The sequence below is a fragment of the Cynocephalus volans genome, chromosome 12, assembly GCF_027409185.1.
Source record: "Cynocephalus volans isolate mCynVol1 chromosome 12, mCynVol1.pri, whole genome shotgun sequence".
Classification (NCBI taxonomy): domain Eukaryota; kingdom Metazoa; phylum Chordata; class Mammalia; order Dermoptera; family Cynocephalidae; genus Cynocephalus; species Cynocephalus volans.
Genome location: NC_084471.1, coordinates 387,687 through 504,610, shown reverse-complemented (window position 1 = coordinate 504,610; position 116,924 = coordinate 387,687). Strand labels below are relative to the sequence as shown.

General features: G+C 49.8%; 6 protein-coding genes across 11 annotated transcripts; 2 read left to right on the top strand and 4 right to left on the bottom strand.

Moving 5' to 3' along the window:
- Nucleotides 1–14,739: 14,739 nt before the first annotated feature.
- Nucleotides 14,740–18,201, top strand: KLHDC7B (kelch domain containing 7B). The gene is given in 4 exon segments (XM_063075834.1): nt 14,740–15,940; nt 15,943–16,261; nt 16,263–16,508; nt 16,542–18,201. Coding segments are annotated over 4 exon segments (3,426 nt in total).
- Nucleotides 18,202–19,404: 1,203 nt separating this feature from the next.
- Nucleotides 19,405–32,960, bottom strand: SYCE3 (synaptonemal complex central element protein 3). The gene is made up of 2 exons (XM_063115771.1): nt 32,852–32,960; nt 19,405–19,562 (listed from the first exon to the last, which is right to left on the bottom strand). The coding sequence occupies exons 1-2, from the start codon at nt 32,958–32,960 to the stop codon at nt 19,405–19,407; spliced, it is 267 nt and encodes an 88-aa protein (XP_062971841.1).
- Nucleotides 32,961–48,047: 15,087 nt separating this feature from the next.
- Nucleotides 48,048–56,972, bottom strand: CPT1B (carnitine palmitoyltransferase 1B). The gene is made up of 19 exons (XM_063075181.1): nt 56,762–56,972; nt 56,096–56,255; nt 55,589–55,728; nt 55,097–55,274; nt 54,781–54,882; nt 54,434–54,571; nt 54,266–54,343; nt 53,251–53,358; nt 53,092–53,176; nt 52,242–52,437; nt 51,771–51,956; nt 51,344–51,449; nt 51,148–51,264; nt 50,639–50,803; nt 50,416–50,550; nt 50,130–50,282; nt 49,511–49,624; nt 48,719–48,811; nt 48,048–48,553 (listed from the first exon to the last, which is right to left on the bottom strand). Exons 2-19 carry the CDS (start codon nt 56,234–56,236, stop codon nt 48,470–48,472), a joined length of 2,319 nt encoding a protein of 772 aa, XP_062931251.1. The 5' UTR covers nt 56,237–56,255; nt 56,762–56,972; the 3' UTR covers nt 48,048–48,469.
- Nucleotides 56,973–57,337: 365 nt separating this feature from the next.
- CHKB (choline kinase beta) lies at nt 57,338–60,824 on the bottom strand. 4 transcript variants are annotated; one of them, XM_063075299.1, is made up of 11 exons: nt 60,540–60,824; nt 60,156–60,264; nt 59,695–59,887; nt 59,460–59,607; nt 59,084–59,179; nt 58,838–58,920; nt 58,670–58,751; nt 58,435–58,543; nt 58,188–58,291; nt 57,808–57,889; nt 57,338–57,638 (listed from the first exon to the last, which is right to left on the bottom strand). In XM_063075299.1, the coding sequence occupies exons 1-11, from the start codon at nt 60,761–60,763 to the stop codon at nt 57,564–57,566; spliced, it is 1,305 nt and encodes a 434-aa protein (XP_062931369.1). In that variant the 5' UTR covers nt 60,764–60,824; the 3' UTR covers nt 57,338–57,563. The 4 variants fall into 4 exon arrangements, with proteins under 4 accessions (XP_062931369.1, XP_062931370.1, XP_062931371.1 ...); XM_063075300.1 differs by having other exon boundaries at nt 58,838–58,896; XM_063075301.1 differs by having other exon boundaries at nt 59,460–59,593; nt 59,774–59,887.
- Nucleotides 60,825–77,575: 16,751 nt separating this feature from the next.
- Nucleotides 77,576–86,650, top strand: MAPK8IP2 (mitogen-activated protein kinase 8 interacting protein 2). The gene is made up of 12 exons (XM_063076099.1): nt 77,576–77,640; nt 78,503–78,608; nt 79,870–80,145; nt 80,280–80,373; nt 80,535–81,710; nt 81,987–82,062; nt 82,180–82,352; nt 82,433–82,542; nt 83,244–83,351; nt 83,493–83,563; nt 86,012–86,110; nt 86,274–86,650. Exons 1-12 carry the CDS (start codon nt 77,576–77,578, stop codon nt 86,344–86,346), a joined length of 2,427 nt encoding a protein of 808 aa, XP_062932169.1. The 3' UTR covers nt 86,347–86,650.
- A 7,396-nt stretch (nt 86,651–94,046) lies between these two features.
- On the bottom strand, nt 94,047–99,277 carry ARSA (arylsulfatase A). 3 transcript variants are annotated; one of them, XM_063074860.1, is made up of 9 exons: nt 98,708–99,277; nt 98,268–98,508; nt 97,954–98,172; nt 97,710–97,879; nt 97,326–97,450; nt 97,106–97,233; nt 96,742–96,844; nt 96,395–96,628; nt 94,047–95,515 (listed from the first exon to the last, which is right to left on the bottom strand). In XM_063074860.1, exons 1-9 carry the CDS (start codon nt 98,923–98,925, stop codon nt 95,493–95,495), a joined length of 1,461 nt encoding a protein of 486 aa, XP_062930930.1. In that variant the 5' UTR covers nt 98,926–99,277; the 3' UTR covers nt 94,047–95,492. The 3 variants fall into 3 exon arrangements, with proteins under 3 accessions (XP_062930930.1, XP_062930931.1, XP_062930929.1); XM_063074861.1 differs by having other exon boundaries at nt 94,047–95,497; XM_063074859.1 differs by having other exon boundaries at nt 94,047–96,628.
- Between the last annotated feature and the right edge of the window lie 17,647 nt (nt 99,278–116,924).

Genomic DNA, 116,924 nt, shown 5'->3' with positions numbered 1-116,924 from the left:
GGTTCTGCCTGCTGAGCTCCTGGGCTGCATGGCCCGGCCTGTTGCTCTGACCACCCTGGCACATGTGGTTGGGCATTGACCACAACGTTGTTAGGGGGCACGGGGCTGTATTTTATCGTAGGAAAAAAATTGACTTTCCTTTTCCCTTATCATTTTGACCACACAAGATTCTTTTTCACACCAAACCAAACAAAAAACCTCCCAAAACAAAAACCTATTTTCTTTCTCTTTTTAACTTTCCTTACCAAAAATGCATCCTCATAACTCTTTCTGCATCTCTCTTCTTCCTGCCTTGTTTCTATTCTTCCTAAATCCATGTTTTTGCAAACAACTTTTAAATAACCTGTGAATTACACAAAATTATTCCTTTGTCCAATAAAAGAACACATCTTCATGCTTTTCACAGTTTTTCCTCTCATCAAAAACTAATCTTAAATTTTTCCTTCTGTGCACTTTGTATGTGTGAGACAGGAGGGGCTGTTTCCCTGGGCTCCGGTTTCAGGACACAACTCTGGGTCACAAGCCACTCCCTGAGGTCTCAGTGCCCTCCTCTGGGCTGCCCCCGCAAAGCTACTGTTACCAGTTAGACCTATTTTCAGCACCAACAAGGGGAAATGAGACCACAAGGGGCTGGCTCAGGCCAATCCGGTGGCTGAGCATGCTCAGTAGAGCACGGAACATTCTTGAATATGCCTGGTGTGTGTGATGGGGTCTGACCAGGGAACATGCAGCAGGAAGTGACCAACTGAGCTTGTACCAGACTAAATGTCACATAACCGGGAGCCACCCCATTAACGGAACCTTCATTAGATACAGAACCCCAGGCCCGGGCAGGGCCGCTGCTGGCTTCCCGGAGGCGGCAGCCCTTGCCGGGCTGAGGCGTGTGCGCTTTACTCGGCGCCAAACTGAACTTCTGCGAGCGCTGCTCACGTCCTCGAGCCAGGCTGCACTTCGTGCTGAGCTTTACGTATTCTCTCTGACTTTGCTGTTACACTCGGCGCGGGCCCTGCTGCGTCCCTGGAGCTTGCCGCACTCTCCCTGTGGACCTGCGTTTCTTATCTGTTACAGTACACCTGCTCTCGCTGTCTGGCGCCTCTGTCCTTGAGTTCCTTCCTGGGGTGGAGTCGAGAAGCTGGCAAGGGCCGGCCGGTGGCTCGCTCGGGGGGAGCGGGGAGCGGACCACACCGAGTCGAGGGTTAAGACCCCCTCACCGGTCATCTGTAAAATAACAGAACCTGGTAAGAGGACGGGGGCGGTTGAGGCTGTCAGGTCCCCCGGACCCCACCTCCAAGTCATGTGGAATCACATATGTTAGATTTCTAACTCTTAGTAACATTAATTTCTAGTAAAAACCTTGGAAGTAAGCAATTTTGAGCAGTTTGTCATATACCAACACTTTATGAATGCACATTTTATAATTTCTAAAAACATTTTCTCATAGAACAATTTTTTAAGGTGGAACAGGACATATTTATTAATAGACCCCAAAATCTTTTCTTCTTTTGTAATAAGAAGCCAAACATTGATAAATTTAATCTTCATGTTTAGCAACTAATGTTCTAGTATTTTATTTTATTTGGAAATGACCCAGACATTTAATGAAGTGTCTATTACTCAAATTAAAATAACAGGCTGGCTGGTTAACTCAGTTGGTTAGAAGATGGTGTCATAACACTAAGGTCAAGTGTTTGGATCCCGGTACTGGCCGGTCACCAAAAAAAAAAAAAAAAGAGAAAGATAACATAACTTTATGATATTTTGCATTACATGAAAAGTTTGTTTATAAACTTCTATTCCTTTTACATTCACCTAATCTGTTTATTTTTAACCATTACACCTAGAATTTTCATAGATTGCTATGAAAACTGGGATATGGGACAGAGCCAGTCATTTCAAGTTATTTACCTGTTAAAGAAAAACCCTAAAAGTTAAATGCGTGTGTTTTTGTTTCATTTATACAGGAAGCCGTGGACACTGCCTTGCAATCTCTTCTGCACATTGTTCTCAGATCAAACTCGTACTTTCAGGATCTTAAACAGCAAACAGAAATAAAGTTCTATGTCTGCATTATATTTGATGCTGACACCTGGAAGATATTCTGTGTATTAGTCCACTTCTGTTGCCTGTAACAAAATGCCAGAAACCGGGTAATTTGTAAAGAGACAGTATTTGTTGCTTACGGTTTTGGAGGCTGGAAGTAGCTACAGATTTTCCAGTGGGATAGACCGAGTAAGGCAGCTGTGTGACTGTGACCGACGAAGTAATTTCTGCACGGTGCGTGTGCCTTTCCCCAGTCAAACTGGCCTCTGATGTCTTTGCATAGGAAGGTGAAGCCTCTTTGGTTCTGATGCTCCCCAACTCATGAGTCACTTCTTATTCAAATAAGCGCTTTAAAATTTTTTTGTGCCTCAGGTTTTTCTTTAATACATGGTTGTAAAAAAAATGCTCTATGCAAAGTACGTCCCTTAGATCTACGTCCAGGTTCCTGGTGCAATTTCTCATTATTTCTTGCTGTCCTGCCTACAGGTGATCAGCACTGATTAGGCATCACGCCATGGAACTGCACTGTAACCATGTGACGGGGACTAGACAATGGCCATGTGTCATCTGCGAGGCTTGCTAGAGACCTGGCTTCAGCAGGCCTGGCCAGGCCTAGGGCACATTTTTAGTTGGGAAGACAGAACCAGCGAGGACGAAGGAAAACCATGAGGATGCGGTTCCGGGAGAGCTGAGCTGAGGGCGTTTCAGGAAGGTCGCAGCGGTCAGCTGTGTTTGATGCTGTTGAGAACCTGAGTCAGGCCAATTGCATGAGGCTCATGAAACAGCACTGCTGCTGGGTTCCGCAGCTAAACTCCTGAATTAAAAGGTAAGAACATGCGAGAAGTAAGTGCACCCATGTACACCCCCCGGACAGCACCCCTCAAAAGCAACTTCTTTAAATTGTCTAATGTGACACATGAAAATAATAATGATATGGAAATTTTAAACTTGCAGTATGTGAACTACAGGAGAGAAAGTTCCTGGCTGCAATCTGAACTGGTGGCCTGGAAGTCCAAATGCAAGAAATCTTTTAAAACGCAGAGAAACAAATACAGATGAAACTCTTGAGGAGAAAGGATAACACGGACGAGAGGCATGGATGGAAGTGGCTGAACGCAGGGGTTCCTGCAGGAGGACAGGGGACGGAAGGTGGCTCATCCCACGTAAACCCATGCTCAGAAAATACTCGTCTCAGCTGCAGCCCCTTACACGGGGGCTCAGTGAATTCCAGGGCGGCTTGATAAGAAAAGGTGATCGTCTAATTCAGAGATATTATAAGCTTTGAGGAAGAAAACCCAAATTACCTACAAAAGGAAAAGTCAGGCTGGTGTCAGACCTGTCATCTGTCACATGCGGAGCCGAAGGCTGGCGGATGGCACAAGGTCACCCGTGGGAAAAGGAGCAACCCAGGAGTCCTTTACCTGTCAGGACGTCCTTCACCTGTTCAAGCAAAAGAGTGATGGTGGGACATGCAAACATTCAGAGTGGAGCACCCAGGTGCCCAAGATGAGGAGATACTCAGAAAAGATTAAAAGCAGTAAATAAAGCCGAATGAGACCTCAAGATGTGGGGAAAGGGAAGCTATTGGTGAGCAGTGAGTCTCCCTCTCGCATGCACAGAAATTCTACTCAGGATTCATTCAATGACTTCAGCAAAGCCCGGGTGCAGAGGGAGAGGCAGAGTCGCGCCGGACTCCTCGTGGGCTGGGGACATCCCGGAGCTTTGGTCCTGGGGAGAGGACCTTGTTTAGAACCGACGGTAGAATCACGGGTGTCTGATTTCAGGGGGCAGGAAAGGACAGTGAGCAGTAGCGGAGCGACAGATACGGGAGAGTTTTCAAGTTAAAAAGCGAGAAAACTGAGAGAGAGAAAAAACAAACAAGAAACCCCAACAGGCCCCCATGTGGGGAGGCACTGGGGGAAAGCGCCGTAAAACTAGAAAGAAAGTGAATTCTAAGGACTGGAATGGACTAGAAAGTGAATTCTAAGGACTGGAATGGACGGATCCAGGCACTGGGTGTGACTAGGCCACAGGTGCCGCCGGGGGCCAGGGTGGCAGTGAGAAGCAGCCGGGGGACAGGGGCAGGGAGACCTCCCAGGACGCGGGTGCTGCCCTTGCACGTCTGTATGACACGTGTGTCTGCGGGAACACGGACTTGTCAGATTATTAGAAATGTATGTAAACGAGACGTTTGTGTCGCTAGGCGGTAGGTACACTTTCCAATGGCTGTGTTTAAAGGGTCGCATGTTAACCACGTGAACTCCAGGAAAGAGGTGACTGCCCTGATTTCTCATTTTCAAAGATTTATCTGTAGATTTTGGAATATAAAAGCTTTTTTCTTGCTTTCTGTTTACTTTCTGCTTTTAATGATCCTATGAGTCCATTTATGTCGCTTAGGAGAGACACCTGAAACCGGTGATTTATAGAGAAACTGTGTTTGCCGCGTACCGTTTTGAAGGCTGGGAAGTCCAGAGCGCCGGGAGCCCCTCTGGTGGGTGGTGACACTCTACAGCGAAGCCCGGTGTCACCTGGCAGGACTGGCGGGGCAGAGGGACAGCCAACGCCTCAGTCGTCCTCTCACAGCCCTGAGAGCCAGCCGTGACCGCCATGGAACCGACCGCGTCCTCTCGGCCTGGCCACCTCAGGGGCCACTTGTTGGCCTCCCGTTGTGGTGACCAACTGCGTCGTCGTCCTCACTGCAGCGCAGCCTGGAAGGCGGGGAAGTTCCCACCCCGTGGGGGACCTGGGACCGGGTGACCTCCCTCTGCCTGCGGACCGCACCGGGAAGTAGTGAGTTTAGTTGGCCTCTTGGAGGCCGTTCCCATGGGAAAGAGCCACCGTGGGGTCGTCCCCCTCCCAGGCCACCCCTTCTCCTGCCCCAGGGACCCCCCTAAGGAGACAGGAGTCCCCGCCTTGGGCCCGGGCTTAGTTAACCACTTTTTCAGTCTTTACTTATTTGAGCATTTAACGCCATGGACATGTTTTTTCACTAAATGTGGTTTGAGTTGTACCTGGTAGTTTTTGATACTTGCCATCCTACGGCCACTAATTTAGAAATAGCTTGGCTATTAAAAGCCGAGGCGCTGTGAACGTCTGTGTCCAGGTTTCTGTGCAGATGTGATCGCTCCTTTCTGCTGGGTCGTGTGGTGAGTGCACGTTTGTGTTTCTAAGAAACTGCCGAACTGCTTCCCATGGTGGTTGCTCCGTTTTACTTTCTCACCACGTGACTTGCTTTTTAGAATCAGGGTGATGCTCCCAGGACAGACCCATCCACACTGTTGCCAGAGCTGTCATCGGTTCATTTTCAGTTTATAGCAGCCAGTGAGGGGAGGGACTGGGTGCCTTGAATACACGTCTTCACGGAGATAGATTTTAATCCAGTTCTTAGGTAATCACTTAGACTCCTGCAGTTTGAGCTTACGCTTGGACACTGTTTCGGGGGCTCCCTCTGCAAACCTCTGGTTGGGTTTTGGAGGACACGATGCATAGCACCCACCACCAAAGGGCGCTGGGCACACGCCGCACCGCCTGGCCTCGCCCCTCCCTTCCTGGCTGGTGACTCAGTTTCTCTAATTAGTTAGGATTTGTTTATAATTGGCAAAATTCTTTGTTCTATTTTTCAAACAACAGATTTAGTTTTTCTTTAGATTTACTGTACTTTGTTATTTTCACTACTCTGGTACTAAATGTTTCTAAATAAAGCATAATCGATTTTGTTTGTTTTCTCAGATGTTACCTCCCAATTTACTTGTTTATTAAATATTGTTTGTTGATGTCAACGATCAGCCAAATGATTCTTAACGGAATTTCTAAATTGTTGAGACGTGAGTCTAGATGTTCCTTCCCTCTTTTGGTGGCTTCGCCGAGAACCAACAGGCCCATCTGGACGGACAGCGAGGCCCTGGTCCTCCTCCAGGACGCTCCTGGGCTCACCTTAGGGCTCAGCCTGCACACTTCTGAGAGCTGTTCCTGGGCCTGGAAACTCTTAGATTAATTTCTCCTTAATTGGAGAAACTAGGTATTCGTAGCCCGTCTTCGGCAAACCTACAGACGTATAACGTGGTGGCGACTCCACATGGTACATTCAGAATACATACGCCCAGCCTATGCCAGACAGTAATGACGGTCTGGGGACTGTGCGAGAACATCTATCATTCTAACCATTTGCAAGTGCACAATTCAATGGCATTAAATAATCACAATGCTGTGTACCTATTGCCACTTTCTATACCCCAAACTTTTTTTTATCAGCCCCAACATAAACTCTGGACCCACAAACAATAACCCTTGTACCCTCCCCCCAGCCCCTGACGACCTCTGGTCTACTTTCTGTCTATGTGACCTCACGTAAGTGGAGGACACAATGTATGTCCTTTTGTGTCTGGCTTGTGTCACTCAGCATAGTGTTTCCAAGGTTCATCCATAATTCTGGGTGGGAAGTTCCTCTGCACGTTTCAGGAGAGGTTTATTGATTCGGGGCTCAACGTCAGGACTTCGGTTTTGGTCTTATTTGAGGGGTAGTGTTTGGGGCTTGTCTGTTGCACTCTTGGGGGGATGTTTGGTTTTGGTTTTGCTTCTTCTTTCCCCTCCACAAGCCAAAGTCATTTCATTTGGTTTCCGTTGTGCGGACAGTGCCTGAGCTGGGCACTTGCTGGGGGTGTTTGGGGCTGGGTAAGGGGCTGAACATGGCGAAGCAAAGAAACTGTTCTGGTTCCTGCCCAGCCTCAGTGAGGCAAAAACCCTCCCCAGGACGAGGAGGGTGTTGTTCAGGAGCCAGACTTTTGGAGAGAAGGTGACTCCCAGGCTGTAGGTGACCCCTGTTCTGCACATGTCCCCCTTGGGCAGGGCCAAAGCCTTACATATATATGAGTGTGGAGAAGCAGCCATCACCCCCACCCTGGGTCGAGGGGACCCTAGCTGGCCCCCAGGTCAGACTGGAGCAAACACTACCAGCCGCCCCCTTTGGCCTGCTGGCAATGCCACAGGCGCCCAAGAAGGCGGAGGATCCCTGTGCCAGGAGCCCGGCCGGTCTTCCCGAGAGGCGGCCTCCTAGTGAAGAGAGAAGGGAGAGAATCAAGTTCTCTGCAGGTCCTCTGTCAACTTTGGGTTGTGTTTTTTAATGGTTGACATTTCAGAGGGGGCCCTTCGGAAGCCCTACCTGCTTCCCCAAGGACCAGCCCTTTGCGGGGAGTGGATTTCCATGTGTGCCTTTGATTTCAGACAGATCAGCCTTCATAGCCACCGATTCAGCTGCCAGAATCCCTGGACTGAGGCTGGTGTTTTCTACAGAGGAGGAAAGGCTCTCCCGCCCCGGGCTCTCCACGCCGGCCCATTGGCACGGGGCCCTCTGCCCTGTGCTCCAGGTCCCACAGGCCTTGCCCGGGGCCCCGAGCCCTTGTTCCCCAGCACAGCGATGCCTGGCCGCTGCAGCGGGCTGCCCGTGCTCTTGTCTAAGGCTTGCGGTGAGATCACTTTGTTTCCTTTTTTGTGAGTTTAAAATTGAAATTATTTTCTTCTGCTGGTCAGTATTAAATAGAGCAGGATGTTGAGTTAATCTGCTAGACTGAAATACTAATGGTAGTGGCATAGTGTCTTCATATTAATATCATTTGTACTTATTTGAATAATAATGATAAAAATGGTTCATTGTTTGCTAATTAATGCACTTTAAATAATGTGGGATGGAAAGAGTCTCAGAGAGCGAAGTGTATTACTTAAAGATGCAGTATATACTTTTCTCATTTTTAAACATCACATGTTTATTAAAAGGAAACAAAAGTAAAAAAATGTTCATCCATGTCTTAACATGTATCAGAATTGTTCCTTTTTATGGCTGATCCATTGTGCACATTTGTCATAATCTGTTTGTCGATGTGTTGATGGACATTTGGGCTGATTCCTCCTTTTGGTGATTGTGAACATGTTGCTATGAACGTCTGTATCCATATGTTTGATTGAGTCCCTGTGATACAGGAGAGGCTCGGTGTCCCTGGACTGGAGTTTCAGGACAGGCCTCTGGGTTTCCAGCCACTCCCCGAGGTCTCAGGCCCCTCCTCTGGGCTCTCCCCTGGAGGAAAGTTACCATTGCCAGTTAGACCTATTTTCAGGACTGACCACTGAAACCACAAGAGGCTGGCTTATGCAAATCTAGTGGCTGCACATGCTCAGTAGAGGGGGTTTATGCTACCCTGACGGCCAGGCATGCTCAGTAAAGTGGCATTTATCCTCTGAATGACCTTCCACTGCAGGTGCCGGAGAGCCTGGTACATGGGGTAGGATTTGATCAGTGAACATGCTCTAAGAAGAGACCGACTGAGCATGTACAAGACTATGTTACATAACTGGGAACCACCCTCTAGTTGAATATTCATCAGACAGAGAAACTATAAAAGCCGAGTCCCAGGCAAGGGTGGGGCTGCTGCTCACCCTCCTGCAGGCGGTTCACACTCTGCCTGTGGAGCGTGTGTTTCTCTTTGCATCAAACTTACTTTCAGCAGCAGCTGCTCGCTCTCTAGAGCCGGCCTGCACTTTGGACTGAGCTTTAAGTGTGTGTTTCTTGCTTTTGTGTTAGACTTGGTGTCTGCACTGAACTTGCTTCTGTATTAAACTCGGCGTGGGCCCTGCTCCGTCTCTGGAGCTTGCCTCACTCTCCCTGTGGAACCTGCATTTCTTATCTGATATAGTAAACTTGCTCTCACTTTCTACGGTGACTCTGACCCTGAATTCTTTCCTTTGGTGGAGTCAAGAATGTGGTAAGAGCTGGGGTGGGGTGAGTCCCACTATCCACCCCCCAACCCTACCTCCAACATCACCTGTTTAAAATTTACAGGTATATACCTAGCAATAAAATTGCAAGGTCGTATGGTTATTCTATGTTTAGCTTTTTGAAAACCTGCCCAACTGTTTTCCACAGGGGCTGAGCTGTTTTATATTCCTACCAGCAACACATGGAGGTTCTGTTTTCTCCATATTCCTGCCAACACTTTTATTCTCCATCTTTTAAATTTATAGCCATTCTAGCAGATGTGAAGTGGTACCTCACTGTGGTTTTGACTTGCATTTCCCTGTGACTTGTGATGTTGAGCCTTTTTTCATGTGTTTGTTGGACATTTGTTTGTCTTCTTTAGAGAAATGTCTTTTCAAGTCTTTTGCCCATTTTAAAGTAAGGTTGTTTGTTTTTGGCTGCTGAGTTGTAAGAGTTCTTTATGTATTCTGAATACTAAACCCTTATCAAAGATATAATTTAGAAATATTTTCTCCTATTTTGTAGGTTGTCTTGTTACTTTCTCAATGTCTTTTGATGTACAAAAGTTTTAAATTTTGTTGAAGTCTAATTTACCTATTTTTGTTGTTGTTCATTTTTATTGGTGTTATATCTAAGAATCCATTGCCAAATTCAGGGTCATGAAGATTTACCCCTATGTTTTCTTCTAGGAGTTTCATAGTTGTAGCTCTTCTGTCTAGGTCTTTGATCCATTTTGAGTTAACTTTCGTTTACAGTGTGAGGTAGGGGTTCGACTTCATTCCTTTGCTTAAGGATACCCAGCTGTCCTGCTTATTGAAGAGGTTATTCTTTCTCCATCGAATGGTCTTGGCCTTCCTGCCAAAAATCAATTGGCCGTAGAAGCGTGGGTTTATTTCTGGACTGTCAACTCTATTTCATTGTCTATCCTTATGCCAGCGCCGAATTGTTTTGAACGAAAGCTTATAGTAAGTTGTGAAATTGTGAAGTGTGTGTCCTCCAGCTTTGTTCCTTTTTGGTATTGTTTTAGGTTTTTGGGCCCCCTTACAGTTTGACATGAATTTGAATATTGGCTTTTCTGTTTCTGCACAAAACGCCATTGGGATTTTGATAGGGTTCGCATTGAATCTATAGATCATGCTGGGTAGTACTAACATCATAACAGCGTTAAGCCTTCCCATCCATGAACATGGGATGTCTTTCCATTTATTTAGGTTTTCTTTAATTTCTTTAAGCAATGTTTTGTGGTTTTCAGCATACAACCTTCACCTCCTTGGTTAAATTTATTCCCAAGTATTTAATTTTTTAGTTGCTATTGTAAATGAAATTCCTTTCTTAATTTCCTTTTCAGATCATTCGCTAATGGTATATAAAAACACAACTGATTTTTGTGTGTTGACCTTGTACTTTGCAACTTTGCTGAATTTATCAGCTCTAGTTATTTCTTGTGAATTCTTTGGGATTTTTTATGTATAAGATAACTTTCTTGTGTAAGATCATGTCATCTGAGAATAGTTATAATTCATCCTTTTCAATTTGGATGTCTATTTCTTTTATTTTTTTCATTTTGGTTATTATAATTTTTTCCAACCTAAAATTTTCATTTAAGTTTATTTTCAAATCTGTTATGTTGTGCTTGGCTTTTATTCCTTTAAGCATGATTAATTTATGGTCTTTATTTGATAACTGCAATAATCCCAAGAATTTGCTGGACTTTTCTTTCTTTTTTTTTTTTTTTGTCATTTTTTCGTGACCGGCACTCAGCCAGTGAGTGCACCGGTCATTCCTATATAGGATCCGAACCCGCGGTGGGAGCGTCGCCGCGCTCCCAGCGCAGCACTCTACCGAGTGCGCCACGGGCTCAGCCCTGGACTTTTCAATTGTCTATTATCTTTTCTGGTTCTTGGTTATTGTCTTATTTCCTTGTGTGTCTGTGACCTGGATATTTGGTGTGAAAAATATGTAGGAATAATTTGTGGTCTAGAATGATAGTACTTTTTTAAAGGGGGAACTTTAGTTAGGAGCCTGGTGTCAGTACTAGTCTGGACAACTTTGGTTTTCTTTTTTTTTTTTTTTGTCTTTTTCGTGACCGGCACTCAGCCAGTGAGTGCACCGGCCAGTCCTATATAGGATCCGAACCCGCGGCGGGAGCGTCGCCGCGCTTCCCAGCGCCACACTCTCCTGAGTGCGCCACGGGCTCGGCCCTAGTCTGGACAACTTTAATTCAAGTTCAATGACTTAGGTTCCCTGGATCACCTATGCCACATGAATCTAGGTCTCAAATCTGTGTGGGGACTGGTTTATTTACTTATTTATTTTTGGCAGCCGGCCGGTATGGGGAACTGAACCTTTGGCCTTCGTGTTACAAGGCTGTGCTCTAACCAACTGAGCTAATCTGCCAGCCCCAGGACTTATTTATTTTTTATTTACTCTTACCCTGAGGGCCTGGCCCTTATGGTCACAGCTCAAAGGAAAAGGTAGTTTGTCAGATCCCCAACCAGGTGAGCTCTGGCCTTTTTGTCCCTTTTGCCCTGTGAGGCTACCAAACCACAGCTCCATTTCAAAGCTGTTTATTCTGAATCCTCAAATGCCTCCAGAAAAAAGGCAGTTTTCCTCTCTGGGTTCTCAGATCTTGTCCTAGATTTTGGCTGTCTGAAGCTCTTTGTTGCTTTTGTGAACATGGGTTTTTAAATATTTTAGCTCAGCTTTTTAGTTTTCTTCAGTAGGAAGATTGGTGTTAATTACCATCATTGGAACCCTGTATACGTGTTAGAATCAACTTGACAAGTCTCTCTCTGTGTCTCTCTCTCAACACACACAAACACACACACAGCCCATCTGCTGGGATTTTGCTTGAAATTACATTGACTCTGTAGATAAACTTACGGACAATTGACATCTTTACGACATTAAGTTTTCCAATCCATGAATGTGGAAAAGGTCTACTTCAATTTAGAATTTTTCTTAAATTTTAAACTTACATTTGAACTGAATTTAGCAACTGATCGCAAGAATCAAGCAGAGAAGGAGACTTTCATTATGCTTTACCGCTTCCTTCTCTCTCCTTCCCATACTTTGCTAGTATTTAAAATTTTTATTTTTATGCTTCCTCTATTCCAAGACTCCCCATTAATATTTGTATTAAACTTCACAGCCACTTTATCAATATCTATTTAAATAAGTTTTTCAGTAGCACATTTTAAAGTCATGTGCATGCTTTCATCCCCACATTGTTGAACATTTACATGTTTTAATTTTTTTCTGTTATAAATAATATTTTGTTGTTTCTCATACACTTTTAACCATAAATAAGGATTATGTAATAATATGACATTCTTTGTTTTATATAATTTCTGATTGCATGATATTTCTTATTTTTAAAAGAGTCCAACAGTAGAGAAACTTTGCACTCAGCGGCGTTTGCAGCTCGCCACAGGTCTTGTGTGTTTGGCTGGACGTTTGCATTCGGCTCTCCGTTTGCATGACTCATGTCCTCATTTTGCTGCACCCTTCCTCCACTGAATGTTTCAGAAAGGGCACAGTGGTGGCTGGGCCAGCGTTGCCAGGCTCGGGGACCAGGTAGTGGTGGGTTCTTCTTGTGGATGCCACAGTGGCTCAGCTGGAGAGTAGAGCAGCTTGCTCCTGCCCCGGTGTGCAGGCGGGGATGGGTGCCGGCGTGGGGGGGATGGGTGCCGGCGGGGGGGGGGAGGCCGCCCCGTTCCTGTTGTGCTTTTGTTGTCTGTGAGGAAACAGAAGCCTTTGGGGCGAGACATGGATCCCTCTAGTCCTAACAGAGACCGGGACAGGGTTTCCGTCCTCCAGTGTCTGAGCTGCCCCAGCAGACAGTTGGATGAGGAGGACCCTAAGGAGCTGCTAAAGGTCAGATCTTCCTGGGGCCCATTTTCAGTTTTCATTTTTGGTAATTTGTGATATTTAGGCTATCATAGCACAATTGGAACAGTTATTTGTGATTCACAATGTGTAGGTGATCTCGTGTGCTTTTGAAGTGTCCGTCACCTTCCTGGCAGTACCACACTTTAACTCTCTCTAGGAAGTTAGGAGGCAAAACTGTCATACTCTGGGGAGGTGACATGTCCTTGGTTGCCTTCTTGATAAGGAGTCTCTCCATGCAGGGCAAAGTTTTGCCCTTGATCCTGGGAGGATGGGACTGCGTATTGCCTTGACCACCTGTGCATCTGTAGTGCCACTATGGTCCTCATACCCTGTGGACTTGTTCGTGATGATCGCCTGAGCTCGGCTCCTCCCCACTGTCGCATCCTGAGGCATCCCTTGCTGCACACTCTTGTTTTCTGACAGCAGCCTGGGGCTCAGTCCCACACTGAGGCCTCCTGGGAGGCCGGGTGGAGTTGAGTGATGGGGCACTTTCTGGCTGATAAGGAGGTGCAGGGGTGTGTGTGTCATGCCTCTGAAGGTTTCTGGGTCCTAAACTTAACCAAGAAGCAGAACCTGGCACGGGGACAGAGAATAAAGGCAGTGTCTAGAAAGCCTTCCCTCAACTTAAGGTCCACCTTGAGGCATGGGACCCACCCCGACCCTCTCAATGTCACCGAATAGTCCTGGAGGAGCTAGGAGGGGACCAAACAGGTAAGACACATGAGGCTCAGTAGAGCCCAGGCTGGGTGCCAGGGACACTCCTTGGCCATCTCCTTACTGCCTGAGTCAGGGAGAAATCCTACTGTGTCCCAGAGGAAGGAAAAGGAACACTTTCTGGTGGCTCTGCCTTTGTCTCAAGGATTCCAGGATCGTTTTCATATCTGGGCCCCACCTGGCACCTGTCCTGAGGTGGGTGTGAGAAGCCGATGGAGGAGACAGTCTCCTCCCTAAGAAATCAAGGGTTCACGCCCCGTGGAAGCATCTACAGTGCCTGGCCTGGGCAGCCCGGGCTGTGCCAGGGCTGGAGGCAGAGTGTGGTCTGGAGGGTCGGATGTCAGCTCAGGCAAGGCAGGGCCGAGCACCGAGGTGGGGACCCCAGACGTGGGGCTGGTGGAGCACCTGGGGCCGAAGGAGGGTTACTGAGGGATCCCAGGTGCTGCTGAGGAGGTAACTGGAGCAGGGGCAGGCTGTGCTCTGGACTCCCCAGGGGCACGGTGACAGCCACAACCGGGCATCAGGACAGTCCAGAAGGGTGGAGGGGGCCCAGGAGGTCCTACAAGGTCTAGGTGGGTTGAAATGAGCTTGGCCCTAAAGAGGGAAACCCAACTTTTGGCTTTCCTTTACTTCATTCTTTTTTCTCCTGATTTGAAAACCCACCATGTCTGTGAGCTGGGGCGAGGGGAGGCCAGAGGCTGCAGGAGGGGCTGTCGGGGCCTCGCACGCCCCTCACCCGCCGCCGCGACAGTTTCCTGCGAGACCCACACCCCGGGTCTCCCTCCTCAGTGTGAGAGGCCCCCGGGAGGTGTGTCCCCTCCCCTGCGGCCACCCTGCCACCCCTCCCCTGCGGCCACCCCTGCCACCCCTCCCCTGCGGCCCGCAGTGGAGTCGGCTTCTCCGGTTTCTGGTAATTTCATCAGGGCTGCATCACATTGCTGAGGCCAGAGATAGCATCTCCTCGTGGGTAACCCTTCCCTGGCGAGCCCCTCAGGCTGGGCCCAGGCTCAGAGGAGGGACCCTGGGCTGTGGGATGAACTTGGGGTGTCAGGGTCTGTCGGGAACAAGCCGCTGGACACTGCACCTGTGGCCGAGGAGGGGGGCAGGGGCGGTGGGGGCGGGGGCTGGAAAGGTCCCGGAGCTCCTGGGCTGCTGGGGACGAAGACGGCTCCTGACACCTCCGACGAGGCCCCCGGCCAGCCCCTCAGCCGGGTGCAGCAGGGACCCCGCCCGCTCCAGACCCCGAGGACAGGTGCGCCTTGTCCGGGCAGCCCCGGCGGGGCGCTGGCAGCGGCCACCTGCGCGGACGGCAGCGCGGGCTCCGCACACGGGGTCTGCGGCCCGGCACCATGATCCAGGGCGCCTGGGAGCCTGACGGCCCCCTCTGGGGCTGGGACGGGGACGACGACTGGGACGGCGCGGCGCTGGCCCTGCTGGCGCTGGCTGTGGTGGCCGCCACAGCGCTGGCTTTGCACTGGTTTGGCTCCGGGCAGCACCGGGAGGCGGCAGGACCAGCGTCCGCAGTCCCCGGGGCGCAGCCTCCTCAGGCGGGAAGCACCGGGCCGACCCTGCACCCAAAGTGCCAGGGCGTTGGTGGCAGCGAGGGACCGAGCGCGGGGCCCGGGGAGCCAGACCCTCCGGGACGTGGCCAGGGCGGTACCGCCGCAGCCGGCGGAGCGGCCTCGGGACGGCAGCGTGGGGACGCCCCCGCGGGAGCCCGCCGAGGTAAAGGACCGGAGCGTCCCGGGCTGGGCGCTGCGCTGCCGTCCGCGCCGCTGCTGGTGCACTTCGCCCCGCGGAGTCCCGGCGGCGGAGCGCAGGGGCAGGGGCAGGGGCAGGCGGCCCGCGTCGGCGCCCGGGGGCCGGCTCTCGAGGCCACGGTCCCCTCGGAGCAGCAGGACGCGGGGCCGCCCGGCTCGCTGGGGAGAGGCCGGGGCGGCCGGTGGAGGCAGACGGACGCCGGCTCGGGAGACAGAGCCCGCCGCGCCCCGAAGCCGGAGCCCCCCGGCCCGGGCGCCGTAGCCAGTGCGTGGGACACCGTGGACGCGGCCCCGGCCGCCGCCGCCCCGGGCGCCCCCGCCGGCAGCCCCCGCGCAGGCTCCCCCGGGAAGGGCCCCGGGGCCCAGGCCGGGGAGGGCGGGGAGAGTGGCCCGCCCGCCCGCACAGAGGCTCCGGGGGTCCCGGCCCCCCGGGAAGGCTGGCCCTGGGCCGGGAGGGATGTCCCGGTCACCAGGAGCTCCAGCCGGGCCCCAGGGAAGACGGCCGTCGCCCGCCCCCGCCGCGTCCCCTCCCCGAGGCGCTCAGCCCCGCCCCCTGCGGGCGACCCCAAGCCCCGCCCCGTCCCCGCAGCCCCACCTGAAGCCCCGACTCTTCCTGGGGACGCTCGGGCCTTTGGAGTGAGCCAGGATCCTTCTGAGGGTGGAAATCTCAGGTCAGCGCCAGCCCCGGCCCCAGGCTCACCCCGAACCCCATCCTCAACCCCAGCCCCACCCCCACCCCGAACCCCATCCCCAGCCCCAGCCCCACCCCCACCCCGAACCCCATCCTCAGCCCCAGCCCCACCCCCACCCCGAACCCCATCCCCAGCCCCACCCCCACCCCGAACCCCATCCTCAGCCCCAGCCCCACCCCGAACCCCATCCTCAGCCCCACCCCCACCCCGAACCCCATCCCCATCCCCAGCCCCACCCCCACCCCGAACCCCATCCTCAGCCCCAGCCCCACCCCCACCCCGAACCCCAGCCCCACCCCCACCCCCACCCCGAACCCCATCCCCAGCCCCAGCCCCACCCCCACCCCGAACCCCATCCCCAGCCCCAGCCCCACCCCCACCCCGAACCCCATCCTCAGCCCCAGCCCCACCCCCACCCCGAACCCCATCCTCAGCCCCAGCCCCTGTCCCAGCTAGTGGGTCAAGACCTGTGTCTCAGGATCCCTCTGTGGCTCTCTCCAAGGGCTACCAGGAGAGGCCGATCTCAACTAGCTGGGGAAACCTTATTGCGATGGTTCTTAGGAGCCACCCCTTCCCCAGACAAGAGAGGCCCCCAGGGAGGGCCCCAGGAGCAGTTCCTGGGAGCCCTACAGGTGCCACCACTTGCACACACTCTGAGGACAGACAGTCCGGCTCTCCCTCTGAAGGGGCTGTCTCCAGCCTCGAGGACAGGCACAGCTCTTCAGTGGGGACAGTCGTAGGGGTAGGCGGAGGGGGCCTGGCTGAGACTGGATCTCGGCCACAGCCAAGAAGCTCCGAGACGAGCGGGGCTCCCACACCAGGCCCTCCCCCAGGCCCAAGAGGAGATGAGGCCAAGGAGAAAAGTCTAGACTCGCTGCCCCAAGCCGCGAGGCCCAGGGCCCCATCACAGCACCCTGTGCAGACGCAGCCAAGCCGGGTCTCACAGCCTGTTCCCCAGCCACGGTCACGGAAACACAGCATGTGTGACATAGCTCAGAGCTCTGCGCAGGAGGCCAGCCAGGCGGCCCCAGGGCGGCCCCAGGGAGAGGCACCTGGGGAGGGGCCCAGCCCTGCAGGCAGCAGGGGGGCGCTCACAGAGAAGCAGACAGAGGCCCGAAAACTCGGGGGTTTTCTGCAGAGGCCCGGGAGCTGGGGGGTGACGGAGGGTCCCCAGAAGCCCCTCTCACGGGCCCTGGAGCAGAGCGCGGCGGCGGCTCTGCGGCAGCGGCTGGACCTGGGCAGCTGCCTGGATGTGCTGGCCTTTGCCCAGCAGTGCGGGGAGCGTGGCCTGGCTCAGGAGACGTACGCGCTGATGAGCAACAACCTGCTGCACGTGCTGGGGAACCCGCACCTCTACCGGCAGCTGAGTGGGGCTGACCGGGAGCGCATCCTGAGCCTGCGAACCGGCCGGGGCCAGGCGGTGCTGGGGGTCCTCGTGATGCCCAGCCTGTACCAGGTGAGCTCAGGGCTCACAAGGGGCCCTTATGGTGAGGAGGCCCCTGCAGCGGGGCCGGCGCCCCTGCCTCCTCGCACGTACCTACATGTGTTCAACCCCGGAGAGAACATGTGGCGGCCCCTGACCCAGGTGCCCGAGGAGGCCCCGCTCCGGGGCTGTGGCCTCTGCACCATGCACAACTACCTGTTCCTGGCGGGGGGCATCCGTGGCTCCGGTGCCAAGGCCGTCTGCTCTAACGAGGTCTTCTGCTACAACCCTCTGACCGACATCTGGAGCCAGGTTCGGCCCATGCAGCAGGCCCGAGCCCAGCTCAAGCTGGTGGCCTTGGATGGGCTGCTCTACGCCATTGGGGGCGAGTGCCTGTACAGCGTGGAGCGCTACGACCCGCGTACAGATGCCTGGACCTCACGTGCGCCCCTCCCCTCAGGCACCTTCCCTGTGGCCCATGAGGCTGTGGCCTGCCGTGGGGACATCTATGTCACGGGAGGTCACCTCTTTTACCGCCTGCTCAGGTACAGCCCCATGAAGGATACTTGGGACGAGTGCCCCTACAGTGCTAGCCACCGGCGCTCCAGTGACATTGTGGCACTGGGGGGCTTCCTGTATCGCTTTGACCTGCTGCGGGGCGTGGGTGCTGCAGTGATGCGCTACAACACGGTGACCGGCTCCTGGAGCCGGGCGGCCCCCCTGCCCCTGCCCGACCCCGCCCCGCTCCGCTGCACTGTGCTGGGCAACACCATCTACTGCCTCAACCACCGGGTCACAGCCACCTTCACGGTCTCGGAGGGGACTGCTCAGTTCCAGGCCAAGGAGCTGCAGCCCTTTCCCCTGGGGAGTAAGGGGAGTCTCTGTCCATTCACCCTCACTCTGCCCACCGGAGACCAGCTGCAGACCTCACTCTGAGTGGCCTGTGGAGAACCAGGGCTGCCACGACTGCTGTCCAGGAAGACCCGCCGTCTGGGTGTATCTGAGAGGACGTGGGGCATGGGAAGGGGATCAGAACCTCCTGCTCTTGTTTCTGGGACAACTTTCCCTTTCTAAGAAGGCTCTTGCTTTAAAGGTTGTCAATTATCTCTGGAGTATGATTCCTTCCACCATCCCTCCCCTTGGAGCCAGACTGTCCCAATTCACCTGCTCACAGACTGCCTCAGCTCATACACGCGTCACCCCTGTGTCTGGGACTCCCTGACAGCCAGGGACTGATGTGTCCTCATGGGGCTCAGCTGAGCCAAGGAAGGAGATGGCTAGAAACCCTCTCGTGCTTCCTGTGTTCTGTCAAAGGAGAAGGAGCAAAGAAACCCCAGGATGTGCACCTGCCTCTGGGACTTTCTTCCATCCTGAAACTTTTTGGGAGCCTGGCTTGGCTCTCCCCAGGCACCAACCGGTAGCCACTGGATTTGACTGGTGCTGTGGACCGTTAAGGGTCTAGAACCATGCCTGTGAAACTGGGTTGGACCCTGCCCATTACCCCAGTCCAGGCTATGCCAGGACTACTCGGGCTCACGTCCCTCTGCAGCCTTGCAGGGCCTCTCCCAGCCCCTCCAGAAGCCCACCCCACCTGAATGAGACCTGAGTTTCACCCTATTTCTGCCCCTTATTAGCTGTGAGGACTTCCCTATTTCCTTGTCTGTAAAATGGAGGTAATGGACATCTGTCACCCAGAAAAGCTGTGAGGCCTGAGGCCACAAATGCCTGGGAGGTGGCGTAGTCCATAATGTGTTCTCTCCCCTCACCCATGCTGAAACCCACTTTAGGGAGGTAAATAAACCTGACTGAATACTGCAGCCTGTCCTAACTTCTGGCCTGGTTTGTCCCTTTCAGGCCCTTTTTTGCTTTTTATTCTAGGTTTAGCACCACTGTCACTGAATACGTGTTTAGTTCATTGAAAACATCTGCATCTCACAGCTGTCATGTTGTATACATGGTTGGATGTGCAGCTGGGCAGACCACAGTGCAGGACAGGAGGGTCCCTGGGTTGTACTTGAAAATACGTTTATTGAGAAACAAGTACTGTGCGTACAGCTACAGGTTCACATCGCTGGCTCTGTCCCCAGGGGCTTCTCTGCACAGGCGAGGGTGGCATGGTGGCATGGGGTGCAGGCAGGGCTACTGCTTGTGCTTGGTCTCTCTCAGCAGCTCTTGCCAGTTCTTCTCCATCTCCTCCTTGCAGTTGAGGAAGGCGTCCTCCAGCCGGCGCATGGACTCCGCCAGTGAGGGGTTGGTGCGCATCACCACCATGTCGTAGGCCATCCAGGTTGCCTGCACTGCAACAACCAGACAAGCCTGGTCAGGCCAGGGGTGGGCTGCAGCTCTTGGGCACTCTGCGGAGCGCCGGACCCCCCTGGAGACACCCAATCACTCTAAGGAGAGAAAGCTGGTAGGCTACATGTTATAAGGCTCATAAAACCCCTATGAAAACGCCTTCCTACAAACAGCTGTAATTACATTTCCTAATCTCCTATAAGCCTTAACTTCTGGATACATGAGCCCATGACATTCAAAGGCTGGAGGCCAGTCTGATATGAAACGTGAGGAAAATGAATGCAAACCACTGGTCCTCACCTACACGCAGTTCACAGCTAGTGGCTGCAGAGTGACCCCCAAAGAATCACAACCTACACCCCAGCTCACATGCTCAGGTAGGGCTGACCACACCCAGTCCTGCCAGGCCCCGAGCCTAATGTCACCTCCTGCTCAGTGGCCTGGGATGCCTGCCCTCCTCCACCTGGGTGCCTTTGTGCTTTTCTGAAGGCCCAGGCCAGCAGCTCCTCCTCTTGGGAAGGTTTTACTGCATCCCGTTAAGTGTGCTGAGCACTCACCACTGTGCTGACAGGACTTCCTGCTCTTTCCTTGTGGTAGTGTTCCTGGAGCCCACAGGTGAACATGTGCTTCTTGTACAAACTCCATGGAAGTGTGCAGAAACCCTTCTCTCTGCACCTAGCCTCGAGAACTGCCCAGAACAAAGATCATCTCCCCTCTGCATGACAGCTGACCATAGTAAATACATCCCCTTAAAACCCTTCTTTGTTGGGCTAAAAAAACCATGAATACATTGGGAAAATACATCCTCAAGGAAATTAACCAAAGAGGATATAGGCAGAATGATTAATAATAAATGCACATGGGTATCTACACACAGCCAAGGCCAGCAGCGTGGAGACAGAAAACCACATCTGTTTGTTTAGGGAAAAATTGTTAGAAAAGGTATGTATAGTCTCTCAATAGACAGAGGTCATAGGACTATGTAGTTAGTACAGCAGTTCTTGAACTTTTGGATGCCTGTCACTTGGGACACTCCTTAAAATGTAGACTGCTGGCCCCTCCCACACTCATAGAGGTTCTTGTCTAGCAGGCTGAGGATGGTGGCCAGGAACCTATATCCTAACAAGCATCCGGATCATTCTGGTACAGGGTATCTGCAGACTACCCTTTTAGACCACTTGGAAAGCAGGTTTGCTCCCCAGCTCTCCACTTGCTAGCTGTGTGACCTTGAACATGTGATTTAAATGCACTCACCTCAGTGTCTTCAACTGTGAAGTAGAGACTATGTAAACTGCCTAGCACACACATGTCATACACCCACTATTTGTGACCCCCATCCTCATTCTTATGTTGAAATCCTAACCCCCAACGTGATGGTGTTAGCAGGTGGGGCCTTAGGGAGATGAGCAGGTCACAAGGGTGGAGCCTCATGAATGGGATCGGTGCCCTTACAAGAAGAGACACTAGAGCTTGCTGTCTCACTCTCTGCTCTTGGCCGGGTGAGGACACATGAGAAGGTGCCATCTGCAAACCAGGAAGAGACTTCTCACGAGGCACTAGATCTGCCAACACCTTGATCTTGGGCTTTTCAGGCTCCACAACTGTGAGAAATAAATGTTTGATTTTCTTAAGCCACCTAGTCTATGGTTATAGCAGCCCAAGCTGACTAAAACAGAAACTGGTACCAAGAAGTGGGTGCTGCTTTAACAAATACCTGAAAGTGTGGAAGCAGCTTTGGGACTGGGTAATGGGTAGAGGCCGGAAGAAGTTTGAAGGCATGCTAGAAGCTGATAACCCCCCCCGCCATGAGGGGGGTTTAAAAGGTGGTTCTGGTGAGGGCTCAGAAAGAAAAGAGGAGATTGGGAGAGAAAGCCTCTAGTTTCTTAGAGAATATATTAGTAGTCATGAACAGAATGTTGATAGAAACCTAGATGGTAAAGGTCATTCTGATGAGGTCTCACACAAAAATGAGTAACATTTATTTGAAACGACAAAAAGTGATCCTTGTTATAAAACTGCAAAGAACTTGGCTGAATTGTGTTCATGTTCTAGTGTTTTGTGGAAAGTAGAACTTGTGAGCAATTAAGCTGAAAATTTAGCTGAGGGAATTTGCTGGAAAAAAGAAGAAACTCTTATTATAAAACAAATAATTGAGGTAGTCAGGGCAAAGAGCTAGGATGGGTAAGAAATAAAAATTCAGGGGAAAACACAGCTCACAGAAATGAATCTCATATAGTTCTACATAGCAGGTGGAATTCTAACTCTTGAGTTTCCTAGGCCGAAGCAGAGAAGGAAACATGCTAAGTTATGAGTCCATGATCATAAAATAAAAACAAATACATTGTTTAAAACACATTTATCCTAAAAGAAAATTTTCCTATGGGTCTTCTTTATGCGAGGTGTGTAATGTAGTTGAAAATGACCCTAATGACATCCCTTACTTTAAATGCAAGGTGGTCCCTCTGTGTCTGTAGTTGTGATCACTAGAAGCATAGCACCAAAGCACAGGTCAGAAAGGTAATTCAATATGACACCAAAACACTGTAGTAAGTGCATAGCCCTCTTGTCATTTGATCCAAGGAAAAAATTTTAGAATAAATAGCATAGGAAGGACTTACAATCATCAGAAAATCCTCCAGAAACATGCGTCTTGAGTTTTTCATTCATTCGATATTTATTGAATACCACTTTGTGCTGGCATTTGACTAAGGCAGTCCTGGGGATACAGCAGTATACAACACAGCTACACCCACCCTTGTGAAGTGTAGGTACTAGTTGCAGTGAGAGGAGACAGATAATAAACATACAATTATAGATTGTGAAAGATGCTGTAAAGGAAATAAGCAGCATATGTTGTGACAGAGAAATGGGGTGGAAGGAGTCTTAGAGATATACACACACATATAATAAAAATTGGTGTGTGTGTGCATGTGTGTGGGTCTGTTTATGGGCTCGCTGTTGTATTCTGTTGCTCAACTTGTTTGCTCCTAAAACAATATAACAGTTTTAATTATATAGCTTTATATAATTATAGTTATGTAATATATATAGCTTTGTAAATTATATAGTTTTATAATAAATCTTGCTAATTATAGGGCAAATCCCTTATCCTCATTTGTCTACCTCAGAAGTATCTTAGCTATTTCTTCTCTTATGTCTCTCATAAATGTTTTAGAACCAACCCATCAAGTTTGATGAAAAACCCTAATAGGATGTTGATTAGAACTACTCTGAACCCTTGGGTGGAATTTGTGAAGAACTGACACATTTATTACACTAAGGCTTTCTATTCATGAATGTGGCTATGGCTCCATTTATTTCTTTAGTCAAGTTTTAAAATTTTCTGCATACAGGACTTGCACATTTCTTGTTAAACTTCTTCTGAGGTAATCTACAAGTGTGTGCATGTATGTGTGTGTGTGTATTGCTGTTGTTGTTACTGTAAATGGTGCCTTTAAAAAATGTGTTCTAATTCTTTCCTGCTTAAAATATAAATATTGCATTAAAATGCAATTAAACTTTGTATACAGATCTTATATCCAGCCACCTTGCTAAAATTTATTATTTCAAATCTTTTTTTTTTTTTTAAGATGACTGGTACGGGGATCTTAACCCTTGACTTGGTGTTGTCAGCAATGCTCTCCCAAGTGAGCTAACCGGCCATCCCTGTATAGGGATCCAAACCCATGGCCTTGGAGTTATCAGCACTGCACTCTCCCAAGGGAGCCATGGGCCGGCCCTTTTCAAATTATTTTTGTTTTAAATGTTCTATGTAGATGTGGTAGCCAGCCTCCAAGTTGGCCTCCAGTAGTCCCTGCCTTCTGGCAGTCACACCCTTGTGTAGTCCTGTCTCATACTGTGCCAGAGTTGATCCATGTGACCAGTAGACTATGGCAGAAGTGATGATATGCCACTTCAAGATTTGCTCTGAGGAAAGTTATGTAATGACCAGCCCTATGAAGAGGCTACATAGAAAGCCTCCAACCAACAGCTACGTGACCTTTGAAGCAGATTCTCCAGCCCCAACTCAAGATTTGGAGACTGAAGCCACTGCTGACAGATTGACTGCAATCTCATGAGAACCATATCCAGAACTACCCAGCTCAGCCACTCCCAGATTCCTGACCCTCAGAAACCATGCCATAATAAATGCTTTGAGTTTTAAGCTCCTGAGTATGGGTTAATTTGTTATGTGGCAAAAGATAACATATACAGATTTTGGTACTGGGAATATAATGCTGCCATAAGAAAAGCCTCAACTGCGAGAGAGACTTTTGGATGGGGCAGTGAGTGGAAGCTGGAAAAGCTGTAAGAATTCTGAGGAGACTGTTAGTGAAAGTTTAAAGTGCCTTAAACACACTGTTCATAGAATTTTCAACTTTAAGGAGGCTGCCAATAAGGGCTTATGGAGAAGTGAGGAAAATCTTATTGCAAACTGGAGGAGAGGAGGTCCTTGTTATGTGGAGGCAGAAAGTTTAGCAACACTGTCACAAAAAGTAATTTGGAAGGTAGAAAATGTACCTAATGAACTATTTATTAGGATTTACCTATATGTTTAACATTTTATTTGACCTCCATTGCATTGTGGATTTCAGGCCTTCCTTCTGGGATCATATTCCTTTTACCTGGTGCAACTTTTAGAGTTCCTTTAGAGCAGGTCTCTTTGTGATTAATATTGTCAGTTTCGTTCATCTGCAAATATCTTTATTTTGCCCTCATTTTTAAAAGATGGCTTTTCTAGATGCATAGTTCCAGGTTGATAGTGTTGTTTATGACATGTGGATATTATTCCACTAATTCCTGGTTTTCATGATGGTTGCTGAAAATGCATTCCCACCGTCATTCCTTTGTTTATAATCTCTTTCTCTCTGGCTTCCTGCAAAGTTCTTCTCTCCATCTTTAATAGACTGAAGTTTCACTATTTTGTGTCTAGGTATGGATTTCATTTTATTTTGCTTGGGATATGTTTTGTTTCTTGGTATTTGCCTCATTTTTTTCATCAGTTCTGGAAAATTCACAGCCATTATATTATTAAATATTGTCATTCCATTCTCTCTAATGCCTTTTTTTCTGAGATCCCAATTAGACACGTTAGACCACGTGTTACAAATCTCTTAATCACTTCTTATATTTTTTATTTCTTTATCTCTTTTTGATGAATTCTTCTCCAGTTGACTAATTTTCTCTCCAACTGCTATTGATTCCATTTTTATTTCACAATAATATTTTTCATTTTAGAAGCTCTGTTTATCAGATCTGTCTGCTCATTCTTGAGTTTCTTTTATGCTCATTTTTGTAATTGTATCCACTACTTCTTTAACCAATTTAGATACAGCTTCTTACACTCTGCATCTGACATCATCTATGGTCTTTGGAGATCTCAGTATGTTGATTCTTGTTTCTCTCACTCACAGTGGCTGATCATCTCATGTATTTAGCGATCTTTATTTGTGAGATCATTGCTGAGGTAGCCCCCAATCCAGGACTCCCTCAACACTCTCAAGGGTTGTGACCCACCACTCAGAGTAGGGGCTTATGAAGGTCAGGTTATCAATGGAGTTCTAGCTCAGGCCTAACTCACAGTGGATCCAGTGTGTCTCTGAACCCGGCCAGTGGTTATCTTCCCAGTTTCAGAACGCATAATTGGAATAGGCATACTCAGCAACTGGGAGAATCCCCGCATTGGTTCCCTGATCTATGGAATGAGGGCTCTTATGGTGGGAAAGGCCAAATGGAAGCCAGTAAGACTGCCTCTACCTATGAGAGTAGTAAACCAAAAGCAACACTGCATTACTAAGAAACTGCAGAGATTAGTACCACCATTCAGGACTTAAAAGATGCAGGGGGATAATTCCCACCACATCCCTATTCAACCCACCTATTTGGCCTAAGCAGAAGATGGATCTTGGATAATGATAGTAGATCACTATAAACTTAGTCAGCTGGTGACTCCAAATGTAGCTGCTGTTCCAGATGTTGTTTTATTGCTTGAACAAATGAACATATCCCCTGGTACCTGGTATGCAGCTATTGATCTGGCAAGTTCTTTTTTCTCTATATCAGTTTGCTTTCAGCTGACAAGGCCAGCACCACATCTTTCTTCACTATTCTAACTCAGGTTTATCAGTTCTCTAGCTCTATGTCACAGTTTAGTCAACAGGGGCTTTTCCTGTCCAGGACATCAAGCAGTATGTTATATCGATGATATTGTGCTTATTATACCTGGTGAGCAAAAGAAACTAGTACTAAAATATATACTGTGTGAATCCATTTATATGAAACTCTAGGCAAGCATATTAGTTGTTACCTGGTGCTGGGGATAGAGGGATGGAGACTGACTGGGAGGGGCAGAAAGAACATTTTGGAGTGATAGAGACATTCTATATATTATATTTATATATATATATCTTTTGCCTTTTTCGTGACCGGCACTCAGGCAGTGAGTGCACCGGCCATTCCTATATAGGATCCGAACCAACGGCGGGAGCGTCGCCGCGCTCCCAGCGCCGCACTCTCCCGAGTGCGCCATGGGCTCGGCCCGACATTCTATATTTTGACACCGGTGTTGTTTACACTGATAAGTACATTTGGCAAAACTTAGTGAACTGTATACTTACATCGTGTTTATTTTATTGCGTATAAATGATACCTTAATAAAGATGATTAAAAAACAATAAAAAATAAGAACACTATACTCATATATCAATACTTATACACTGTAGTAAAGATAGCTAGAGATAGATACCTAGAGATAAATCCACAGTCCCAAATGTTTTCATAATTTAAAAAGAATAAAAATAAATGAACAAAACATTCAACTCAAAATTTTAATAAAACAACAATAAAAAATTAGGAAGGGTAGGCAGAACCCCCCCAACCCCCCCCCCCCAAAATCCAGATAAGTTAGAATAAGGAAAAACAGACGCATACTGAGATGCTTTCGTGGCCTGTATACCCTTCTCTGAGAGTTTGTCATCATTCACAGGTCCTACAGATGGGTGGAGCCTAACTTCAGCATTATCACCCATGTGGCCTGGCCTACCCGTGCCATGAATGATGCACACCATGGCATACTTTGCAGCATTTAAAAGCAATAACACCTTGGTAGGAGCTGACACATGTAGTTCTGAATGAAAAAAACAAGAAATTGTTTAAGACATATCAGACAACACTATTTACAGAAATTAAAAAATATGTACATAAAACAGTAACATACATTTCACAAGAACATACACACAAAAAGGTAACATTAAACACATTAGAATTGCTTCCTGTGGGTGGAGACAGGGAAGGATATGAACTATGGGTGCTAAAGGGGGTAAATAAAAAATAAACTAGAAGGGCCCTGCATGGGCCAATGGTCATAGTGTGCCATGAACTGAGGGGTATGATAAAATCAGTGCTCTATATCTGAGGTAGGAAATAAATGAAAAATTATTATACAATGGCCCAATCACTGGGAACAGAGAGGCATCTTGAGGAAACCACACAAAATAAAGTGGAAAAGAACAAAGAAATAAAACTGATTACAGAGATGATGATAAAGAGAGGCTAAGACAAAAAAGAGATCCATAATATGGATAATTGGAATTTCTGAAGAAGGAAACCAAAGAAACAGAACAAATAGTATCCAAAGATATGATAAATGAAAAAGTTCTTATAAAAAAATACTCAAAGCTGTAGCTCTAGAGGCCTGTCATGTCCCAGGAAAAGTGCTACACAATATTGACACCAATCTAATCCTGATGAAGTTATAGAACTTGAAGAATAAAGAAAGAATCCTACAGGCAGAAAAAGTAAGCCACTTACTCAAGAGAAAACACAGAGGCAGGCCTCGCACTGTTGCACAGTGCCACTAAGTGCTGAGGATGTGTTCTGACTTGCTACACCTAACCAAGTTACCATCCACTTATAACTGTATTCTCAAGCACTTATGAAATAAAGGAACAACATCCATGTCTATAGATTCTAGGTTTAAATATTTGATCTGTTTGAAAACAGAATGTGTGAGTCTCAACAACTGCAGGAATTATGATTACAGAACAGAATGTATATGTTATAAAGCTCGGTAATGTACAAATAATAGCATAACCAACAAACATATCTCAGGTTCTTCATCTGTGAAATAGAGAAAGGAATCCCTACACCTCATAAAATTCCTGTGAGGATTAAATGAACTAATTAATGTAGTGTTTAGAATAGCATCTAAAGTTTAGAAGTACTAAATAAATGTTTCTGATGATTATTACATAATGAATAATGATAAAAGACATAAATAACTAAAGACATTAGTTTCCTTAATGGTTTTCCACAAACTTTCTTAATTGTAGAGCAATCTTTAGGAGATAATATATTTTTTATGGTGAAGAAATATTATTTATTTAATATTTTTTAAAAGATTGACCGGTAAGGGGATCTTAACCCTTGACTTGGTGTTGTCAGCACCACGCTCTCCCAAGTGAGCTAACCGGCCATTGCTATATAGGGATCCGAACCCGTGGCCTTGGTGTTATCAGCACCACACTCTCCCGAGTGAGCCACAGGCCAGCCCTAAGAAATGTTTATTTTAAATGAAGAATTTCTTCAGTTTCATTTCAGTTTAAATTCTTAATTAAAATTATTCCGATCCCCTTACTGGCCAGCAAAACCTCCCCCCAAAATTCTTAAGTAAAATTAAATATAGTACTCTTTATTTAAAAAATATCTTGCATGGTATGATTCCATTTTAGTGAAAGTCTATCTTTCAAAAAAAATAATCCCTCCATGCATCTACCCATCAGTCCATCATTCTGCTTTTGCATATAGAGAGACTTCTAATAATGTCTACCAATGTTAACAATAGTTAATTCTGGAGGCTGGAATTTGACAATTCTTTTTTTTTTTTTTTAAGATGACCAGTAAAGGGATCTTAACCCTTGACTTGGTCTTGTCAGCACCACACTCTCCAAGTGAGCGAACCGGCCATCACTATATAGGGATCTGAACCCATGGCCTTGGTGTTATCAGCACCACACTCTCTCAAGTGAGCCATGGGCCGGCCCCTTGGAGATTGATAATTCTAAACGTTCTTTATACTTTTCTGTTTTGATTGAATTTTACTTTGAATTTTAAAAATAAACAACCAACATTTCTTTTAAAAAATCATTATTATTTATTTAATAATTATAAACTTAATATTTATTTTGAAATGTTAATGCTCACACTGGAAAAATCCCACTGGATATAGTAGTATGCTAAGAAATTAGAAAATATTGATGAAATGAATGATTTGGGAAGAAACACAAACTATCGAAATTGACACAATCATAGCAAAGCAATAACCAAAGAAGAAATTGAAAAAGTTATCAAAAATTATCTCCAATGGTTTAGCTACTGAGGTATTTAAAATATTCAAGAAACAGCTGTTTTTAAATACCATACAAATAATTTCAGAATATAGAAAAAGACAAAAAACTCTGGAGGTTGAATAGACCCAGACATTACTCTAGTTTAACCAAGTACCTTTAAACAAGTTATTTAAACTCTCTAACTTCTAGTTTCCCCATCTATAAAATGGGAATAGTAATAGTGTCTATCCTCCATAGATTTGTTATGAGGAAAAAATGAGATAATGTGTGCAAAGCATATGGTAAAGTGACCAACACACAGTAAACAATAAACACAAGCTATTACTATCATAAGTAACATTAGAACAGTACTAAATACCCAAGAGCCTACAGCCTTCCCATACTAGTATTAATTATTTAGCAAATAAAATAGAAAAACATCTTATTTAAAAGAGGAACAAAAAACACAGAAGTAAATGTATTTAAAAATCTGCAGAAAAATATGGCAAAATCCTTTTGAGACATCTTAATGAATATCTGAATAACTGGAGAGACATAACACATTCCTGGATGAGAACACTTCATGTTAAAAAGGATAGCATTCTTCTCATACTAATGTATAGGTTTAACACATTTCCAAATAAAATATTAAACAAATGAATCTATTGTTCGTCTGTAATAATAAACACATGAGAACAGCTAAAAAACAGAAGAAAAAAGAATGAAGGGGAACTTACTGATTAATAGTAATGAAAATAGTGTGCTACTCCTTAAAACCTGACATATTATGAAACAGAATAGCTATCTCTACACTATATGTAAGAACTTCATGAGTAATAAATAAATCATTTGCAAACTAATGGGATAAAATAGGATGGATTTCTTTTGGGAAAAAAAACAAGATAGAACCACTTTCCTTGTACCTGAGGAATTTTGCATTCTCAAGGCTCATTCCCATGAGACATGCTAAACTTGTACTAGGAAAATTGGCCTGGGCCACAACTTGACATAAGTTTGAGAGAACAGAAAGAGAACTTTAAGCCTTGGAGTGAAGAGGATTTTGCATTTTACCATTGCTTGAAATGCGTGTGTATGTGTATGTTTTTCCACATTAATTGGTGATTGCTTCCTTGGTGTGGTCACTGGAGGAACTATACAAAGGCCTTTCCAGGGGCAACAAAGGCCAAGGGTCATACACTGGACCTCACATTAAATTTAACCTAAAGGGTCAGGATGAGAGATTATATCATCCTGCTCCAAAATTATCCTACCTCTCTCGACAATAACTGTCATAACTTATTCTACGGACAGTACAAAAAAATAATTCTGCTGTTTACATTTCAGGTACAAAAATATTTTAATGTTCCATACCATTGGATTTGAGTTCCTGGGAATATACATGGCTTAAGAAATTACAAAAGGTAAATTATACAAAAAATTTTAATATTATTTAATCTGTGGTTGTTTATATGTTGACAGAAACATGCTTTAGCAGCTGATAAATTGCTTAAGTAATTTTTAAAAAGACTATTACACAATATTAGACAACTTGGGCAGAACATTTATATAAAAATGAATTACAAAAAGAGGAAAATATGTGAAACTAAAACTAAGAAAAGAATCCACTACAAGGGAAATAATGAACCTTATATGAATCCAAGGAATGTGATGTGGAAAAGCACTAACAAGGGATGTGAAATTACGTACAACAAAAACCTTGTTCTGGCCAAGCAGATATAGGCTAAACTTGTTTTATTCCTGTGAGAAAGGAAGTGCAGAAGCCTTCCACGAAGTGTAGCTGCAAAAACACAATACTTACATGTATCAGACAACTTTAAGCTTACTTAGAAAATTTTTTAAAAAGCTCAAAAAATTGTCAAAGCTGAGTCTTTCATGTGACTCGTTTCACTATAAACACCTGTCAACCTTGTCTCTGAGGTAAGAGAGCATTTTTTATAACACTATTACCTTAGTAATATTAACTTACTTAACAATTACCTTAATTATTCTTGAAACATTTGCCAAAAAGAGAGTCTCTATAGGATTTATATAAAAATGCAGTACACAGCCTGGGTCCTCTGGTACACCAGATGGATAAGAATTAAATGTTAAATAGGAACACAGAGAAAAGTAGGAAAAAATATAAGTAAATATTTCCTTGATCTTGGATTGTGAAAAGACTTTCTTGGCATCAAAGTAATGGGAATAAATCAGAAAGGAAAATATTGATAGATTTTTACTACGTATGACTTCTGTTCACCAAAACCTCATATACAAAATTAAAAGGAGAACAACAAACTGGGAAAAAAATTTACTACAAATTTGAACAAAGACTTTAGTCTTAATACATGAAGATTTCATGCAAATCGACAAGAGATTCTATCACAGAAATCTGTTATTCCTTTCTTGTTCTCAGTGCCAAGACTGAGTTAAGGCTAGCTCCTTTTTAGCCTTTAGCTTTGTAAGTTTCCTAATTTGTCTTCCTGCCTCCAGTCTTCCCTCTCCAAACCATCCCTCACTCTGTCACCAGAAGTATTTTTCTAAAACACAAGGGTCTTCTTTGAAACCCCCAGTGGTTCCCTATCACCTAGATAAGAAAGGTAAAATTCCTTAGCTTGGTATTGAAGATCCTTTTCTCACCTTTCCAGCCTCTTCTTCCCTTGGCCTGCCACCCTGTGACTCCCTGACTACTGCATGCTGTCCCTCAGCTGTCTCTTCTGCTGCAGTGGACTCCCTCCCCACCCCCAGAACCCCCACCTCACCTGTCCACCCCCCAGTCCCTCCCCAGTGTTCTGCTCAAAGCTTCACTGGCCCCGCCCAGGCAGTCAGCTGCTCCTCCTTCCCTGCCCCTGCCCTAGTACTCACCGTATACCACTATTAGCATTTGCCAGACTATAATTTTAATATAAAATTAATTATATATTTAAAATTTAAATTATAATTAGTCATACTGATGTCTGTTTCCAGCGCCCCCCCGCCACTTCTAATAAAGAAGCATCTCTATTCAACTTGTATTCCAGAATGGCACACAGTGCAAACTCAGTAAATGCTGTTAAATAAGGGAATAAATAGTTGGATTGAAGGAATTATATAGTTTCTATGGAAAATGAATTATAGAACTTTTTTAAAAAGGTAGTTTAAAAATACATTAAAACTTTCAAGTAATAGGCAGAAAATTGCAAACATTTTAAAGTATAAATTTTAAAAATATTTTTTATTTATTTTTTTAAAAGTAGAAATTTCTAAAGCCTACAGTAATGAATGAAGGTTATTTGCAAATGAATAATGTTCTTAAAAATAGTTCAATTTCATTTGAGTAGAATATTCATGCTTTCTAAACTCTGTTTTACATTATTATTTTCTCCTAGGCGCACACATTGCAAGAATCACATATTAATCAGTAAAGAACAAATGAAAGAAATTATAATAGTGTTGCCGCCACTGCTGAGTGGAAACATGTTGAATAAAACAATGAACTAACATTCCTTTCCAAAAATGGAGAAATTTGTTCAACCCTATTGCTGCTTTATTCCACTGAGCACTACTTCCCATTTCAGTATCTCACCAGTCTTAGCACTATTACTCTGAATCCTTTTTATTTAAATGATTCACAGAAAGAATGTTCCAACTCTGCTCACAGCTGTCACATTCACCTGTTTGTCACTTGCTGAGCATGTGAGCTTGCATGTGCCAATTACAGAAGAAGTCGCTATTTCTGCCCTCGAGAAGATAACAGTTCAGTTGCAGAAGATGCAAACACATATAAAATAGTCAGAAAACAATTCAAGGCAACATTCAGTGGTAAGTGTCAAATTTTGTGGTATAGCAGTTACATGCTATGAAAATTGAGAGGTGGTCAGGGAAGGCCTTGTTAAATGAAGTTACTTGATGTGAACTCAGAAGCTGAGGGAAGATTGAGTTATTGAAAAGAAGAGGAAGATACCCTGCCTGGGAAAACACCCTACCTGCGATTTTCTCCATCTCTTGCAATAGCTTTTCCAAGTCCTTATTCAGGTCTGACAGCATTTTCAGCATGTTGTCATAGTTCCTTTCCCCAGGGTCAGAATCAGCCATCTACGCAGTGCACAGAAAGAAGCTGTGAGACAGACTGTTTCGATTCCAGCTCCATTGCTCACAGTTGGGTAACTTCTCTAAAGAATTCTTTCCCCATCTCTTAGATTCTGATAATACCGTTTACCCCATAGGGCTATTGTAAAGGTTAAAGGAGAATGTGTATAAGGGGCCTCACATAGTGTTTGACACATATTAGTTGTCCCTCCCTTTTCTTCGATCCTTGCCATATGAACACTTCTTCAGACATAGCTGAGGGCTGGAATGATTAAAGTGGAAGGCATTTTATTTGTAATAGAGAAAAAAGTATTTGCCATTATGGTGACACAGTAGTGGAATTTATTTTGGCAAAACTGTAATTGAGAACCCACTAAAATGCAAGGGTGTGTTTGCATATTGTACTGATACGTTATGAAGATACAATCCCTGCACCTAAGGAATTTTCAGTGAAATATGGGAATAAGTTAAACACACACCATAGGACAAGCCAGAATATGACAAGTGCCATAGCAGATACATAAATAGTAGTCGTTAATATATTAAATACAGATATGAAGCTATGGGAGCCTGGAGGACAGGAAGTTTAATTTTGAAATATGAAATGATTCACAAATTTGCAGATATAAAAAAAATTATCAACTTAACTTTCCAGAAGGACTTTCCTGGGCATTAGAGGCAGCGTCCCTTAGAGTCTGAGTCCTGGCACTGGAGTAGAGCTACCTGGGTTCAAATTTGGCTCCCCCACATAGCTGTGTTGTCTTGGGCAACTCACTTATTCTCTCAACAATACAGTTTTGTAATTTTTAAAAAGGAATTATCAACGGTACCAATATCTTATGAAGTTTTTGTGAGGATTAAGTTATATAAATTACATACTGTTCAGCACAGTACCTACCATAAACATTTAATATAAATCAGACCTATTGTTATTTAAAATACTGAACTCTAATTAAATTAGGAGACCTTTATTAATATACATTAATTTATTCCATTAATATTTAATGCTCGTCTATTTATCTACAAGGCACTGGGCTAGGTAAGATGGGAGAGAAATAGACTAATAAGACTGCGGGAGCTGTCAGGGAATTTATAACCTCATGAAGGTGAAGACTGAGCCAGGTGACCACACCAGAGAGAAGGATGTGCCGCAGATGTCATGGCATTGTTCTCATACACGTGGATGTGTGGGGAAAGCATTCCTGGCCATGGTTATCCATGGCTCCCTAGGCCTCCCCGTCATGGCAGCATCAGCTGGTCTTGTGAGTGTGGACTCCCCAACTAGACTGTGAGGACCTGGGAAGCAGAAGCTGTCTTTTCAATGAATTATTCCTAGTGTCCAGCTTAGGGCTAGGAAAATAGCAAGTGTTCAATAAATATTGGCTGAGTAAAGGGAGGAATGAATGGCTATCATGAAACTTTGATTCTGAAAGAAGATTCTAGTTTTTCCCCTCCTGCCACGCTCCCTGTTAAGATAGGAACGCTGAAGGAGGAGCAGAGGGCCCTCTAGCAGACCTGAGAGGCAGATCTGAGAATCTAGGGTGCAGGGCAGGGTGTACGGCCTTTGGGGATCGATCTGCAGATGATCTACTTCTGTGGGCATGGAGCCATTCCACATTCAAGGACGCCGTCCTTTCTGTTGGCCTTACGTTTTTTGGTAAGTATGAATAGTTTGCTAAGAATGACTGGGGAGGTGCAAGCCGGGAGCCGGGAGTGAGTGGTGGGAGGAAGACATGTCTGGAACACCTACTGGACCTCTGTCCTGTGTCTACTCCCTTCCTTTCCCAGCCAGGCCTCACACATTTGCTGCCCTGCACTTCCTACTTCTTCGTCCCTCCTGTCATCTGGTGTCTGTCTCTGCCACTCACTGAAATTGCCCTCTCCAGAGTCATACCTGGCACACCCAGGGCACTTTCTGTCCTTGCCGTATTTAACCTGTCAGCACACAATTCTCCCTCTCAACCTCTCCCTCCTGATGTTTTAACATTGTTCTTTACTGAGCTCTGTCCACTTCTCCAGTAGCTTCTTCCCTGCTCTTTTCTGGCTCCCTCGTTCACTGGCTCTAGTGTCCACGAAGATCCTCTCAACACTTCCTCTCTGCACTAGACACTCTCAGTGGTGATGCTGTCTCTTGCCACAGGTTCACTGCCTGTGCTTATGTTTAGGATTCCCAAGTAGATATCCCAATTCAGACCTTGCTTCTAAACCCCAGGTCTGTATGTCCACCTGCCTACGGCACTTCTCCTTTGGGATGGCCCCTAAGCATTTCAAACTCAACAAGACCCGAGCTAAACATATGATTTTCTTTTCTTTTTTCCAAAATCTTCCCCTCCTCCATTCTACAACCCGGTGAATGCCACCAGTGTTCACTCAGTAGCCCAAGCCAGAAATCTAAAGTCATCTTTAAGTCCTCCCTCTCTCATCTTCCTGACCTAAGAGGCCACTGAAACTCACCAATTTAACCTGTTCATGGAATAAATATTTAATATCTATGGGTCAGGAAGGTCTACTGCTTGGTAGCCACCAGTGAACTAAACCCTACCCTGTGGAGCTCACAGCCTGGCCCAGCTCTTCTAAGTCTCTCCTGTCAGTTCCTTCCTCTCTCTTCCCAAGATTACTGCTCAAATGAGGTCTATCATCCCCCACTGGTTATAGATTTACTGGGCATCTACTCTGTGCTAGACACTGATTACGGCTCTGTGGACACTAAAGAGTATCTGTGGGTCCAGACAGACAAAACTCATGCTCTCATAGAGATTCTGTTCCAGGGGAAGAGACAGATAATAAACAAGTAAACAGGTTCATAAAGATCCTTAAGTTTGTACTAACTGCTACAAAGAAAAAAATAGGGTGGTGTAATAAAGAGGATCTTTCATGGGGAAGGGGCACTTTAGATTATAAAATCAGGGAGTCCTCTCTAACGAAGTGACTTCTGAACTGACACAAAAGAAAAAAGAGCTGGCCACATGAAGATCTAGGGGAAAGAGTTTAAGGCAGAAGGAATCACTCAAGAAAAGGTGGGAGTAAACCTGGTGTGTTCTGAGAAGCAGAAAGTGTAGAATGGTGAATCTGAAGAGGAGACTGATAATATCCATGAATCAATGATGAGAAGCAGAAGGGTTCACGATATATTCTGGAAGATGAGCCAACAGAGCATGGTAGAGGATTTGATGGGTCTAGGTTTGTAGGGGCAAGTGATGGAAAAAGAGGAATCAAAGATGACTCCTAATTTTGGTTAGAGCACTTTGATGGATGGTGGTATTATCAACAGAGATGGGGAAGACTGGGAGAGGAGCAGATTAGAGGGAAAACCAAGAGCTCTATTTTGGACACGTTAATATGAGATATCTGTTAGGTAGGCCTTCAAGTGGAGATTCAAATGGGCAGCTGAATATATGGACCTGGAGTTCAGGAGACAGAACAGAGCTGAAGATATATAATGTGGAACTAATGGTACAGGCTCTCTTCTTTTACCTGAACTATCGCCATCGCCTCCTAACTGGTCTAACATGCCTGTAGCTTCATCTTATCCAATTCGTTTTCCAGTCTACCTCTAGAGTGACCTTTTCTGACATACAAATCTGACCATATCACTCTGTTTGAAAACCTCCAATAGCTCCCTGTTTCTTTCAGGATAAAATACAATTGTTTTACTATAGATGTAAGGCCCTTCATAATCTAGCTCCTGGCTACCCCCGTTCTTATCCAGTTCTGAGCTGAGACCAAATAATTGAACAAAGCCTTGAGAGATCCAGAATTTAATTAGATATTATTTAAAATCTAAATGAGTTATATATTACCAAGAGATGTAATGCAAAAATATCCATGAAAAGAACATAAGACTCTGTAAAGTTAAAAAATCTCTAAGTTTTCTTAAACAGAGCCAAAGAAATGCAAAATGGAATAAAATAATTCCGGTATGTGGGTGGCGGTTACAAAGATCTGTGTGAAGGCAGAAGAATTAGGTTCTGGCACAATTCATACCTGAGGTGTGTGGGTTACTTGTTCACTTCATTAAGTTATAAAGTTCGGGTTATGCCCTTTTATCCATACATTCCACACATATACATTGAGCATTATTTTAGATTCTGAGGACATTGCAGGGAGCAAAACAGATTAAAATCTTTATCTCATGGAGCTTATATTCTAGTGGGGGACAAGACAATAAACAAAATTAATAAGTGAAATAAATATAAGAGGGAATAAGTACTAAGGAAAAAAGCCAACCAGATATGGAGGGTGAAGGAGAATGTGTGTAGGGTGGTGGCTGCAATTTAAGTAAGTGTGCAGGGAAGGCCTTGCTGAAGTGATTTTGACCAAAGACCTGGGAGAAGTGAAGGAATAAGCCACGCAGGTATTTGGGGAAAGCACATCTGAGGAAACAGTAAGTACAAAGGCCCTGACCTAGGACCCTGCCAGATGAGCTGAAGGAATATAAATAAGGACAGTAGAGCTGGTGTAAAGAGAGTAATGAGGAGAGAGTAGCAAGACATGAGCTCAAAACATGGGGGGTGGAATTACTGAGGGCCTTGTAGGTCACTGAGAAGACTTCAGCTTTTTCTTCAAGTGAGATGGGAGCCTGGAGGGTGATAATCTGACTTATATGTTAAAAAAAAACTAGGTTGAGAATAGCTTGTAAGGACAAGAGTAGTGGCAGAGAGGCTATTTTAGAGAGGTATTGGAATAGTGCAGGTGAGAGATAATAGCTCAGACCAGTGTAGGAGTGGTGGAAGTAGTATGAAGTAGGCCATTTCAGGATCTATTTTGAAGGCAGGGCTAAGATTTGCTGATGACTCAATGTGGGGCATGAGAGAAAAAGAGTCAAGGATAATGCAAAGATTTTTGGCTGGGCAACCAGAAATGGTGATACCATTGACTAAGATGGGGAGTACTAGAAGATGGTTTGTGTGAGGAAGAAAAAACTCAGTTTTGAATATATTAAGTTTTTTTTTTTTTTTTTTTGTCCTTTTCGTGACCGGCACTCAGCCAGTGAGTGCACCGGCCAGTCCTATGTAGGATCCGAACCCGCGGCGGGAGCGTCGCAGCGCTCCCAGCGCCGCACTCTACCAAGTGCGCCACGGGCTCGGCCTGAATATATTAAGTTTTAATACACGTTTTAGGCATGCAAGTGGAGATGTTGAGTAGGCAGCTGTATAAATGAATTTGGGGAAGAGGGTGGGTTAGAGAGAGAAATTTGGGAGTTATCAACATATAGATGACATTTAAAGATATGAGAGTGGACGAGATTGCCAAGGGAGAGTACAGTGGGAAAAGAGGCCCCAACATCAAGACGGGGCCATACAAAGGAATGAGCCAAAGAAACTGAGTAAGAGGGGCCAGAGAGGCAGAAGGAGAACCAGGAGAGATCACATTCTGAAAGTTGAGTCCAGACTCCCAGAGGGTCTAGAGCATCCCAGACAATGTCCTCTGATTATCATGAAACCTAATGAGCTGAAAAGATAACTCCAAAAACTGTATGGGATAATATAAGTGCTTCTTTATTGGGTGAGCAACTTACAACCCTGGGAAAACAGGGAACTAAGATGGGAAAAGTTAACAAGCATAAAAAACTATAATTACTGTGAATATTTGGTATTTTATGCATTTGTGTATTTAAGATAATTTGGCCTATTAGAGTATCAGGTCAGTTTTCTCATTCTAGTTTAAAATGTATAATTGATTATGGGTTGTAATTTTTAGCCAAAATCTTACCAAGTTTATACACAGTTTTAGGACATTTAAGAGAACTCAACGGTCACCATATTTATAAGTTTGACATGATATTTATAAGAATTATTTAGAAAGGTGGGAAGGTTTTGTTATTAAGACAAGTGATGTACTTAAAGAAATAGAATATATTGTTTATAATTAAATGAGTTTAAGTTTGTAAATGGAACAAAACCATTAATTAAAACCTTCTTAAAGGTTATTACTGAAGTTTGCTAGACTTAGAAATAGGATTTATAAACTAAAGTGCTTAAGAAAGAACAGAATTTTTAAATTAGTAACTTTAAATAAATATTAATTTTTAAAACCAAAGTAAACATTCAAATAGTCTTTTTTCTGCCTAAAAAAAAATGCCCTTAAAGGCACCAAAGCTAGGGGCCGGCCCATGGCTCACTTGGGTGAGCGTGGTGCTGACAACACCAAGTCAAGGGTTGAGATCCCCTTACTGGTCATCTTTAAAAAAAAAAAAAAAAAAGGCACCAAAGCTCATATTTATCAATATCTAGTCTTGTGTTCTATATACCCTAAGCTTCAGTCATACCAAATATGCAATTCGGTAAATTTGGGTACCTACTATACGCCAAGTAGTACTATTGAAGTTTAGGATTAAAAAATAAACCCAGTCACTTCCATTATGGAAATGAGGCTAGTAAAAAGAAACTTGTAAAGCAAGATTCTTTGAAGAGCCATTTATCTAAATGTACTTGCTGTTTCAAATCAAAGCTTTCTTATGTTAAATAAATGGCCCTTGCAACCACATCATTTGAAAACTCTAGATACCCCAAGTTCTCTCTTGCCTCCATTGCTTGAAATGCCCTTCTCTCCCTCTCTCTTGTTGTTTAAGACTCAGCTCAAGGGTAACTTCTTCTAGAAGTCCTTCCTTATATTTCCTGTCAGCCAACTCTGCTGATCAGTCTATTATACCTTTTATGTTCCCACAGCTTCTATATCTACTTTGAGCCAGATACTGTTCTAAGCATTTTAATCTTTATAACAACCCTGTAAGGTAAGTACTACGATTATCCCAATTTACAGATGAGGAAAACAGGGCTCAGAGAAGTTAACTAAGTTGCTCAAGGTCAGACACAAATGCACGCAGAGCTGAGAATTAGGCCCTGGCAGTTTGGCTTCGGCCTGTGCTGTCGCACATTATAGTACTGGTGCTCAATAAATTCTTGATGAATACATAAGTGAGTGGAACTGACAAAATGTAGTAAGCAACTGGAGAAAGGTTCTGTGTACCCAGAAAGCCCGCGTTGGGATCCTGGTTCTGCCATTTACTGCTATGAGATGCTGGAAAGTTATCCAATCTCTTTTAAGTCTCAGTTTCCTCTTCTGTAAAATGGAAATGATAATTCCTTTGCAAGTTGTTGTGAAGATCTACATAGCTTGGCATATAGTAGGCATCCAGATTTACCAAATCAAATAGTGGTACACGGTGTAGGTACTTGGAAAATATTTTACTATAATTAGAAGGTGAGAATGAGATATGAATCCAATAATATAAAAGCTAACACTTATTTCACGTTTATTATGTGCCAGGAACCCATAAATTCTCAACAAGCATTGACTGATTTCATCCTTAAAACAACACTATGAAGTCAGTGCTATTATTGTCGCCCTGATAGAGATGAGGAAAGCAAGGATTGAGAAGTCAAGCAACCTAAGATCATACAACTGAACAGTGGCAGGGCAGGATTTAAAGCCAGACCTGACTCTAGAGATGTAGCTCCTCAGCACTACATTTTCTCACAATTGCCTCTGATAATACAGTAGAGTGGTTTTGAGCCTGGCTATCAGGATGGATGGAGCAAAGGTGAAAGAATGAGAATGAGGAGATGGGATGCGGAAGCCAATAAGTTCAAACTGGGGCATCTTGAGTGTGTGGTGTCTGTGGGATATCTAGGAAGAGCTACTCAACAAGCAGTTGAAACACAGGATCAGAGCTATGGAGAGAGGCTAAGCTGAAAATAAAGATTTGATAGTGGGAAGAGATGAAAACATTTACGTGAGTATCTAAAGGGAGAAGAGAAGATAAACCAGGAATGAACTCTGAAAAACATCAGCATTTAAAGAGCAGAAGGAAACAAGCCCATAAAATGTACTGATAAGCAGTCAGAAAAGTAGGAAACCAGGGAGTATGTGCTTAAAGCCAACGGTAGAGAGAAGAGATTGGCCAATTAATTCACTTAGTCAACAAGTATTTACTGAATGCTAAGCAACATTTTAGGTGCTAAGAATATATCAGTAAACAAGGGGTGGCCAGTTAGCTCAGCTGGTTAGAGCGCCACGTACTAACACCAAGGTCAAGGGTTCGGATCCCCTTACTGGCCAGTCACCTAAATAAATAAATAAGTATCAGTGAACAAAACAGACAATAATCCCCGCCCTCATGGAGTTTACATTCTAGTCAGGGGAGACAGGCATAAATATATAAAATGGCAGGTGGTGATGAGTGCTGTGGAGAAAATAAAGCAGGGTTAAGGGGGCTATAGAATAATGGAGTTGGGGGAGTGACTCCATAGATGGTGGATGGGAAAGTGCACAGGGAAGTCCCCTCTGAGTAGGTGAATCTTGAAATAGACTAGAAGAAAGTGAGCATGTGGACCCTATGGATATCTTAGGGAAGTTTTGTGCAGAGGGAACAGCAAAAAGAAAGGCCTTGAGGCTAAGTATTCTTGGTGTGGCTGAGGAAGAACAAGAAGGTTAGCAAAGCAGGAGTGGAGTGAAAAAGGGCAGGATATTAGGAGATGAGGCAGAATGGTTGGGGAGGATGTTGCAGTTTATGTAGGATTTTGACTTTTATTCTGAGTGAGATGAGACACTGGAGGGATTTGAAAGAGGTGACATGATTTGAATAATGATTTGAAAGAATTGCTATGGCTGCAATGTTGAGAATAGACTGGGGGAGGAGAGGGTGAAGCAGGGAGACCAGTTAGGAGGCTGCTGCAAAACTCCAGGTAAGTGATGATGGAACTTGGACCAGAGTGTTAGAAGTGGAGGTAGTGAGAAGTGACTAGATTCTAGATATGTTATGAAAATAGAGCCAACAGGATTTGCTCACATCCAAGTGGAAATATGAATCAGGAATGCAGTGAAAAACCTGGTTGAACATCCATATTTGGGAGTTATTGGAATATAGATTACATTTAAAGTCATGGGACTAGTTGACATCACCGAGGAAGTGAGGGTAGATGAAGGAGAGGTTTGAGCTCTCCAATGTTTAGAGTCTGGGAAGATGAAGAGGAACAAACAAGGGAGGTGAAAAAAAGCAGCCAGTGAGGTAGGAGTAGAACAAGGGGAGACTGATGTTTTGGAAGCCAAGTGAAGAAAGTAAACAAAGAGTGATCAATTTTGTCCCATATCAAGTAGTATAAGGAATAAAATGTGACCATTGGATTTGACAGTATGGAGGTGACTAGCAATCTTGACAGGAGCTGTTTTCATGGAGTGGCTGGGACAAAAGGTGATTGAAATGTTTTTAAAGAGGAGTGAGGAGAAGTAGAAACTTGTGTAAGTTTAGCTTCAAAGAGAAGCAGAGAAATGTGCCACTACCTGAAATGTAATGTGGAGTCACAGGCATTGTTAATTTTAAGTTGGGAGCTACTACACCAGTGTTAGATACTACAAAAGGGCTCAGTAAATTTAGGTCATTTGATTTGGGTGTCACTAGTCATCTCAGTGAGACCTGTTTTGGGGGCAAAGTAAAAGTAGCAACAAAATTTCCACGAATTAAATAATTAATGGATCATTAGACAAAACAGATAGTGTGTACAGGTTTAGATGAGGAGGGTAAGAAAAACAGGAGACAGCTAGAAGGTGACACAGAAGGCTTTTTGATTTTTGAATTTTTCATGTTTCTAGGCTGTGTCGAAAGCTGGTTGAACAGAAAAGGCTGTAGAATCAGGAGAAAGGGTAACTGATGGTACAGGGACTAGTATCAGACAGGTAAACGCTCACCTTACCCTATAAAGGTAAGCAAAGGAAAGGAGACAGGGATGGGGTAAGGTAGGAAGAGGTCAGGGTGGCATGGCAATGGGGGAGTTGGGCCTGATGGTCTCTAACTCCCCCATAAATGGCAAGGAAAAGTTTTTTCTTCTAAAAATAGACATTCTTGATTTGAGGAGAATGATAAAGATTTAGCAAAGCTGTTTGCCTCCCTAAAGGCACTTAGGCACACAAGAGAGAAGCAGTGGTAGTGTGGCTGAGGCTGCATGGCTGCACAGTGTCCTCAGGACCGTAGGATGGCACAGAAAAAATGGATAGAGTACAACAGGCCTGGGAGGGTGAAACATACATGCAATGGAAGGACATGAGGACATTTGGGCACAAGTAAGAAAATGGTTTAAGAGTTAGGCAAGATGCTGGGTGGGGATGAAGCAGAGGCATAGAGAGACATGTAGTCTCTATATGTTGAGGGGCCGGTAGATTAGGGATAGAGGGTGAGAACTAGAAGGATGGAGGCTCTGGCAAGAATGATGTTGGATCTCAGAGGAGGGATGGATCTGGAGAGTAGATCCAGGAACAGGGTGTGATGGCTGAGGTGGAAGAAGGCCATGGGAATAGAGTTCATCGCATTTTTTCCTGATGAGGTTGCCCAGAACGAAGGTGAAACTGGGATAGAGGAAGCCTGGGCCAGTGCCAAAGCTCAAGGGAATAGAGGCAATGGTAGATTCTGAGGGTTAGGGTAGGCAGAAGGAGTGAGGGGGTAGAAGGGGTCTTGGTTGGGTATCACTTTGGATGTGAAGGGCTTGAGATGGGGGACCCGGGGACTGAGGAATTCAGAGGCGTGCAGAATGCAAGAGCATAAGGTCCTATTTGTGGTCTGTGGGTCTTGCCTAGTACAAAGAGTTCAGTGGAGTCTGCGATCCCTCTTGAGGGGCACTTAGAGCAGAGATTTGCTCCTTTGTAAGAGGTCAGGATCTGGTGGGGTATGAGCAGCACAGGAATAGAATGTGTGTGTGATCTGCAGGGAGAGGAGTCCTAGAGTTAGATGGGTGTGAAGGGTCTGGGCCTACTCCTGGTGTGCAGATGTGAATAAATGTAAGGTAGTGTGAGGAGTCCAGGGGTCCCAGGTGTGGGTGAGTGGGGAGGAAGGAGTGGGGAGAGGGGAGGCATGTGAAGGTTGAGAGGTTCAGGGTACATAGAGTTCAAGACCAGGAGTGTGGGGTGAAGGGAGGGAGGGGAGGGGGGAGGGGCGTGTGGGAGGGTGGGGGGTGAGGGGAGGGTGGGGTGAGGGGAGGGTGAGAGGAGGGGAGACTGAGGGGAGGGGAGGCGCGTGTGGGGGGTGAGGGGCGTGTGGGGTGAGGAGACTGGGGTGAGGGAAGGGTGAGAGGAAGGGAGACTGAGGGGAGGGGAGGGGCGTGTGGGGTGAGGAGACTGGGGTGAGGGGAGTGTGGGGTGAGGGGAGGGTGAGAGGAGGGGAGACTGAGGTGAGCGGAGACTGAGGAGAGGGGAGGGTGGGGTGAGGGGCTGAAGGACCGGCGGACGAGTGGGCTGCGGGGTCTGGTGTGAGGCGGTGGGTGCTCCTGCGTACTCCGCAGCAGGGCCCAGGAGGAGCCCCGCGGTCAGGCGCGCCGGCAGAGTCCGGCCCCGGCTGGACGGCCTCGCTCACCTCGGGCTCGGCCCGCTGAGTCTCGCTCTGCTGCCCTGGTGGCGCCGTAGGCACGAGGGAGAGAGGCAGCTCCTGGCACGACGCCAACCCCTTTCTGTTACTAGCCCCGCCCCCTAGCCTGCCTCGCGCCCTCATTGGCTGGTCTCGGCCGGAAGGGGCGGGGCCGCCGTCGGCCTGTCGGCCTCAGGTGAGCGGGCGCCTGGGTCGAGGAGATCCTGCTGGGTACGCGCGTGCCCGTGGCTCGTGGGCGTGAGGCCTGGACCGCACTGGGCCCGGAGGCTGCCAGTAAACCTCTGTCGATGGGCACCTGGACCCCCAGATACGTGCAGTTTTCACACCTGCCTGCGGCCGGCTTTGCCGCATCGTCTTACCGAGGAGGAAGCCAAGGCTCGCGGAGATGAGGCAGGGGCACCGGGCCGGGGAGTGCTGAGCCCTGATTCCAGCCCGGTCTGCCAGCCGGCCCTGGTGTTCCCTGGTGTCCGGGCAGTAGACGCACCCGTCACCCAGCAGGACAGGCAGCGGAGCCGCCCAGCACCCACAGGGGCAGCCACAGGAAGCTCCGGTGAGGAGGCTCGACAGAAGGCCAGGCCAAGCTCGGGCTTTATTCGGAGGGCGACGGGCACCTTAGAGGGGTGGTACGAAAGGAGTGACAAGCGTGAAAGGCCTCTGGCTGCTGTTGCTGCTGTTTGGTGGTGGACGGGGGAGGCGTGGTCATGGTGCAGGGGAGTAAACAGAGTCAAAAGCCCTTTGGAAGGTCGATTTGACAGGGTTGGTAGTGCGGGAAGTGAGGGAGAAAGAAGGCTGGAGGGTGACACCACTGGGGAAGAGTGGGAGAGAAGCCAGTTTAGAAGGTTAACTTTGGTTTTGGAACACCTTGTATTTGAGAATCCTGACAAACCTGGGACCCACTGAAATTTCTCAGGGGTTGAGATCCTTAGCAGAGTGATTGTAGAGGAGGAAAAACAGCTGGAGTTGAGCCAGACAGTTCTGGGCAGAGTGAGCCTTCACCTGTTTATTGAGGAGACTGCTCTCTGGGCCACATCCCCACCCCGAACAGTCAGGTTCCAGCCCCTTCTGAACCTGGTTTTCTGGCTGTCCCTCCCCACCTGTGAGCTGCCCTTCATATGTCCCATCATTCTTCCATTTACTTAAACAGCCCAGAGCTGATTTCTATAATAGCATCCAGAAAAACATGAATCAAGAATAACTGACGGGTAATGAAGGCAGCTTTGGGATAGACAAGGAGTTCACCAGGCTGAGAAAGGGCACAGAATTCCAGGCAGAAGGTCCATCAAGGGCAATAGCAAAGATGTGGAAGAGCCTGCCTCTGGGGAATGGAGAGTGTAGTTAGAGCTCAGGGTTCTTGGTGAGGGAGGGGCACAGGAGACTCAGGGAAGACCATTTGGGCTGGAATATGAGAGGCTGTGAGTACCCTGCCCAGGAGATGGAGGTGGGCTATATGAAGCACCGTGCAGAGCCCAGGCCATGAAGGCATGGGCTCTTGGGAAGCCCAGAAGGTGTCAGCCTGGTCTGTCCATGCCCTTGTACCTCTGAGACCGCTGTCACCAAATGTTTCCTTTACATCCCAAGCACGCAGCCAGACTACACTTCCCAGCCTCCCTTGCAATATGAGTCCTGGTCAGTGGGATGTGGGTAAAAGTGCTCTGCATCACTTCCAGACCAGACCCACCAAAGCTTCCCACGAGTGGCCCTCTCACTCTGTTCCCCCATGTACCCGCTTGATGCTGATGCCCAAGGCAGCTTGGGAGCCACCTGCTGAGGGCAGGCCATCAGCCTAGGTTCTTGAATAATGGTATGGAGCCAACTGGATTTGACCTGAGCAAGAATTAAAGTTCTATTGGGTTAAGCCACTGCGATTTCAGGATTTATCTGTTATGGCTGCTAGCCTTAACTAATGCAGGTCTGCAAACCCACAGGACACAGGGGAGCTTATTTGGGTCTGGTGGGTTGTCACCAGATGTTTATACCCTGGTTTAGCACTGTGGTTTCTCATCTCATTTAATTTAACCACGAACAAATCAGATATGAGAACTTTAATGATTGGAAACTCTCTCCTCACTGTTCTCCCAGGACTGGGTGAGCTGATGTCCCTAGAAGCCTCCCAAAACCCAGACACTCTCCCAGGGGAGGTTACACAGCCACCCTGAAAGGCAGAGGTCTGTGAAAATATTTTTGAAAGCCCAAGAAAGCTCTGATATGGAGTGTAATATTTCATAAGCACAGGTATACTTTTATAAGCTCACGGAGACTCAAAAGAGGATAGGAGTCTCTGCCCTATGAATCCTCTCGTGAGCTCAAGGTTTTAACTACCTTCAAAACTGTTACGAGGAGCCTAGATCTCTCCCTAGCTTTTAATTTATACTTTCAGAAGTCTTTGAGACATTTTCACATGTTTCTTATAGGCAAGTCAAATTCAACATTTCAAAATCTCATTTAATCACCCAATCACCCAAAATAGAAAATGTGAATTCCTCTTTGATGCCTTCCTAGCAGGTTTGTTAGTCCTACCTTTGATATTGCCAGCTCTGTAATTCCCCGTTCTTATGGCACTGCCTTAGTTTAAGACCTTTCATTTCTCCCAACTCCGCCACCACCATGAGCACTACTCCCTGACAGGTCTTCTTGCTTCTACCCTTATTGTACCCTATTTTGTTCTATTTATCCTCTGGTTAACCAGACTGACCTCCTTAAAATTAGGACAGATTATGTCACTCTCTCCTCAAACCTCAACACAGCTTCCCCAGGAGCCAGAGTCTGACCCTTGAGGCCCTTGCCTCCTATTCTGCCTGCCCTCTCCTGCTCTTCCTCTTCCTGACTCCACAAGAGCCACAGGCTCTTGCTGTCCTTGCAGCCTGGAATACTCTGCCCTCAGGTATGGGGCACGAGAAACTTGGCTTGCTTCATCTCCTTCAGGTCTGTAGTCAAACAGCCCCACTGAGGACGGCCTGCTTTTGTCACCGTTGGAGATCACCACTACCCCTCCATTTTTCCCTCCCCCTTTTCTCCTTAGCACTTTCACCATCTGACTTACTATGTAATTTACACGTTCTTCTTGTTTATTGTCTGTCTCCCTTACTAGGCTCTCAGCCCCACAGGAAGTGATTGTGTTTCCCAGTTCTGCTCTCTGCTGAATCGCAGTGTTTTGCACACTGTAGGCACTCACTCAGTACTTGCTAAATGGATTATTCCAAAAGCCTCCTGGTTTCCTGCCAGCTGCTCTGTCCCCTGATCATGCCTGCCTCACCTAGCAGTGAATTCCACATGGGCAGAGATACTGCCTTGCTCACCAGTGAATCCCCAGCACAGGGCCAAGTCTATGGTGGGTGCTCAACAAACATTGGTTCCTAAGGAATGCCCAGAACTGAATTCTAATTTACTTCAGAGTTCTTTGCAACTAGCAGAGTGCTGAGATATGGATTCATTCAAGCATGCAGCAAATGGTAATTGTCTACTTACACTTTCCGTAAAGACAATTTTTGACTTACTCTGCATGTTGTTTTAATAGAAAAGCTAACCTGCGTGAAGGAGCATATGCTGCTCCAGGTTATCCTGTGCTCTCACAAACATGACCACCTGGCACCCTGGCCTCAGGCTTAGGACTGCAGCCCCTCCATGGCCAAGGGCCTCTGTAGGGTTGTGCTCCCACCCAGAAGGCATGCCCGGGCACGGAGGAGGCAGGGGGGCCCTACTCTCCAGCAGACAAACATACAGAAGTGGCCCCAGGGACCTGGTGAAGGTTCTGAAGCAAGAATTTATTCCAAGAGCACATGTGGGTGTGGACAGCGTTCTCAGAGCCTGCATCACTCAGCAGGTCACGAGCCCCTCGCAAACAGTGTCCCAGCCTCAGCCCTTCCCCTGCCACCCCTCTGGCCTGAGCTGGGGCAGGGGGAGGACCTCTTAGTTCCCAAACAAAACACAGGTACCTGAGGGCTGAGAGAGATTACACAGCCTTATTTTTATTAGTATCTACCAAGGAAAAAAACAACCTCCCTGCTCCAACCCCACCTCTACCACTCGGGCCCTCAGGGAGCACCACCTGCCTGGGGAGTGCCTGCTGCCAGAGTTGTCCTTACAGTCTGGGTACTTGTGCACGGCCACAGGCCCCTTCCTCCACAACGTGGGGACAAAAGGGCAGCTGGCGTTTCTCCAGCCCTCAGCTGTCAGTCTTGGGAACTTGGAAAAGATCTGCAATGTCCAGCAGGGCTTGGCGGATGTGGTTCCCAAAGCGCTGGGCATTCTGTGGGAGCCGAGAGCTCAGATGCGCCTTCAGGCGAGCCCCCACTCCTGTCCCCACAAGCAAGGACGCTTCCCCAGCCAGAGAGAGTGAGCTCCTGGCAGCCCCCAAGAGGCACCGCCCTCCCCCACCCAACCCCAGGCCTAAGCAGGAGAAGTAGAGACTCACCGTCTCTGAGCTTGAGAATTTGCTGGAGATGTGGAAGAAGATCGTGTTCTCACCTGCGATCATGTAGGAAACCCCATAGCCATCATCTGCCACCTGAAGGCAACACAGGGTGGAGATGTAAACCCGACTGTGAAGGTCTCAAGGTCTAGCCAATGTGCTTGCTCTTCCCACAAGATTCACAGGAAGGCGCCTCACCCCAGATGCTGCATCTTTCCTGAGGTCAGGACCACCCCCAGGAAACTGTGAAAACCAAAGAACACTGCTCCTGCAGTTCCAGACCCTACCCAGGGATCTAGCAGGGATCTCAGACCTGCCATTTTGCCTAGGGGCTCAGACTCTGGACCACTTCCTCTCTGTCCAGGGGTGCCACTAGCCTTCAACAAACTAGCCTATGTGAACATCTCAGCGTGAGAGAGATAGACTCTCTCAGGTAAGCATAGGAGGGTACTTCAAAAAGCTCATGGAAAGATCCATATTATCTTTTAACTTTAATTTTCCATGAATTTTCTGAAGTACACTCGTATTTCAGAAATGCCCAATGCACTGCCCAGTCCCCTGGAAACCAGCCCTGGGTGTGGTCATACTCCAGTGAGTGGCGCTTGGGAGCTGTGGGTCCCAGGTCCCTGTCTGCCTGGGTCGATAGCTACCATCTGCTTCCATGCAGGTCTGCAGTTATGTCCTCCTCTGAGCAAGGGCTCCTGCCCCCAGTCTGACCTCCTGGGGGCCCTGTGCTCTCCACTGAAACCTCTGGGCCCCAGTGCTGCCTGCCTATCCCCCTTCAGGGGCACTCACAGGGCCAAAGCCTCCTCCAGCACCCAGGTGATTGGGGTGCTGGTCCGGGTCGAACATGCGGATCTGGAATTGAGGGATCTGGCTGGTGGAAAGGCGCCAGGGTTCTGAAAGCACCTGCAACAGGGAGGCTGTAATGGTCAGACACCAGACACTCCGCACGCACCTGTCCGACTGGCACTGTTGTGCTGAGGATGCAAGAGTGGACGTGAGTGTAGGAGCTCCCTGGCCGCTGTCCCCTGGTCCCCCATAGCCTGTCCTTACCATCATGGCATCTGCATGAAACCCTCCATCTTGCTGTGAGAGGCCCATCCTTCCCTCTGCTCTGGCCTGCTTCCCTTCTGCCTCTTTTACTTTTCTCACTAGCACTGTACCACCTGAGAGATCACACATTTGTCTGTCTGTCCCCTTTCATGACAGTGCATGAGGAAGACGCTGTCCCTGCTCAGTCCCAGAAGCACAGGCCTGGTTGGGGTGTGGTGTGGGAAAGCTGGCCCCAACCCTCCAGGGTGACTTCGGGGGAACTGGCCAGACAGAAATCAGGCTGAGACTCATCATGAGAAGGCCAAGCCCTGGGCCTAAGAGGGCAGGGGACAGAGGATACACCATCAACAACACTGACCTCAGCCAGGAAAGGGGAGCTGACCCCCAGGTACTTGGAGACCACATAAAGGCAGAAGAGGTGCCTATCAATCCCAGCTCCTGTCATGGCCAGACGGTACATATTCTGGTGCTTCTCGGCAGCTTTCCGGAAGAGATCTTGGAGGTCTGCTTTCTGGGGGCAGAAGTAGATAGGTGAAGAGCAGCCCCGACACTCGAGGTGGGTGGGGGTGAAGAGGGTAACTTACCATATGGCGGTGACCCCCAGGTGGGGCAGAGGAGGGGAGGAGCAGGGAGTAGGGGCTCACCATGTGGGACCCCTCCATCATGGCCTGCACAAAGGCTGTGGACTCGTTGGTACAGGAACGCACAGTCTCGGTCCTTCCCTCCCGGAACATTCTGGTCATGGAGGCCTCATAGGTCAGGCAGAACTTGCCCCTGTCCTGGGGTAAAAAGAGGGGTGAATCTGTCAGGTGGACCCTGGTGCCACCCTTCCAGCTCAGCAGCCAGGGAGGTTGGGTGGGGCCCTACTCGGAAGTGAGCCAGCTGCAGGGCAATCTGCACGAAGGCGTCAGGGCTGGTCCGGCACTTCTTGATGAGGCCTTTGCCAAAGGGCAGGAACTGGAAGCAGTATAACTCTACATCGTCTGCCAGCGCCCTGGCCACCTGGTAGGAACTCTCGATGACTGCCTGGCACTGCCAAGACATGGAAAGGGTCAGCTGGGGGCAGAGTCTCCAAGCAGGACTCTAATGCACATAGGAGGCATGAAGCTTAGGTGATGGATCTTCAGGAGGAGGGGACACAAAGGTCTACCTGAGGGGGATCAGCCACCAGAGGCCAGGCTGAGCTCTGTGGGGAGGAGTGAGGTGCTAACAGAGCTCCAGGGACATGGACCTTGCATCTCATGTCTTTCTCTAGCCACAGAGAGCTCCAGGGTTTCTGTTTCCTCTGTGGCCAGTCAGGACCTTCTCAGTATCCTGGTAAGTTCTGGCCCTGCTCCTTTTTGCCTGCATACCTGCCCTGGGTGCACCTGACCCACCTGCCTAGGAATGTCCCACTGCAGCCGCAGAGGAGGTGCCAGTGCAGGGTTCGGCTCGCCCAGGCAGTGCCCAGACTCTGTGTAGCCGAGGTGGAAGCTGTCGGTGCCAAGGACAAACTGCAGGGAGAGGGTCGGGCTGAGAGGCCAACCTCACCCCCAAAGCCTGCCCTGAAGGTCTTCTCTCCAGGCCTGTTACCTCCCAGAGGTGCCCAATGATGGGGGCGTCTGCCCATGCATGTTCTGTGTTGAGGCCCAACTGGCCATTCTTGAAGGAAATGAGAGTGAAAGACTTGTCGAACCACCTGTAGGGGAAACAGATACAGGGATGACCCAGGGCTGGGGTGGTCAAAGGAGCCTAAACTGCAACACTAACCCTAACACCATAACTCTAACTCCAGACCCCAACCTCTAACCCTAACCCTAACGCTATCACTAGGCACTAATCCTAAACTCTATTCCTAACCTTTAGACCACATAAACCCTAATCATAACCCTTTTAACCTTAATCTTCTAACTCTAAGCCTCTAACCCTAACTGTAACCTCCAATCATAACCCCTAACCTTTAACCCTAACCACTAACCTTCAACCCTAACCTCTAACTGTGGGGTTGGGGATGCTGCACCTGTTGTAGCAGTTGCCGTGCAGCAGGGCCTTGCCGTAGAGGCTGAGGCTGGCCTCGTCTTCGGGGTCGTAATGGTAGGACTCCTCATCCAGGGCCACAAAGAAGGCGGCGCGCTCAATGGCATCCAGAGCAGCCTTGTTTTTGCCAGAGCTGAAGAAGGCCTGGCGAGCCTGCGCCCACTCCACCCTGGGGGTACAGGGCAGGCTGAGCAGTGGCCTAGAGATGGGGTGGGAGGGCTGCAGGGCTGTCCTGGAAGGTGTCCCTGCCCTGTAGCTGCCCCGTTAGAGGTGGGTCACACCTGCATCTTGCTGCTGTTACCACCAGTGCCTCTCCCTCCTGCAGGTCCTACCCGCCCCTCCTTCGGTTGTGCCTCCAGCCCCCCCAGTTCCAGGATGGCAGGCAGGGCCCATCTGCTCTCCTCAAGGGGTCCTAAACCTTGGCCAGACGGCTCCTCCTCACAGGCCCTGATACCTTCCTCCTGCGGTGAGGGCTGCCAGCTTCTCCTCCCCAGGCTGAGGCAGGGAGGGTTCGTCCAGGATCCTCTGGAACTGCATCTCCAGGTCCCGAGGCCTGAGCAGGCGGGAGCCCTCATAAAGCCACACCTTGAAGAAGCGGCCCTTGTGGTAGACAGCCACGTGCCTGCTGTCTGTGAGGTGCTGCAGCACGTCTGCAACAGAGATGGCAGGCAGGCTGAGGCAGGGCCATGGGAAGCTCCCCCAAATGTGCCTGGAGGGGACCCATCTCCTGCACTAGGTGGCCCCTGAGGCCCTGCCTCGCCCGCCCTCTGCCTCGCCCATTGTCTGGCCTGGGCCTTTCTTTCCCAGGGCAGGACCCTCCGGCTCTGGGCCCTGCTTCCACTATCTCTCCTACAACACCAGCAATGATGATGTGAGGCATTTCAGAGAGAAAGAAACCGAAGGCCCTAGGAAGGTATGCCAACTGCCTGAGGACACACTGTCAGAAACAGAAGGCTGCTGCCTCTGCCAGACCCCCAGCGAGCCCCTCCTGCCTCCTCTGCAGCCTCCACAAGGGGCACCTGTGCTTCTCCTGAGCTCCAGAGCCGCAACAGCCTTCCTGTTGCTCTTTACGCATATGACTGCCTTCCCACGCAAAGTGAGCCCCTGCAGGTCCCAGCCCCAGCATCGTGCCTGTAAATGACAGATGTCTAGTACCTGTCGCTAACTGACCACTTTTTAGTTTTGCGACCCTGAGACTCTGGGATGGTGGGTGATGAGCAAGCAGCAGGGCACCTAGCCATGGCAGGCCCATGGCTGGGAGGGAGGGGCTCAGTCCCCATGGGTGCCCGACTGCAGCCTGGTACCTGTCTCCTTGCCCGGGATGCGAGTGGTGTTGAACATCCTCTCCATCTGGTAGGAGCACATGGGCACCATGCCCAGAGCCATCACCTGGGAGGAAGGCCCAGCATGGCTCAGACTCAGGTCTCTTCTCCCGTCCCACCCACAACCCTGATGCAACGCACCGGCTTGATCTCCTCACGGTCCAGTTTACGGCGATACATGACCATGGCGTGGACGATGTTTCCTAGACGGGCTGCCTGCACATCTGTGTTCTTGATGAACACAAGATCCTACAGAGATAGCAGAGCCTGCAGGGTGGGCACCAGGTGACAGTGGCACCCAAGTGCCACCTAGGTCTTGCTGGTCCAAAGACCAATCTATCCAAGGACCTGAGGTGTCCTGTCCCCTTTCTCCAGTTCATCCTGCATACACTTCAGAGTGAATCTCCAGAAATGCATAACTGATCACATTACTCCTCTGTTCCAGCTTTGACCTGAGCTGCTTTTTTATAACCTATTTTATTTATTCATGTTTTACTCATTTTGCTTTGAAAAGGGTGCTCTGCCATTAAAAAACAGTTTAAAACCTCCAGTATGGACAAGCTGTGCATGAGTTTCTGGAAGAACAGCTTGTGGAGGAGGGGAACTCCACAGGCCACTCAGAGTTGACTGTGCTCTGAACAGTGTGGGAGGAGAGGTGTGTGGTCTGGCAGCAGAGAGGCCCAGCTGGCTGTGCACAGGTGTCGGGCAGCCGGGAGAAGGCCAGGCATATGGGGTAGGGGCTTTCAGGGACTTCCTGAGCTCTGAAAGAAGCCTGACCTTCATCTTGCGTTTTGGCTCTGCAGAGGGACACAAAGCAAGGCATGCTTTAGGAAGTTCCCTGGTAATGGTGTCAGGACAGCTGGGAACCTGTGGCCTGGAGACCAGTGAGAAAACCAAGGAAGGAGGTGACAAGCCTAAGCGAGGCAGTGACAGGCTGTAGGTTCTCCAGATTCTCCTCATCCTCAGGATCCCCATCAGCCCTAAGCTGCTCTGGACTACTCTTCTGGATCTCCCCTCCTTCGTCCTTTCCCTCAGGCCTTTCTCCATAACTCCCATTTGCCCATGGAAATTGCCTGGGCTGTTCTCCAGGTCCTGTGCCCTGGAGCTGGGACAGAGGTGAGTACACATGGGAGCCCCATGTGGCTTTAGTCCTTACCATGACATAATAGTTGCTGTTCACAATGATGGGGCTCCTGCCTCGAAGGTAGATGTACTCTTCCCACCAGTCACTCACCTGCGGGTGGGTGGGTAGGAGGTCAGAGCTGGGAAAGACAGCAGTCAGGACACATGGTGGGTGAGGAAGAGCCCAGGAGGGCAAACTTACGTAGTTAGTTGCCCACCACGACTTGAGAACCAGGTATTTCTGCAGCCTGGGGGCAATCTTGTACTGGAATTCTCTGGCCAGTGTCTCCATGCGGTAATATTCCACGTCATCCAACAAGGGCCGTACAGACTCCAGGTACTGTCCAGGCAAGTCAGGCAAGTCATCATCACCACAGGGGCCAGATAGTGATGGCTGCCACTATCTTAACCCTTTTCTCCTTAATCTCTCCGTCCTCACTCCAGCCCCATTTCCCTCAAGCCCACGCTGCATGGAGCAGTGCCTCATGTCTGGACTAGTCCTCTGAATCCAGCTCCCCATCCACTGGGATGCCCGACCCGGACCCTTACCCGCTGAATCGTAGCTCGCACGCTGGGCACAGGAAGCTTGGGCAGAGATGTCTGGAAGCTGTAGAGCATGGGTCGCCGGCTGGACAGAAGGCGGACACAGATCTGGGGGATACATAGCACAGTGTCGGGGTGGGAGCCAGAGGAAAGAAATTGAAACAAACCAGCAAACACTTGAGACCCTCAGAATTATCCCAGCTCCTCCAGGGCAAACCCACATGCCAGGCACCAGTACCCCATCCGCCTCTTCCCTCCAGGCCACAACCCCAATGAGAGCCCTGGGTTCAGTGCCTGAACCCCTTCACCGGTTTCTGCTCACAGCCCAGATCTTAGTGAAGTGGCTGGTCCGGCCATGCATCTCAAACATCCACCCATGGTAGGAAAGCAGCAGCTTCAGGGTTTGGCGGAAGAAAAAGATGCCCATCACCCAGACCCCCGTTGAGAAGATGGCCATACTGAAAAGTGCACGGGTCTGCGGGGTCTGGTAAGGTCCACACCTATTGGAGAAGGGGCAAGGGCTGCAAGGGATCCACTCCAGGCCAGCCTTGGGAAAATTCTGACTCTGCCGGTGATGGCTGTGAACTGTCTCAGAGGAGGCACTGAGGAGGAAGAACCTCTCTGGGCACACTCATGTCTGAATGCAGCAAATACGAGCTGACGTGGGACTGAGATGACAGTGGCTCGGGGGAGGGCTGCCCCTGTGACAACCGATGGCTACTGTCCTATATTTGCCCAGCTCAGGAACCTCAGCCTGGGAACTGGACCCACCCCTCCCTCTTGACACCTCTGCCCTCCCCGCCCCACTGCTTACCCCTCAGGGAGGCATCTCTGGATACAACTGACCAGCCCTAAGGAGACGTCCATGTTGCAGTAGGAGGAACCCACTGTTGCCATGACGACGACCAGCCAGCTGGTGGGGCTGCCCGGGTACACACCCCTGAGGATGCCATTCTGTGGAGCAAAACAGGCATCCCTGGAGCAGGAAGGTATGAGCTAAGCAAGCTCCTGTGAAGTCCCAGGACAAGACTCCCGGTCTTTGTCTGGAAGGCGTTCTCCCTCGTCCACCTGCTGTGCTCTTCCTGCTGCTTCTCCGCATCCACACCTGCAGCTCCCCATTATTCACCGTGTCCCTCCACACCCTCAGCACCCCTCTGGTTCCTGCCCTGCTGGAGCCTGCATCCAGCAGAACCGCCAGCCAAGGTGGCGGTGCGGGAACCTGACGACAGGGCAACAGCTGACACCTGGCCTCTGCCTGTGCCCGAAAGCTCTGTTCTGCACCTGCTGGAAGGGAGAGGCCGGGAGAACCACCTGCGCCCACCTTGATGCGGATCAGGCGTTTCTTCCAGGAGTTGATCCCGGACAGGTAGACGTGTTTCAGGGCCTCCCGACTGAGCCGGAAGTCGAACCCGTCCGGGGTCACCGTAAACTGAAAGGCTACGGCCTGATGCGCTTCCGCCATCCTGGGGGTTGTCCGGCACCTGGGGGGCAGGAGAGTGCGCGGGTGCGCTCAGGCAGACCCCGCCCCCTAGCAGCCCCGCCCCCGGCCGCCCAGACTCGGCCCCTAGCAGCCCCGCCCCTACCTCCCCGCTCAGGCCCCGCCCCCGGCCGCTCAGGCCCCGCCCCCGACCGCTCAGCCCCCGCCCCTCCCGCGCACCCCCCACCAGCGGCCGCGCCGGGTCCGCGCCGGGCTCTGGCTCCGCAGCCGGGCCAACCGCCGCCGAACCCTCGCGCCGGCGTTCCGGGAGGGCCCAGCCACAATGGTGCAGGAGTGGGTGGTGGGTAAAGGCCTTGAAAGCTCCAGGACCCCCCAGGGCAGCGAAGGGCGGCCTCGGGGTGGGGGCGTCAGCGAGGGGCTCGGCGGGGAAAGGCGCTCCGGGAAGCGGAGTCGGCCTGGACAGAAGTGGGGTTCAGCCCCCTCCGTCCCCCGAGCCCGACCGCGCAGGCCCCGGGCGCCGTCCTCGCCCCCGCGCGGGCCCCTACTCACGGCTCGGGATCGCTCCTGTCGGCGTGTGGGGCCGGCCACTCCGGCCAGTGTACCTACGTCCTTCAGGCCTGGCCACCCCCGTCCCGCCCTCACCGGGAACCTGACACCCACTCCCAAATTGGGATGCGAGGCAGGAACCAGAACACCCTCCCGTCCGCGGTGGGAATCCCGGAGTGCGGGCAGGGTTTCTGCAAACTGAAGGTTGCTCAAAGGTCTGGGAGCCTGGGGGGGGGGGGCGGGGGGTAAGGGTCTCACGTGAGGATAGTGGCATTAGAGCTAAAAATAGCCGAATGTAGGGAAAAGGTCACCCACGTGTCAGCTGGGCTGCCTGTTCCCGTGCTCAGGACTGGCAGCCCCACCGCAGGGCCCTCTTTGTACCCCCATCGCTCTACTGCCCTCCCCTTCCCCACCGAGGCCACCAGGGGAAGGGAGAGGAATGGGGGACCCGATTGGTAGAGGGGCCCCTCAGCTACTTTGCAGCCCAGAGCACTGAACAGAGCAATGGGCACTTGGTCCGTCTGTGTGTATTCCTGTTTGGTACTTTCTGCTGCCTCTGAGCACAGCCAGGCCAGGGTGTGAATGCAGAAGTTCTTTTATTGTCTTAAGATATACAGCCCAGGGGCTTCCCTCCTGTGCACCATGAGGACCTACTTAAACTTGGTTGGGAGAGGTCAAGCCTCCTCAACCCCAGTCTCAGTTGGGGGCTCAGCCCAGTCCCCAGGGCCTCCTGCTCTTTGTCCCTCCCTCCAAGGTCCTGCCCTGGAGGCTTCAGGAGAAATCCCAGGAGTGGGAGAGTGGAGTGTCAAGATGAGGGGTGGAAGCTGGTCAGCTGTCCCTTCTGCTGGAAGTAGAACTGGAACCGAGACTGGGCGTACTCCTAGGGAAGGAAACAAACCCCACACGGTGGCAAGCAGGCTTGGGACCAACATCCTACACCCACATGGGTCTGCCCACAACCACCTGGGACTGCCCAGATTTTCTGGAGGTCATGTGGGCCCTGCTGCCCCCACCCCTCACCTAGCATGCCCACCCTCTGGGTTGCTTACCAAGTAACCAAATTCTATGGTGGACATGGATGCCTGGAGGATAGACCACAGACCCCAGAAGAAATGGGATGCCAGAGCATACCTGAGGGTGGAGGGGGGCAGGAAAAGTAGGGGCATTCAAGAGCACATCTGGCATTGCTCAGATCCCCTCCCCAAGACTGGTCAATCCCAAGAGCTATAATTTCTCTCCCACAGTCCTAAGTCCTACCTCATCCTGATTCTCCCCACTCTCAAACTGCTCCTCCCCGGCAGCCTCAGACTTCACCTTCCATCTCTGCCTCCACTCTGTGCTGGCACCTTACCTGCAGCTGCCTGCTTCTTCCTCAGTTCCTCCTTCCTCTGCCCCCTGCCCTACCCCCATCCTGCCTCTGCTTTCTCACCGATTGGCCTCCACTAGCAAATCTTCTTCCAGTTTTCTCTGCTCCTCTCGGGAGATGGTCTCACCTTTCTTTACCTCTGCCAGGTAATGGCGAATAAAGTGGAGCTAAGATCAGTGGACAAGAGTCAGGAATTGCGGAGATTGTGGAGGATTTCCCAGTTAACACCCCTTTTGGCCATTCCTTCCAGACTTCACCTCCCTCCTCCCGCACAGGATGGGTCCTGCTTCCCAGCCTCTGGGACACATACCTGCTGCTCCTGAGTGGGATAGTCTGTAGGCTTTGCTTTGTAGAAAGGCCATTCCTCGTGAGTATAATCATAAACCCACTCACAAAAATGGTTCCCAATGTCAAAGCCCCTGAGGGAGTAAGGAGGACATTTGGTCCCTAAATACCCTGCAGCCAGGATGCAGAGATGAAGGCCTGGTTGTTTTTCCAGGGCTCTGTGGGAACAGATCCATGGGACGCCATCTTCCCACCCTCACCTGTAGTTATAACTGCTGTACTCAAAGTCCACCAGCATGAGGCTGTCAGCATTTTCAGGCTCTGAGAGCAGTAAGATGTTCCCTGGGGGAATAGGGTGGGGTTCTGGTCACTCCAGAGCCCTCTGGTCCCTCCACCTTGGGTTGGGAGACTCAGATGCCTTCTCCTACCTTCCTGGATGTCATTGTGGCAGAAGACCACTGGCGATGGGGTAGAATCTAGCAACTTCCTGCAGGGTACAGGAGCATGGGTCCTGAGCAGGAGTGACTAGAGGTGGGTCAGAGCCACCCTTGTAGGCCAGGCCCTGACACCAGCCCTCAGTAAATCCTGGGAAGCACACTAATAGGTGCCTGGTACCACCTCCTGTGTTCTTCTGTGCCACTGCCCCCATCCCCCCAAGCCCTGCCTGCCCTCACCTGAGGTTGCCCATCTCATCCTTCAGGCTGTACATCTCCAGGAGGTTCATCTGGGGAAGGTCAGTGGGGGGCAGGTCCTGGATCTGCTTTAGGTACCTGAAGCCCCAAGAATAGGATACACTCACGCTGCTATCCCCTGCCCTCCATCTTCTCACACCAGACTATCTCATCCGTCTTCCTGTCACAGTGTGACTTGTCTGGCAAACATATGGAAGCCTGTTCTGTGAGAGCCCATGAGAGACACTGGGACATCAAATCCACCCAATGGAAGTCTGGACAGAGCCATGGACACATCTGATCACAGATCAGTATGGTAACTGCCAGCACAAGAGTTCAGCTCAGGTGTGCAAAAGCACTGAGGAGGCCCCTGACTCACCGCTCCATGGTCCCAAACAGCCAGTGGGGCTCCTTGGTAAAAGGCATCTCCATGCCATGGAACCTGGCCATCTTCATAGCGATGGCTGCTGACAACACTGGCTCTTGGAGTTCTTGAGTTTTCAGTGGCCGGCTCTGCACCCAGGAACCTATCAGGGTGGTGAGGGGGCTGGGGCAGGAGGGGGAAGTGGTAGGGGAATGGGCAGGAGGTCAGGGTCTTGGGCAAAACTCCCTACCTGGGGTGAGGGATGTGAAGGCACACATTGGGGAGGGGCGTGGGGACTGGGGGAGGAGAGGGCCGGGCTGGGCTCGTACTGGGATGTACTGTTCCAGCCGGCCCTCTGGAAAGACTCCGTAGAGCTGGGGCCCCAGTGACCGCTCCGCAAGGATGGCAAACATCACGCTTTCGAGGACTAGCGAGTCCACGCCCTGAAGGAAGGTGGATAGTAAAAGGGGCCGGAGTCAGGAGGGGCCAGAAGCAAAGCGGTACTGGCACACACAGAAAGGTCCGCTTGCTCCACCCACCACAGCTGGGACTTCCGGAAGCTCTGGAGCACAGGCTTTAGTATGACACGGTACAAGTTACTTAGACCACGAGCCTCGGTGTCCTCAACTGCGCAGAGGGGACAGTCCTACCTGCACCACTTAAGTGAGAAACCCTAAGCCACTGGCCGCTGCAGCCCTCACTCCCCCGCACCTGAAGGATGGCCCCATACAGCCGTAGCAGCACCTCCCGGGGTTCCTCACCAACGCTGGGCAGGTGGTCCGGGAGCGAGCAGCGGAAGAGCAGGTTACTGAGGCCTCCGCTGCAGACCCACCGCAGGGGCTCAGCTGTAGTCTGCGCCCCGGCGGCGGCCCCCAGCCCCGGTCCCGTCCCGCCCCGCCCCTTCGCGCCCCCCTGCCCTGGCCCCGCCCCGTCCCTTCGCGGTCCCCCGTCCTGTCCCCGCCCCGCCCCCAACCCCGTGAGACGCGGCCCAGCCCCAGGCGCCAGCACACGGCGATGCAAAGTCAGGTGGTGGCCCGAGGGCCCCGAGGCCGAGCACGGCCCGCGCACAGGAGAGGCTGACCCCTGACCTCCCACCTCACGGGGTAAACCCTCAGCTCCTCGGGCCGCACTTGGCGCCAGGCCCCGCCCAGGTACTCCCGGCACCACTGGTAGGCTCGGCGCTCGGCGTCCCGCGACAGCGACGAGGCGCGCCGCCGGTTCGGGGCCGCGTCCGGGCACTGAGACTGCTGCGAGCTGTCCTTGGCCAGGCGGCCGCAGACAGCCCCGCCTCCGGCCACGGCTGTGCCCTCCGCAGCCATGGCGCGGGCTCGGACGGGCCCAACGCCCAGCCGCGCTCTGCCCGCTTCGGGCGGGCTCGGCTCCTTCCGGCCGCGCTCGGCTCCGCTTCCGGCCGGCTGCGCGTCTCCGGGCGAACTCGGCTCTTCCCGTGACCCTCGTGGCCTCTTTCCGAAGGCCGGATTCAGTGCGTCTCCGCCCGGCCCCGCCTCTGTTCAGGGCGAAGACCAATGGTCTCTCTCCCTGGGTGAGCGGGGCCTCTGGAAACACAGGCCGTTGATGGGACGGCGGCACGGAACGATATCACGGCGTGGGCCAATCAGGAGCGTCGTGAGCGGCTGGACGCGCCGCGGCGTGTCACGTGGGCACGTCACGTAGGGAGCGCAGGCGCAGGTACCTCAGGAGGGCGCCGGGGCTGGGACCGTCACCGCGGGGAGCGGCGGGGGCGGTGGCAGCGGCTTCTCCTCTCGCTCCCTTCCGCTGTCTCTGGGCGGTAGGGCAAGGAAGAGAGCCCGTGGGTGCCCAGTAAACATTAGTTAAAAGAATGGGACCCTAGGGACAGTTCCGGTGACTCCAGGTGCCGTAAGTCCCTCACCACAGTACAAGTGCACTTCTGAACGTGAGGCTCCTTCCTCTGCTCGGAACGAACGTCCTTGTGCGCCACTGCACTACCCCTCCATGCCGCAGACCTAGAACGGCGAAGACTCGCGTCACCCCGCGGAGCGTGCACCCGGGGCTGCCTCGTGTCTCCTCGGCCGCCTCGGCACTTCGGAGACCTCAGACTCACCTCACACTGAGGGCAAGTGGCAGCCAGGAGGGCATCTGTGGCAGTGTCTGTCAGACCATGGTATTCTTCGAGGTAAAAGAGGTGGCAGCCGATAGAGTTTTTTAAATTTGAATAACCAGTAAGAAATCAGGAACCGGTGATCAGAAGACTATTAACTGCAGAATTATGATCCTGCACTCCTTATTTAAATCTGAGCCAGTGCTGAGACCTAGAGTCCGTTAATTGAAAGGGAGGCTTGGTCTCTTTGAGGAAGGATCCTGCAATGCCACCGTAAATATATACGCAAAATATTCTTCCAATCCCTCCCTAAAGGAGCCACTGAACAAAATAATTTACTTTGGAAAAGTAACTATCCGGATCTTTCAAGGGCTGTTAGATACAGGATCTGAGCTGACATTTATACCAGGGCATGTGAAGCATCATGACCCTCCAGTTAGAGTGGGGCTTTTGGAAATCAGATGATAAACGAGTCCTGACCCAAGTCCTGTGGTTACTTCTCTGGTCCCTGTGCAAACTTGTGATGATTATACCTAGCATGGGCAGAGCGTTTATGTTGATCCCTAACCTGTAGAATAAGAACCATGGTAGGAAGAGCAAAGTAGAAGCCCCTGAAACTCTCTGCTCCACCCAAAACCTTCCAAGATAGTCATCAGAAACAATACTGCATTCCAGGTGGAATTGCAGAGATTTTGTCACCCACAGACTTAAAGTGGTGGTCACCATTTCATCCCTTCAATTCACCTGAATTGCCACTGCAAAATTCAGATGGATTCAAGTAAATGATGGCAGACTACCACAAACTTAGCCAAGTAGGATCCCCAATCACAGCAGCTGTGCCAGATGTGGTATCTTTGCTGGAACCGATTGATGCACCTCTGGCACTTTAGGTTATTGACGTGGTGGACATTCTTTTCAATTCCCATTGGTAAAAGGATCAAAAGCAGTTTACGGTTCTAGGGGAAGGACTGCCATATACATTGCTTGCCTCAAGGCTGTGTTAACGCTCCCGTTCTGTCACAATATAGTTTGTAGGGACCTTATCGTCTGGACTTTCCACCTAGGGTTGATGACGTCACACTAACTGAACATGGTGAAGAAGGAAATACTCTGAATGTGGTAAGACAGTCATGTCTGAGGATGAGAGGTAAACCCTCAGAAGTTCTGGAGCCTGCCACAGCAGTGAAGTTTTTAGGGGTGTGGTGTTTTAGGGCAAGCCAGGGCATCACCTCTAAGGTAAGGACAAGTTCGTGTGTTTTGCATCTGGCCGTTTGTTTTGTATGATCTGGCCATCTCTGCCTCCACAGAGAAGGAGGCTCCTCTGGAACATGTACTGTGTACATGAACGTGAAGTCAGCACGTACCATACTTGGGAATTCCATTCTGACCCATTTGTTGGGTAACTTGGAAAGCTGCTAGTTTTGAGTGGGTCCCAGAGAGAAAGAGGACTCTTCTCCTCCTCCTCCTTCTGGGTTGGGGGATGGCCTTCTCTGTCATCTAGCAGAACCAGTGGGTTGGGGTTGGGCTTATTGGTGGTAGGTAAAGACCCTGTGTGGCATCTCTGGCAAACCCCAACAAGAGAGTTGCAGTGCAATTTCTTAGGGTTTGGATCAAGACCATGCCTTCTGCAGTGGAGAACTACTCTCCAAGTGAAAACCATGTCTGGCATGATACCAGACCCAAATAGAGACTGAGTGCCTGATTATGGGGCATCGAATGACTGTATGACAGAATCTGCCTGTCCTGAGCTAGATATTTTCAGGTCCACCAAGTCAATAGGTCAGGCGGGCTCAGTAGCAACTCGTATAATGAAGAAGGTATCCATGGGGTTAGAACCAAGCTTGTGCAGAGGGCAACAGTCATTAACAGGAAGGTGTGTCTGCAGCCCCACATCTCCTACCTTGTTGCACCGATGCCTCCCTCTTAGTAGACAAAATAATTCAGGTCTGGTTCACACATGGGTTAGCATGGTGGGTTGATAATGAGCTGAAAATGAACCACTGCTATACTATAGTCGCATTCAGGGTGGCTGTAAAGGATAGTAATGAGGGGAAATCCTCCATGGGGCAGAGCTTTAAGCAGTACACTTGGATATGCCTTTGTATGGAGGGAGGAATGCATATGAGCTTCTGGGCTGTGACAGGTGTCTTGCTGATTGGTCAGGGACCTGGAAAGAGCAGGAGGGGAAGATTGGAGACAAGGAGGTCTGGAAGAAGATGCACTTGTGGGATTGGCCCCAACATGTGCATCTTTGTGTCATGTGTTAATACCCTTTGCAGAGAAGTCACTGAACAACAGGATGGATGGGATGGTGTCAGCCAGCTTCTGTTCTTGGCTACCCTGTGCTCATACAGTGGGCCCATGAGTGGAGTTGCCATGGTAAAAACCACCAACACAGGCTCTCTTATCAAAGCTTATCTAATTGTTACTGCTGCTGAATGTCTGACCTATTAGTGGCCGAGATCAATGCTGAGCCCCTGCTATGGTACCATCCTTAGAGGGTACCAAATAGTCACCAAGTGGCAGGTTGGTGACAGCTGATCCTTTCTGCCCAGGAGAAGGCATTGATTCATCCTTACTGGACTTGGCATCTGCTCTGGATACGGGTTTGCCTTCCCCATCTTCAGTGTCACAGGCATCACTATCCAGAAGCTTAGAGAATGCTAAATTTACCAACATGGGATTGTGTGTAACACTGCTGGTCAAGAAACCCATTTAATAGTGACAAAGGTATGGAGGTGTGTGGATTGCTATGGGATCCACTGCTTCTCTGATATCCACAAGCACCCAGAAGGTGGAATGGCCTCTTAAAGGCTTAGCTAAGGTCCCGGCTCTAGGACGGTACCCTGAGTGTTGGTATGTGTGCACTAAATCAAAACTCAATGTGAGAGGTCTTCAAAAAGTTTGTGGAATGATTTAATATTATCTTTTAATTCTATTTTTCTACAAACTTTCTGAAGCACTCTTGTATAGTGCTGTGCCCCCAACGGATATGTATGGATCAAGGAACAAAGACACAGGTCCAGGAAACCAAAGGTTGGGGTTAGTATCTCACCATCATTAGTAGCTCACATGTGGAATTTGTACATTCTGTCTCCTCAACCTTAGCATCTGCTGGATTAGAGCCTGTTTCCCAGGTGGAAACACTTCCACGAAGGCACTGGTTATATCAGGAAAAATTTATTCATGCCAATTTATATCAGGAAAAAAATTGGGGAGAATGTGTGTAGGAATGGATTATGAGAATCCAAAGCCAAGAATTAATTGTAGGTTCGTTCAAATTGATTAACATGGGTGCCCTTCACAGAGAATTTGGATTCGGTGTGGCTCAAACACTGGGGATAGCTAGCACCCTGCCTGCTCAGCCAGTTTCAAGTAAAAATAGTGTTCCATGAAAAAAGTGGCTAGTTCAGCTGGCAACTTAAACAGTTGTAAAAGTAATTTGACAACAGTCACGCCTTATGTATACTCCCTATGTCACCACCTTGGATATTGGGATATTAAGATGTATTCTTTAGTCAAGAGTTCAGATCCCTGTACTGGCAGCCGACAACAACAACAAAAAAAGACGAAGAAGGAGTATTTTTTTAGTATCAAGACTTGGTAAAATTAATATTATTTATTGCTTCATTGAGGAAATTCTTAAGTTAAACTGCTCCCCCCCCCACCCCCGCCGCAAGTGGCAATGAAGAAATCAGTGACTACTGTTACAGTTTGGTACCACTGCCTTAGTTTGTACTAAGGAGCCAGCAGTTTTACCAGCCATTGCTTTTGCACCATTGATGAAAATGGCAACACAGCAGAAAGATAACAAATAACATTCCTAGTATTATTACAGAAATAATTTTGTCTTTTCTGACCCCCTTAAAGTGTCCTGTGGACTCCAGGAGTCTATGGACTATATTTTGAGAACTACTTCTCTAGGATATATAGCCTTAGACATCATATGATATATGCATTTAAAATTTTACTAAATATTGCTAAATTTCTCTCTAAAGTGTAATCCCAGTTTATACTCTAGCAATGATGATATCTGGCCATGAATCACAGAGACCTAGATAACTTACATAAGGGAAATCTTAGTGATGCTGTGTGGGTGAACACAGACCATGCCCAGTGGGGCCCCTGGAATTACATGGTGCCCAACCTGTAAAATCCTACATAGCTTACATGAGATAAGCTTATTTATTTCATTTAAAAGTTTGAAGGTAGCCAGCCTTGGGCTCTGTCCCATAAAGTCCTTTCTATAAACTGAGTCTGTGTCTCCCCCAAATTCATATGTTGAAACCTAATATGATGGTGATAGGATGTGGGGCCTTTGGGAGGTGCTTAGGTCAAGAGGGTGGAATCCCCATGAATTAGGATTAATGCCCCTATAAAAGAGACTTGAGATTCCCCTCGCCCCTTGTGAGAACACAGCGAGAAGATGGTCATCTGTGAACTAGGAAGCAGCCCACACCAGACACTGGATCTGCCAGTGCCTTGATCTTGGACTTCCTGGTCTCCAGAACTCTGAGGAATAAATTTATGTTGTTTCTAAGCCGCCCAGTTTATGGTATTTTCTTGTAGCAGTCCAAATGGACTAAGACAGTCCTCAAGGATCCAGGTGTCTTATATCTTGTTCTGCCTTTTATACTCTCCATTTCCAAGGTTACTTCATGATCCAAGAAGGCTGCTCCAACAATTGCTTCCAGTTTCAGCCAGGAGAGATAAGGAAGGGCTGAATAGGAAAGTCAAATGCCTTGTGCCAGTAGTCTTTTAAGGGAAACACCTGTAAGCTGCCACATGCCATGAGCTGCAGGGGAGACTGAAAAATGTAGTATTGTTTTAGAAGGCTAAATGGGTGATTAAAAATCAGAGCTTCTAAAATTATGGGGGAATGGGCAAAATAGATTTTGGAGGGCAACCTGCTATAGCCCACCCCTTTGGCCACTCATATAGTCATGGATCACTTCATGACAGGGATATGCTCTGAGAAATGCATTGTTAGGCGATTTCGTTGTGCAAACATCACAGAGTGCACTCATGCAAACCTAGATGGTGTAGCCCACTACACACACAGGCTGTCTGGTATAGCCTGTTGCTCCTGCGTGTGTAATGAGTTGCACTAGGATGTTATGATGGCTGCAGCGTCACTAGGCGATAGGAATTTTTCACCTTCATTGTAATCTTGGGACCACCATCATACATGCGGTCTGTCGTCGACTGAAACGTTATGCGGCACAGGACTATACTTATGCACTCCCTGTTTCCTATATATGGAACACACATTGTCCCTAAAGGAGCCACTGTAAAATTCCAACCAGTTGCAGCATCCGCCTCAAAGTTTAGATTCTCTGAGCTATATGCAGTTTGCTCTGACAGGTGCAGATATAGATCCTTGTGGTACCGCGACTTAGGAACGAAAAGGTATGTCATTTGTCCTCCAACATGCTCAATGTACGCTAGTTTATAGATCCAGTGACCTATAAACTAAAAGATGTTTTATGTGTCCCAAACATACAATAAAAGAGTAAGAATAGGTTAAATACAATAAACCCCCCTATTTAGAAAAGGCAGCATGGGAAACATACAACAATCTCTTAGTCTGTGGCACTTGCAAAATCCTATTGAGCATGAGCAGTGAAGACCCCTTTCCTGGCAGTAGAGAGAGTTCCTTGTTTGGAAGTCCCCGGCTCAGTTCTCTGGGCTGCTCTTCATCCATTATGCTTCATGTCACTGAGGAGGAGCTACTTCTGTGGGACTGGATGCCCTCTGACTTTTGTAGAGACGGCTTTAGGAGCTGAAGGGACACAGGGTTTGGCAAACGAGGATTGTAGTTTCTTTGGTAATACAGTTCTCCCCCTTCTCCCTGGCCCAGGTTTTCAATAATGACTAATTCTAGCTTTCTAACACAAGCCAGGAAGGTTCCTGCCTCCTGCTTTCTAAAATGCTTTGTGTGGGATTGGTGTTGTTTCTTCCTTAAGTGTTTGTTAGAATTCACCACTAAAGCAGCCTGGGTCTGGAGTTTGCTTTGTTCAAAGGTTTTAAATTAGGAATTCAGTTTCTTTAATAGCTATGAAGCCATTCAGATCTTTCTATTTCTTGTTCCAGCCTTGGTTATTTGTGTCTTTCGAGGAATTTGTTCATTTAATCTAAGTTGTCAAATTTATTGGCATAAAGTTGTTCATATTTTTACAATCCTTTTAATATCTGCCGAATGTATAGTGATGTTCCTGCTTTTATTCCTGATACTGATGATTTATGTCTTCTTACTTTTTTCTTAATTAGTCTAGCTAGAGGTTTATCAATTTTACTGACTTTTTTAAAAAGAACCAGCTTTTGGTTTTATCGATTTTCCTCAATTGTGTGTATGTTTTTTGTTTCATTGATTTCTGTTCGTTCTTTCTAATTCATTTATTTTCTCTTTTTCTCCAACCTTTTACTACTAGGCTATCTTTCTTTTTATATTTAAAGTTCATTTCTCAACACAGCTTATAGTTGTACCTTGTTTTTTTGTATGATCTGGCCATCTCTGCCTGTTGGGTGTCTAGACCACTTCCACTTCACATGATTGTTGACATTTTTGTTCTGTTTCGCCTTTGTCCAGTCAGGCTTTGTTAAATTTCTTTTTTTTTTTTTTTCCCTCTCTGCTTCAGTTTGGATAGTGTCTATTACTCTGTTTTCATGTTCAATGACCTTTTCTCATGCAGTGTCCATTAATCCCATCCAGTAAAATTTTCATTTCATATGCTACATTTTTCATCTCTAGAAGTTCTATTTGGTTTTTTTTTTTTACGTCTTCCATTTTTTTGCTCTTTGTGTTCATGTTTTCTTTAAATCCATGGATATATTTACAATAGCTGTTCTAAAGTCTGTATCTGTTCATTCTGTCATTTCTGATCTTGCTGAGTTTGTTTTGACTGATTTCTTCTGGATTTTTTCTGCTTCATTGCAGGTCTAGGAATTTTTTATTGGATGTAGGACATTCTGAATGTTAAGTTTTTGAGTGCCTAGATTTTGTTATTTTCCTTTAAAGGGTTTTGAACTGAATGTTTGTGTCCTCTGCTCCCTAAATTCATACGTTGGGATCCTGACCCCCAATGTGTTGATATTAGGAGGTGGGGCCCCTTTGGGAGATAATTAAGTCATGAAAGTGGAATTCTCATGAAAGAGATGAGTATCCTTACAAAAGGGACCCTGTAGCTCAGTTGGTTAGAACGTAGACTTGTAGCACTAAGGTCAAAGGTTGGGTTCCCCATACCAAAAAAAAAAAAAAAAAAGGTGGGGGGGACCCCAGAAAGCTGTTTTGTTCTCTTTCTGCCCTGTGAGGATACAATAATACAATAAGAAGGTGGCCATCTGCAACCTAGAAGAGAGCCCTCACTGTAACCCAGCTATGCTGCACCCTGATTTCAGACTTCCAGCCTCCAGAACTGTGAGAAATACATTTCTGTTGTTTTTATAAGTCACCAGTCTATGGTACTTTGTTATAGCAGTTTGAACTAACTACTTGTCTTACCAAGAGCATTGAAATTGTTTTTGGCAGTCAGTTAAGTTCCCTGTGAATCAGCTTCTTTCGAGACTTTTAAAAAAGTTTTGTTAGAGTCCACCTAACCCTTTGCTGTGGAGCTAGTTTAGCCTTACTGAATGCACCAGGTGTTCAGTATATTCTCTCCACTTAGCCAGTTGGATCTTGAGTATCTCCTAATTCTGCATGAGCTCTGGGAGTTTTTCGCTTCAGTTCCCCAATAGTTTTTCTTAATCCCACCTCATGGAATTTTATTCAACATAAGTACAACTTAGTATTTACCAAAAGACTTAGGGAGACCTATTGTAGGTTTCTGAAACTTTCCGTGACTAGATCCCTTCTTCCAGTACTCTCATCTGCAAATTTCAGCCTCCCAAACTCTGGCTTCTGTGTCTAAACCCATCAAGACTGCCTCACTGTGGATCTTCTGTCCTGCGATGCTGTCTGGGAAATGCCTCCATGTGGAAAACGAGGACAACTGTGGGCTTTATGTCATTTGTTTCCTTTCTCTCAGCGACCACAGTCCTGTGCTGTCTTTGTCCAGTGTCTGAAAACAGTGGCTTCCTATATTTTGTTGAATTTTCTGTTTTTCTCCCCCTCCTTTGACAGGAGGGTAAATCCAATAGCTGTTATTGCATTATGGCTAGAAGGCATTTAAAAAAATTATAAATAATTGTTGAATGTTATCAAATTTGTTGTACACATCTATTGAGATGATCATGTAATGTTTCTCTGTCAGTCTAGAATGTGTTGGTTTAGCACTGAAAGTGAAGGCGGGATGCTGAGCTGCCCTTGGGTTTCTGGGCTAAACCCCATGTGATCAGAAGCCATTTTAAAAAATACCCTGTTGAAGTTTTCTAGCTAATATTTTGTTGGGACTTTTGTGTATATGCTAATAAGTGAAATAGGTTTGTAATTAATTTATTTTCTTGAACTATCATCAACTTCATAAAATAATTGGAGATTTAATACGGCAAGCTGGATTCCTGTATTAGTCTGTTTCTGTTGCTTATAACAAATACCTGGAACTGGGTAATTTGTAAGAAAGCAAAATTTATTGCTTCCAGTTTCAGAGGCTAGGAAGTCCAAAGTCCAGGGAACATATCTGGTGAGGGTCTTCTTTGGTGGTGGCTTTACAGCAATGCAGGGTCTTACATGGCAGAAAATGGCAGAACAGAGAGAGATACTCTGATGTGCACTCCTTTTAAAGCCCTCAGAACCATGTCCATGACCACCATTATTAACCCATTCATTAGGGCATGGTCCTCAGAATCAAATCACCTCTTCAAGGCCCCACCTTTCAATTACCATAATAGGGCTTCCCTCCCTCTTAACAATCACAGTGGGGATCAAGCTTCTAATACATAAAACTTGGGGGACACAATTCAAGCTATATCAACTCCTAAACAGAACTTCCTGCTGAAAATGATTAAAAATTCAAGATAAACTATTTTCTTAAAAAAGCATTCTCTTAAATGAGAAGAGCTAGCAGGAAAATAATGGACTAAGTAAAGGTAGGAGCCCAAAGAGGCAAAAGGAGCCCTGCACACTGCTTTTGATCAGAGGTGTCTGGTGAACCAAGAGAGCCTGGATTTGGGATTTTATAACCTGTGCTGAGTTGAATAGTGGCCCCTGCCCTTTCATGTCCACTGAGAACCTTAGAATGTGACCTTATTTTGAAATAGGGTCTTTGCAGATGTAATTAGGAAAGGTGAGATGATATACTGGAGTAGGGTGTGTTCTGATCCAATGACTGGCCCCCTTGTAAGAAGAGGGAAATTTGGACGTATTCACAGACGCAGGGGAGAAGCCCATGTGACAGTGGAGGCAATGATGTTTGTACAAGCCGAGGAACGCTGAGGATCGCTGGCAAACACTAGAAGCTAGGAAAAAGCAAGGAAAAACCCTCCCCTGGAGCCTTTTTGCTGACCCTTGATTTTGAACTTCTGGCCTCCAGATTGTGAGAGAATAAATTTCTGTCTTTTTAAGCTGCCAAGTTTGTAATATGTGTTACAACAGTCCTAGCAAACTAATACGTAGCCTTTTGAGATGTAGAGCACAGAGACAAATGACAGAGCTTTCCCGAGGAGAGGGATCTAATTAAAACATTAATCCTGTACAAATATTGGACTTTGAAAGGTTGAACTCTCAGTGTAAGAGTGAATTAGACATAAACTCTGTCCTTCAAGGGACTGCAAAGAAAATGAGCTGTTTCAAATTTGGGAGCAGGGCCAGCTGGTTAGCTCCATTGGTGTTACAACACCAAGGTCAAGGGTTCAGATCTCTGAACTGACCAGCTCCAAAAACAAAACAAAAACAAACCTGGGGACAAAGTGGAGTGTGTGAGGTATAGATGCTGAAAATTTAGAACAAAAAGCTGCCCCTCACGTGGGCTGGCAGCTCACATTCACAGAGGGTGGTCCAAGAAAGTCAATGGAACATTTAATACAGTGATCTCAGGTTGGCAATGCCTAGAGGTGCCTGGTAGAAGCAAACACAAACTTTCTGAAAATACCCACTGCTGTGATCTGAAGGTTGGTGCCCCCCCAATCCATATGTTAAAACCTTCCAGTGCGATGATATTGAGAGGTCGAGCCTTAGGAATTGATTAGGTTATGAGGGCTGTGCCTCCATGAATGGGATTAGTGTCCTTATAAAAGAGGCTTGAGGGAGCCTCTTTGCCCGTTCTGCCATGTGAGGACACAGAGAGAAGGTGCTACCTATGGGGAACAAGCCCTCACCAGACATCGAACCTGCTGGTGCCTTGGTTTTGGGCTTCCCAGCTTCCCATTTATTTACGAGCAATAAATTTCTTTCTTTAAACACTAGTCAGTGAAAGGCTATTTTGTTATAGCAGCCCAAATGGACTAAGACAGCCACTTTCTTCTCTCTACAGGCGCCCACCTTCTTCCTAGGCTTTAGAGTTTCCCATAAATACAATTCCAATGGTAACAAGCAGCTCTCAGTTTTCAAAAAGCAATTAAGAAGCAAGGTAACAAGTTATCATGAGAGCAAGCCAGCAGTAACCACAGACAGCACATTTCAGATAATGGAATTATCAAACACATCTTATAAAATGCCTGTGTTTAATATAGTTAAATAATAAAAGGCAAGATTAAAAATATATGCAGAAACCAAGAAACTTTAAAGAATAATCAAGCAGTTTGAAAAGAGCCAAATGGAATTCTAGAAGGAAAGTTCTAATTTAGTTCAAAGTTTAGTTGAATCTTAATTTCAAACAAATTTAAAACTCAGTATACAGCCTTAACCGCAGATTATAAACAGCCGAGGAGAGAATTAGTGAACTAAAAGAAAATGTAATCAAGTATCCAGAATACTGCCTGGAGGGACATAGATGTGGAAAACAGAAAAGAGGAAATAAGAGACATGAAGGCTGGAACAGGAGGGTCCAACGTGAGTCTAATTGGGGTGCCAGAAGGAGGAGAGATGGTGTGGAGCCCAGACAATATTTGAAGAGATATGGCTGTGAAATTTCTAAACGGATGAAATGGGGCTTCATATGGTTAAGAAGTAGTAAAGATCAGAAAAAATAAAAAATAAATCCACACCCAAGTACACCATATTGAAACTTCAGAACATCTAAGACAAGTCCTAAATGCATCTGGAGAAGGAAGAGGAATGACCTTCAAGGGAGCGACTGAGGGCTGACTTCTCACAGCAAGACGGGAAGCCAGAAGGATGAGACCTTTGAGGTGGCGATGCAAACTAACGACCTGACCTAGAGTTCTATATCCAGTAAAATATCTTTCAGGAACCAGGACAAAATGAAGCATTTTCAGACAAACTGAAAGAGTTTACCACTGAAAGATTCTCATTAAAGAAAAAATTTAAAGGTACTCTTTAGGCAAAAAGAAAGCGGTTTCACCGGAAGATCTGACATGCAAAACGTAATGAGGAATGTTTGGGTAAATCTAAGTAAACATCCGTTGTTTAAAGCAGCAATAGCAATTCCTTGTGGGTCTTGAAACAAAAAATAAAGAAAATTAGAGTACTTAATAATAGAACTTAAGTTGGGGCTGGAGTAAACAGAGTTAAAGTCTTCTAGGGTCCTTGTATTTTTCAGGGAGAGTAAAAATATTGATCGACTTTAGACTGATAATTTAAGTGTGGGTGTCATAATTATAAGGGGGTGCCTTAGACTGGATTCCTTCCAAATGAGTGGCTGGGACAGGGATTCAAGTGCAAACGGTTTATTTGCAGGTGCAGGAAATACAGGTGGGTGGACGAGAAAGCGAGGCAGGGTAGGGCAGAAGGACCACTCCGCCAGCTGCCTGGTCATGATTTCTAACCTGTGGTCTATGTAGCAAGATTGTATCGTAGAACCCAGGTATTAGATACAGGGGGCATAGCTTGATAAAGGCAGTTTTTGCTAACCAAATAAGTTAATTATGCTGGAATTTCAGGATGACAAGTTTGTGGGTATAAGAGGCCTGGTAAGTGTCCACTCAGGGTCTCTTACAACCTTTCAGGAACTCTCCTGTAAGGCAGAACACCATTGCACCAACTTAAGTGCATCTTTGGGAGGATCTGGGGAAACTTGAGAAGCCATGCTCACCAGATATTCTCCAGTTTGATATCTCCTGAAGTGCTTTGCTGGGCGTGTTCTCTTTGCACTTATCACAGAAAACAGAAAATTCCCCATATAAGCTAATTTTTGTGACGCCTCAAATGCACTCATCTTTGGAGCTATGACATTGGTCCAGTGTGAAGACTTGTGTGAAAATGTATAATCCTGTCCTGTATTCAATTATTATAAAACTGTCTTTGGGTGTGCACTTTATATGAAGAAGTCTAGTAAGACATTCAGATTTCAGATATTTGTAAAAGAAGTCCTTGAAAAACTTCAGCTCTGATTCATTGTCATAATAGTCTTCTGCACTAGTAGAAGCCTGTGAGAGGTATAATTTCTGAGACGTCTAATTATGTGTGTGATTTCTTTTTTAAACCAGAAGGTTTTTTTTCCTTTTTTAAAAAAAAGATGGCTGGTGAGGGGCTCTAACCCTTGACTTGGTGTTGTCAGCACCACACTCTCCCAAGTGAGCCACAGGCTGGCTAGAAGAAGGGTTTTTTAAAAACTGTCTTTTCCTTTAAGACACAAGAGTATTGTAAACCCCATGAGTTTGGATTCCTTATACAAACAGAGATGAGAATACACCATTTAACACTAGATTATGCTTATTCGCTGATGAAAATGACCAGAAGAGAAGTCAATGATGCAAGAGAGAAGGTGAATATCGAGCAAGGAACTTGAATGGGCAATAGAAAACGTTGGGAGGATCAATGGACTGGGGATTTGTCATTGTTTCATACCACGGCCCCCAAATTCTTTGACATTCTGCCCATTGAGAGGTGGGGGTCTATGACCCCTATCTTGAATCTGAATAGGCTTGTGACTGCTTTGACCAATAGGTATGGCTCAAGTATGCCACATGACTTCCAAGACTACATCAGAAAAGGCCGTGCACCTGGGTCTCCAAGGGCACTCGCTCTGGGGGAAGCCAGCTTCGTGTGAGAAGTCCAGCTACTCTGAGACCACCATGCTGGAGAGGCCAGTAGAGATGCTGGTAACAGCTCATTCAGACTCCCAGCTGACACTCAGTGTTAATGCCAGCCTTGAGAGTGAGCCTCCTTGGACGCCCAGCCCGGCTCCCTTCTGGCTGCGACCAAAACCTTAAGAGAGACTCAGGCAAGAACTTCCCGTCAGAGTCCTTCCCAAATTTCTGACCCCCAAACTCCAAGCAGAATAAAATGGTTGTTTTAACCTACTAAATTTGAGGATAATTTGTTACACAGAAATAGTAACTGGAACATGTTTTTTATGGATTCAAAGAATTGTGGGTATTATGGTAATACAGTAAGAAAGCAAAAAAAAAAAAAATGATGGTCAGAGAATCGGATGGTTAAAATTGAGTCAGGAGGTGGTGAGCTTATTGGTTATGACAGCATTCTTAGATTTTCATCTTTAATAAATATTTTTGCAGTTTTAGCCATTGGCATTTTTGTTTTGTGTTTGTGATTCCTATGCAATATGAGAAGAAGAAAAGACCGATAGTTTGCATTTTATTTATTTTCTAATCTATGAGAAAATTGTCAGAAAATGTCCTCTGGCTTTTTAGGATTGCTGCGGTCAGGATTGTTGAAACTGTGCTGCTACTCCAAGTCTCCCTTATTTGTCTAATCAGTTTCGTGCTTTGCACTAACTGTCCATACCACTGATGGGCCACAGACCAGAACAAGTATTAAAACGGTATAGTCAAAACATCTGGATTTGTTCAGTAAGAAGAAGAAGTCTGGGCGGTCACTGACCATGGGAAGTCAGGGAGGCAAGTCCAGCAGTGCACGAGGCCCACAGGCCAAGGGAGGGGAGGACTCTGAGCAGCTGCTCAGCTCCCCGTGGACATAGATCTTTCATCTGTGCAATGATGCTCTGAGAGTCACATGAGGAAATGTGTAAATTTGAAAAACTATGCACGTTATGAGAAACATAAACTTCCTCAGGAAAGAGACTCTGCCTTTTCAGTAATATGTCCCTGAGCCAGACAGAGCAGTCCTGAGGGGACAGACTCCAGTGTGAGCAGCAGGGGAAGGGTGAATGTCAACTCATCATTTATGAATGCTGGGGCTGGTGCCTGGGGCTCCACACAGGCCACGTGATCCTCACAGTACTATGGTACAGATGAAGAAACTGAGGTCCACGTGGAGTAATTTGCCCATGTTCAGAAAGTTGGTGGTAACACAAAGATTGATTGCACAGTCTCTCAGACTAAGGCTGGTGACTTTCCATCTGTGCTCTTGGGCAAGATGGAAGGTTCCAGAGATAAAGTTGGAGGCAGAAGCCCCCATCTCATGGTCTTTACATTTCTGGAATATGGAGTGATCATCTGATAAGTGGGAGGCGAGAGGTTTAAGGAGGGTTGTGGAAGTTAGGATCTGACTAACTAATCTGGCTAATCTGATGGGGTTGAAGAATATAGACTTCAAGTTTGGTGCAGTTCCAGGTGAAGGTAAACCTTGGGGCCCTTATGGGAGAGTCACCAGAATTAAGAGCCAAAGATTGTTGACTGATCAGAAGCCAGGGAGCTGACTGACCAGGGTGTTGGATGGGTCATTTTTGCGGATGTCCAACTTAACCAGTTTGATGACAAGACCCAGGATTGAAAGGAAATCTTGGAAGTTGGGGTAAAAACCCCTTGCAAATTCTGGGAAGAGGTCCGGAATTTTATGGGTAAATTTGGGTTAGGCTGTCTGCACAGAGCTCGGTATCAAGCCAGAGCATGTCAGCACACAGCACAGTTGGCGCTCAAGAAACAGCGTTTCAGTCGAGTGAACATAGCCTCAGGGTTGTAACTTCTCCCGGTGCCCATCAGTGCCTCCGAGCAGACCGTGCGGTAAGTGCTGTGTGCTGGGAGTTCAGTTTTAGCCCAGTCTGCATCCTCTGTATGGCCCACTCTGAGTCCAGACCTGATCAGCTTCCCGTAGGCAGATGTCCCTGCCGAGCCCCGATCAGCATTGGGAGACCAGCTCCTCCAGCTCGGATCAGCACCCTTTAGGGGACAGCTCCGGCCAGCCCCGATCAGCACCCACGGGCGGACAGCTCCGCCGGCCCCTTTGGGTGCGCGACTCAGCCTCGGCCCGAGTCACTTCAGATCCAGGCTGCGGACCCCGCCTCTTCCCTTCTGAGTCCTCGGGAGGACAGCGCAGACTCTGGGGCCGCCCCCACCCCTCCAAGAGCAGCTCCCTCCAAAACCCACGCGCGCACGTATACACACGCACCCACCCCCACACATAAACGCGCACACACACGCACACGCATACACGCACCCACACGTACACATGCATGCACACAGGAACATGAATACGCACACACGCACACGCACGCACGCATGCACACACACGCACATGCACAAACGCACACGCACACATGCCCGCACACACACGCACACGCATGCATGCACACACGCACACGCACGCACACGCGCACATGCACGCACACACATGCACATGCATGCACGCACACATGCACACGCACGCACACGCGCACAAGCACGCACACATGCACGCACACGCAGTTAACCAGAGGTCTGCAGACCCAGGCCGGGGCCTTCCTCCGACTTCCCGCCGCGGGTTCCTCGTCTGAGGTGTCGCCCATGATCATTCCCCACCTGCGGGCCCTCCCCGCCCCGCCCCGACTCCCCGCTCCCGCCAGCCCTCTCCTCACCTGCGCCCGACCCCTCCGCAGCCGAGCCTCTCGGTCGCAGCGCCTCTGTCCCCCGCGGCCCCTCCCGCCTCGCTCCGGGCTGCCCCCGCCCCCCTGCGGCGCTGGCTGTCGCCGGCTCGCGCTGCCGTGGCGTCCTGGCAGGGTGTCAGGGTGTCGAGGTGTGCCGCGGGCAGGCGGCGTGTCGCAGGGCGTGTCACGAGGTGAAGCGCGGGGGCCGAGCACCGGGGGGAGCGACGCAGGGCGCGCGGGGCTGTCGCTGCGCGCACCCCTCCCCCGCCGCAGTCGCGGCCCTTCCGGAGAAGATGGCGGAGCGGGCGGAGATGTTCTCTCTGTCCACCTTCCACGCGCTGTCGCCGCCCGGCTGCAGGTACGCATCTCGGCGCCCCGGGCCTCCCCGTAGCCCCCACGCTGACCCAGGCCCCAGACCCCTCTCTGGTCCTGAGGCCTCTGATTCCTGCTCCGCATCCGTCCCCATCCCTTGGTTCAGGCTCTCTCCATTTTTGTCCCCCGCCGCCCAGTCTCCATGACCCCCCTCCTGCACTTCCTGCCGGGATGCTGAGCACCCAGCCTGGACAGCTGACGTGTCAAGGGTGGAGGCCCTGGACTGGCCCTCTGAGGGGGCAGGATGCTGGGCACACCCTCTGTGCCTAGCGGTGTCCTTTTGGCCTTGGGCGTCTCTTCAGTGGGGGCCCCAGCCTGGCCCCTGCGTCCCAGGCAGGGAGAGGTTGAAATCAAGCCTGGGGCCCTGCGGGAAAGTACTGGGGTGTGGAGGGGGCTGGACCTCCGGGTGTAGGCCTTTCTTGGGCAGGCCAGCCTCCGCTGGCAGAGCAGGCCAGACCCCTCCCTCCCCTGCTGCTGCAGCTCCAGCTCCCCCTCCCCCTGCTCCGCTCAGGCTGACTCCCCTGAGGCTGAGGCTGTGACCCAGAGGGCCTGGAGCTGAGCTGGAAGGGAGGAGAGGCCGCTGGCTCTTCGAGGGAGGAGGGGTGGGAGGGGGACTGGGGGAGGGGTGGCTCCCCTGGGGTGGCATGGCTCAGACGGGGGAGATCTGAGATCCACTGGAGAACAGAGCTCGGGGTTCGAGATGATGGCAGGATGTGGATCTGGAAGTTGGAGAGTCTGGAGACCAAGGGGCCTAGGAGCTGGAGGTCTCCCTTGGCCCCTCATCAGCACCAGCTTCCAGGCAGGGAGTCCAGGGTTGGTGGCTCTCTGATCCCGGGCCTCCTCTCCAGGCCTCCCCAGGATATAAGCCTGGAAGAATTTGATGATGAAGACCTGTCCGAGATCACTGATGACTGTGGCCTGGGCCTCAGCTACGACTCAGACCACTGCGAGAAGGTGGGGAAAGGGTTGGATGCACAAAACCTGCCCAAGGGAGAGCCTTGGTTAGGCTCTGCTCGGCATTTACTTGGGGTCTTAGGGTGGGTGTGAGCTCAGTCTTGAAACTCAGAGTCCTCTGATTGTCCCCCACCTTTGATCGTTGGCCGTGGGGCCTTCTTTGTATCAAACCTCTCTTTTTCTAACACATTGTAGGTCCTCCACTGAGGGCCTTCCCCAGCAGTCCTCCCAGGACCACATCAGCAGGCTAGCCTGGGGAAGGGGAGGTGTGCTTTTGCTTTGGGTGTCCTCTGATGACTTCTCAGAAAGACCTAACCCCTTCCGCATGCCATCTCAACCTTGTCCCCTCCCCAGCCCTGTCCCCACCCCTGCAGTCTTTTCTCCCCCATCTCCCGCTCCTTTTCCTCCCTGTCTCTCCCTGTTTGTTTTCATTCATTCAAGAACATTGAGCAACTGTCTTGTGGAAGTGCTGAGGGCTTCCAGGTGCTGGGAGCAGAACAGACAGCTGCCCTTGGGAGCTTTCAGCCTAGTAGGGGAGAAAGAGACAATGGCTGTTCCCCTAAGTGTCACAGATTGGAGTCTAGGAGGGACACAAAGTATGATGAGGGGGAAGGGAACCCAATTCAGACAGAGGGAATCAGGGGGACGTCCCAAAGGAAATGTCAACTATGCCCTGAGGTTATTAGGAGCCAGGCAGATGGGGCAGGAGGAGGGAGTGGAGGAGAGGCCCTGCTGGGGAAGGGATTGACTGTGCCAAAGGCCTTGAAGTTGGCGCAGACTTGCTAAATCTTCAGAATGCAGGCTGTCTTCTCATTTATGCATTCACTTGATATTTGCTAATATCCACTGAGCCCTAGGTCCTGTTCTAGGGCAATACGGACATGACCCTGCCCTGGTGGGGTTTGCAGTCTGGTGGGAGAGAGAGACACACGAAAAGCCATGTACAGTGATCGCGAATTGTGTTAAATGCTATGAAGGAACCAGTGACGATGTTGAAAGTGATGGGTTTGGGAGTGAAACGAGACTAGAGGGTGGGTTGTGACCACTCTGACAATCTCTGTCATCCAGCCTTGGGGATTTGGAGTGATCCCCGTGTGTCTTAAGCAGATTGTTAGAAAAATTGCTGGGCTGGCAGGGGGTGGAGTGAACTGGAAGCGACTCTGGCTTGACTTGCTGCTCCCTGCTGTCCCCTTTCCTGGCACCTGGGAGCCCGGTCACTGTCGCACTCTGGCCCAGCCTTGCATCTTCCTCCTCCTTGCAGGACAGCCTCTCCCTGGGGCGTTCGGAGCAGCCGCACCCCATCTGCTCCTTCCAGGATGACTTCCAGGAGTTTGAGATGATCGATGACAATGAGGATGAGGATGAGGACGAGGACGAGGAGGACGAGGACGAGGAGGAGGGAGGTGGGGAGGGCGAGGGGGAGGGAGGCCCTGGCTCAGAGGCCCCTGCCCCAGACACCGTCATCCCCTCGCCTTCCCTGGAGGAACCGCACAAGCACCGGCCCACCACGCTCCACCTGACTACACTGGGAGCCCAGGTGAGTGCCCAGACCACGGCGTCCTCGAGCTGAGCCTGGGCCACAGCACCTGGGACTCTGCACCCCACGGCACCCGGTTTCTGCCCCCATGGGAGGTGGCCCCCCAGTGCTGCTCTCCTCTCACCCGGTCACAGGACTCGCTGAACAACAACGGAGGCTTCGGCCCGGCGGCCCCAACCTCCTGGCAGGAGACAGTGCTGTGCTCAGTGTCGCAGGAGCCGCTCCGAGGTGAGGGCTTGGGGGGCGGGGGGGAGGGGCCGGGGGGAGAGGGAGGGGGTGGGGTGGGGGGAGAGGGAGGGGTGGGGGTGGGGGAGGGCGCCAGGGAGGGGGCCGGCTGCTGGCGGGAGGCCCAGCCCGTGGTGACGGCGAGGGGTCCCCCTGCCCCGCAGAGCTCCCCGGCCCCCTCCCGCCTGTGGACGCGGGGCCCGGGGAGGTGCGGTCGCCCGTGCGTGCAGGTCGCGACCGCGAAGGGGCCCGGCCCGCGGAGCTCCCGGCGCCAGGGGGGGCGTCGCCGTCTTCGGATCCCGGCATCGAGGCCGACCTGAGAAGCCCGTCGAGCGGGGGCCCCGGGGGGCGGCGCAGCAGCCAGGAGCTGTCGTCGCCGGGCTCAGGCTCGGAGGCGGCCCGCGGCGCGCGCCTGGGGCGCATGATCTCGTCCATCTCGGAGACGGAGCTGGAGCTGAGCAGCGACGGCGGCAGCAGCAGCAGCGGCCGGTCCTCGCTCCTCACCAGCTCCATGGAGGAGGCCTCGTCGCCCGCGTCGGAGCCCGAGCCCGAGCCCGCGCCCCCGCGCCGGCCCGCCTTCCTGCCCGTGGGCCCCGACGACAGCGACAGCGAGTACGAGTCGGGGTCCGAGTCGGAGCCCGACGTCAGCGAGGACGCGGACTCGCCCTGGCTGCTCAGCAACCTCGTGAGCCGCATGATCTCCGAGGGCTCCGCGCCCGTCCTGTGTCCCGGCCGGTGCCTGTCGCCCGCGCCGCGCCCGCCCGGGGAGCCCGTGTCGCCGGCCGGCAGGGCCGCCGAGGACCGCGGGGACCCGGGCGTGGAGCTGCTGGACATGCAGACGCTGTGCGGGCCGCCGCCCCCCGCGCCCGCCGCGCCTCGGCCGGGCCCCGCGCAGCCCGGGCCCTGCCTGTTCCTCAGCAACCCCACGCGCGACACCATCACGCCGCTGTGGGCCGCGCCCGCCCGCGCCGCCCGGCCGGGCCGCGCCCGCTCCGCCGCCTGCTCGGACGACGACGACGACGACGACGACGACGACGACGCTCACGACGGCCGCGGGCCGCCTGGGCGCAGGGGAGCGGGCCCCGCGGCGCCGCCCGACGCGTCGCTGGTGTACGACGCGGTCAAGTACACGCTGGTGGTGGACGAGCACACGCAGCTGGAGCTGGTGAGCCTGCGGCGCTGCGCCGGCCTGGGCCGCGACAGCGACGACGACAGCGGCGGCGAGGCCAGCGAGGAGGACACGGGCGCCGCGCGGCCGGACAGCTCGCCCGACAGCCCCGACCTCACCTTCTCCAAGAAGTTCCTCAACGTCTTCGTCAACAGCACGTCTCGGTCCTCCAGTGCGTGGGACGGGCAGGAAGGGCAGGGCTCCCCGTCCCGCACGTCCCCAGAGGTGCCCAGAGTGGCCCCGGCTCCTCGCAGGACCCCCCGCCGCCCGCTCTGCGCAGGGGGTGGGGGGAGGCCTGTGCGGCCCCCACCAAGTGGGTCCTGCCGCCGTCCCTGGCTCAGGACACCCGCGGCAGCCGTGCGCAGGGGACGTGGCTGGGCCGCGAGGCCGGGCCTTCGAGTGCCCCCGCGCCTCTCTGAGCCGCTGTCTGTGCCCGTCTCTGTCTCAGGCACCGAGTCCTTCGGCCTCTTCTCCTGCCTGGTCGACGGGGAGGAGAGAGAGCAGACTCACCGGGCCGTCTTCAGGTACTGCCTCCCCTGTCGCTGCCAGGGACCCCGCCTCAGTCCGCAGACAGGACAAGGTGCTGGCGGACACCACCCAGCCGGTCCTGTCCCCTGCAGTGACCTCTTCCCTGACCTCAGGTTTATCCCCCGCCATCCGGACGAGCTGGAGCTGGATGTGGACGATCCGGTGTTGGTGGAGGCCGAGGAGGACGACTTCTGGTTCCGCGGCTTCAACATGCGCACGGGGGAGCGCGGTGTGTTTCCCGCCTTCTACGCGCATGCTGTGCCCGGCCCTGCCAAGGACCTGCTGGGTGAGGCCCCATCCCGGAAGGGCGGCTTGTCACCCCAGCCCCTCCGCCCGACCTGACCCGCGCCCTGTGCGAACCCCCAGGGAGCAAGCGGAGCCCCTGCTGGGTGGAGCGCTTCGACGTGCAGTTCCTGGGCTCTGTGGAGGTGCCCTGTCACCAGGGCAATGGCATCCTGTGTGCAGCCATGCAGAAGGTCAGTGTGGAGGCTCACACCAGCCTCGCAGGCTGGCACAGCCCCCTGGGAGCTCCAAGGCCTCTGGCCTCCTCCAGGGAGGGTTCAGGGGGTGATCCAGGGGAGGGGCACCCCAGCCTGACTCAGGCGTCAGAGCAGACAGGCCTCGGGCTGGGCTCGGCAGCTGTGCTGTTACCTCTGGGTCTCTTGGCCAGTTCCCCTTCGCCCGTCCTCTTCCTGTCTGAAAGTCAGGTCGGCTGTCACTGCCCCTTCCCCAGGAGTCCTTTGCTCACTCATTTGTTTGCTCAGCGGAACTTAGTGAGCAGCTGCCCGCCTGCCAGTCCTGTGACAGAGGCTGGAGGACAGCGGAGCAGGACATACCCACTCTCCCTCCAAGAGCTCCCGTCAAGCTTCTGGGAACCAGGCAGGGAGGAGCCCAGGGTGGAGGACGGTGTTCCTGACACCTGAGCCAAGAGGAGCAGCTGGCTGGAGGAGTGGCAGGAAGACAAGGCAGGCTAGTGCAGAGGGGTGACCAGCCCATCCTGAGGGCCGGCAATGGCCAAGGCCTCCTCTCACTTCTTCCAGAATCGCATCTTACAGGCCTTCGATGCCGAGTGTCTTCAAACTTAATCTAAAAAGAACAGAGCATAGTCCCACCAAAGGCAGGGAAAGAGGATCTTACAGGTCCTTAAGACCCTCTCCTCCCCTGACTTCTTCCTCAGATTGCTACCGCCCGGAAGCTGACCGTCCACCTGCGCCCTCCTGCCTCCTGTGACCTCGAGATCTCTCTGCGGGGGGTCAAGCTGAGTCTGAGTGGAGGGGGTCCTGAGGTGGGGGTGTGGGGGACTGGGGACCAGGGGAGGCTGGGAGGTGGGGTAAGGCAAGAGGCTCCAGCCGAGGGACAGGCTGGCAGAAGTGGCCCCAGACCTTCTCTGTCTGACTCTGGACGCTTCTGCCCCCCTCTGCACTAGTTCCAGCGCTGCAGCCACTTCTTCCAGATGAAGAACATCTCATTCTGTGGCTGCCACCCCCGCAACAGCTGGTAAGGGCCTGGCCCTCCCCAGAGTCCCCACAAAACCCAAGGGCTGCCCATACCCCAGCCCCCACCACTACCCTAAGAGCTACACCTGCACCCACTTGGCTCCATGAATTGAACATCCACATAGCACCCACTCTGAGCCGGACTTGGGAGATGGGGATCACACAGGCTCCCACCTAGTCTGGGTGGGGAGGGAGACACACAGACAAGAAAGTGTGAGAAGCATCTGTGGGTGGTCTGATGAGCATCTAAATGGGCACCGGTGGGCAGACCTGCAGAATTCTCCTGGATTCAGGAAGGAGAGCCTCGAAAGTTGAGCAGGTGACAGGGTGGGGGAGTCCACAGGGCCACACCTGGGGGGATGTTCGGGTGCCCCACTTGGGGCTTGGGGCCTGGGAGCCAGGGGAGAAGCTACAGGGGTCATTGAAGGCCTGGGCCCTTGTGACTGTGCCAGGGAACTCATAATCAATCCCGCTGGTGACGGGGCCACTGAGGGATCCTTGTGGAAGGTGGGGCGCTTAGGCTGGTGAGCTGGATCTGGCTGTGGTGCAGAGTGGACTGACCCAGGTGGTGCTGACAGGAGACCAGGTGGCTGCTGAGGTCATCCAGTTGCCGTGTCATGATGGGAAGTGTGCACATGCAGGAGGCATCGAAGAGGTGGGATAGGCAGGACCTGGTGGATGGGCTGCAGAGACTGACCTGGAAGGGCTCAAGGGTGATGTCCACCTGGGTGACGGGGAGATAGTGACCCACACACCGAGAAGAGGTTGCGGGCATCAGTCACAGGTGCGGTGAGGCTGAAGTGGCCGTTGGTTACGTGGGCCTGGTGCTTAGGAGGGAGACCTGGGGGGAAGGTGTCAGTCTGGAGCAGGTGAATAACTGAGGCCATGAGGAGGATGAGATGGCCGGGCAGAGGGGGCAGAGGTAGCAGAGGAGGAGCTGGTGCGGGAGCAGCTGGCGGGGAGGCTGCAGGCTGCCCCCAGACCCTGACTCCTGGCAGGAGGAGCCAGAGGGATGGACGGGGCCGACCAGAGGCTCGAAAGGACGGGGCAGTGGGAGGAGCAGGTCCTCACGGGCAGACAGGGGCGGCTGGGCAGTGGCGTGTCGGGGTCATCTGGACTCTTGTGGCAGAGAACGACGATGGCTCTGTCTGCTGCTAGGAGGTGCCCAGAGCCCAGTCTTGCGTCTTCTCCATCGAGGACTGAGATGATTTAATGGGATCCAGTGCTGAGACCCTGCTCAGGGAGGGAGGGGGCCAGGGACCTAGACCGGACAGCGGGGCCCGCTGTGGGCTGTGAGGACATGGGCTGGGGTGGCACCACCAGGAGAGGATGAAGGAGGACCCTTCTTTCCCACCAGAGGGAAACCACGGATGCTGCAAGCTCAGGCCTCCAGGCTGGACCCTGACCCAGCTGCAGTTCCGGGAAGAGAGATGGCCGGACAGGTGGCCTGTGGCCGAGAGATGGAGGTGGGGGTGGGGGAGGCTGAGGAGCTGCCGTCCCTGCGCAGACCCTCCTAATTCTTGTGTCATGAGGACCCAGCCTGGTCCGTCAGTGAGGCACGAGGCAACCGTGCTGGGCGAGTGGTGAACCCGCTGCCTCGTGCCGTGGGTGGTAGATGTGCCGGGTGTGCCGTATGGATGGGGCAGGGCTGTGTGTCTGGGCAAGACACAGACCCTCTGTGCCCAGCCGTCCATCAGGACGCTACCTCCTAGGGCTGTCGTGAGGTTCGTGTCAGTTAATTATATGACGTGGCTAGGACGGTGCTGCAGTGACGCTCAGTAAGCAACATGTCAGCGTTAGTGGTTGTCATCACAATTACCTGAACGCAGCATCTGAGGCAGGTCTTGTGACCACACAAGCACATGATCCTGGCAATGATATGATCACGTGGCCTCCCATCTGGTGGGAACAGAAAACCCCGAAGTCGAGCGGGAATGGATCGGATTGGCCGGCTTCGGGGGTGTCTGGAGTCTCGCACGGCAGGACTCTGACTGCCCCTCCTTCCGTTTGGACAATAGTTTTTATTAATGTCTTGGGTGAGGAGACAGGGCACATTGGAATGGCGTGACTGACACAGTGTGGCGGGGACTCCATGCTTCTGCAGTTGGAGCAGGTGGTGGAACGGAAGAGGGTTTTAGGATGGGCTGATGTCAAGCCCCGCACCAGAGCTTGGGAAGTGGCTGTGAGTTTGCAGGACCAGACGTGGGGCTGGCGGGGGCCTGAGTCAGCAGGGGACATGGTGCTCGGAGGCCAGGCTGGGGGCCTTGCTTCGCGGTCTTGGGCAGGCCCTGAGTGGGGCACAGAGGGACATGGCGCAGGCCCAGGCACCCCTGCGACCCCACAGTCCTGCGTCCCACCCCCTCCCGAGCCCTTGTCCCCGCTCTGCAGACCAACTGGGGGTTGAGGCTGGGTCAGTGCCCTGACCCCGTCCACACTGACTTCCCTGCAGCTACTTTGGCTTCATCACCAAACACCCCCTGCTGAGCCGCTTTGCCTGCCACGTCTTTGTGTCCCAGGAGTCCATGAGGCCAGTGGCCCAGAGTGTGGGGTGAGCGGGGTCCCAGAGTGGGGGCGGGGATGAGAATTTGTGCAGGGTGCTGGGGTGGCGAGTGGGGCTGAGAGGGTGGGGTGGGCAGTGAGGAGCCTGGAGTGGGAGAGCTGGGCGGTGGCGGCGGGCCCTGGGTGACTGGTAGAGGGCCCTGTCCCCACAGCCGTGCCTTCCTGGAGTACTACCAGGAGCACCTGGCCTACGCCTGCCCCACGGAGGACATCTACCTGGAGTAGCAGGAACCTGCCCACCGCTCTCGACTCCTGCCCCGTCTGCTCCAGGCACAGCCCCGGCTGGGGGTGTCTCACGAGGCCACCATGGCTTTAGCAAGGACTGGATTGGGGGCGCGTTGGGCCTTATGTTTGTGGGAGTCCTCGGTCCCCAGGGCACGGTGTGGGAGCTGCCGGGGGGTATGTGTAACCCCCGCACCCCACTTTCCCTCTGATCCATTCTTTCTCTCTGTCGTCCCCATCTGCCCCCTCATTTCTCTCCTTGTGTTTCTCTACCCTTTTCTGTACCTGCAAACCTTGCCACCCTCTGCTCTTTATTTTGGGGTCAACTCCCGGGGTGCAGAGGAAGGTGAGCCTCTAGGTGGCTGCTGAGGTCAGACTCCCAAGCAACCCCTCCCGCCCCTCCCCTGTGATTTATAAGAGAATTTTAATTTTTATAGTTAATCTCAAGGGATCATCCCATGCTGGACCACAGGGACAAAAAGAGGGGACCCCCCCATGGAGCTCAGGGGAAAGCAGGGAGGGGCTCCCAAAAGAGCCTTGGGGAGACTAGGAGTGGCTCTTGATGGTCACCCGAGCCCCCAGACGCTGCTAGGAGGAGGCTGTCCCCCACCCCCCACCGTTACCCCCACTGTCCTTGCTTTGCCACTGCTGCCACATCCCCTGCCCAGGGCATTGGCCCTGCTGCGCCCCATGCTGTGCACATGGGCCCTGCCCACAGCCTCAATAAACTCTGCTTGGTGTGACCCTGGCTGTTTCTAGGGGGGGTGTCTGCGGTGGTGCAGACGGAGACCCCGGTGTGATGTGTCGAGGCAATTGAGAGAAGTCTCCCCACTTCAGTGCTTTTCAAAATCATGCAGGGATCCCTGCAGCGCTCCACTGGGCCCACGTCCCAGGGGCCACATCTGAGGAACTCGTGGGGTCATAGAGGATGTTGAAGTCAGAGAGAAGGCACTGGCCATGCAGTGTGTCCCTCACACGCGCTGGGGCACTGGCGGGCGCCCCCGGGGCTCCGATCACGTCAGGGGGTGGGGGAGCATGAGCGAGGCCTTGAACATAATCTACTTAGATCTTTTAAAATCCTTCACAGAAAGCCAGGGGGAAATAGGTGACAATGTTCACCATGCCCTTAGAAGATCGTAGATGCTCAGCAAGGTCAGCACTAAGGGTGGGCCTGTGTCCCGCCCCGCGCCCAGGACAGACCAGCGGTGAAGGCTGTGCACGGAAGAGTGACCAGAGCGGGTGGAGACACGTGCACTGTCTGCAAAAGCCACGTGCCTGCTCCAGCGTCGGCTCTGTGGGCCAGCGCGCGGGAAGAGTCGCCGTCAAGGGTGATGAAGGACTCAGACCTTCGGCACGTGAACAGCACAAACTGATCCCGGGGGAGGCTCCCAGTCCCCTCCCGTGGGTTAGGAGCCCAGGCCGGTCACACCAGAACACTCCATGTGTCTAAGAAGATGAAGAAAAACGCTTGTGAGAAAACTGTACTCCTAATTAAGATGAAGTTGTAAAGAAGCAGACAGCACCCTTGGGTGTGCGCTGGAGCATCAGGGCGAGGCCCTCAGGCCCCGACCTTCCCCTCGCCCTCGGTCGGGTGGGGACTCCACACACTCGGCCCCCTCGATGTGCTCCGCGCTTTTCCGTAGGGTTCACCTTCCCCTCCTGCCACCTCACGGGCTGCCGCTCCAGCCCCATGCCCTCCAGGCCCCTTCCACAGACTCCATGTGCTCAGGGCCCCCATGCTCTGCCCTATGCAGACCACTCAGCCCCTCTGTATGCTGAGCATTAACTTGCCATCCCCAGCCGATCCCCAGGGGTTCTCCCCCGCCGGTCACTGGGCTGGCGCTCAGCACAACGACCTACCTGTAAAGGGCACTGGCTGCCACAGTGGCTTCAAACTCACAGGAACCTTTTCCCCACTACCCTATTCATCTAGATTCTGTATTTTACCCTTTTCCCTGGTCTCTCATGCTGCAGGCCTGGGGTCACTCCACCCTCCCTCCTGTCACCATCATCCCACCCAAAGTCTGTCTGTGGCTCCATACTCTACCCCTGCCTGTTGCTTTGCCTCCCATGGATTTGTCACCCCTTTTTCCCCTGGGCGATGGAGCCACCAAAGATTACTCAAAGCCCATCTGTTCTGAGCAGTGAGAATCCCGGAAAAGGGGTTAATCTCCCAGAACTCTCAAGAGAGAGGCATTCCGTTCATTTGGAAAATTAACCACAAATTGGGGTTCTCTTCCCGCATTTATTTTCCAGACCAGGAAGTTACAGGAAGAGAACATAGGTGGGGTTTTTGCTAAGTACAGTTTAACAAGTTTTACAATAGAAGCTGGTGACATTCAGTAAGACAAGCAAGGGGACCTTCCATAATGCAATTTTCAAGAAGTTAAGTCAATCCACCAACTAAAGCTTGATTTTAGCAAGCATTCTTTTCTTACAGCAATTTCCCAGGATCTTTACATATCAATCAGTAACCTGTCTGTCTTTGAGCCAGCAACCTTGCTGTGTTACAATTCTTTATCTTACAGTGGACACTATAGCCTGGGGAAAATTTCCTGTCCTTTGCAAGGTCAATATTTGAAACTGCAAGGCTTTGGAACTCCAGGCCCTGTGAGGTACAGTTGCTTTATGCATCCTCCCCACTCCCTGCCTCCGCATGGATCACAACACCTTCAGTTTCCTCCTGGATCTTAGTGCAACAAACTGGCTCCTCCAGGCTCAGTGCCTTCACCTGCACCTGCACCCAGACCTGGGGTTTTGAACAGAAGCCTGAGCAGATCTTATCCCATTAAACTCTGCAGCAGCTCCCTGTTAAACCTCATCCTGACCCACCCCAGCCCTTCTCCAGCCTCCTCTACCCTCCACCCTGCTTCTGTCCTAGGAAACTCTGAGTATCCTGTGAGCACTGCTGCCTTCCCTGGTGACCATGGGGTGGACTCCCGTCCTCCTGGGTGCTAGGGGGCCCTGGGCCTTGGGCTTGGGTGAGGTGTGGCTCTTGCCTGCTCCCCTGGCAGAGGCTGCTGACCCATCCCCAGAGAGCAGGGGCATGGCCGATGCCCTGCGGTCCTCCTGGGACCCGGAGCAGTGCCTGGCACATATGCAGGCAGCCTGCGGAGTGCTGAGTGATGCCTCCAACACCCGTCCTCCAATTGCTGAAATCTAGGCCAAGGATAGCATTCTAAATAAAAAGCTTTCTACACAAAACGGTTCATTGCATTCTTGTTTAAAATAATGAAAGCATAAAAGTAATCTAAATACTGTCCAACAGGATTAACCAAATTCAGGGATATTTACCTAATTGAAATATTGGGCAGATATGAAAAAAGTGTGCTTACTAACATTTTATAATAATACTGAAAATATTTGGTATGCTATTAGGAGAAAGTGAATATGCAGAATCATACATGCTGGGAGCCATGTGTTGCAAAATTGCTGGAGATAGGGCTGAGGGGGCTTCTCTATTTTTTTCGGCAATGCACATGTCTTAATTGTTTTAAGCTTTATATGCTGCTTATTAGAGATATCCAAATGCAAATAAAAACTTCCACAGAAGAAGTGAAAGAAGTTAAGATACGTTAATCAAACAAAAAAGTTATTTTGGCCACAGTAAAAATACCCACCTCATAAGATTGTTGTAAAGCTTAAATGAGTTTACTGGTCAGGCTGAGGGCAGCGCTCTATTACTGCTTTTGTAAACACCATAATCTCTATTTTTAAAAATATCAATTTTCAATTAAAAAGAGTCACTATAGAAACTTTGGAGACTGCAGAAATTGGAAAGAAGGTTAACATCAACTATGTTTTTACAATCCAAAGATGACTATTGCTAATATTTTGGTCTATTGGTCCAGCCTCTTTTCTATATGTGGGTTTTATTTTATTTTGCATGAAGCCAGAGGGAGATCAGGGGAACCAAGGAAGAATTTAAGGCAAAAAATTAAAGCAGAATAGCAGAGGTCACGATAAAATGCCACAGGAACAATGAAGAGCAACGGTCTTAGCACAGCAGCTCCCTCGTCTGAAACACACGGACAAACACACGTTTCAAAAAGTTTGAGTGACAAGGAAAAGGAGGAAAACATCATCAGAATGGATCGAATTTGCCTCCATCCGTTTACAATAAAAAACATAGAACGGAAAATACAATCACATAATTAATACGGTAAAACAAGGACATGTGCGCACTGGATTTCACGTCCTGCATACAGAGAACACCATTCTTTTCGGATGTCGATGAAGATGTTTCAACAGTGGATCACGTAACAGGTATAAGAGCAAAGCATTCAGCTGCCAGAGAGAATCCCGGGGAGACGAGCACACGGCCAGGAGGTCTGCAGGTGGCAAGACTGGTGTGGCTGCTGGAGACGTCATTAAGGACGCGTGCTCCCTGCCCTTGTCCCGTGTCCTGAGCAGGGGACCTTTGTCCTCGTGGTTGCATGCCGAGCATGGCACTTGACTTGCAGGCAGGAGGAAGGGCAAGGGTGGGGCACGCGTCTGGCTTTGCAGAAGCCCCGCTGTGTGCTGGAGGGAGGAGCGGGCAAGAGCCAGTCAGGGAAGGAGGAACAGCCGGAATGCGGCACTTCCTCACGGCGGGTCCCCTCCCTGAGCCATGCACCCGCAGGATGGGGAGCAGGACCGTGCACACGCCGGCTCTTGGCCCCCACAGCTCGAGGGCCGCCCCCGGGGTGTTCACCGCCGTCCTTCTGAGCAGCTCACGTGCCGCCCGAGAGGACAGTGAGGAAGCAAGTCCTGGGACCAGCCACCCACAGCTGAGGACAGAGGGCCGCGCCCAGGCCCTGATCTGCACAGCCCTTCTGACGTCCTTGAGAGGGGCACAGAGTAGAACCCACACCCGGGAAGCCTGGCAAAGACACTCCACCCACCGAGCGGCGGGTGCAAAGGTCCCCCAAGCCAGAGTGCGGGTGACGGGGATTTAAATGACACTCCCTGAAGAGGGTCCATTAGGGAATGTTGTCGTAGGGCTACCAGGCACCGCTCCCCTGAGACCACAGCCGTGAGCTGGCTTGTGGCGTGAATGCAGGTGTGGCGGGGACGTGTACAGGTGTGATGTGTGGCGGGGGGAGTCCACACAGCTCGAGGTTTCTCCCTGCGCCACCTCCCACCCCGGCCACATTTTATGGGATCGGCATAAAACCCGGAATACGCCTGCCAGCTTGGCTCACATCCTAGTTCCTGTCCTGTGGCACCCAAGGCCACAAACCTGGAGTCACAGAATCCAAAGTCAGCCTGCGCCCACCCCAGAGGCTCCGTGTACCCGTGAGTAGAAGGAGAATCAACAATTCAGCCCCAGACACAGTCTCAACCGTCCTTTCAGTTGATGACAAATGGACAACGTTGCTTTTGTTTCCCTTGTGCAACTTCGAAGCAAAAAGGAGCAGCTGGCCCTTGTGTTTACCTGGTGGCCCCTTGCCCTTGCCACGTGCTGCCCCATGCAGGTCTCAGCTCTGCTGAATCCCGCAGCCTCACCCAGACAGAACCCGCCATCCCGGAGGCGTGACCCTCAGCCCTGGCCTCGGTCTGGTATGAGCTTTGCATGGAGCTGGCGCTGACGGGCCGTCGCTTGGGGTGTCCAGCGGCCTAGTTCTCAGTCATGGTCAGCTGAGGGCTGTGGAAGAAGCTTTGGAGAAGCCTCAGCCCCACTGGTCGCCACGAACCTCACCCCACACCACTCCTTCCTCAGGAACCCTAGTGAGGGACCGGGCTGTCCAGCTCCCTCGGTTTGGGGACTTGGCCAGTCGGGGTGGACAAGGAGGGGGGGCGCGCTGCTCAGGGGCAGCTCCTCCCCTGGGGGTGGCAGGTGGAGACAGGTGAGTCCCAGGAAGTGGTGCCCCGCCCTCACCCAAAACACTGCATGTCACACTGAACCCACCTGTGCCAGCACCTGTGCCCTGAGCTTGGCTCCACGATGGCAGGGGCCCTGTCCCGTGTGACCGGTTTCTCTCACCCAGCACACATTTGTTGGCACTAGGAGGGTGGGGGTTCGGATTTAATTTCCTTCTGTACCAATTAGCATTCTGTGGTCATAACCAACCTACAGAAACCAACTCTGGGTAACGTAACCAAAAGGAAAGTTATTTGGAGGGTACTGGGGACTCCCAGAGATAAAAAGAAGGCAGAATAAGGGGCATTAAAGAGGAACTGTGACCCCCTCGAGGGATGGGTGGGCGACAGCTCCTGCTCTCAGCCTAGCTCTGCTACGGACAGGTGACTCCCCTGCGTGGTGGGGTCCCCACTACTCCGAGATCTGTTTCCTGGTGAGGGGCTGGAGTCCTCAAGATAGGGGCAGGCTCTGGACACCCAACAGCGCACACAGCTGCTCATTACATATTGTTACAGTATCTGCAAAATCACTGAGGAAGTTTCCACTCTTGCTGTGGAAGCCTGGAGCTGGCCGCCCCCAAACTGCCCCATCCCCCGAGGGGCTAGGAGTGTTAGCTTGGATGACCCTCGGGGGCTCTCTCCCTTGGGTCCCTTTCTCCTAAGGCTGCCTGAGAGGAGAGACCCAGCTCTCCTTCCTCCCAGGGGTGTGCAGGGCTGCCGAGGGGGTGCAGTTTGTGCGGGGACGTCACCGAGCCCAGCGGGGCTGTGCCCTGGGCCTGCACGGCTGTGTCCACCCTGAGGGAGTCTTTTTCTTCACCCAGAGGAGCAAGGAGGCTGGAGAGGGCGTGAATAAATGCAACCCCCTACATTACTGCTGCCCCTGCATGAGGCCCAGGGCCGCAAGGGTGACATGTCGGGCATCGAAAGGCAGCGTCCAGGGTGCAAGGAGGGTGAGGTTAGGGCTGAGCTCAAGGCCCAGGGTTAACATGTGTTTTCTGCACGAGCACAGAGGACGACGTGGGGTGGACACCCAGCTGATGGCACTGCTGCCTGGGGCAGAACGGAGCACACATGGTTCAGGTCGCTCTAATGAGCACACGTTAATCTGTAATTAAAAATATTCAAAGAGGCGAATTTGAGCAGTGTTCTGGGGAAACATTGTCTGTTGCTCCCCCTTCTGGTCACTTGGGGTAGGTGCGTGCTGAGCAAGGCGGGGCGATGGAGACGGATGTCGCCCTGTAGGTGCGCCCCCTCCCGCGGGTCACTGGGTCACTTGGGCTGTGGATCTCTCCTGTTCCTTCCTCACTCACCCGAGGGGAAACCACGGCAGCAGCTTGTTTGTTTGTTCTCTCCATTCCAAGACACACTCAGCCCTCCTGGAGGACACCGGCCTCCCGCAGAAGCTGCCCTGTGGGAATGGAGAGCCGCCAGCCCAGCGAGTGGATTATCTCAGGCCCACAGGGAAAGGTGCTGATTTTAAAGTCAACGGTAGCAGAGAAGAAAGGGACACTGCAGACAGCACGGGGCCACCGCAGAGTACGTGTGCACGCATGTGAGTGAACAGACGTATTGTGTGTGAGCACACTTGTGCATGGACGAGTGTGCGTGCCTGCATGAGGCAGGTGCATTGGGCTAAAACACCTAAAGTTATGAGAAATAAACATTTCTGTACACAAATAAGTCAGAGCCAAACTAAAAGAGCAGTGGGAGGGCAGAGGACGGGCTGCTCTCCCCAGCCGTGGGTCCGGGGGTGGGTGACACCCCCTCCTCAGCTCTCAGGCAACAGGGGGTGGCCCTGACCGGCTCAACTATCCCGCTCCTGACTATGCTCTTGCACGACCAAGCACTCTCCCTTTGCAGCATTTATCAAGGTTAGATTTTTATTTTATTGAACTATAAAGTACACAATGACATCATAAAGTACACAGGTCTTAACCATGTAGCTCGATTGCTTCATACCTGTGTACACACCACATTGCCACGCCCCCAGTCAAGGCGAGAACGTCTACAATAGCCCCAGGTTCCCAGTGTCCCTTCCAGGCAACGTCCACCCCCCTCCGCACGAGAGGTGGTGACTTCTATCACACTGACATCCACACGTCTGACACCCTGGTGTGAGCTTATCTCTGTGCTTGGCTCTGACAACTCCATGCCCAGCACTGTGTGGTGCTGGTGGGTGGACACGGGCAGTCGATACTGCGATGCACAGCACCCAAGTGAGGAGCAGGGCGACGGGGCAGAGGAAGGGGCCTGTGTGTGGTGCTGGCCTCAGTGTGGACTTAGCTCTTGCCGGAGGGTTTGGTCTTTGGGTGTGACACGTTGATTGTGCCTCTGCCTCAGTTCCTCTGTCCTCTCCCTGAACCAAGACACCATATGGGGCCAGCAGCTCACTCACACCACAAACGCAGCCTGCAGCCCCCACTGTGCCAGAGTAAGCAGCTGCTGGGGACCCCGAGGAAACCACTGTCCTTTGGGGGTGGCGCCGAGACACAGCAGGATTTGGCATATGATTAGAAGTGATGGGAGAGTTGCATAAGAAGGGGCCTCTGCACGTGGTGCCTGACACCACAGACGCGCACGTGCGCACGCGCGCGCGCACACACACTCACACACACACACACACACGTGCTCACCACATGCTTTGTCCACACAGTCCAGCAAGGCTGCTTCCGGCTGCAAGTAACAGACAGGACCCTGGCAGCGGCTTAAACAGGCAGGTATATTTTCTCACACTGGAGCTCTGCAGGTGGGCAGTTGGAGACACTGGTTTGGCAGCAGCATGATGTCTAGGCAGGGCCAGTGACTCTGCCACTAGGTGGTCCTCACCTCCCAGGGGACTGCCCCAACCTTTCACCACAAGGACTCTTCTTGGTCACAGGCCCCTCCTGGACCAATCTTTGGATTGTGACTGACTCAGACTGGTCACTACCCTCCTGACGTCAAAGGGCTTTGCCCACCACTGAGGAAAGAGGGGGTCCATTAGTGAGGAAGTGGGTGGCTGTTTGGCAGGCAACGAACAGCGTCTGCTGTGCATAGGAGTCTGCACACCCAGATGGCGTTCTTTTCCTTCAGCCAACACCGAGGCAGTGCCTGCTGTGGGACAGCCATCTGGGTGGGCAGGGGGTCTGACGCCAGTTGCCATGGATGCAGACACAGGCAGGTGGTCAGGACATCCCTGTGCAGAGGCGGCCAGCAATGCAGGTGGAACGTTGCAGGTGGAAGGACAGTCAGGCCATGGCTGCGGGCCGACGAGGTGCGAGTGGGGCAGGCCTCAAGGGCAAAGTGGGCCACCATAAGGAGTCTGCATCTCATTCTGAGAATGACAGGAAGCCTGTGGAGTTTTGAGCAGGATGGAACCTAACTCGATGGACTTTTTAGGAGATCACTTTGTCCAGGTCAAAGGTAAAACTGGGAGACAGGAAGTGTGTGTGCAGGTGAAATGCAGAGCCTTGGGCGGGTGGACCAGGGTCCAGTGGGGCTGTGTCAGGAGCTGCCGATATGCCATCCTGAGAGCTGGCAGGGCCCCAGGGCCCCTTATCTGCACCGGGAATGGACACCTCATCACCTGCCTTCACACAGGTTTCTGATAAGAACCAAGGTGGTCTAGTTCTTGTGCCTCTAAGAATGCTTTTTCCTGGGAAAAATCTGTCTCTCCCAGGCGCTCTGCATCCTCTGGAGTTTTCTGTCCCCAAGCTCTCCCACGCTCCCAACCAGCTCCCAGCACCTAAAAGCACTTAGGACTGCTCTGCTGAGTGATGTGCCACATTCTTGTGGCTGGTGTGTGCGTGTGCACGACATACACAGATCTCCAAGGTGGTGGGAAAGCCTCTGGAGTCAGGACACCTGGGGTGCAATCTCAGCCCAATCTCTTTCCTGCTGGGTGACCTTGGACAAGTCCCTGAACCTCTCCATGCCTCAGTTTCCTCATTTGTAACACAGGGGAACAGCATTGACCTCAGAGAGTTACCACAAGGATTAGATGAATTATCACACCTGCAAATCTCAGCTGGTGTTATTACGTTATCACTTACAACCACCTCCACACACCTGACCCCCACCACAGCAATGAACCACTGCATGCCTGGGATGGGCAGGGGTCCCCCATGTGGACCGGGCTGGTGCCCTTAGGACTGGGTGTCTGGGCAGTGGCAGCACACTGGGTGGGGGCTGCAGCCTGGCTGGCAGCAGATCTGCAGGGCGGGGTCCTTACCCCGCGCCATCTGGCTGGGGCCGAAGGTCACAGTCGCATCAAACTGGGCCTTGAGCAGCTGGAGATGCTTCATTGCCTGCAGCACCTCAGGGGTGACCTCAGCCACATTCTCCAGAAGGTTGTAGTTCTCACCAGGGTCCTCAGACAGGTCATACAGCAGGGGGGGCTCATGTGGGGTCAGAAGGCTAGAGGCGTGGCAGGCAGGGTCTGCAGTGGTCTCGCTGTGGGCAGAGCCTGGGGAGGGGTCAATTCTGTGCACAGGGCCAGAGCGAGAGGAGAGGCCGGGACTTTGGGGCTGCTGGGAGGGGGCAGCTGGGAGGGAGAAAGGGTCCAGAGGAGGAGGTTACCCTGGGTGAAGAAATGGGCCTTGTACTTTCCGCTGCGCACAGCAAAGACCCCATGGATCTGGTTCGGGAAAGCCGGGTAGAAGAAGACAGACTGCCGAGGGCTCTAGGAGCAAAATGGTGGGTCACAGGGTGGGCGGGGTCCTCAAGTGACTGCACATATCCAGAGGTGCCAGCCTTTGTGTTAGGCCCTCGATGTGTACCCACTTCCCTACCCAGGAATCTGAGAGGTGGCACCACTTGGTAGTTATGCAACAAAGGAGACACAGAGGCACAGAGACTCTCAGACCCTGCCCACACTCACACCCGGGGAGGGCAGACATCTGGCGAGGCCGAGGGGCTGGGATCTAGGGGTCACTGGCCCTACCTTGCCTGTGCCCAAGAGCAGGGGGCTGATGTCGAAGCCATCCAAGGTGACGTTGGGCAGCGGGGACCCGGTCAAGGCTGCCAGGGTAGGCAGCAGGTCCAGGGAGCTGGCCAGCTCATGGGTCACGCCTGTGGGCAGAGGGCTGCTTGGTCACTCAGTTCACCGTCAAGGTTGGGGAGGTGGGGCCAGGGGTCCATAAGGAGAGGGCCTGAGGACTGACCGGGAGCAATGTGGCCTGGCCAGAAGGCCAAGGCAGGCTCTCGGACACCCCCCTCGAAGGTCGTTCCCTTTCCGCATCGCAGGAGACCAGAGCAGCCGCCAAGGGACATGCGCATCGTCTCAGGTCTGGGACACACACGGAGATCCCCAGGGAGGAGGAACTCAGGGCCTTTGACCCTGTCCCCTCCCTGGCCTACACGACCAGCACCTCTGTGCACCTGCGGCCCCAGCCTCCCGACTGCACCTGCAGGTCACCATAACATGGCCAGCATCTCCAGAGGCCCCTTTATCCCACTATGTCTTTGGCCAGCAGCTGAGATGGAAGGACCCCAGGGCCCTGGCCTGTGAAAGGGCAACGAGTGTCCCGCCGTTCCTGCTGACATACCCATTGTCTGCAGTGAAGATGACCAGTGTCTCTCCAAGCAGCCCCAGGTTCCCCACAGCTGTCATCAGGGCCCCTACAGCTGCATCCAGCTCCATCAGGGAGTCCCCAAATGGCCCGCGGCTAGAGCGCCCTGTGAAGCTCTGCCCACTGAACTGGGGGTAGTGGGTGTGCTAAGGGTAGAGACTGGAGTTAGCACTGGGCAGGGGTCATGGGCTGCCAGGAGGGCGGGGCCAGGGTCACTCACGTGGGAGGCGTAGTACAGGAAGAATGGGCGGCCCTGGCGCTGGGCGTCGGTCATGAGGTCGCAGGCAAAAGCCACATAGCGGGCCTCTAGTCCAGGCAGCCAGGGGGGCTGTACCTCCACAGACAGGTTGGCCAGCAGTGGGATGGGAACCAGGCCCTGGTCACAGCTGCCTTTGCAGGGGGTGGCTGGTGGGAAGCAGGTCAGGTTCTGGCAGGGGCCCTGGGAAGACAGCTCCAGTGAAGGGTCCAGGCTGTGGGGTGGGGACTTGAGGGAGGGGGATAGGGAGGCTGGCTGAGAGTCCTGCTGGTTCGTACCTGGTCATGGGAGTATGGGATACCTAGGAACCGATGGAAGCCGTGGTGCGGGGGCAGGAAGGCCCCCTCTGGCCCCACTCCAAGGTGCCACTTGCCAGCCATCCCTGTGAGGTAGCCTTGGGCAGCCAGGAGCTCAGCCAGGGTCACCTCGTCCAGGGGCAGGCCCCCCCGGGAGCTGGGCTCCAGGACTCCAGGGTACATGCCCATCCGAACAGGGAGTCGGCCGGTCAGGAGGGCGGCCCTGCAGAACAAGTCACAGGGTCTGTGAAACAGACCGACGGACATAGAGGGGAAAGGGGAGAGAGAGAAGGAAGACAGAAACGTGGACTTCCCCACAAAGAGAGACGGAGAGACAGACCCTCTTCCTCCCCATCACAATCCGGGGTGCATATGGGAGGAAGTGATGGGCCGGGAGGGGTAGGAAGGGCCCCCTTGCTCACCGCGAGGGCGTGCACAGCGACACGGGCACGTAGAAGTCAGTGAAGCGCAGCCCCCCTGCAGCCAGGCGGTCCAGGTTGGGGGTGGTGGAGCTGGGGTGCCCGTAGGAGCCCAAGTCCCCATAACCCAGGTCGTCAGCAAAGATCAGCACAATGTTGGGTGGCTTGGCGGTGGCCACGCCAGCAGCGAGGGCCAGGAGCAGAGCCCGCAGGGCCCCCATGGCTGCAGAGGGCCCCTTGGGAGGGGAGACAAACGGGCTCGACAGGCTCTTCCGTGAGACCCCAGACTCAAGTATCCCCCGACTCCAACGACCCGCTTCCTGGAGCTCCAGCGGACCCAGGAGGACGCAGGAGCCCGGGGCCTGGACTGCAGCTCCAGGAGACCCCCCCCAGGGCCAGGACACTTTCCGATTCTGCGACCGCGATCTGACCCTCTGCGACCGGAGGGTCGGGGCAGAAGTCACACGACAGCGGCCCGCGGCGTCCGGCGCTCAGCGGTGCCCTCCGCGGGCGCTTCCGCCTCGGCCCGGCCCCGCCCTGCCCCTGCCCCTGCCCCTGCCCCGAGGTCCCGAGGCCGGCCCGGGGGCGGGGCCTGAAGGGGGAGGGGCGTGCGCTGCGCGCGCGCTCTCGGGTCTTCTCTGGTACCCGAGGCCTTTGCGCCGGGCGGGGAGAGGCTGAGGCGGGGCCGGGGCCGGGGCCGGGCCAAGGCCGTGGGGCGGGGCCTGAAGGGGGCCGAGGGGGAGCCGGGGCCTGCGGGGCCTGGGGAGGGGCCTGAAGGGGGCGGGGCGCGGCGCGCGCGCTCTCGGGTCTTCTCAGGTACCCGAGGCCGTTGAACCCGGCGGACGCAAGGCTGAGGCGGGGCCGGGGCCCGGGCCGGGGCGGGGTCAAGGCCTGGGAGGGGCGGGGGCGGGGCGCCTGCGCTGCTCCCGCGCGGTCGGCTCCGGCCGAGGGAGCTCCAGGCAGCGCGCTCGGGGGTCGGGGGGCGCTCCCCGGACTCTCCTCCCCGGGGTTCACACTCTGTGCTTGTCCCGGGTCCTCTTGGGCCGGAGCTCCCCGGAGGAGGATGGTTCGTGCGCCCCGAACCTCCGGTGCCGGTGGATCTGTGGAGCCCTATAAAAGTCCAGACCGTCGAGAGCGTTGTGGGCGCCCCGTGAACGAGCAAATGGGAAGGGAACCGGCCCGCGGTCGGGCTTTTTCTGAAGCACGAGACGGCAGGTGCTCTCAGGCCGTGTGCGCTCCTGCGGGCCTTGAGGCGGCGCAGCGGGGCGGGTGTGGGCTCGGGTCTGCCCGGGCTTGCACTGGCGGGAAGAACCCACCAGCAGACAATGGGATCGGGTCCTGGCTCTTCCACTGCACAGCCCTGGACTAAACCCTTCGGTCTCCAGTTTGCCCGTCAAGTGGGAAAGACGAGCGCACCTAGTGGGAGGTGTGCCCCGGAGGGTGGGTGGGGGGTGCGGCCGAGCACATACGGGTCGGTGCAATGAGTGCCCCTCCTCAAGACAACCCCACCTCCAGCAGCCCCTGGCCCGGGCAGCTCCCCTAGGAAGGTCTCCCCCAGGGAGGCTCCCCCTAGGGTGGGTTCCCTGGGCAGCTCCTTGGCCTTGGATTTGCACACAGCTCAGCGCGCCCTTCTGGACATCTGACCTCAGGAAATGCAGCATCTGGGCCCCCCTGTGGGGAGGGCTTCCCCTGGTCACTGACCCTGGAACCAGTGAGAAAGTGCATAGGGCCCTGGAAGGGCCTCTCGGGGTCGCAGCAGGAGGCCCAGCTCTGGCTGCAGAGCTGGCATTTTCCTGATGAAACGTGAAAGCTCCAAGACCAGGGGCAGTTTGGGGAGCCAAGTTTGAAGGGCAGGGGCTCCCAGGGATGGGGTGGGGAAGGGGCGGGACCTGAGGCTGCTGCCAGCCTCGTGGGAGCTGGAGGGGCCAGTCTCCTGAGAGCGATGCCCTTGATGTCACATTGCAGCGTGGGCCTGGGGGTGTGTGGCTGGGGGCTGCCGCTGCCGGCGCTTTGATCTGGAGGCAGGACAGAAAGCTGCTCTGTGGCCCAGAAATCTTTGGATCTGTAATTGGAGCTATCACAGCTGGTCGGCGCTGTGAATTGGGAGTTTAAAAGGAACCAACCGAAAGCACTTTCTTCTCTCTCAACAGCAAGCTGGGAACTACCCCAGGACCTGCCCATTATTCTGGGGAAGAGCCTGCGTGGGGTTGTCATGTTATGCAAATGGTGGCATTTTCCCCGGGTGCCGAGCGCTCAGGTGTGTGCACCCGTGACGCCTGCTGTGGCCCAGCTCTAACCTCCAGGCCTGGAGGAGGGGTGTGTGTGCTGCCGGCTATGTTTGTTCAAAGCCGAGCTCCGCAGGTTGTCCTGGTCTTTTGGAGATGTGAGTTCTTTTTCTGCATTGACAGAGCCCCAATTGGAGGCAGCCCGCTGGGTTCAGGAAGTTACTCTGGACGCCTGGGGCATTGCTAATTTGGGACTAACGCCCACAGGTAGGAGAGGTCTTGCCATGGTGTGTGTGGGTCTTGTCTTTATCTTGGACAAGGGGTGGGAGAAGCCTCATTTGGGGAGGGTGGGGTGGACAAGCTGCCCCAGTGAGAACACTTGGCCCCAGGTGAATGAATTCTGCAGCAGTTCATGGGACCCGCTGATGTGGGGACTCAGGACACCCGAGGTCCCTACGCAGGCCTCCACCTCCCCCACCCCTGTGGACCTGCTCCATCCTCTTTGCTCTCACTAACTGCTGTTTGGGCCCCCCACCTCCGTCCCACCCAGGCTGCGTTTCCTCCCCCTCAGCCACCCTGGGGTTGGTCCCAATTCCAGAAGGGCTCTGCTGGTCCCAGCTGGGTGGGTGCATGCCCCAACCCAGAGGATGGCAGGTACTGACTAGGAGGTTCTCAAGGCACTCACTGGAGTGGAGGGTGGTAGTATGGCCCCCAGAAAGGGGGCTGTGGTTCTGAGCAGATGGGAGAGGCCCTACCCGGGAGCACTGTGGCTATCATGGCTTAACAAAGATTCTTTCTCTGCTTGATCTTTCTTCCAGGCCTATCTGTGCACTTCCCTGTACAATCCAGTTTTAGTAAGAACTCCTCACCCTTGATACCTGGTCAGGTCCCTCATTCTGTGTCACCCTGGCCTGTCTTCAGCTAGAATCCTGTTAGGTCAGTTTAGCAAGAATCCCCCTCACCCCTGATGTCTTCTTTTGGTAGTTTTCCATCCACTGACCCCCACCCTGCTCCTTGGCTATAAATTCCCACTTACTCGTGCTATATTTGGAGTTGAGCCCAATTTCCTTCTCCCACTGCAGAATTCCATTCCAGTGGTCCCTCTACCAATTGCCATGGTCCAGAGTAAAGTCTGCCTTACTATGCTTAAACAAGCATTGTTGAATAATTTTTATTTAACACCCTGTCCCTTGGCCCTCTGTCCCCACTGACTGCGGACCAGCAGGCGCCTTCGAGCTTGCTATTCCCTTTCCTGGAATTCTTTTTTTTTAAATTAATTAATTTTTAATTGATACACAATTGTACATATTTATGTGGTACAGTGTGCTATTTTGATACATGCATACATTGTGTAATAATCAAATTGGTCCTCATCAGCATGGCTAGTCCCTCAACTCCTTCAGGTCCACTGGAATGTCATTTTCTCAGTGAGGCCTTCCCTGGCCCCCCAAGATATCTCTTCCACCCCTCCGCCTAGGTGTGACTGGCTGCTCCTCAGCTCCCAGGTGGGCTGAGTTGGGCAAGTTACCATGGACCCTCTCCGGGCCTTGATCTTCACCTGTAGATGGAGGATCACAGTCGTGCCCACCTCACTGTGTTGGTGGGAGGCATAAATGAATTATCATGGGCAGGCTTAGCTAGGGCTGGCGTGTGGCAAACTGTGTCATTATTACTGTTATTGTCATTACGTGGGTGTCGATGCTGGGTGGGGCACTTTAGCTGAAGCCTGAGGCCTGACAGGGATTATCTGGGTGACAACAAGGGAAGAGGTGAGGAGATTGCTCAGAGCCTGCTGAAGACAGCTTCTCAGCCATTCTGCTACAATCTCACAAGCAAGGGGAGGGTCCTGAGAGATTGCTTCAGAGATTCACCCAGGGAAGTAACACAAATCACACAAATCACAAATCGCTGTCAGACTAGACACAGAAATAACCTCTGGCCACCTGTGATATATATATTCACCTGGGCGGGTGGCTTGTTCCCAAGAGCAGGTCTCACTGTCATGATAGTTATGAAATCATACAACATTGCAAAAGCATTTTATCATGTTGCTTTGCCTGCCACAGATTTGTCACCCCTTTTCCCCTGGGTGACAGAGCCACCAAAGATTACTCAAAGCCCATCTCTTCTGAGCAGTGAGAAGCCCGAAAAGGGGTTAATCTCCTGGAACCCTCAAGAGTGAGGCATTCCTTCCATTTGGGAAATTAACCCCAAATTGGGGTTCTCTTCCTGCATTTATTCTCCAGACCGGGAAGTTATAGGAAGAGACGTAGGTGGGGTTTTTGCTAAGTACAGTTTAACAAGTTTAACAATAGAAGCTGGTAACATTCAGTAAGGTGACATTCTATAATGCAATTAAGTCTATCCACTAACAAAAGCTTGACTTTCACAAACATTCTCTTCTTATAGCAATTTCCCAGTATCTTTACTTATCAATCAGTAACCTGTCTGTCTTTGAGCCAGCAACCTTGCTGTGTTACAATTCCTTATCTTACAACATAGACTATAGCCTGGGGAAAATTTCCTGTCCTTTGCAAGGTCAATATTTGAAACTGCAAGGCTTTGGAACTCCAGGCCCTGTGAGGTACACTTGTTTCATGCATACTTCACATTATCAGAAATGCTAATTTCTTCCAGAAGGAAGTTCTGCCTCGACCAGGTTCTTTCAAGGACCAGACAGAGCTCAGAAGGAGCATCTCTTCAAGTGGATCTAGGTCCCACAGTGGCTGCAGAGAGTGGACTGAGACCCGATGCCTGTGACAGCAGTACCTGCCAGCACAGAGCCCAGGGCAGGTCTGGCCCTGTGGGCTGGGGGTGGGGGTGTAGCTGCCAGTGCACAGGTGCAAGGGCTTTGGGGTGAATCCATGACCAGGTGGTTGTTCCGTCTTTCCAGGCAGGGCAGGGGCAACTTAAAGGAAACCCAGGAAGAGAAGGTTTAGACACCAGAATATTTCTACCATTTTGCAAATCTCATTCAGCAAATTCCCAAGGAATGGGTATTGGAGGAAGATGGTCCTAAATCAGGTGGAACTAATGCACCAGCCACAGGTTCTGGATTGGGTGGGGGTGGGGGGTGGGGGGGTGGAATGCCTGGGAGGGGCTTTTTGTGATCTGGTGATTAAAGCCAGGGCTCATGAAGCCCCTGGGAATGAAGGTGACATACTGGAAACTCTTTGATTCAATGGAGAAAAAGGAATCCAAGGACTAAGGGAGGAGTGTCGTGCTTCACCTGTCTATCTATCCCCAACTGTCCCACGAGAGGCCCAGGGGACGTCTGTCACCAAGATATCAGGGGTGTGCTGCAGAGCAAGAAGGGAGCGTAACTCCCTTGAGACACTCTGGGGACACTGGCCAGCAGGTGAGGTCACCATGATGGGCAAGCAGGGTGTGTGGCCTCAGAGACCTTTGGCTCACTGGCCATGGAGTCACCCTCTAGGACAAAAGCAAAGGGCAGCATGTGGGTGGGGATGGGAGTGGAAAAACCCTGAGTCTCAGGAATACAGCTTGGACTTGGTCACAATGGAGGGGCGTTGAAGTTCCTCTTGCAATTCCTGGACGTGAGTCATTCCCAGACCTGGAGCCCTCTGCTGGAGGGACAGACCTGGCGGAAAAACCCGAGGCTGTACTGTCTTCCCCTGGCTACTCCTGAAAGGAGGATGACCGTGCACTGGGCAAGGGACACCCTGGCTCTCAGGGATTGCTGGGCACGGCTCTGAGCAGTTGCCACGTTCCAGACACTCTGATGTCCCCATAGTCCACTGGTCAAGGGGACTTTGGGGGTCAAGTGAGAAATACATTTTGGGTCACAGTCCATCTCACAAGAGATGCAGTGGGTATGTGAATCTATCTTGTGTTATTTCCCCAGTTCTCAAGCACATCATTTGAATAGATACTTTATGCAGGTGCATATGCAATCTGCAGACTCAGGTAAGGGCTGAAGGTAGAAAGCCCAGTGGAGATCAAGGAGCTCCCCTCCTGCACTGACTGAAGAAACGCCAGCTACTCTGACAAACAAAACTCCGAATCTTGGTGGATTAATACAGTGGATTTTTATTTCTTGTTCACAGAAAGTTCAGTTTGCAGCATGGGTGGGGATGGGGGGCTCTCTGTTCCATATAGTCACTTGGGACCTAGGCTAAAGGAACCCCTGCCATTTTTGACAGAGGGCTTCAGGGGCCCACCCCCAGCCAGCAGGAGGGTGAAGAGCGAGCGTGCAGAATTGAGCAGGATGTTGTTAGGTCAGGCCTAGGAGAGGTGCACATCATTTCCACCCAGATCCATTTCAGAACACAGAGACATGACACTACCTAGATGCAAAAGGGGCTGGGAAATACGGACCTTGGCTGAGAGATGTGGTCTATCTGGAGCCGGCAGTTGGGGTATCCGCTTTCTGACTCCTCATTCTGCTGACTGTGGCAGAGTAACTCCGACCCAACCAGTGTTGTTTTGGGGGGTGTGTATTTCTAGAAGTTCAGACGAGATACTTTTCTTTCAATCCTTCCAATGATTCTGTAGGCACCAGTTCCCTGTATTAAGTCCCTTTCTACTCAAGCTATCCATACATGGGTCTGTAATCTATACCCAAACTCTGGTTGTTACAGTCGGCAAGACATCGAGAAACTGAGAGGCTATGGTGTAAGGGTTCACTTGGAAGGACATGGGTCATGTCAGAACTTGAAGTAAGCAGGCAACCTGTGATCCAGACTCCAAGATCCTTAGTGAGTGAGAGGACATGGTTCATCAAATGGGACTCATTTGATAACTGCTATGTCCTTAGTGTCTCCTACTGTGGGGTGTATATGTGTGTGCATGTGTAATAAATGTTTTAAAATGCAGAGTGTCTTTCTGTTCATTTATGCATTCATTTACTATCTGTCCAGCAAGCAATCATTAAGCACGTACATTTGCTGAGTACTGTGGCTGAATAAAAAAAGCAGAGTTCCAACAATAGAATCTAAAACCCATCTATTGCAAAACACCTGGAAATGCTGATTAAAATATAATAAGCATTCTTATATATGCATAGCTGAACTTGAAAGAAAACAAGGGATATTCCGAGACACAAAATGAAGAAGAAACTGAAACCAAGAGGGTAAATGTGTATGAAATCTGGGGCATTCTCAATACCAGGAACTTAAAGCCTTGGCTGTTAAGCCTGCATAGGAGGCAAGACACAGGAACCTGGGTCCAAGCAATATCAGAAGTTGTAAGTGAGATTGCCACATAAAATCAGGACTTTTGAAGACCCATGTCAGTGAAAGGCTAGAAAGTTTACAAAGAAAATCTGCTTTCCAGGAAAGAGAAACGAAAGATTTTGTAACGACCTTACCACCAGATGGAAATCAAATCTCCCCTGGTTATTTATAGGTATAGATTTACCTTCAGATGGGTGTGGAGTCTACATGTAAACTACCTGAGTGGTTTGGAACTGAGTTGAAGTGATTCTATGTTGCCAGCACCGGGGCACCTGGCAGGAGGAAATGCAGATCACCTCTGGTGGAGTGTACTCTCAACCTGACTCCTCCAGGTTCCCACAGATTAAGATTAGCCAAACATGAGAACACAATCTAAAACCACAAAGCATGTAAGAACGCTTGCAATATTCACAGAGATACAAGATGCAATTGAAAACATGAACAAGGAATGAGAAACTATCAGAAAGGATAAGAAAAAAAGAAAAAAATCTTACAGATTTGAAAAGGAACAAAATATAACTTTAGAAATGAAAAAATAATTGAAATTTCTTTTTCTGTCCTGAAAATATGTTTTCATCAATCTCATTCTTAAGTAAATAAGGACTATAATTCTGAGTTAATGACTATTTAAACTCATTTCCTTGATGTCCAGTGTTGCTGTCAGTCCAATTATTTCTTTGGGAGATGTTTGTCTTTTTGACTTTTTTTTAAATTGGAAAATGAAAATTGTATGCTTTTATTGTGTACAACATTGTTTTGAAATATGTATACATCATGGAATGGCTAAATTGAGCTAATCAACATATGCACTACTTCACATACCATTTTTTTTGTGGTGAGAACACAAACTTTCAACAATTTTCAAGTATATAATACATTGTTATTAACTATACTCATCTTGTTATACAGTAGGTCTCTTGAACTTATTCCTCTTGTCTAACTGAAAGTTTGTGTCCTCTGACCAACATCTTCCCAGCCCCTGGTAACCACCATTCTACTCTCTGCTTCTATTAGATCAACTTTTTTAGATTGCACGTAGAAGTGAGATCATGCAGAAGTGAGATCATGCAGTATTTGTCTTTCTGTGCCTGGCTTATTTCACTTAGCATAATGTCCTCCAGGTTCATCCACATCGTTGCAAATGATAGGATTTCCTTCCTTCTTAAAGGCTTATTTCATTGTGTATATATACCACATTTCTTTATCCATTCATCCATGGAGAAACACTTAGGTTGATTCTATAGCTTGGCTATTGTGAATAACGAATAATTAAAATTGTAATGGGCAGGTTAAATAGCAGATTAGACCCAGCTAAAGGATTATTGAAGTAGAAGGTGAGTCTGAAGAAATGGTCAGAGTACAGAATAGACAGACTAGGAGATGAGAACATTGTACAGAATTTAGAATAAGAAGACATATTTTTTAGATGTTTAATCTTTTTTTTAATTTCACATTTTAAAATTTCATTAAGTATCTTCACAGTGTTGTGGAACTATCATCACTATCCATTTCCAGAACTTTTTCATTATTTTAAACAGAAACTCTGTACCCATTAAACAACCACCACCTGTTCTTCCCTCTTCCATCTCCTGTTGAGCTCTATTTTGCTTTCTGTCTCTATGAATTTGCCTAATCTAGATCCCTCCTATAAGTGGGATTATGTAATATTTGTCCCCTAGTGCCTGGCTTATTTCACTTTACACAATGTTTTCAAGGTTTATCCATGAGGGCTAGCATTTTTAGTAGGAGATAGGAGATATATGACGAAAAGAAAATAGCAGAGAATTTCCAGATTTCATGAAAGACATAAATCCTCAGATTTCAGAATCACAACAAATCCCAAACAGAGTAAATAGAACTGAAATGACATGTAGGCCTAGGCACATCAGGTTGAAACTGAATAATATTAAAGACAGTATTGTCTTAAAAGTAGCCAGAAAGAACAAATTAGCCATAGAAAGAATGACAGATTAACAGCATTTGTTCTGATGGCAACAACAGAACCCTGACTGACAAGAGAATAGTAAATTTAAACTGTGGAGTGTAAATAAATGTTAATCTACAGTTGTACACTCAGTGTGGCAGATTGCTAGTTGCCTAGTCTACTATCCATCAGCAGAGGCCTGGTTTTGTAGGCGCAGCACATGCCCAGCTGAGAAAGGACTGAACGTCCTGGCCTTGTTTGCAGCCAGACCCAGTTCTGGCCAATGAGATACAATCAAAGTCATTGGGTGTGGTTTAGGGTGGTCAGACATATGCTAATGATGAAAAACTCTCTGCAGACTAGGACTAGAAGGTAACTTTCTAAATCTGATAATGGGAGTCTACAAAAAATCTTATATAACATCATACTTAATGGTGAAATACCGAACATTTTCCCCTTGTGATTGAGAGCCAAGCAAGGGTGCTTGCTCTGACCACTTCTGCACAACACAGTACTAGTGGTCCTGGCCATTGCAATCTGGCAAGAAAAAGAAATGGAAGGCATAAAAATTCAAAAGGAGAAAGTAAAACTGTCTATTCACCCATGATCTGTTTGTTTATGTAGAAAATCCTAAAGAACCTATAAAAAAGCTATTAGAACTAAGCAAATTTAACAAGATCACAAGGGCTGACCCTGTGGCTCACTCGGGAGAGTGCGGCGCTGGGAGCACCGAGGCCGCAGGTTGAGATCCTATATAGGGATGGCCGGTGCGCTCCCTGGCTGAGCGTGGTGCGGGCGACTCCAAGCCAAGGGTTATGATCCCCTTACCGGTCACACACACACACACACACACAAAAAAGATTCAGATACAAAGTTTATATACAAAAATCAGTTGTATATTTCTGTGTTAGCAACAAACCATTAGAAAATAAAATTAAGGGCTGATCCCGTGGCGCACTTGGTAGAGTGCTGCGCTGGGAGCGCGGCGACGCTCCCGCCGCGGGTTCGGATCCTATATAGGACTGACCGGTGCACTCACTGGCTGAGTGCCGGTCACGAAAAAACGACAAAAAAAAAAAAAAAAAAAAATAAAATAAAATAAAATTAAAATTAAATGAAATTAAAAATTTCATTTACAATATGTGAAATAACATAAAATTAGGAATACATTTAACGAACATGTAAGAATTCTACACTGAAAACTACCAAGCCTTACTGAGATAAACAGAAGACTGAAATAAACATGTTCATACATTGGGAATTTCAATATTGTTACCATGTCATTCTCTCTGAATATATTTATAGATTCAATGCAACACCAATCAAATTTCCAGCATTTTTTTTTTCATAAAAATCGACAAGCTGATTCTTATTTTTTTTTTGGCCGGTGGCTGGTACAGGGATCTGAACTCTTGACCTTGGTTTTATAAGGCTGTGCTCTAATCAACTGAGCTAACCAGCCAGCCCCTGATTCTAATATTTATATAGAAATGAAAATGACTGAGAATAGCCAACAAAATTCAAAAAGAACAAAATTGTAGGTCTTACACGATCTGATTTTAAGACTTACTATAAAGTACAGAGATTAAAAAATGAGTCATCATGTATTGTACACAGGTATTGAAGTTCAACTCCATATTTCACAAATATGTATAATCAGTTATGGTTCAACAGAAAAAGGCTAAAAAAAAAGTGCAGTGTTGAAGAAAGTGTATAAATATACATCAAAGAAATAGAATAGAGCGTCCAGAAATAGACCCACACACATGTGGCCAACTGACTTTCAACAAAGGTGCAAAGGCAATTCAGTGGGAAAGGAAAATCTTTTCAAAAATGGTGCTTGAGAGGCCCCTAGAAACTCATAGAGACAGAAAGTTCAACAGCGGTTACAAGGGGCTGGGGGGAAAGGGAATGAGGAATTATTGTCTAATGGGTAGAGTTTTAGTCCGGGACGATGACAAAGTTCTGGAGCTGGACAGTGGTGACAGCTGCACAGCAGTGTCAATGTACTTAATGCCACTGAACTGTACACTTAAAAATGGTTAAAATGGTAAATTTTATGTTATGCATATTTTGAAACTTTCTTCTTTTCCTTTTTTCTTAGTTTTTAATTGACAGGTAATAAGTGTACATATTTATGGGGTACAGAGGGATATTCCAATACATGTATGCAATGTGTGAGGATCAAATCAGGGTAATTAGCATATCCATCATGGCAAACATTCATTATTTCTCTGTGTTGAGAACACTTGAACTCTTCTCTTCTACCCATTTAAAAATCTACAATAAATTATTTTTAATGGATACTTAGCACTATTATAGAACACTAGAACTTACTCTTCCTATATCAGTAAGTTTGTATCCATTATGTTATGCATATTTTACCAACATGAAATTTTTTTTAAATATAAAAATATGGCTTTGGAACAAATGGACATCCCGAAGAAAAAATACGTACATCAACCTTTTCTTGATGACAACAACAAAAAAGTTAACTTGAAATTAATCATAGACTTAAATGTAAAAGCTAAAATCATAGAACAGAGGAAAATGTTTTGTAATGTTACAATAGGCAAAGATCTTTTAGATAAAACCCAAAGAATATAAACAATAAAAGAAAAAAAGATAAACTGAATTCCATAACAAGAAAAAGCTTTTGTTCTTTGAAAGAGACTATCATGAAAAGGAAAAGGCAAGCCACAAAATTAGAGTACTTTTGCAATACATCTATCTTACAAAAATCTTGTATTCAGAATATATAAAGAGCTCCTACATTTCAACAAATCAAATTACTCTCTTTTTAAAAATGGGGAATAGGCTAGAACAGACACTTCACAAAAGATGATGTGAGTGGCCAATAAACACATGAAAAGAAGCTCAATATCACTAGTCACAAGGCAGAACTACACACCCATAAAAATGTCTAAAATTAAAAAGACTGACACGCTCAGCTGGTAGAGCATGGTGCTGATAACACCAAGGACAAGGGTTTGGATCCCTGAACCAGCCAGTGGCCAAAAAATATAAGAAAAAATAAAAATAAAATAAAATAAAATAAAACAAAAAGATTGACAATATCAAGTGTTGACAAGGATGTGGAGGAATTGGAAAAAGTTGGAATGTGAAATGGTGCCACTACTCTGGAAGAATGCTTGCTGAGTTAGCATACATCTACCATGAGGCATAGCCCTTCTATTCTTAAGTGTTTAGCTAGGAGAAATGAAAGCATACATCCACGTGAAACTTACACACAAATGTCCATAGCAGCTTTATTCATGATTGTCCCAAATTGGAGACAACGCACATATGCAAATCAACAGATAAATTAATAAGCTAAATGTAATATTTTCATAAAATGGAATACTGCTTGGAAAAAGAAAAACGAACGGAGTGGGATTTATCCCTAAGAAGGCTTCCTTCTAGGGTGGGGGCCGGGGGGGGATGGGTGGAGGGTTCTCTGGCAGAAAAAGTAGGCCAGGGATCTCCTGTCATTGAGGAAATCAAGGAGGGGCTGGAAAGCAGGTTTTTTTTTGTTTTTTTTAAATTTTTTTAATTTGAAAGCTAAGTCCTGCCTGCAGTGACAGCTCCACTTCATTCTGGCCAGGTGTCTTTCTAGCCCCCTACCCTGTACTTAGGGGGTGATTCTATCCCTGAAGCTGGAGTCAGCTTACCCCACCCCACTCCAGCAGGGCTCACCATCCAGACTCCGCTGCCTTCCCCACCCAGCAGCCCTCCCGTGTGCAGGGTGCATGGCTGCCTCTTCAGCTTTTGTAGGGTTCTCCATCTCTGATCCCCTCTGTACCACCCTTCCAGAAATCCAAGTTGCCATTCCATTCACTGCCCATATCTCTATCTTCCAACACTGGGATGGATTTCTTATTTAAAAATATACATAGTTCTTTTTATCACTATTGTACTGTACAGGTAAAAATGGTTAAGAGGGTAAATTTTATGTTATATGTTTCTCACCATGATAATACAAATACGTACATAGATCTTACGTTGTCAATAATCTTTGGGAGGGAGAAGAGGTAAACACGTAGGTAAAACACATAGTTTTGAATGAAAAGATAATTGAAATCCTAAATGTGAAATTAATTAGACAAATATTTCTCAGTTTTAATTTCACCTTTCAATTTTAAAATAATATTTTAAGTCTAATGGTCTTTCTAAGGATTTAAAGGACATATGACAGAGACCAGCTGTCTTTTCCCACTGCTCTGTTCTGCTGCTTTACGTGGAGTTCACTGGAGTGCGTTCCTTTGGCTGAGATGACAGTAACCAAAGGTGAACTAGCTTCATGATGCTAATAAAATTTTGAGTGTTTACTATGTACCAGGCGTGTGCTGAGCATTTTACGTGCACTTCCCTCATCTAGCCTTTACGAGGGCCAAGGAGGCGGGGAGCCAACTTTGAGCTCCTGAAGGCAGATGCTTGGCTCCCCACCCAGCATCCCAAACAGGGCCTGCACGAGGAGATGAAACAATTCCTACTATGTCCCCAACTGAACTGAGCAGACATGGAGACAAGAGAAGGCTAAGACGCTTTCCTAGGCCACCTGGACATCTGGTGGCTGAGCTGGGATTCTAATCAAGGCACCTGCTCCAGGGCCAGCCCTTCAGCCTCTCCATTATGAAGACTTTCATCCTAGAAGGAGGGAAATTTATTGACTCTTGAAACCAAACTGCAAGAAAAGCAGAAGTGCAATAGGATTTCAGGGACTCGATCCCTTCGGAACCTGCCCTGTCTCCCACGTCGGTATTTCTCTCAGTGTGGCTTTCTTCTCAGGGCTGGAATCTTGGTCACCAGTAGTTCCTGAATTTACATCTCTCCTGTGTATCTGAGAGTGGAAAAAGTCTCTTCCCCACTGGAGAGGTAAAAAGCTGGGCAGGATTCTCATCTGCCCTGCTTGGGTAATATGCCCACTGGGCTCTCCACTGACAGCCATATGTGACCTTGGACAAGTTACTTAATCTCATCTGTGAAATGAGGACAACAGTGGCTTGCTCTGTGATGTGGTGATGACTGAACAAATTAATACATGTAATACACTTAGGATGGCATATAAGTGCCCCAAAACCTTAGTGAGTAATCTGTTTTCATAATTCTTATTGCATATTTTTTGTTTAAGCATTTTTCATAAAGCTTTGTGGTGACCTTCCTATGAAAAAGTCTCCCTGTGAAATTGTAACCATTGCCTGTCCCATCAGTTTTGGAGTTTGAATTATATTACTTCTTGTGGTCCCCAGGGCTGTGAAGCCAAGAAATTAACATCAAAGAAGTCCTGGGCTTATGGTACTCCTCTGAAGGGACACATCTATGTTATTCAGGAGTCTCATATAAATCCAGGCCCAACATTAGCTCGTAACCCCAAATCACAAAATTCTCACAGAAATAATCTACCATGAGTGAGAGTAAGTAGACACCACAGAAAGCTGAATTAGATCACCAAAACATTCACAGAATAAAACTATTGACTAGAAAAAATGAATATTTTCAAAATGATTAAAAACAAAAGAAAAAATTTAAAAATGGTATTAAGTAAAACACACACAAAAAAAATCAGCATAAAAAAAGAGCAAGCAGATTTGAAAATATACCAAATTGAACTTCTAGTAATAAAACCTATGGTCATTAAAATAGAAAACTGTATGGACAGGATTAATAGCAGATTAAATACAGTCAGAGAGAGAATTAGAGAGATGGAAGTCAGAACTGGGGAAATTACCCAGAATACAGCACTCACAGAGAAAAAGCTTCAAAGGATTGGGAGGAAAATAACTGTCAGTTTAGAATTCTATACTGGCTAAACTATCATTCAAGAAAGAGGATGAAATAAGACATTGCAAAGAAACACTGAAAGAATTTGTCACTACCAGACATTCACTGAAAAATTTTCTAAAGGATGTACTTTCAGGAAGAAGAAAATTGAACCCAGAAGGAAACAGTGCAGTGCAAGAAAGAAGACTGAGTAAAGTAACTGGTTAACATGTGACTAATTGTAAACAAGCTTTCCCTGGTTGACAGTGGTAGTCATAACAAGAATGACTAATTTGGAAGTAAAAACAACATGGACAAAATGAGAGAGGGTGAGAGAAGTGATTGGAGATCAAATATTAAATTCTTTATTACATGGGAAGAAGATAGTAGTGCTGATTAACTTGAGACTTTGTTAATTATGCATGTTGGAAATTTAAGTGTATTTATGAAAATGATAGAGAATGCACACCTTCCAAACCAATGGGAGTCATGGGAAAAGGGAATAGAGAAAACTCGATCAATCCAATGGAGGTAAGAAAGGGAGAAAAGGGAAGCATAGAGAAAAAAAGGACAAACAGACAACACAAAATAAGATGGCAAAAATCAATTAAAATATATCATTAATGATAATAAATACTATTAAAGGCTGAAAATTGTCAGATTGGATTTAAAAAAAAAAAAAATCTAGCCCTAGATACTATTTACTAGAAACACACCTAAGAAGGTAAAGACAGAAAGGATAAAAGGGAAATGGCTGAAAGAGATATGTGAGGCCCACACTCATGAAAAAAGGTGTTGTAGCTACATTAACTGTTGGAAAAAAATAAAACTAAGGGAAAAAGCATTATCAGGGATAATAATAAAGCATTAGTAGGACTAATGAGTGGTCTCATATAATGATAAAAGGAACAATTTATCAGGATGCTGTAATAATTCTAAACCTGTTAGCATTTAATAACAAAGCCCCCAAATACATAAAACCAAAATTGGCAAAATTTCAAGGAGAGACTGAAAAAGGCAATATCACAGCAGAATTTTAACACACATCTCTTGGTAATTTATAAATCAAGCAGATAAAATATTAGAAAGAGTGTAAAATATTTGAATAACACAATTAACAAGCTCGATTGAGTGGAGATTTTATATACACAAATATTATAAATATATATGTATATATATGAATTAATAAATATATATAGTATAAATGAATTGTTAATATATTAATCTTTGCAAAAATGGACCGCGTACGAGGAGTGGCCTTCACAAAACCCCAAAATGCCAGTGTTATCCAAACCACCTTGTCTGACCCTAATACAATAAGCAAGAGATCAGTAACCAGGGGTTAGTTCTCCCCACTCAAAAAAACTACCATTCATCTAAAGATTTAAATAAGCAAGTCCCAAACCAAAATATATAATTGATATTAGAAAATCAGAGCAAGATGAAAATGAAAACACTACTTATCAAGACAAGTGATATAACTAAAGTGGAATGTGGGAATTTAGAATCTTCAATGTTTATGTAGAAAGACTAAAAAAAAAAAAAAAAATGGCAAAAGGGAAAGACTAACAATTAATGAGATAAGTATCCAGCTCAATTAATTTAGAAAAAGAATTACAACAAAACCCAAAAAGGCAGAGAAATAAACATTAAAGACAGAATAAAATCAAAAAATGAAAATCTGACTCTTTAGAATTAGATTTGTATCCCTAGAAAAATAAAACCTAAATCAGATTCAAGATGAAATAGAACCTTGAGTATAGCTATGGATATTAAATAACTAAAAGCAATAAAAAAATCCAGTCACAAAAAATCCACCAGATCCGGACAGATTTATAGTTAACTGAGCATTCAAGGATTCCTGCCTTATACACCCAGCTCTGCAGTTGGGAGAGGGTCTGAGCTGAAGAGAGCTGGGTATGAACTTGCAGGTGAAGTTGAAGCTTGGATGGAATGGCCAGCATTGCTGTGCACCAGGCAGTGCAGCAGGGGCTTGGACACATCAGAGAACCAAACAGGCAAGGTTCCTTCTCTGCAGGGAGCCTGCAAGCTCGCAGGAAGGACAGACACTAAACAACAAACAATAGACAGCAGGGGTCTCAAGTAGTTCAGGGCAGGGGTGGGGAGTGCGGGGTGAGGGGGGTCCACCTGGGGAGAGGAAGCAGCTCCAGGTGGGCATGGGAGCAGAAGGACCCTCCCAGTTGTCATGGAAACCAAGGGAGGTGAAGGTTCAAGGGGTCAGGTGAGACAAGACAGAAGCCTGTGGAGTGACAGTAAGGGGGCCCTGGTGACCCGAGGGACCAGGCCAGTGTGGGCTGAGGAGTGAGGGGGAGGGTGGGGTTGGCATTCAGGTGAGGAAGTGGGCTGGAGGGTGATTGGGCAATGGCTATTGGGGGCATGGCAGGAGGGACACGTAGACGAAGCTGGGCGAGAGGGGGATTGGGGCACCCATGCCAAAAGGGAGGGGGTGGGGCGGGGAGAGGTATCGGTGGGAGGCGTTGGAGTAAATGCTGAAGCAGAGAGGGGAGAAGCCACAGGCAGTGAGTAGCCTTCCGGCCTCGGGTCCGTCCAGCGGTGGGTTTGCCCCTCACCCCCGTGCCAGGCACTATTCTGGGTGCTTTGCCCACATGAGCTCCCCCAGGCCCTAGGAGGCCTATTTGTGTCTGCATGTGTGTGGTGGGAGGTGGGGAAGAAGCGGGGATGGTGAGAACGAGGGATCTTTCTGGATTTTGGCCCTGATGGAAGGAGGGGGTAAGCAGAGGGGCTGTGGTGTCTGGGGAATCCTCATATTCGAGGACAGAAGCAGGAGAGCAGAGGCGTGAGCCTGCTTTGGAGGTGGGGTCTGGTGGGCTTGAGGGAGGGTTAGGATTAAGATTAGGATTAGGGTTAGGGTTAGGGTTAGGGTTAGCACAGAGGAGGCCGTGAGGAGCCTGGGGGTTATTCTCAACAAAATCAGGGGCGGAGACACCCCATGTCCCTTGGCTTCCTCCTCCACAAGCCCACCTGGAGGATATCATGTGTGTAAGTGCTTCTGGGTATTGTTATTTTTGCTGTTTGCCGGGGTGGTGGCGGAGCTGGGGGTGTTGCAGGCTTGGATTTGCTCATTATGGACGCAT

Coding starts and splice junctions, on each gene's coding strand:
- SYCE3 (XM_063115771.1), bottom strand. CDS start 32,960: ATGGCTGATTCTGACCCTGGGGAAAGGAACTATGACAACATGCTGAAA. Junction 19,563..32,851: donor AGAGATGGAGAAAATCGCAG/GTAGGGTGTTTT, acceptor TGGTTGTTGCAG/TGCAGGCAACCTGGATGGCC.
- CPT1B (XM_063075181.1), bottom strand. CDS start 56,236: ATGGCGGAAGCGCATCAGGCCGTAGCCTTTCAGTTTACGGTGACCCCG. Junction 54,344..54,433: donor CGTGGTGGGCAACTAACTAC/GTAAGTTTGCCC, acceptor ACCCACCCGCAG/GTGAGTGACTGGTGGGAAGA. Junction 51,265..51,343: donor TCATTGGGCACCTCTGGGAG/GTAACAGGCCTG, acceptor CTCTCCCTGCAG/TTTGTCCTTGGCACCGACAG.
- CHKB (XM_063075299.1), bottom strand. CDS start 60,763: ATGGCTGCGGAGGGCACAGCCGTGGCCGGAGGCGGGGCTGTCTGCGGC. Junction 59,888..60,155: donor TGTATGGGGCCATCCTTCAG/GTGCGGGGGAGT, acceptor ACCTTCCTTCAG/GGCGTGGACTCGCTAGTCCT. Junction 57,639..57,807: donor CCATAGAATTTGGTTACTTG/GTAAGCAACCCA, acceptor TTCCTTCCCTAG/GAGTACGCCCAGTCTCGGTT.
- MAPK8IP2 (XM_063076099.1), top strand. CDS start 77,576: ATGGCGGAGCGGGCGGAGATGTTCTCTCTGTCCACCTTCCACGCGCTG. Junction 77,641..78,502: donor CTGTCGCCGCCCGGCTGCAG/GTACGCATCTCG, acceptor CCTCCTCTCCAG/GCCTCCCCAGGATATAAGCC. Junction 78,609..79,869: donor ACTCAGACCACTGCGAGAAG/GTGGGGAAAGGG, acceptor TCCTCCTTGCAG/GACAGCCTCTCCCTGGGGCG.
- ARSA (XM_063074859.1), bottom strand. CDS start 98,925: ATGGGGGCCCTGCGGGCTCTGCTCCTGGCCCTCGCTGCTGGCGTGGCC. Junction 98,509..98,707: donor TCGCTGTGCACGCCCTCGCG/GTGAGCAAGGGG, acceptor CTTGTTCTGCAG/GGCCGCCCTCCTGACCGGCC. Junction 97,234..97,325: donor GCCAGGCCACATTGCTCCCG/GTCAGTCCTCAG, acceptor CTCTGCCCACAG/GCGTGACCCATGAGCTGGCC.